This window comes from Trichomycterus rosablanca, chromosome 1 (assembly GCF_030014385.1).
Source record: "Trichomycterus rosablanca isolate fTriRos1 chromosome 1, fTriRos1.hap1, whole genome shotgun sequence".
Classification (NCBI taxonomy): Eukaryota; Metazoa; Chordata; class Actinopteri; order Siluriformes; family Trichomycteridae; genus Trichomycterus; species Trichomycterus rosablanca.
In genome coordinates this window covers 58,269,819-58,410,757 of record NC_085988.1, presented here as the reverse complement: position 1 = coordinate 58,410,757, position 140,939 = coordinate 58,269,819, and the positions used below count along the sequence as shown (strand labels likewise).

The following is a 140,939-nucleotide window of genomic DNA, read 5'->3' as shown; positions in this document are numbered from 1 at the left end:
GTGTGTATAGTGCTGCTATTGTGTAGCTCTCTCTGTGCTCCCCCAGTAGCTGGGGCAGTTTGTCAGGGACTGGGAGGGAGTAAAAGGGTAAAAGGGAATGACGGTGTTGAATTTGGGAAAGAAATTGGGTCAGAATGTGGTGGTATTTGGTGCATTGGGTGAGAACGTGGAGCTCTGTCTCTACTGTACTGAGAGTGCAGTGCTGGCACAGCCTTTCCTCTCAGGGCAGCCAGGACCGTGTGTGTCGCCCCATCTCCATGACCAGGTTGTGACGTGTCAAAGGTCAAACTGTACCTTGTCAAAGTGTTTTTCAATTTAGGGTTAGGCACTATGCTTTGTAATCTGCTGCACTGTAGTGTCTGTTTAGGTCCAAGTAACACTGTATTTTACTCTGGACTGTAGTTTCAATTTCCCAATAACTCAGATACTTCATTCTGTTTGTGTAGTTTGGTTAATTCTAATTGAGTTTGCAGATTTCTCGACGTGTGTTAGTACAGTGTAGTGTACTGAGTGTACTGAGTATGCCGTGACTCAGGACCAGTTGGATGAGGGGAATAGTGTCTTTGCTCAAGTAATATTACTTTTAATCTGTTTTCTAAACCTGTAACTAAGCTTTGGCAATACTAATGTCCATATCTGTCATGCCAGTAAAACTACCTTTGAATTCGAATTTTGATTGAAAATTGATTGCAAATTGAAACAATCAAAACACCAAGTGATGATAAGTGGTTTGACAAAGAATGTCAGAAAATTACAACCCAAAATCAGAAAAAAGTTGGGACAGTATGGAAAATGCAAATACAATAAAAATGCAATGTTCCTTACATTTACTTTGACTTTTATTTGATTGCAGACAGGATGAACCCGAGAGGTTTCATGTTTTGTCTGCTCAACTTCATTTCATTTGGTAATATACCTCCATTTCTGCATTTGCTTTTTTTATTATTTGCATTTTCCATACTGTCCCAACTTTTTCTTATTTGGGGTTGTACTAGAACTACAGAAATTGTCAAATCTAAAACACAGAGACCCAAATAATGCAAATTTACAGCTTCAATACTGCGAGACATTGAGCAACCTAAATCAATCTAAATCAGAGAAATTGGTCAGTCAAATAACATAACAGAAAAGGCAAAATACATTAGAAGTGATGAAAAGTTCAAGAATCACCTGGTTTCCCACATTACTGAACATGAACTTAGAAATAAAATATCTAACCTAAAACCAAACAGCATATTAAATTAAATGATTGAAAACACAAGCAAATTCCAATTTGCCATCCTCAAAATATTCAGCATGAAGTATAGGTTACTTCCCTGACATCAAGGCATACAGTGGGGCCAAAAAGTATTTAGTCAGCCACTGATTGTGCAAGTTCTCCTACTTAGAAAGATGAGAGAGGTCTGTAATTTTCATCATAGGTACACTTCAACTATGAGAGACAAAATGAGAAAAAAATAATCCAGGAAATCACATTGTAGGATTTTTAAAGAATGTATTTGTAAATTATGGTGGAAAATAAGTATTTGGTCAATAACAAACAAGCAAGATATCTGGCTCTCACAGACCTGTAACTTCTTCTTTAAGAAGCTCTTCTGTCCTCCACTCGTTACCTGTATTAATGGCACCTGTTTGACCTCGTTATCTGTATAATAGACACCTGTCCACAGCCTCAAAGAGTCAGACTCTAAACTCAACCTTGGCCAAGACCAAAGAGCTGTCGAAGGACACCAGGAAGAAAATTGTAGACCCACGCAAGATCTCATCCCGTGGGGTCAAAATGATCATGAGAACGGTGAGCAAAAATCCCAGAACTACACGGAGGGACCTGATGAATGACCTGCAGAGAGCTGGGACCAAAGTACCAAGGCTACCATCAGTAACACACTACGCTGAGAGGGACTCAAATCCTGCAGTGCCAGGCGTGTCCCCCTGCTTAAGCCAGTACATGTCCAGGCCTGTCTGAAGTTTGCCAGAGAGCATATGGATGATCCAGAAGAGGATTGGGAGAATATCATGTGGTCAGATGAAACTTTTTGGTAAAAACTCAACTCGCCGTGTTTGGAGGAAGAAGAATGCTGAGTTGCATCCCAAGAACACCATACCTACTGTGAAGCATGGGGGTGGAAACATCATGCTTTGGGGCTGTTTTTCTGCAAAGGGGACAGGACGACTGATCCGTGTTAAGGGAAGAATGAACGAGGCCATGTATCGTGAGATTTTAAGCCAAAACCTACTTCCATCAGTGAGAGCATTGAAGATGGAACGTGGCTGGGTCTTCCAGCATGACAATGATCCCAAACACACCGCTCAGGCAACGAAGGAGTGGCTCCGTAAAAAGCATTTCAAGGTCCTGGAGTGGCCTAGCCAGTCTCCAGACCTCAACCTCATAGAAAATTTGTGGAGTCCGTGTTGCCCAGCGACAGCCCCAAAACATCACTGCTCTAGAGGAGATCTGCATGGAGGAATGGGCCAAAATACCAGCTACAGTGTGTGCAAACCTGGTGAAGACTTAAATGAAACGTTTGACCTCTGTCATTGCCAACAAAGGTTATGTTACAAAGTATTGAGTTGAACTTTTGTTACTGACCAAATACTTATTTTCCACCATAATTTACAAATACATTCTTTAAAAATCCTACAATGTGATTTCCTGGATTATTTTTTTCTCATTTTGTCTCTCATAGTTGAAGTGTACCTATGATGAAAATTACAGACCTCTCTCATCTTTCTAAGTAGGAGAACTTGCACAATCAGTGGCTGACTAAATACTTTTTGACCCCACTGTATAACACCCATTGTCAAAAGCAGTATACATCAACACACAGTTGGGACATTAATTGGGAGATTTTGTAAAATGCAATAAAAAGAAGAATCTGTGACTTGTTAATTCTCTTGAATCTTTATTAATAGTTAAACATTCAGTCTGTACAAGCAGTTATGGGGCTAAAGCCTCGTATCAAGCAAGAATGGAGAAAAAATACAGTTGAAAAAAGTCATTAATATTAATAGAAAGGTTGATGGATTTTAATTGTTCTTAAGATGTTTTAGTCCACCTGTTGCAAATTAAACTGAATGGACATAGTTCAGGAAAGGTACACACATGGGTCTATATGAGCCCACGATTTGCACTCCATTGTCATGACAAAAACAAGTCCAAAGAGCTGTTTGCCAATCGCAGGGATCAAATTTTGCAAAAGGCATAGATCAGGGCAAGGATATTAAACTATTTTTAAGGGTTTAATTAAACACAGTGCCTTTAATCATTTTTAAATGGAAGAAGCTTGACACAACCAAACCTTTATAGACGCGGCCAAAATTGGGCAATCAGGCAAAAATGGCTTTGGTCAGGGTGGCAAAAAAGAACAGACAACTATCTCTGCAGCACTTCTCTTCATCAAATTCTAAACAGAGTGGCAAGAAGGAAGCTGCTGTTATGAAACAGGAATTTGAAAGCCTGTATGTAGCAAAACTGCACATACAGGAATGTGGCAATAGAAAAAAAAAGATTCTCTGCTCTGGTACGACAACAGTTAAAGGCTTTAGGTCAAACGGCAAGCACTATGTGTGGTGACAAACAGGCACTGCACATCACTTGGCTTCTATTCTTATAGTAAAACATAATGGTTCAAGCTTCATGCTGTGGGGGTGCAGGGACAAAAAGACTGGTAAGAATTGAGAAATGGATGAATGCAGCCAAATTGACATCCCTGAAGAGAACCTCCTCCAGAGTGAAAGTTCACCATTTAACATGACAATGACTCAAAGCTTACAGCCAAAGCCACTTTGGCTTCGGCAAGTGTCTATATGTCCTTAAATGGCACAGCCAAAGTTCAGACTTAAACTTAGAAAGTCACTCACATTCAGAGACTAAGAATAGAAGAATAGTCATGGTGTTTTGAACTAGTGTTAATGACTTTACATTTTATTTGTTAGAAAACCCACGTAAAGTCTCATTAACATGTTAGTCATTGTAGAGATGCATGTGTAACATAGTAGATGATAGTAGCTTTTTTTATTCATATTAATATTCATATTTGTATAGTATTCAGTGTAGCCGTACTTGCTAATGATAAATGATTTTTTTCTCAGCTTTCATACACAGTAAATCATTGTGAGAAAAAGGAAGGGTGACAGTGACATTTGTCAGTTTTTGTGAAAAAAAAGTCTGATAGATAGATGTATACAGTATTAAAAGAGATGAGTTAGTGTTTCTTAATATTATAAGAATTGCCGGTCAGATCAGATCGTCAATACTCCATTCCTGAACATCATAGTAAGAAATACCAGTTGTTCACAAAGCAGAGTCCCCCAAGATGTACTTGTATGTAAATAAAAACAACAATTTCTTAAACTTTGGTCACAGTAGCTGCACTTGGTTTCATATAACAATATATTTCTGTTTATATGATAATGGTAATGGTTGTATCTTATTTATCTCATTATCTTTGCCATTACAATACACTATTATATTATACACCAATCAGCCATAACATTAAAACCACCTCTTTGTTTCTACACACATTGTCCATTTTATCAGCTCCACTTACCATATAGAAGCACTTTGTAGTTCTACAATTACTGACTGTAGTCCATCTGTTTCTCTGCATGCTTTGTTAGCCCCCTTTCATGCTGTTCTTTAATGGTCAGGACTCTCCCAGGACCACTACAGAGTAGGTATTATTTGGGTGGTGGGTCATTCTCAGCACTGCAGTGACAATGACATGGTGGTGGTGTGTTAGTGTGTGTTGTGCTGGCAAATTTTTAAACACCTCACTGTCCCTGCTGAACTGAGAATAGACCACCAACTCTGTGGGGGTCCTGTGGGGGTCGTGACCATTCAAAAAAGTATGCAGAGAAACAGATGGACTACAGTCAGTAATTGTAGAACTACAAAGTGCTTCTTTATGGTAAGTGAAGCTGATAAAATGGACAGTGAGTGTAGAAACAAGGAGGTGGTTTTAATGTTATGGCTGACCGGTGTAAATTATTATTGTAAAAAAATCAAGTTCATCTTGTGTTAAGAAATTTTCGAATATTGTAGAATGGCAGGAAGCCCCCATGTAAAGTTGCTTCCCCTCCAATGTTTAATACACAACTATGGCCTTGGAGTAGCTTGACTTATTGTTTAAAAAAAAAGTGAAATATGCTCTCTGTTAAAAAACTTTTTATTTAGTAAACCATTATTATATTAATACAATATTGTGTGCACTGGCTGAAGAAGTGTATGATAAACAGAAGACTGTTTAGGCATAGCTGATAAAAATGTACTAAAAATGGGTTAGGTTTACTGTGTATAGATGAACAAAGAGATAGACAGCAAGCAACAACATGATTTATGTTTGCTTTTTGGTCTTGATCATCATGCGTGTTGCTTTAGCCGAGTACGGCTCAGGAGATCTCCAGGTGAGCCAGTGAAGGCCAGATCCATAACCACGATTATTTCCCATTGGGTGCCAGTCTCCATGCAGGCTGGCTGAGCCACAACGACTGAACCACCATCCTCCTCCCTTTTCATCACTGCACTTATCCATGGCAATGTCCCCAAAAATGCATGGTGAGCAGCCATCATTGTCGCGGTCGTATGTGCTGAACCCATAACCATTCTGGTCAATGCCAGTATACAAACCACGAAAAGCATCACCTTAATTGCAAAAAAAATAAGAAAAAAGGAACTGATTACAAAAATGTCATCCTGTGTTGACTATAAACTACCCTTTTAAAATGCTTGCTAAATTAGAACTATAATAAAATCGGCCTTAAAACGTTTTTAGTTTGGCAAATATTTTAATCTATTTTAAATAGCATATTTATATATTAGACATTACACTGATCAGCCATAACATTAGAAACACCTTCTTGTTTTTTACACTTACTGTCATTTTATCAGCTCCACTTATCATATAGAAGCACTTTGTAGTTCTACAATTACTGACTGTAGTCCATCTGTTTCTCTGCATGCTTTGTTAGCCCCTTTTTATGCTGTTCTTCAATGGTCAGGACCACCACAGAGCAGGTATTATTTGGGTGGTGGATCATCCTCAGCACTAACGGATCATCCTCAGCACTAACACTGACATGGTGGTGGTGTGTTAGTGTGTGTTGTGCTGGTATGAGTGGATCAGACACAGCAATGCTGATGGGGTTTTTAAATACCGCATCCACTCACTGTCCACTCTATTAGACACTCCTACCTAGTTGGTCCACCTTGTAGATGTAAAGTCAGAGACGATCGCTCATCTTTTGCTGCCGTTTGAGTTGGTCATCTTCTAGATCTTCACCAGTGGTCACAGGACGCTGCCCACGGGGCGCTGTTGGCTGGATATTTTTGGTTGGTGGACTATTCTCAGTCCAGCAGTGACAGTGAGGTGTTTAAAAACCCCATCAGCACTGCTGTGTCTTATCCACTCATATCAGCACAACACACACTAACACACCACCACCATGGTGCTTCTATATAGTAAGTGGAGCTGATAAAATGGACAATGTGTGTAGAAACAAGGAGGTGGTTTTAATGTTATGGCTGATCAGTGTATATATCACATGTTTTTTATTGTATATGGCCAAAAGTATGTGGACATCTAACCATGAATTTGCTGGATTTCCTATTCCAATACCATGAGCTACAATGTCAAGTTGCCCTTTCCCTCTTTTTTTACAGCTATATAAGCCTCGACCTTCTGGAGATGGTTTTCACAAACGCATCTTTGTACATTTGTGCCTATTCAGTCAGAACAAAAAACATTTATAAGATCAGGGACTGAACTGTAAGCCTGGCTCGCAATCATTATACCAATTTATCTCAAAGTTAGGATTCAATTCTAAGGGTTAGGACCAGGGCACTGTGCAGGCCACTGCAGCCGTTACCATAGCTTTTAAAACCTTGTTTTGTGGGGCACAGTGTGTGATGAAATAGGAAATAGGAAAAGACCCTGCTTATACAGTTGCCACAAAGTTCAAACACATTTTGTAAACTTGTTAGCGTGTTGTTAGAGTGTGGCTAAAACTAAACAACATACTAAAACAATGAGCATCTACCTTTGATGTCAAATGTCAATTTGCCAGCATCATGAATATTACAGTGTATAATATGGTATGGTGGGAACAATGCTGTAAAGAGTATTTGCCCCTTCCCCAATTTCTTAAATTTTTGCATATGTGTCACACATACGAGGGATCTTCAAAAAGTTTCCTTACTTTTATATTGTAGTTGGAAACAATGAGGGTGGGAGGAGTAGTAATTGGTCATTTCTAAGAGACAGAGAGAGCTTATAGTCTGGATTTAGCGGCATCTGATTTCCACCTTTTTGGACCACACAAAGAAGCTTTAGGGGAAGAAGATTTTCATGTGATGATGATGTGAAAGCAGTGGTGCATCAGTGGCTACATGCTTAACCAGAAACATTTTTTGCTGATGGCATTAAAAAGTTGGTACAACGCTTGGAAAAATGCATCAGAAGGTGGGTATGTAGAAAAGTGATGTAGTTTGTTTGTGAAATTCTTAATAACTGGAGTATAAAAATGTGTGGAAACTTTTTGAAGAACCCTCGTATGTTTCTGATAATCAAAGATAGACAAAGATAACCCAACTAATTAAAAATGCCACCTTAAACAAAGTAAAAATATTGTACAGCTTTACCTGGCCCAATGTCAAAAAGTAATTACACCCTCAGCTACTAAATCAACCGGTTAACCAAATTCATTTAACAAAGTTTACTTTAATCAAGATCTAATTTCATTGTATTTTTATTTGTATTTTCCATTCTGTCCCAGCTTTGTCTGATTTGGGGCTGTATGATAAACTTGTAAAAGATTACCTGCATTGCCACTGTATGTTCCAACATGCAGTTTATAGGCTGTTTTCTCACTTCCAATCCTAAAATCTTCATATTTGGCAAAGACAGATTTTCCTTCAAAGTCCCACAAATCCACCTTGAGAGTTGATCTCCCTTTCTTGTGTTTGGTTAGAGCCCATATCTTGGCAAGACCCAACCAGTGATCCTCTGAAGGGAAATAATAAAAACACATGCAAACAACATACAGTACATTCTTTAACTACACTGGTGACATAGTCACTATAAGACCTGATTAATGTCAGATAAGACTATTATAAACAATTCATTGTTGGCAAATCTTAATGGAATAGTAGTTTCTGCACTAAATAGGATTGTGCCAGGAGTCTTTATGTCCAACTTCATATTAGTCTGACATTTAATCAAACCACATAACAAGTCAAACAATGTAAATATTTCCACAATAGATATCTACTTAAAAAAGATCCAAATCCATGCTTATATTCATTCCAGTTTCTGTTGAAGGAAAGCTGTCTTCCTGTGCGTCTCTGAATAACAGTCCAACCGCCATCTGGCAGCATCTCACAGTGAACCTTTAAAGCAAAGTAAAAGTATCAAATCCTTCATGCAATGAATTGGGAACTAATAGACATAGTTGATCAAAGACCAACAATTACAGTCAAATAGTTTATTTGATGAAATCTTCAGAAATTGTAGCATGTTTCTAGTAAACTACAAGTCTCTGAGCCTTTTCTGTAGACTACAAGTTCTGCATATTTTAGTTTTAGCATGTAATCTCCTGCATCTGTACAAGGGACTACACTATTCTGTTTATGTCTAAGAAATAAGAGGATCCAGTAAAAACAACATGCTTCTGCTCCTGCTTAGAAGACTAAAAGCTCCTGAACCTTTTCAGAAGACTACAAGTTCCCACATATTCTCTTTTAGCAGCCTATAATCCACTACATCTGTCAAAGGATTTACAAGTTCCAATGCCTGTACAAGGGGCTAAAGGCTCCAATTTCTATTCAAGCTCCTACTTCTGTACAATAAATCCAAGTGCTGACTTCTGTACAGGGGGCTTCAAGCTCCTACTTTTACACAAGAAACTACAAGTGCCTGCTCCTGTACAGAGGACTTAAATCTTCTGTTTGTTTTTAAGAAAATACATGACCCTGCTCCTGTAAAAAAGCAGAATCCGGCTCCTGTTAAGGAGACTACATGTGTCTAAATCTTATTAGCAGACTACAATCTGTATTTCCTATATATTTAGCTGATCACAAGCTCATGGTCTAACTAAAAAAGGCTTTAAGATAGCCCAATGGGTGTGTTTCTCTATAATGATTGATCTTAACAATTTGCTTTAAGAATGCCAGTTTTGCAAGTGTTTCCCAAAAGCCTTCTTTGTCTCCAAAATTGCAAATGAGTTTTAAGTAGTAGTTCTTTGTTGACTGCCTCAGCATCTGCGCTGGAAAGGCACCTACAGTTGAAAACTGAACCACTAATTTACATAAATTTTTACATTATTATACCACAAATAGTATCATCACGCAAATAATTATTATACAAACTATTAACAAATATGTATTTAAATTAGGGGTATGAAAAAAAACATTACATTTGCAATTCTTAGCTATCACAAATCAAGTTTATAAATAGGCACACAGTTAATCTTTCATGCATCAGCCCAAAAGCATGGCAAACGGCAGCACTAATGGAATTTTTTCCAAGGCAAACTCAGCCAAATGTTACAAGAAATTGAAAAAAATACTATTTTTCAAAGCTTAAAAAAGGTCATTAAAAACAGTGTAAAATAAAGAGACAGTAAAAGCTGATAACAAGTCTAGTAGGCCAACATGTAGCCATTTCTTTGCAAAGAATACATTTAATAATGTGTACATCAACAAATAATCTCCTGTAGTTTAAGTTAAATTATTTGTTTCACGTCAATATAATGATTTAAACCCTGGAATATGCTCAATTGCTCAACTGAGCCAAAGACCTTTGTAGTGTAAGGCTGTAACGCTACACCATGAATACCAAGGAGAAAGTACTGCCCATAATTCAAGCTAGTAGATGTGATTTTTGTTGGTATTGGATGAAGTGTACGCGATGCAATTACATTTAAAAAAATAATATTAATTTTCATGAGTACATGTTTTGTAAATAAAGGTGCTGCTGCCATTCATAGAACCAGCATTTTAACGAAAAAATAGCGACATCTATCGTTTTTGTACGGTGGCCGAGAAGTGCAAAACAAATTTACATTTCAGAAAACAAAATTACAAAAAAACTAAAACAAATTTACAACAAAAGCAAAAACAAATTTACAAGTGCTCGGGTACCCAGTGTTTGTAAATTTGTTTTGGCATATGTAAAAGTGTTTCAGCACTTGTAAATTTATTTTCGGCATATGTAATTTTGTTTTCTAAAATGTATATTTGTTTTGCACTTCCCGGCCGCACATTTCTGACGGAAAAGGCAGGGACAATAAACCGGAAGTGCGTGTTGCTTACCTGCTGTCAATCAAACTGTTTCTCAGCGATAAAGTGAACGGAGTTTGTGATGGTGACGATAAACAAGGTTTTGTCTAGTTTGTGGAAATCATTTTATCCAGTTGACCCGCTATTGTTTTTCTTGTGGAAAGTTTTGTGCAGATGTTTAGACGTGGCGTGTGCATCTCTATTTACCGTCCGCTCTTCTAAACATCTAAGGAATTCCCACAAGAACAACAAAAGCGAAATAATGAAAATAATTAACACAAAATGGACAAAACATTGTTTATTAGGGACGGAACATCTGATACCGAGGCTTTAAAGCTTGTTTCACTTTTGTAACACTGGACTCAGTGTATCGGAGCTTATATTAAAGCAGCATGTGTGGGACTGATGAAGCTTTGTGCTGAGTTTTATCTCACTCACTATATAAGAGACAATCAAACCAGGGTTACCCACCGTCCTGTAACATACACAATCCTGCTTTATCTGGAGACTAAACGCCGCGTTCTGTATTGAACTGATACAGGACGCTTTGTTCCGTATTTTTATCAATGGGAGACGGTGTGATGTATAAAACAGAAGGAAACTGCTGCTTAATTCATTATATTAAGTAGTGTTCACTTTTATTCTTAGTAACGTGACATAACCTGTTTAATACACCGCTGTATGAGCAGCGCAGTGGGCGGAGTGCGTTGTTTTGCCTAAAATATGATTCTGACTTATTATAAAGAATGAAAATAATAAATTTTAAACACCATAAATAAAACCTTTGTTCTCATGACTGTGTAAGGTCCCCCCTGCTGCTATAACCAGCGCACACACACCGTTACTAAGAATAAAAGTGAACACTACTTAATATAATTCCCTCAGTCTCCCATTGATAAAAATACGGAACAAAGCGTCCTGTATCAGTTCAATACTGAACGCGGCGTTTGGTCTCCAGATAAAGCAGGATTGTGTATGTTACAGGACGGTGGGTAACCCTGGTTTGATTGTCTCTTATATAGTGAGTGAGATAAAACACAGCACCAAAGCTTCATCAGTCCCGCACATGCTGAGTCCAGTGTTACAAAAGTGAAACAAGCTTCAACAAGCCTCGGTATCAAATGTTCCGTCCCTAATAAACAATGTTTTGTCCATTTTGTGTTAATTATTTTCATTATTTCGCTTTTGTTGTTCTTGTGGGAATTCCTTAGATGTTTAGAAGAGCGGACGGTAAATAGAGATGCACACGCCACGTCTAAACATCTGCACAAAACTTTCCACAAGAAAAACAATAGCGGATGAACTGGATAAAATGATTTCCACAAACTAGACAAAACCTTGTTTATCGTCACCATCACAAACTCCGTTCACTTTATCGCTGAGAAACAGTTTGATTGACAGCAGGTAAGCAACACGCACTTCCGGTTTATTGTCCCTGCCTTTTCCGTCAGAAATGTGCGGCCGGGAAGTGCAAAACAAATATACATTTTAAAAAACAAAATTACATATGCCGAAAATAAATTTACAAGTGCTGAAACACTTTTACATATGCCAAAACAAATTTACAAACACTGGGTACCCGAGCACTTGTAAATTTGTTTTTGCTTTTGTTGTAAATTTGTTTTTGTTTTTTTGTAATTTTGTTTTCTGAAATGTAAATTTGTTTTGCACTTCTCGGCCACCGTATTTTTGAGGTAGAACTGCATGTGAACTTTAAGTTAAGAGATATTAAATCAGTGGTGTCCAAACTTTTTTAAGGAGGGCCATATTTGATCATTTGAAAGTGCCCGAGGGCCAACAGTCCCTGATGACATTATTTTAAACAATAAAATATGCATATAAATACGCTGTTATTTAATAATTTTATTATCACACAGCAAACAACAAAGTAACCAAATGTAAGCATTCAGATGAACAAAACAGAACAAGCTATCTGAATTTCTAACAGAAATTTAAAACTTTCAGAAACTCAAAGACTGACAGTCAGTTAGGGAAAACAAAGGTTAACGTAGCTTTATGTACTAAAAGAATGACACAGGAACACTGAGTTTCTCTAAATTATTACTGGTCACAAGTTTTCTCTACCACTGAAATTTGAAACGACTTAGGTCGTTGTTTTAGTACAATACGTGACGTTAATTTTTGTTCCCGTTAATCATTATTTGTACAGCCTGTGTCGCTTTTATCTCGTCATTTCATATCAAATACGTCTTATTCGCGGTTTGCCGCTTCTCATATGAATGCGTACTTACACAGTGTTGAAGCCACCATCTGGTAAAAAGAGGAATTGCATCTTGAATTTGTATGATTTATTATTTTCTTAAAGACGCGAATGGAAATCCGACCTCGGGCCGTGATTGGCCTGCGGGCCGGACTTTGGACATGCCTGTATAAAATGAATTAACTGACCTAAAACAAATTTTTAAGTATGATGTTACAAAGTACTTAACGTTTTGGGAAACACACCCCCAGATTAGTATGCATTAAACAGCCAGAAGCCAGGTAAAAAAAAGAAATAAAGAAATAAAGAAATATATATATATATATATATATACAGTATATATATATATATATATATATATATATATATATATACAGGTCCTTCTCAAAAAATTTGCATATTGTGATAAAGTTCATTATTTTCCATAATGTAATGATAAAAATTTAACTTTCATATATTTTAGATTCATTGCACACCAACTGAAATATGTCAGGTCTTTTATTGTTTTAATACTGATGATTTTGGCATACAGCTCATGAAAACCCAAAATTCTAAAAAATCTAAATCTAAAAAAATTAGCATATTTCATCCGACCAATAAAAGAAAAGTGTTTTTAATACAAAAAAAGTCAACCTTCAAATAATTATGTTCAGTTATGCACTCAATACTTGGTCGGGAATCCTTTTGCAGAAATGACTGCTTCAATGCGGCGTGGCATGGAGGCAATCAGCCTGTGGCACTGCTGAGGTGTTATGGAGGCCCAGGATGCTTCGATAGCGGCCTTAAGCTCATCCAGAGTGTTGGGTCTTGTGTCTCTCAACTTTCTCTTCACAATATCCCACAGATTCTCTATGGGGTTCAGGTCAGGAGAGTTGGCAGGCCAATTGAGCACAGTAATACCATGGTCAGTAAACCATTCACCAGTGGTTTTGGCACTGTGAGCAGGTGCCAGGTCGTGCTGAAAAATGAAATCTTCATCTCCATAAAGCTTTTCAGCAGATGGAAGCATGAAGTGCTCCAAAATCTCCTGATAGCTAGCTGCATTGACCCTGCCCTTGATAAAACACAGTGGACCAACACCAGCAGCTGACATGGCACCCCAGACCATCACTGACTGTGGGTACTTAGTCTTCCTCCAGACTCTGGCACCTTGATTTCCGAATGACATGCAAAATTAGCTTTCATCCGAAAACAGTACTTTGGACCACTGAGCAACAGTCCAGTGCTGCTTCTCTGTAGCCCAGGTCAGGCGCTTCTGCCGCTGTTTCTGGTTCAAAAGTGGCTTGACCTGGGGAATGCGGCACCTGTAGCCCATTTCCTGCACACGCCTGTGCACGGTGGCTCTGGATGTTTCTACTCCAGACTCAGTCCACTGCTTCCGCAGGTCCCCCAAGGTCTGGAATCGGCCCTTCTCCACAATCTTCCTCAGGGTCCGGTCACCTCTTCTCGTTGTGCAGCGTTTTCTGCCACACTTTTTCCTTCCCACAGACTTCCCACTGAGGTGCCTTGATACAGCACTCTGGGAACAGCCTATTCGTTCAGAAATTTCTTTCTGTGTCTTACCCTCTTGCTTGAGGGTGTCAATGATGGCCTTCTGGACAGCAGTCAGGTCGGCAGTCTTACCCATGATTGCAGTTTTGAGTAATGAACCAGGCTGGGAGTTTTTAAAAGCCTCAGGAATCTTTTGCAGGTGTTTAGAGTTAATTCGTTGATTCAGATGATTAGGTTAATAGCTCGTTTAGAGAACCTTTTCATGATATGCTAATTTTTTGAGATAGGAATTTTGGGTTTTCATGAGCTGTTTGCCAAAATCATCAGTATTAAAACAATAAAAGACCTGAAATATTTCAGTTGGTGTGCAATGAATCTAAAATATATGAAAGTTTAATTTTTATCATTACATTATGGAAAATAATGAACTTTATCACAATATGCTAATTTTTTGAGAAGGACCTGTATATATATATATATATATATATATATATATATATATATTTCACATGCAGTATGTTTGTGGTCTTTTGATAATCATTGCTAAATATAATTGCCAGCCTTTACCCCTCTTCAATTAATTACTCTATTGATGTTAGTACCTTGAAGGGCTTTTTGACTCCTTGTGGTTGAATGTTATAAATGCCACTTGGGGCATTAGGCAAAATAGTCCTTATATGTGTACAGTCTGTCCCTTAAAAAGAAAGAAAGAGAAAGTTATCTTTTTGAGAACAATTCTGAAAACGCAAAATCAAATAACATGGCACTAGATTCAGTCTACGCTAGCCAACTCAAACATAAATAACATGCAAAAGTCAGTAGTTTTATAGTTGTTTCATAGTTTCAGCTATAATAATGGTTATTTGGAATATCTAAATCATCATACCATAATTTTGTGTTAGATATTTTTGAATTTGTAGTGGCTTACCTTCTACAATTATAGTGTCCCGTTTCCCATCAGAAGTGATTAAACACAATGGCAGCAGGACTAATACAGCCCAGCCACTTATCATCCTCAGTATGTTAATCATCTAAACAGAAAAAAATGAAGGTGTTTCAACTACACAATACATACTGTTGTACTTAGTTCATATAAGTGATATTTAAAAATGGTCATAATTCATTCATTTTTATGTGCATATGCATTTAAAAAATTTATTATTTATTTATGCATTTTCTCCCCAATTTTAGCCTAGTCAATTTGTCTTCAGCTGCTGGGGGATCCCTGATTGCAGTCGAGGTGGGTATATTGCTGCTCACACCTCCACCAACCTGCGCGCAGCCCTTAGCGGAACCCTTTTACACGTATGCATTCTGCACAGGCACCTCTCTATCTGCCAATCAGAGTCCTTACACAGCGTTTGAAGACCCCACCCACATAGTCCGGTCATCTCACCCTAGCAGACATGTGCCTGCTGCAGGCACTGCCAATTATGCCCGTTAGATGGCGCCCAGCCGACCGGTGGCAATGCCTCGTTTCGAACCGAGGAGTTCAGAAGGCATTGGTGTGCTAGCGGAATAGCGGAAAGTGCATATGCATTTTGCACAAAACATAATTTAACTTGCAAATTATGTTTATTAGCAAAATTTACAAACTTTCAAAAATAAAACAATTAAACAAGAACAATTTAAAGAGCTCAACATAACTAATATCCTTGGGTTTGTGTGCTGCAACGCCTTCTTCAAATCCCACCAAAGATTTTCTATGGGGTTTAGGTACATTCTTCTCAAACCAAGCCTTGGTGGACTTTGAGGTATGCTTGGGATCATTGTCCGATTGGAATATCCTATGACACCCAAACTTCAGCTTCCTCACAGAAGGTATAACATTCTCTCTTATGATTTCCTCATACCATCTTACCCTCCACACTCTGCAGATTTTCAGTGCCAGAAGAAGCAAAGTAGCTCCAGAGCATTACTGAGCCACCGCGATGCTTCACTGTAGAATGGTTGTTCTTTGCAGCATATGCTTTGTTCATAATCCTCCAGACATACCACTGATCCACAAAAAAGTCCCAGTTTTGTTTTATCACTCCACAGAAAACCGAATCCAAAACGTCTGTGGATTATTTATATGGTTTTCAAGCATATTTGAGCCAATAATTTCTTGTACTTTTGGGTCAGTAAAGGTGTATGTCTTGGAGTTCAGGCATGGAGCATTTAGTATGCAGCTTACTGTGCAAACTGAAACCTCAGTGCCTGCTGCTGGTCTATTGCATTCACTCAAGGGTTTCTGACCATCTGCCTCCCTTGGAATATGGAATTTTTCTTTCTGCCACATCCAGGTAGTTTAGACAATGTTCCTTTAAACTATGCTTCCAAATGTATCTTTAGGAACATTCAGTGCCTTTGATATTTTTTTGTATTCTTTCCCTTGTTTGTGCAAGGCAGTTATCTCTTAACTTTTTGGACATCTCTCTTACCAGTCCAGGTATTTGCTGTGTTTTATCTCAAGCACATCTGATGCAACTACTTCACTCTAATTAGTTGCATCAGCATGGACCATGTTGCTTGTTCCAGCACCACCAAATTTCTCAAACACTCAGACTCCGCATAACCTGCAGTGCCACCCAACACCAACCCCGCATCCTAACCATTCATCATCCTGGAAACTTTACAACTTGCAATAACCTCAATTACGCTAGATGATTGCATCCTAGCAACCTTTTGTTTGAACATTGTGTCCATTATGGAGAAACCATGGCTAGCACAGAAGGCCAATAACATCCCGTTCCTCCCAGTCACTCCTCATCAGTATTACCAGCCATTGCCAACATGATCATTAAAGTCCCCCAGCAAAACAATGGAGTCAGTGCATGTAATCCTGCCCAGAACACCATCTACTATCTCCAAGAAAGTAAAAGACTCAAAAACGCTGTTGGGCACTGAAACAGATGATTATTTTCATGATTTTTGTACTAAAGGGACAGTGGTAGCCTAGTGGGTAGAGCTTTGGCTATCAACCGGAAGATTGCGGTTCAAATCCAGGCTCTGCTATGCAGCCACTGTTGGGTCCTTGAGCAAGGCCCTTAACCCTGTCTGCTCCAGGGGAGCCGTACGATGGCTGACCCTGTGCTCTGACCCCAGCTTCCAAACAAGCTAGGATATGCGAAGGAAGAATTGAATTGTACTGTATATGTATATATGACAAATAAAGTATATCTTCCTCTAAAGTATCACAAGTAGTTTCTAAATGTGGTGAATACAACCATTTGCTTAATTAAGGTTTCAATTTTGTTTGCTATACATACTATCCTGACTACCCACTGTCAAGCCACTAACTAAACTGACTGATGCCCTACTATTTCCACCAAAAAAGCAACTCTAACACTAAAGCACTAAAACACAGCACAATATAATAATGAAATAACCTTAAAGAATGACTTTTTGATAATTTAAGCAACATTTAGCTGAATGGTTCTGGTTTAATTCATTATACTATTGATCTTTAACAATATAGTGTACAAAGCTTAAGTTAATTTATTCCTCCATTTATCTTTAATAACTGTTTCATCCTAATTTGTGTATGATTGCTCCAGCACAAGGCAGGAATACACCCTGGAGAGAATGGCAATCCACATCAGGGCACTACACACCCACCTATTTATTCACTAATTTATACATGTGGAGTATTTAAGGCAGTCAATCAACTTTTTGCATTTATTTAGAGGTTAAAAACTTAAAATCAGGAAAGAAGTACCCAGAGAACACCCAAAAAGAAAGAGAGAAAACATTTTCCCTGCTATTACACAATAAATGTGCATGTCTTTACTTTAAAAATAAAGTTTAGTGTCATACTGTATCTCAAACCTTTTATGAATGTACTGTTTTCCATGATAAGCAACAGTAAAACGGCAATTTTGTACAGCATAGTAATTCATAACTCTCCTGCATCGGATAGTATAGCAACGACTATAATAATACTCACCATGTCCAAGTCCTGAGTCCAGAGTGTTACATGGCAGAAGTAGTGAGTCACTGTTTAACCAGCAGCCCAAGTACTTGATCCACCCACTTATTATAAATCTTAAAGTAAACAAGTGTAAAATACAGGCCTACCTCTTTAAAACAGCCCATGAGACACACAAACAAAACAGCATGGTCCAAAGTTCAGTGCCTGGAAGCTGTAACAGCCGTTATACTGTGTTGGAGTACTGATGTTGGAGAATTTGTGTCAACAGAGCATTTATAAAACAGGTGCAGAAATATCATTATACTTGCAAGGGCAAGGGTGCAAGCCTAAGCTGAACACCCATGATCTCTGATCCCATAGACGGCAGTGTATCAAGAACTGTCATTCATCAATAGCTGATGTAGCCACATGAGTAAAGGATTAGTTTGGCAAACCTTTATTAATCACTATAATACAGAGTTACATTCACAAATGCCACTTAAAACTTTACTGTGCAACTTTTATGTTAACCCTGTCCAGAAGCGGTGTTAAGATCTCTGAGCTCGGAGGCATCTGGGATGAATCATCACACAGTAGAAACTTGTATTACGGTTAGAGAAACTCCAGCAATATTTTACAAAATATTTAAGTTACACTGTTTTGAAAAATTCCACAATAAGCAGGAGAATGGCTAACAGGTGAGGGTCCACCCAAGGCTTATTTTTTCCAAGCACACATGGATAGTGGCTCACTACTTTGTGCTCAACTTTGTGAGAGAATTAAAAAAATTGTGCATGATGGGCGCCCAGGTGGTGCAGCGGGATATTCTGCTAGCACACGAGCACCAAGTTTCTGAACTCCTTGGTTCGACACTCAGTGTTGCCACGGTCGGCTGGGTGCCATCTGGCGGGCATAATTGGCAGTGCCTCCAGCAGATACTAATTGGCCACCGTATCTGCAGGGTGGGAACCGGACTATGTGAGGGTAGGTGGGTCTTCATGCGCTGTGTAGGGGAGGAGACGCCTGTGCAGAATGCAGGGTCGAGAAGAGGAGGGCTGTGCACGTGTCGGAAGAGGTGTGTACAGCGACGTGCTATCCTTGGATGCAATCTGGTATCTATCAGCAGTGGAAGACAAAATTAAGTGTGCTAAATCAGGAGGAAAATGGGGAGAAAATGCATTTTTTTTTTTAAATTGTGCAAGATTGCAAATAATTTAGGTCTTTCACAATTTCTTTGTAAAAAAAATCAGGGGTTTTGGAGGGCAAGGCTGGAAACCACTATTAAATGTGTATGAGTTTTAAGCACTCATACAGTATTGCATGAATAACCGTCATGCTACTCTGTTAAATGTAACCACATGGACTTGGAGGTATTTCAGAAAAATTTTGTCACTTAACAAAGTCCGCCACTGCATCAAGAAATGCAAGCTGAAACTCCATCATGGAAAAAAGTTTATGCAGAAATGCTGCTGATTTCTCTGGGCTAATTTCAGTTGAGCTAATCCTGAACTAATCTCAGATGGATCAAAAGACAATGGAAACCTGGGCTGTGGTCAGATCCTCAGTTCCCAGACAATAGAAAAGGTGATGCAACAGTGGTAAACATACCTCTGTGCCAAAAAATGTCGTTCTTAAATATTGAGCTGTTCGTTTACACTGTTTTTGGCAAAGTGGCAACCCATTCTTTTTTGTAAATAACTACCCAACCATGACAGCATCAGCTTTCACCCGTTTAACTAAGGAAACATCTTACATATCCCCTTGTTATAAATTTTTTGGCATGTTTTGTAGGCATCGAATAAGGAATTATAGTATACACTGCCTGGCCAAAAAAAAGGTCACCACCTGGATTTAACTAAGCAAATAGGTAAGAGCCTCCCATTGGATAATTACTGCATATGTGATTATGTTTCAGCTGGCAACAAGTTATTTAACCCTAACTGATGCAGTGAGTAGCTTCTCATTTGTTAAACAACCATGTTGAAAGACACATCCTGTGGTCGTGGAAAAGATGTTACTCTGTTTCAGAAGGGTCAAATTATTGGCATGCATCAAGCAGAGAAAACATCTAAGGAGATTGCTGAAACTACTAAAATCGGGCTAAGAACTGTCCAACGCATTATTAAAAAGTGGAAGGACAGTGGGGAAACATCATCTTCGAGGAAGGAATGTGGTCGAAAAAAAATCTTGAATGATCGTGATCGGCGATCACTTAAATGTTTGGTGAAATCAAATGGTAGAAAAACTACAGTAGAACTCAGGGAGATGTTTAATAGTGAAAGTAAGAGCATTTCCACACGCACGATGCGTAGGGAACTCAAGGGATTGGGACTAAACAGCTGTGTAGCATTAAGAAAACCACTTGTCAGTTAGGCTAACCGGCAAAAACGGCTTCAATTTGCTAGGGAGCATAAAGATTGGACTCTGGAGCAATGGAAGAAGGTCATGTGGCCTGATGAGTCCAGATTTACCCTGTTCCAGAGTGATGGGTGCATCAGGGTCAGAAGAGAGGCCTAGTGCCTACCGTACAAGCCTGTGGGGGCAGTGCTATGATCTGGGGTTGCTGCAGTTGGTCAGGTCTAGGTTCAGCAATGTTATGTGCCCAAAGAATGAGGTCAGCTGACTACCTGAATATACTGAACGACCAGGTTATTCCATCAATGGATTTTTTCTTCCCTGATGGCACGGGCATATTCCAAGATGACAATGCCAGGATTCATCGGGCTCAAATTGTGAAAGAGTGGTTCAGGGAGCATGAGACATCATTTTCACACATGGATTGACCACCACAGAGTCCAGACCTGAACCCCACTGAGAATCTTTGGGATGTGCTGGAGAAGACTTTGCGCAGTGGTCCAAATCTCCCATCATCAATACAAGATCTTGGGCAAAAATTAATGCAACTCTGGACAGAAATAAATGTTGTGACATTGCAGAAGCTTGTGGAAACGATGCCACAGTGAATGTGTGCCGTAATTAAAGCTAAAGGTGGTCCAACGAAATATTAGTGTGTGACTTTTTTTTGGCCAGGCAGAGTATTTATAAGTAATAATGAAATAATAAGGTGAGACATTAAGTGTCTCTTCTTTGTGATGTTACCTGTAGGATACGGTTCACATATGTCCTCTTTCTGTATTTATTTCTGTATTATTATTAAAATTATTATGATTGTTATTATTATTGTCATTGTATTTATTTTTTAACACTGATTATTTTAAAAAGTTAAATAATTAAAGACACTTAAGGCAAATCATGAATTCAATAAACCTCTTAGATCTGTAGATTAGGACTTTGTTTTTGTGTTTACTTGCTTGACTTTGTCCATGGACTGATTTTTACCTAAATAAATCATCTTCAGTTTATCACAACTGGTTGGTGCAGTCAAATGACTTCAGCTCCTAATACACTTTGCAAGCTGCAGCCAAACAAATGACATAGGGAAACACCAATAAACATCTAAGAGTTGTTTTTGTCTGCTGTACATTATAATGAAACAGTCTATGAAAATAACAAATTATTCCAGAACCTACCAAGCTAAATAATTACTGTGGAAACTCTGTGAGTCATGGACATAAATTATAGGCATTAAGTTATTTATACAAGAATGCTTCACATAATGATATTTCATTGTTATGAGCATGTGAATATAATAAAAAAAAAGTGTTGGGCAACTGTTAATTAAAAATATATTTATTTATCTTCAGGTACTACTTCATCCTGATCCATGTTATGGTGTGTCCAGAGCCTACATGGAAACAGTGTGCACAAGGCCACCTGGACAGAGCCCATGGTATTGTGCTTATCTGTGCTCTCACTCACACCTAGAGAGAAGTTTAAAGAAGCAAGTCCATCTATTGGCATGCATTTCACAAGTGCACTTTCTTTTTTGTTGGGTCTCAATTAACAACCAAATCTAGAACTTTAACTAAAAGACATACTTATAAAAACAAAACTGTATACAAAACTGTCTCTTTATGTTGTTTATGTTAAATCAGGCTTGCTCTGGTCCAGTTTTTTACTGAATGCAATGTCAGTGCAATGTCAATACACTTGTCACTTTCTGAGAACTCACCCGATCTCATGGCATTTTACTTGTATCACTGTGGAAACACCCAGGGAGAATGAGTTGCCCCAGAGGCGGTGTAATATCTCTTTTCCTGAACAGACTACACCAGTAAAGTAACAGAGCTTGGTTGTGTTGGAGTGTCGCTCATTTATTCTTGTCCCCAGCTTGTGTTTAGGCTTCCCAATATTTTCTTTTCTCCAAGAATTGGTTTTTTTTTGGGGACAAAGCAGCCTGACAAACGGTCATAAGTTCTCAATTCTGCACTATCACTTTTCTATCCATTTTGCCCATTACAGGCTGCAGAAGTTTTTGTTTCTTTCATTTGTTCCATTGTTTCTGTTATTTTAGCTACTATTTATTTACTGTTATTTGTCCCCTTTTGTTTGTGGCTTTTAACCACAGTATTGTTCTACCTTGGTCAAGCATTTTGCACTTGGGTTCTTTTTTTTATCATTCTTGTATTTGCAGGGCCGCTTGCAAGATTTTTTTTTTGTTATAAATGTTGTAAAAAAAAAAATTTTTTTGGAAAATCCAATAAAAAGAATCTGTGAAGCAGTGGCGGTTCTAGGAAGGGGGGCAGCGGGGGCCAGTGCCCCTGTGACAACCAGCTTGGTTGTCCACAATGCACATTTGGGCAGAAAGTAATTGGCCCCTCTAACATAGCCTCTGGCCCCTGCCTGCCACCCCCCCCCCCCTTCCCCCACCTCACATGGTCTAGAACCGCCACTGCTGTGAAGAAAGATTTCCAGTGTTTTCAGTATTTAACTTTGCGTTTTGTAAATATAAACACATTTAGAATTTGATGGCTTTAACACACTCAAAAAAGTTGGGACAGAGGCATGTTTAGCACTGTTTACTTTTTCTATTAATGAGGCTTTAGAGTCAGAGTAGGCGTCTGCGGCAGTGAAGAAAAGATTCAGCTTGATAGTTGGATATGACTGCATTGGGAGAAAAAAGGAAAAATGCATAAATAGAATTTAAAAATAAAATATATTTTAATTACAAATCATATAATCGACATAAGTTTAATGAGAAGTCAAATATTTGACGAAATTACACAAATTTGATCATTTCTTAAACAATCCATGTACATTTCACATTTTAAACAGGCTTCTAACTGGGATGTAATCCTCATGCTTACTGTTGTCAGAGCATGCGCTTTAATGGAAAGGATGTGTGGAGTCGAGCTGCCCCACGTGTTTGGGCGCCAGTTTGTGGTGGAAAAACCCTTAATAAAATACCTCAGAGACTGGATTGTGAGTAGGAAAATTTTAATCTTGTTTGCAGAGAAGGATCACACAGACAGAGTCTCACACAGAGGCTCTGTGTATGTGATAACAGTAATAATAACAAACATCCTTATATATCTTGTTGGTGACCTTGTAGGACAGTGGAAGATTCCCCAGTTAACATAGGAACTGGTCTAAATAAGCTAGAACTGGGTTTTAGACATCATACAGTGCAATTGACACACTTCTTATCATGTACACATCCAGTAACATTCTATTGTAGCAGTATTCTTGGAATATGGCTACTGGCATGGTAGTAATTAATCATGTATTAATAAATTAACATTTTTCTGTCACAGATGTGACTTTTTAATAGTGCCGCGTCCTAAGACATTTTCAAATTATATTTTAATTTATGTATTCATAAACAACCTCAAGAGCAAAACTTTCTTATCCACACTCATTGTCTGTTAGCTATCTGGCAAATGTTACTGGTGCCACTTAATGTTACAATGCTTTAATGTTTAATAAAACAGATGCGATTTTGGCATTTCTGCTGGAGCTAGTGGTTCTCAATATGCATTAAACATACCCCGTGGTCACACATTGCAGGCTGATAGTAGTCCCTATCATGATGCTAAATATTATGTGAGGTTATATAACAAAGCCATATTTGTACTGGGGTGGACAGTGGCATAACTTGGAGCTCATGGGCCCCAGGACACAAAAAAATGTAAAAAAAAAAAAATAAAAAAAAAAAGTTAAGCCAATGGGGGCAGTGCGGTGGGGGGTTGAGTTCATGTCGTGGAGGAACCCCCAACCCATATGGGCCCCAGTGCACCTGCCCCCCTGGTAGTTATGCCCCTGGGGGTGGATCTCATCTTGCTAGGAAGGCATCAGGTAAAACCCCATACCTGGGAGGGGATTAACCTAGATGTACTAGCGGGGTAGTGGGAGTAGGGGATATCTCACTTCACACACTCACCCAGAAACGAAAAGAAGAGGTCAGAAAAGGCAGATGATAAGCCCCCAGTAAAACATACAACCAGAAGGTGGAAAGAACAGAAAAGCATAGTACGCGAGTTAGGCTCTCAAGAAAAAAGTCCATAACACTGGTGGCAACTTATCAAAGAACAAAGGTCTGCCACTCCCATGCCTGATGCTACCTGTGCCCAAGAGGGATCTTGTCTGGCAGTGATCTGCAACGACGAAAAGCTGAATTCCACAGGAAAAGTTTAAAATAATGTTGGCACACATATTAGTCACACATATTATGCAGAAAAATACACAACAAAATGCATGCATAAGCAATTAGTGAGGTGCAAAGACAGTTGATTCGAGAATCCAACACTACAAGTCCTGTGCTCTTTTATGCCCCCTACTGTCCCTAATATCTCACTGCAATTAATTCACCTGCCACTCGTATCAATTTTGCAGCAGAACTTTTAGGAAAGATGAACTTAAAGCAAAACACAGCAGGCTCAGCTGTGCATGGTTTTATAGCATATTGTATAATAGATATATAGATGTTTAGACATGTTATTTTAGATGAATGTTTTTGTGTGTATTATAGTGTTTTAAGGCATGTGCAGTTGATTTGAAATGACCCACATGGTTTTTTAACCTGCATGTACCAGCTTACAATTCCAGTTAACTTGATACAATATATGAACCAACGTCTGGAAAAGTGTGGGACATTTTGTAAAATGCAATAAAAAACAAGAATCTGTGATTTGTTTATTCTCTTGAACATTTAAATACCTGTCTAAAGAACAAAGTAAAGATTTCTAATGGTTTTACTGACCAACTTAATTGTAAATGTATTTTTATGTAAAGAAATTTAAAATTGAATGCATGCAATACAGTTAAAATAAAAGTTGGGGTGGAGGGATATTTACCACTGTTACTTCACCTTTCCTATTAATTACACTTTTAATATTTTGTGAACTGAGAATACTAATTGTTGCAGTTTTATCATTCATTCTTGTCTGATTGTCCTCTTCATGATGAGCCATACATTTTCAGGTGGAGAGAGATCTGGACTGCAGGCAGGCTACTTACATCTACAGCACACACAAAGCCATGCCGTTGTGGTATGTGCAGAATCAGGTGTGGCATTGTCTTGCTAAAACAACTGTAGACTCATAGGGAAAAGATGTTACCTGGATGGCAGCAAGTATCCTTAGTCTGCAAATAATTCTACATGTAACACTGGTAATAATAAAGTTGATGTGATGCAGTAGCACACCTGCCCTTGTACCAACTTTTATAGAACATGGTTCATAAATGAGTGTATATTTACAAAGAAAAAATATGAAGTTGATTAGTTAAAACATTAAATATGTTGTTTTTGTTCTGTTTTAAAACAAGTCAACAGTATTTTTTTTTTATTATTTGTTAACGGGAAAAGATGTTACCTTGATGGCACCATATGTCTCTCTAAAATCCCAACATGCCTTGGTTAACCCTGGACATTGGGAGTGCATATATCAGTGCACTCTTCGTGCCCTTCCCAAACCCTGGTAAATAGGGAGGGTTGCATTAGGAAGGGCATCTTCAATGTCAATCAAGAATGTAGTGAAGGTGAAAAGAGTGTCTGACAGAGTAAATATGAATGTCATCAGGGCATATGCCCCACAATTGTGTTGTGAGATGGAGTAGAAAAAATATTTCTGGTGTGTTAGATGAAGTGTTGTGAGAGTTGTGATTGGTGCACACAGGTGGACTATATACTACGCAAGAGAATAAACCTGAAAGAGATTGGAGACTGTAAGGTGGTCACAGGGGAAAGTATAGTTAGACAGCATTGGATGGTGGTCTGTAGGATGTCTTTGGAGGTGAAGAGGAGAAGAAAGAACAAAGGATCAGACGGTTGATGTTTAAGAAAGAATACTATACTAATGTGAAATTTAGCAAATGAAAACACAGTGACAGCTACTGGCAGGAGTAATTATACTGTACTGTACAACAACAAATGTAATAGATTTTTAAATTTTTCAACACTACGCTTTCTCTGCACCTTCTTTGGGGACATTTTAATATTTAATTTTACAAAATATAAAGAAAACACAGAAAAAACACCGTCTGTTGTCCGAATGTTCCCTCACTGTATATATATATATATATATATATATATATATATATATATATATATATATATATATATATATATATATATATATATACAGTATATATATATATATATATATATATATACACAGAGAGAGAGAGAGAGAGAGAGAGAGAGAGAGAGACGGTCATAGTCAACTTGTTCGTAATCCGAAATTTGTTCGTACGTTAAGTTGAAAAAGATCGTTCATAACCCAAAATGTTCGTATGGTAAACCATTCATAACTCAAGGGTCTACTATATACATGACATTTCTAATTTGATACCTGCAACACATTCCAATAAATGTGAGACAAGGGGAATGTAGAATTGGGAGGTTTGTTTAATGATCAAAAAACATTTGTATAGTAGCTTTTCATGTGTAAACAGGTGAATAGGAGCATTAACAAAAAATACAATTTATTATCATTTATGAATCATTTAAGTGCTAGAATGGGTTGAGCCTCTGCATGAGTAAATAGTCCAACAGTTTGAGAACAATGTTTCTCAACACTTGATTGTAGAAGTTATTTCACCATCTACAGTCCATAACATTAATACTTTTTAGGAATCAAAAGGAATCAGTCTGGAAAATAAAGGCAAGAACAAAAAACTGTACTAAATGACAATGATCTTTGACCCTTAGACTGCACTAAGACCCACATGCTTTTGTAATAAATATAACCACATGGGCTCAGAATAGTTCAGAAAACAACTGTCAGTTTGTTGCTGCATATACAAATGCAAGTTAAGAGTACACAAAGTGAAGCCATATATCAACAACATCCAGAAATGCAGCCGACTTATCTGGGCTCAAGTTTATCTAGACTGGTGCAAAACTGAAACATGTACAGCGGTAGGATGAGTCCATCCTTTACATTGTGTTTTTGGGAAATAACGGATATTATATTCTCTAGGCCGAAGAAGAAAAGTTTAAAAGCCAACTACAAGTATCCTTAACCTGCAAACGATTATACACTGTTAATACTGTTAAAAATAAAGTTGATGTAATGCAGTAGCACACCTGCTTTTGTCCCAACTTTAATAGAACATGGTTCATAAATTAGTGTATATTTACCAAGAAAAAATATGAAGTTAAACAGTTAAAATATTAAATGTTGTTTTGTTCCGTCTTATCTAAAACAAGTCAACATTATTAGCAAATTAGTTTTTTAAATTATTTGTTAATAATTGTTTTACCTGCTGCAAATACAAAAACATCTGACACACTTCATACATTCTAAGTTAGTTGCTGTCATAAGAAAAATGCAGCTGTAAGATTTGTGTAAAGTGCCTTAATTAGCCTCAATGAATGTAACTAAAGAAAATTAATTTAGATTAACATATAACCCGGTTCGAAACTCAGCTCTGCCATCCGTCTGAGCTGGGCGGCTACATGAACAACAATTGGCTTGTTGTTCATACAGGGTGGGAGGTCAGATAGGGACCTCATAACTGATGCAATTACGACCTCTGCTGGCTGATTAATGGCGCCAGCACAGAGTCGGTGAAAAAATGCATTGATCAGGGTGTGGTTCTCTGTATACAAAGCTGATCCACATATGAACTCGCCTTGTGCAGGTGAAAAGATGCAGTCGGCTACTGCACACATGTCGGAGGGGGCATGTGACAGTCTCGCTATTCTCAATCAGAAGTGGAGATCAGCATCAGTAGAGAGGAAGTGTAATGCATTTGGGTAGTTGGATACGGCTAGATTGGGAGAAAAATTGGGAAAAATGCAACAAGAAAAAAAAAGATAATAACATATAACCAACTTATTTACATTTCCTACTTCTGAACTTTTGTAAAATTACCTTCTTAGAAAGTTTACACCATGTTCCAGATTATTATGCATGTGCCATTTTTGTTTGTTTTTCATAAACAGTTGGTATGTGCAAGGATTTTGTTTTATCCTCAACAGAAATATTACAGTGTGGATGTTTTTACAAGTGGAAGTACTGATAATGGCAATGGCTTCATTTTTTTTTTTTTTAATAATGCAAAATATGTTGTTCCAAACTATTATGCAGAATTCAGTTTTTAAAAACATTTAAGGGTCATAATGACATTCATATCATTTCCAACAGAAATCTGTTATTTGCTGCATACACAGATCGTTTTACAAAAAATAAACTCAACTTAAATCAAAAAGCTTATATTTCAGCATCAAGTTACATTGATATGTGAGCCCTTCTTTGAAATGACTTTAACAACTCTCTTATCCATTAAACTTAAGTCCATTTATAGTGTCTGCTTGTATTTCTGTTGAGAATACTAGTATTGCCTCCCATGCAGAGCTGCTGTTTTGAGGCATACTGACAACCACTCTAATACAGATTCACAATAGGACTGAGGACAGAAGATGATGGTGGCCAAATCATGATTTTGTCTCCTTTTAGGCCCATAACAACTAAGGAGTCAAAGGTGTTTTTTTGTAGCATGGGTACATTGTCTTGCATGAATATGATTTAATTTCGGAAAGTATTATTCTTACTTTTATACTATGGCAGAAAATGCTCAGTTAGAAACTCCACATATTGTTTAGAGGTCATTTTAACACCCTCAGGGACCCTAATAGGCCCTACCATTTCATTTCCCAATATTCCGGCCCAAATCATCACCACACCACCTCCTTGCTCATGTTGAAGTCTTGTAGAAACAGGGTGGCCGTTTACCAGCCATTCAGAACTCCATCCATCAGGACCATCCAGTGTAGTATGGCATTCATTAGTGAATAAAACTGTTAGAAAGTTAGTCTTCATGTATGTTTAAGCCTTCTCTTGGTGAGCTTTGTTTAGGGGTGACCAAACTACAGGTTAATGTACAACTGCTAGCCTATGGGGGGTCCTTCATCGAGAGGTTTGTGACACTCCAGAGACACCAGCAGCTTCAAATACATGTTTGCTTATCAAAAACGTTTCTTAATAAGCCTTTATCAGATCACATGTGAATCACTTACATATCTTTTAACAATTTGATGATCGCTCTTCAGTTTTCGTGAAATATCAGTTGTTTTCATGTCTTTTGCAAGACATTGAACTTTTTCATGCTTTTTATCTTTCAAAAGGTCTTCCTTTCTCACCATATTGTATGAGACCTGTGACTTGCTTAATAATGTGGAACAATCTGTTTAAGTAACTTTCCCTTTAACCAAGATCAACTGGTAGTCTAATTAACAAACATGCCTTAGATTGATACCAGACATGTAAAAAGATATGAGTAATAAAACATGCACTTTATTTTAAACTAAGGTTTAAACTAAAACCTATAGTTCATTTTATTGAATTCATATTAATATTTCACTTGCATAATAATTTGGAACACAGTGTAATTTGGCAGCTTGTTTTATCTTATCTCTTCTAATGAAAGACTGAATGTATTGCATTGGCATTTCTTCTTAATATTTATATTATTTCTTAATATTTTCTTAATAATTTTTAATATTATTTCTCTAATACAATTTCTCTAGACCACTTTTTAACTTTCCAGTATGAATAGCATTTGCTTTACTGGATTTTAAAAGTGTCATGCAACCGCTTTCATTTGAGTGTGATCTACTCATATTACTTCAGACAAAAAAAAAAATAAGCATACGTAATAAGTCTGTGTAATTGTGTAATTACACTGTGTAATTACAGAAAATTAAACATTAAATGAAATTTAACCCTTATACAGTTCTGCAAAACCATCTTTTTTCCAATAAAAAATCTGTTGAATCCCCATACATACCAGTGAACTGGTAACCCTATACATTATGTATGACACTAGGTTTTAAATAATACTACAGAAAGCACTGCCTGTACAGTGGCTGACAACGATCCGTGCATCGATTTGGCACAATTTTTACGCCGGATGCCCTTCCTGACACAACCCTCCCTATTTTTATCCGGGCTTGGGACCATCACTACAATGCACTGGTTTTTGTGCATCTAGCGGCTAGGTATCTATAGGACAATTCAGTGTTTCAAATTAGCTTGGTGGCATGTTTTTTGGACTGTGGGAGGAAACCGGAGCACCCGGAGGAAACCCACGTGGACACGGGGAGAACATGCAAACTCCACACAGAAAAGACCCGGACCGCCCCACCTGGGGATCGAACCCAGGACCTTCTTGCTGTGAGGCGACAGTGCTACCCACTAAGCCACCGTGCTGCCCCCCCCCCCCCCCAGTCCATATTTGTACATAATACATATAAAAGGTGTATTTGACACAGTTTACATTTAGTGTAAATCTTAAGTATATAATAGTATATACAACCTTAAATTATCATGCAGATCAGAAAAGTTGTACAGTTATGTGTTGGTTGAGTAAAATATCCACAGCATCTCTCTAATAATTATGCAGAGAAAAATTATTTACTCAGGACAAAAATCCCTGTGATGTGCCACTGTAGGGCAGCTTGACTGGGTAATGCCCAGCAACATGAGTTTTGAGGACCTGCGTTCAGTCCTTGCCTTCTGTTACTGTGTTGAAAGAGTTTCTTTTAATCAAATGTTCAGTTTCCACAGACTTCTAAATGGGATCATTATTTTACTATGATATAATTTCTTTCATTCATTCATTCATTGTTTGTTTTGCCACCTCTTTGTCTTGGTTGCGGTGGATCTGATTCATTGGCCAAAAGGCCGGAAACATCCTGAATGTCAAGTGTAGTAATTAGTGTCAATTTAAAATTTAAAAGCAAAAAATACATAAATAAATAAAAACATGAAAATCTCTGTATTCTAATGTTCAGTGTACATCAGAATCTATAAAAAAAAAAAAAAAAAAAGACTATAATTAGCATTTGGACTAAAACCATATACATACAGTGGTACCTTTAACTCAACGTCCCCTAAACTCAAAATCTTTGAGACTCAACGCCCTTTGTCAAGAAATTTGTACCCTTAAACTCAACATGTTCAGCGCTTTGCTTGAGTGATGCAGTAAGAAGTGCACACATGAGACGAATCTGCATTTGTGTGGAATAACCGTCAAATCCACTTTGAAAGCTCCACATGGATCTGTGTTTAGCTGGTTTTTCACTTTTGAACTTGTGTTATAGCTCGGGGTGCTGAGAAATTGTAAGAATCAGCTTTTTTTTTGAGAGTCTAAAACGCTTATTGTCAAAAAAAGCTTGTGACTTCATGTGTTAAAATTATGACATAGAGACACCAAACCTCTCTTAATTATTACTGTTCATAAGTTTTCTCCACTAATGAAATTCCTGGCTCGTTGTTTTAGTACAATGTCACATTAAGCTTTGTGCAACAGTTATGTAAAAAAAAACCATTATTTTACATTAGCCTAAAATATATGCAGTTCCACAGGACCATGGAACGCATTAACAGGTTTTCCATACATCCTAATGGGAAAAAAATACCTTTAAAACTCAGCGCCACCCCCAGAACCAATTGAGGTTGAGTTTCAAGGTACCACTGTACTTTGCAAATAATTACATTATTACACCCAACTAATTATGGTCTTTTTCAACTATATGTCTATACTAAACCTTTATTTAAAATATGCCCTGGCATTCCTAGGAAACTTGCCTGTGAGGATGAGAATCCAGGTGATTGGCAAGCAGACATGCTAGTGTGATCCCAGCGACCTGGGTAAAAGCAAGAGCTAGCACAGAAGCAGCAATGTGAAAGATATTATCATTGACCAAACTGAAAACTTTTCCAAAGCAGCCGTCCGGGTGAATCCCCAAGTGTTCAATACTGCCAGTTCCTCCATCTGGAAGTGGCCTGTTGCGACAGGCTTTGCGCCGAATGCAGCAACTGTCCGGTACTGACACTAAATATGTGTCATTCCCTAATATGCCTATAAGTGAAACAGCATCCTGGGTGGCCCACTCAGACAAGAACCAGTCATTCCAGCCTTCTGCGCCGCAACACTTTAATGCCGTCTGAAGACCATCCAGAGCATTCGTTCGACCGTCATCTTCCCCGTAGCTCTCTACTGCTCTTTGTAAGCCACTGCGGAAACCTGCAGCAATGTCTTCCCTGTAGAAAAGACCTGAAAGACCAGCGGCCAAGCCCCCCAACAGCACAGCAAGCTGGAAGAAGCCGTAGGTACGGAGAAGACAGGGCAGGTTGGCTGCCACCCCAAGGCACCCCAGAAAACCCCAGGTAGTGACAGCAGCCCCTGTAGCTATAAGTATCACCGGGGCGTTTGGATAGTGGTTAGATGAAAGAAGCATGTAGTCGGCCAGGGACACTTGTGCCCAGACACCTAGGGTGAAGATCGCCAACCCAGCAGCCCAGAAAAGGCAGCTGAAGATGAGCAGTACTAGGCGCAGCAGTGGCACGATGCCGACCGGTTGGCAGCATAGTGCTGCCGTGTCTGCTTGAGGCACATGAGGCGCCAGCGAGGCTTCAGATTCCAGCGACAAGGAGAGGCGCTTCTGCTGATGATGATTGTTGAGGTCGTTCTGCTTCTGTAAAAAAGAAGATGAATATCCGGGCAGAGCCGAGGGTCGACGAGGCACGGAAAGAAGGCTTTGGGCTACCAAGCCCCTCGGAGATGAAAGCCTTCGAGCAAAGTGATGGTCCTTGACTCGACGGGGGCTCAGCTGGGCAGGCAGTGAGTCGTAGGATGCAGTCACAAGTGTGCAGCTCATGGTCCTGCCTGCAGTTTTATCCGCTGCCCACTCTCTCTCTTTCATGTAGCCTTCCCTTTTCGCCTGCATTTATTTCTCAACCTTAGTTTACTGCTCCTAGCCCCCCTCCGCTCAGTCTTTACAGCAGGCCATCAACAGCAATCTTGCTTCACACACACTCACCATAAACTGTCCACAACGCGATGACACTTGGCACGCTTATCTTCGTCTGCAGCAACGCCCTGCCCTTTGCGGTATTTAGAGGTGTATTTTCACCATTCCTTCCACTTGCTTGGTCATAAATGCTCCCTGCCACTGCAGTGTATATTGTTCGTGATGCTGTAGCTGGCTTGTTCTGGCTCTTCAACACAGATGCACAGGGCGGGGGAGCTCAGTGGGTGTGTAAATGGGATCCGAATCCAATCCAAAACTCCCTCTACGTTTACAGTAATATCTCTTTGATATATGTTTGCTGAGTAGTGCGATGTATCATGCAATGTAATTTTATTTAGTATTTTGCACATACAATGTGAATAAAATGTATATGAGAGAATGTTAGCAGTCTGAAATGTAATTCTGGATCAATTCCAGTCAAGGGCACATGTAAAGACAATTTATTTTATGGCAATTGGGATTGGATATCTTAACATATCATGGGTGATATACAGCCACTGCATAATAGAATTGTAATCACTGTATATAGGCAATTTTATACTTGGATAAACAAACTGAATACAGCTGTGCACTTCATGCCTATATGTAATAAACCCTACATGGCTAAAAGTATATGGACACCTGACAATAAGCTTATTGGACAGCCCATTCCAAAACTATGTTGAGCCCACCCACCCTAGCAGCTAACAGCCTCCACTTTTCACATCATTTTGTATCGTGTCTGTGCCAATATATCAAAGGAGCATTTGTAAGATCAGGCACTAGTGTAGGACAAAAAGGCCTGATGTAGTTATTTGTCAAGGCTTGTTGCAGGCCAGAGGAGTTCTTCCACACCTACTATTTCCTCAGCTGCTCTTGTTAGGGGTCGCCGGTGGATCATGATCCGCATTATTGATTTAGCACAGTTTTTACGCCGGATGCCCTTCCTGACACAACCCTCCCTATTTATCCAGGCTTGGGACCGGCACTACAATGCACTGGTTTATGGTTTACATCCTAGCAGCTAGGTACCTATAGGACAATTCAGTGTCTCCAATTAGCCTGGCTGCATGTTTTTGAACTGTGGGAGGAAACCGGAGCGCCTGGAAGAAAACCCACGCAGACATGGGGGGAACATGCAAACTTCGCACATAAGAGACCCCGGACTGCCCCACCTGGGGATCGAACCCAGGACCTTCTTGCTGTGAGGCGACAGTGCTACCCACTTAGCCTCCGTCCCGCCCGGAGTTCTTCCCCACCAAACTTGTAAAAACAATGCCTTTATGGCCTTTGCTTTGTGCATAGGGCCACAGTCATGATGAAACAGAAAATGGCTTTTCCCACCCTTTGCCAGCATGTAATTCTTTTCTATCTGATTGTATACACCTGTTATGAATGTTTAATCAGCAGAGGTAAACTAAGTGTTAGTTATGGCATACGTTTTATATCCAATTCCAATACAGTGGTACCTTGTAACTAGATGTCTCCTAAACTCAAAATCTTTGATACTCAACACCCTTCATCAAGAAATTTGAACCCTTAAATTAGAATTTAAAAAGCTTAAGGAAACAATAAAGAAGTTAAGGTAAAGTGCAGGTTTTATTGTATTTTTTTATATTATATTCATGGTTTTTTCAGTGTATGAGTGTCAAAAACAACCCCATTATTTTACATTAGCCTAAAATATATGCCATGGAACGCATTAACAGGTTTACCATACATCCTTATGGGAAAAAATACCTTGAAACTTAATGCCTTTTAAACTCAATGCCACTCCCAGAACCAACTGACGTTAGGTTTTAAGGTATAGTTTTTCTGTAAAATGTACAATATTGTAAATGCAAAATGCAAAAATGCCAGGTAATGTGACAGTCAGCTCCATAATGTTTGGCATTCTTGTTGAAGATATACATTCATTCATTCATTTTCTTATCTGCTTATCCAATTAGGGTCGCGGGGTGTGCTGGAGCCTATCCCAGCTTTTCAATGGACGCAGGGCACACAGTAACACCCTGGACAGGACGCCAGTCCATCACAGGGCAGACACATACACACACACACACTCACAAACACCCATGTACTTATAGGGCAATTCAGTGTCTCCAATTAAACTGACTGCATGTTTTTGGACTGTGGGAGGAAACCAGAGCTCCCGGATGAAACCCACGCAGACACGGGGAGAACATGCAAACTCTGCACAGAAAGGAGCCGGACCGCCCCGCCTGGGGATCGAACCCAGGACCTTCTTGCTGTGAGGCGACAGTGCTACCCACTAAGCCACCGTGTTGTTGAAGATATATGTCATAAAAAGCTTTTGTGTTTAAACAATACCTTTCTTTCTGAATTCTGCTGTTTTGCATAATCATCACATTTAATTGTTTCAGATCTTTCAACAATATTTAATACAAGACAAAAACTACTTAGGTAAAAAGAATTGTGTTGCAGCGGTGTATTATGCTAACCCACTGCTATCGCCATTGGCCAACCAGATGTGTACATAGACATGATCGGATATCTGGGCTATTGGCTGGGGAAACCCTGTGAAGGATTGACACTCTGTCCTAGGTATTCCTGCTCTGCACCCAGCTGGAGCTGAGATTGGAAAAGACATAAAACTTTACTTTACTTTTAACTATTACTGGGATGTGTAATCCTGTTGAACACAGCGGTCAAAGTAAGAACAAGTGACTTAAAGTTTATGGACACCACCTTCATATTCTATCTATCAGCACACATTGTCTATACATAATGCTAACTTCATATTGGACAGCAAGGAGAACCTTGTTTTGCCTTTTTTTTTGGCTGTTTATTTAGATCTCACAACAGGCAGTTTTACATGCAACAGTGGAAGAAGCAGGAGGAAAATGCCATTCTTGGGTTTTCAGCTCCCAAGGACCATCACAAAACACCAAAGGAGCCACACTCAGCGAAGAAAGATACAGGTTAAATAGCATAAGTAATAGGGTAATTGAGTATGCCTGCTCAGGTGAACCCACTCCCTTATTCCCCCTACATTCATCCCCACTTCCTCCTTCCACTACAGCTTTCGTAGAAATCACACCCCACCTTCCATAATAATTATAATGATCTGTGTAGGGTTCGTAATGTATTTTTCCTTACCTTTAAAAATATGTATTAATACTCTAATTTGCCCCTGGTGTAAGAGAGTGGGTGAATTAGTGAACATGTGTTGACCTTTGATGGTTTGGCACTCTGTACTTGATGTATTCTTGCCTTGTGTTTGCTGCATCTTGGTGATCTGGGACCCATCACGAACCTGACCAGGAAAAAGCCATTTGTAAAAAGAAATTAGTATAAAATTGATAACTGGGTATTTACACTCTCCACACTAAACACTAATGCTATTGCAGGAACTAAAACAGAAAGGCATCTCCTTTAGCAGTACCTATAAATCTCTTCCTTTCTTCCGTTCTTTGAAATCAACTCAATGCGTAATGTAGTTCCCTTTTTCAATCCTCTCATCCCCAGGAAAGATATTACTGTCTTCCATTAACTAAATGCCCTGATGAAATAGAGAGCCTCATTATAAAAGGACAGTCATCAATAAATCTGACACAGCAAAGGCTTCCACTGCAGTGACGTTTACGTGAGAGTGTGATGAAGATATTTATAGGTTGTTTTAATTAGACATTTTATTTCTTTTCAAGAAAAATGTAGCTGTTTTTTTTCCACAAACTACTAAATTTCCCAGCACTCACAGATTAGTTGCTACATGCACACACACAAATTAAGACCTATACACTGATCAGCCATAACATTAAAACTACCTCGTTGTTTCTCACTGTCCATTTTATCAGCTGCACTTACCATATAGAAGCACTTTGTAGTTCTACAATTACTGACTGTAGTCCATCTGTTTCTCTGCATGCTTTGTTAGCCCCCTTTCATGCTGTTCTTCAATGGTCAGGACTCTCCAAGGACCATGACAGAGCAGGTATTATTTGGGTAGTGGATCATTCTCAGCACTGCAGTGACACTGACATGGTGGTGGTGTGTTAGTGCGTGTTGTGCTGGTATGAGTGGATAAGAAACAGCAATGCTGATGGAGTTTTTAAACACCTCACTGACACATGACTGAGAATAGTCCACCAAACAAAAATATCCAGCCAACATCGTCCCATGGGCAGCATCCTTTGACCACTGATGAAGATTTAAAAATGACCAACTCAAACAGCAGCAATAGATGAGCGATCGTCTCTGACTTTACATCTACAAGGTGGACCAACTAGGTAGGAGTGTCTAATAGAGTGGACAGTGAGTGGACATGGTATTTATAAACTCCAGCAGCGCTGTCTGATCCACTCATACCAGCACAACACACACTAAAACACCACCACCATGTCAGTGTCACTGCAGTGCTGAGAATCATCCACCACCTAAATAATACCTACTCTGTGGTGGTCCTTTGGGGGTCCTGACCATTGACGAACAGGGTGAAATCAGGTTACAAAAGTATGTAGAGAAACAGATGGACTACAGTCAGTAATTGTAGAGCTACAAAGTGCTTGTATATGGTAAATGGAGCTGATAAAATAGACAATGTGTGTAAAAACAAGGAGGTGGTTTTAATGTTGTGGTTGATCGGTGTATGTTCCATATATGTCAAAAAAATGTATTATACATACATGAGCATACACATTTCTATGGGCCACACATATATGTCAATATAAAAAAATGGTTCCAGTTTCTAATAGGTTTCATATATAGTTTGCACAAATATGGGCATATATTTTATATATGACAATTTTATATATGTACAGTATATACAGTATATTTGCTTATGGGGCAGCACAGAGTGTAACAGTCTGTCACAAACTGAGAGACAAACACCGGCTTCTAATAGAACTAATCAAATAACACTTTTAGTGCAATATCATCTACTCAGGCTCTACTTGTTTATTATTTTTAATTACTATTTATTTGAGTTTCCAGAGAGAAGAGGGGGAAGAGCCATGAATTCGGCTACTGCACCTCCAGGTCGAAGGGGGCGCCAAAAACTGAATTCGACACGAATAGTGTATGCGATGTGTTTTTCACATATACTGTAGGTAGCTTCGTTTAGCTTCACGATAAATAGTATAACTTTTTTGTGAATTATTAAATTAACGTGTTTGTGATTTTTTGCTATTTTGTTAATATATATATTTTTTTAAACAAGACGCCATGGAAAAGAACACCTCAGAGAATCGACAAACAAGTAAGCGACTCCCAGCAACTTAGCTTAGAAGCTAAACACTATCAAGTGGCGCGGTTTAGAGCGGATGAGTTCCAAATAGTTATCTGTTGAACGTGTAGTGCACTACAAATAGTGTGGAAACCGTTACTTCAGACTCAATGTAGTCCACTTTGAGAAAGTTGGTAGGTCTATTTGCAATTCAGCCATAGTGAAGCTGGCTAACAAAACAAATTATGTAAAAGTACCAGGTGCAGGCATGTGGCGTTACGCTGTAATTCACTAACAGTCAGGTTATAGTGAGTTAGCAAGTCAAATTCGTTGCTAAAAGCAGCCTTATTGGTACAGTGTGAGGCTTTAGCTTCATATTGCTAAATGTTAGCCGTTAGCTAATCAAGCACACATGACTGACCATCATTAACTTGACATTAAACTGTTTGACCTATGTGACATTTTGAAGCAGTTTTCTTGACTGCTTACCTAGTAGGTCATGCTGACCCCCATTTCACCTGTAGTGTTAATGATGATTTATTTTTATTAATCATTGTATTAATAGAATACATGTATTACTTATTTATTAATATGACATTCATTATGTGTGTACATTGCATACCGTTAAATTTTTCTATTTAAATTTCTACTTTAAAATGTTCAATATTGGTCATTATTTATAATTGTGTACATTTTCTTTATTACTCATCTGACCAGGCAATTTATGTTCCTTACTTAGTGCACTAGATATTGTACTAGATAATAGACTTATGTTCCTTACATAATGCTTTAGGTAGCGTATTAGTTAACGGATTTAGGTTCCCTACATAGTGCACTAAATTGTATATCAGATAACGGATTTATGTTCCCTACATAGTGCACTAGATAGTATTTTAGATATGAATTTATGTTCCCTACGTAGTGCACTAGATAGTGAATTAGACAATTGGTTTATGTTCCCTACACAGTGCACTAGATTGTATATCAGATCACGGATTTATGTTCCCTACATAGTGCACTAGATAGTGTATTAGAGAACGCATTCATGTTCACTACATAGTGCACTAGAAAGTATAACTAGATGATTTGTGTTCCTTACATAGTGCACTAGATAGTGTATTACATAATTAATTATGTTCCCTACATAGTGCACTAAATTGTATATCAGATAACGGATTTATGTTCCCTACATAGTGCACTAGACAGTATATTCGACAATTGATTTATGTTCCCTACACAGTGCGCTAGATTGTATATCAGATAACGGATTTAATACGCGATCTGGGAAAAAAGTCTGTGTCGTTTGTTTGTGTGTGTGTGCGTGCGTGCGTGTGTGTGCGCTCTTGGCCGCTCGTTCTAGATTCCGGGAGATTTTATCTGACTTGCGAACATCAGGGAGCCGCTATGTACAGTGCCTTGCAAAAGTATTCACCCCCCTGAGCATTTTTCGTGTTTTGTTGGCTCACAACGTAAAATTAAAATGGATTGTTTGGGGGTTTGCATCATTTCATTTACAGAACAGGCCTACACCTTTGAAGATGTGAATTTTTTTTTATTGTGAAGCAAACAACAAATAAGACAAAATAACAGAAAACTTCAATGTGCATAACTATTCACCCCCCTAATGTCAGTACTTTGTAGAGCCACCTTTTGCAGCAATTATAGCTGCAAGTCGCTTTGGATAAGTCTGTATGAGTTTGCCACATGTAGCCACTGGGATTTTTGCCCATTCCTCAAGGCAAAACTGCTCCAGCTCTTTCAAGCTGGATGGTTTCCGCTGGTGAACAGCAATCTTCAAGTCTGACCACAGATTCTCAATTGGATTAAGGTCTGGGCTTTGACTAGGCCATTCCAACACATTAAAATGTTTCGCCTTAAACCACTCGAGTGTTGCTTTTGCAGTATGCTTAGGGTCATTGTCCTGCTGAAAGGTAAACCTCCGTCCCAGTCTCAAATCACTGGCAGACTGAAACAGATTTTGCTCAAGAATATCCCTGTATTTAGCACCATCCATCTTTCCCTCAATTCTGACCAGTTTCCCAGTCCCTGCTGCTGAGAAACATCCCCACAGCATGATGCTGCCACCACCATGTTTCACTGTGGGAATGGTGTTCTTGGGGTGATGAGATGTGTTGGGTTTGCGCCAGACATAGCGTTTTCCTTGGTGGCCAAAAAGTTCAATTTTAGTCTCATCTGACCAGAGCACCTTTCTCCATACATTTGGGGAGTCTTTCACATGCTTTTTGGCAAACTCAAAACGTTCTTTCCTATTTTTATCTTTAAGTAATGGCTTTTTTCTGGCCACCCTTCCATAAAGCCCAGCTCTGTGGAGTGTACGGCTTATTGTGGTCCTATGGACAGATACTCCAGTCTCTGCTGTGGAACTCTGCAGCTCCTTCAGGGTTACCTGTGGTCTCTGTATTGCCTCTCTGATTATTGCCCTCCTTGCCCGGTCTGTGAGTTGTGGTGGACGGCCCCCTCTTGGCAGATTTGTTGTGGTACCATGTTCTTTCCATTTGATGATGATGGATTTGATTGTGCTTCGGGGGATCATCAAAGATTTGGATTTTTTTTTATAACCCAACCCTGACTTGTACTTCTCAACAACTTTATCCCTGACTTGTGTGGAGAGCTCCTTGGTCTTCATGGTTTTGTTTGGTTAGTGGTGCCTCTAGCTTAGTGGTATTGCAGCCTCTGGGTCCTTTTAGAAAAGGTGTATAGATACTGACAGATCATGTGACACATAGATTGCACACAGGTGAACTTTATTTCACAAATTATGTGACTTCTGAAGGTAATTGGTTGCTCCAGAACTTTTTTGGGGCTTCATAGCAAAGGGGGTGAATACATACGCACACGCCATTTTCCAGTTTATTATTTAAAATTTTTATATACATATATATTTTTTTCTCATTTCACCTTACCAACTTAAATTACTTTGTGCAGATCTATTACATAAAATTCAGATTAAATAAACATTTAAATTACAGGCTGTAATTTAACAAAAGAGGTAAAAAGTCAAGGGGGTGAATACTTTTGCAAGGCACTGTATATGCGGGAGACTCCCGGAACTTCCGGGAGACTTGGGATCTCTGATAACCGTGGCATAGTTGTTGGTTTAGATGGTGTTTTTTTAAGCCTAGTAGACAAACAACAGTTTCTAGAATAGTGGATCGTTCCTGTTGTAATCATGTATTTCTGATACAGTTTTCAAATAATTGCTGGTGGGCAGTTGTAGCCCAGAAGTTAAGGACTGGACTAGTAATCAAAAGGTTGCTGGTTCAAGCCCCACCATTGCCAGGCTGCCCCTGTTAAAGCCCTTAACCCTCAATTGCTTAGACTGTAAATCGCTTTGGATAAAAAGCGTTTACTAAATGTTAAATGTAAATGTTCTTTTACCTTACTTATTATATAAGTCCAACAACCGTTAGTAGTATCTCAGCAACCTGAACCCTACTGACATCACACACACACACACACACATCCCCAACTCATAACCTACCAACGATGAAAACACGTCACAGTGTGGTCTGAAACCCCAAAACAACAAAGTAAACTTCTGCTTTCTGACCTTAAACATAGACTACACACTTGCTGATTACCTGCCTGACGTAAGACATAAAACACTGACTAAGTACAGACTGAGATCAGAGTCTGATCATCGAAACGGGGCAGACGTTGTATTAGTCCAACAGGCGTTAGTAATATCTTGTGTGAGTACATGGTAAAAGTACAAAGTGTCCAGATGTTAAGGAATTATATGCATGAAAAGTATATAAAATAAAACAAAAGTGAATAAATACTTTTTTACCTTCTACTGTAATTTTTAGATGTGTGTAGCAACACAATGACTGGTGGGAAATCAACTTAATTTTGACATCTTAACAGCTGTTTGAATATTGGTGAATCGTATGGAAATGGAATTGTATAAAATCTAAGTTAAACATAAATATAAATATCCTGAGAATAAAAGTACATACAAAGTTCAAGGGAGTATGCATGTAAGTAAATAATGGTACTGACGTGCTCACTTTGCCGGCAAACTGGGCCCTGCAGAAATATCTGCCTGGGATAGAAAGATACCCTTATCTAAAGTGACTTACAGCTGTGTCTGAATGCAATGTAAACAAAAAGGACCCAACAGTGGCAGATTGATTGTGGTGGGGCTTGAACCAACAACCTTCTCTGTACAGATTTATTTGCAGTTATGAAGAAGATGCTATCTGTGTGTCATTTCTTTGTAATATGCTAGATTTTAACTTATGTGATCAATACTTTCTATCTTTCTCTATTTCAGCCACCGCATTACCTCTTTCTGCTCTGCGCCTTGTGGTGCCACCTCTGCGCCTGATGTCTGCATTTTTGTGGCAGGTGGTTCAGCGTCACAATGTCACACAATATGAAAAACTAGAGCAGTTTGTTATACTGGTATCAGAAATGGTACCAGACATCATGAGTCAAAATCTGATCAATAAACTCATCTTTTACTTACGGAAAAAGGTAAACACTTTCTTGCTCTGTATGTTTGTTTATTAGAATTTTAACGTCATGTTTTACACTTTGGTTACATTCATGACAGGAACGGTAGTTACTCATTACACAAGGTTCATCAGTTCACAAGGTTATATCAAACACAGTCATGGACAATTTTGTATCTCCAATTCACCTCACTTGCATGTCTTTGGACTGTGGGAGGAAACCGGAGCACCCGGAGTTAACCCACGCAGACACGGGGAGAACATGCAAACTCCACACAGAAAGGACCCGGACCGCCCCACCTGGGGATCGAACCCAGGACCCAGACGACAGTGCTACCCACTTAGCCACCGTTCCGCCCTCTTGCTCTGTATGAACTGTACCAATATTTCTATATCAGTGGTACTAATGCCAGGTTTACACTGCGTCATTTCAGTGCTTGTATATGATTATGAGCAACTGGCACACCATTATACACAAATATTTTGTCCAATGTGTTGTATGAGACACTGTGTGATATTATACATGCTCAATGTCAGATTATACCATAAGATTCTTTAACAAATACACCTGTCATTTAATCAATCAGAAAAACACACTGGCGTATGTGTAGATTTTATTTAATTTTATTTTATTAGGATTTTAACACACTATTTTACACACTATGGTTACATTCATGACAGAACAGGTAGTTACTGGTTACACAAGATTCATCAGTTCAAGTTTTAGTCAAAACACAGTCACACAACACACAATTTTGTATCTCCAATTTACCTTACTTGCACGTCTTTGAACTGTGAGAGGAAACCGGAGTTGCGGACATGCAGACATGGGGAGAACATGCAAACTCCACACAGCAAGGACCCTGACCGCTTCACCTGGGAATTGAACCCAGGACCTACTTGCCTTGAGGTGACAGTGCTACCCACCATGCCGCCCGTATGTGTAGATAAAATATGATTTAAAAGGCAAATAAGGAAAGTTAAAGCGGACAAGATGGAATGACTGTTCTTCAACATGAGATAAAAAGATACATTCCTATCTATTTGCTTCTATGCCGATGTAAGAAGGGTCAAGCTGGCCACTGTATATTGGTATGAATCAATTCTAAACCCAGCAGTACTGAGACAAGATAGGCTATGTCTGAAGGAGGTTGGGGGAAGGGGTGGCTGAAGCTCTGTGATGGATTGGCTCCCAGTCAATGGTGTTCTTACCTTGCGTCTAGTGTTTTCTAGTGGAACCAGACCAGCTTTGACCCTAAATAGGATAAAGTACTCGATTAAATGAATCTGAAGAATTATGTCTGTGTTTTAAATGACAGCTTGTTTAAACAATGCATTTTTCCTAGTATGAGCCTCATCGCAGCTGTCACACTGGGATTTTGATTCAAAATTTCGGACACTGTCAGAACTTTTTGTCGACTATCTGTACTCACAATTTTGTCTACAACAGCAAAATCGAGCCGGTTACTACCCAGTGTAAGACTGGCTTAACACTATATAACCATTTTGTTTAACTGGCCCTTATGCCACTGAATACCCCCTCTTAATACTGATTGCTGTTCCATCCATTCTGATTTGGTGTCGTCTTTGTATTTTATTTTTCTGCAGGTGATCTTAGAGCTCTGTATTCAAGAAAACACACCTGACCTCTGGATAATTCAAGCACATTTGGACACACTTCGCAACCTCACAAATAAAGTAGGTCCTAAGATACACTTTTTTCATCTCAAAAAGCATTCCATTACTGCCTTTAATAGTTTTTTCCAATTATTTTACAGAGTAATGATTTAGAAAGTAAAATATTAAATAATAAATTCATAAAGATGATTCATGGCATATTGGAGGACACAGCAAAAAGAGAGACCTTTCTGCAGGTCAGATATGAATCTCCTTCTTGTTGTAAAAGTAGTCAGTGGAGTAAAATTTGTTCTTCTCTCACATTGTAAATATGTTCTGTCCACAGAATGTTCTTCCTCTAGAATATGGTCCTACATATGATTCAGTCTTACAGAGCTTGGCATGGCAGTTTCTATCTCGAGTGGATGACCTGCTGTCTGTGCCGAACCTCAAAGAGGTCAGTCATCAAATTCTCAACATTCTCATCTTTTACTTAGCAAATATTACAGTGTGTTGACACACAGCAATCAGTTGATCCGATTAAAAATATAACGTCATACCACTTGAGTTGAAATGACTAAAGATGTCTTTATTTGTTTTTTAGACAGTCACATGGCTCTGTGGTGGCATGTCTGCCATGGATGACATTGTGCAGCCACTCTCAGACCCAGTAGAGCTAAGGGATGTGTTGCAGCACTTCAAAACTAAGAGACAGCAAAAAAGAATTGGTAAGCTTTTTAGAAATCTTCGCACTTGAACCCTGAATCCTAATGTATAACAATACTGTGAATTCTGTTTAAATGAAATCCATCATGTTCTTGATGATGCTTTCAACCAATATATAACTTTCAAGCTTTCCATGCCCTATTAACAATATATCCTATTAAATAAATCCCTGCAACACATTCCTAAAAACTTGGGACGGGGCAGACTATAAGAATTCTAAGAATTCTATAGTGCTTTATGGCCAAGAATGACTTGAGGAGGAAATCTGGAGAAAACTGAAACCCTCAACACATTCTTGTGACATTATGGCATAGAAAAGACCATGCTTTTATGATTTGAATGAATAAGTGTAACTTGTAGATAACTTCTACAAGCCACATTTGATGCCCCCCAACTTGTTCAGTCAGTAGATAAAGAGTAGTGGTTGATAAAAATGTCCAGCTTTTTGTTCCTTATAAACAATGCCCTACCTAATTCATGGCCTTGGAAATTGCGTCACAGGCTGTAAAAAGAGCCTTTTCTAGTGTAATATGCAATTTGTGTTTAGCGATTCAACGTTTGTCATTCGCGTAGCATTCAAGTGCCTCACGTTTACTGGTTAATTTTCACTATGAGGCAGTCCTGGTGTAACCGAGCGTCTTTCGAGTTTGCTGAGTTTATAAAGGCAGAAATAAACTGTACATAGACAATACTTTACTGGCTTGTTTGTTTGAGGCGCAGCCCACAGATGATCATGTGTGTAGAGAAACACACTTGTCCACTGATTGTGGAATCCCCAAAGGGACAAAATGCACTCCATATGTAAACACACACATCAAACATTGCCAGTACATTACACCACAGAAAAGTCTGTTACACTAGCAATCATATGGCAAATCAGTTAGCAATCGGTTAATCAAAATGTCCAAGATGTTGAAGTCTGGGTAACTGAGTTTGGAAAACTCCCAGCCAATTCATACAGTTCTGTATGAATGAGAATGAGTGTTAAGGTAGGCTGTGCTGTGTATTGTAGCTTCTATTTATTCTATTATTCAATTTATGAGTGTTATTTAATGACTGCTGTGAAATGTGCCTCTTTACTTTAAATATCTGTGATTTAAAAAAAAACAAGGTAAGTGAAATAAAGCAAATTTTCCTGTAAATTTTGTAGGGCTGTAGTTATAAGAAGAAGAATGTGCTGTGTTAAAATGTGACTAGGGCCTTAAATGATCCTGTCATTGACCTGTATTTAAGGTAGTGGGACTGCAACAATTTAACCAATTTAATTGTTTGTTCTCTTTTTTGAACAGAAGTAAAACCAGTCTATTCCTCAATTACCACTGAACAGGAGATGGTCCTGCCTGTTAGTTCTATTACACAAGAGAAAATATCACCTCCGTCATCCGCTGAACAAGAGACAATCATTATTACACAGGCAATCAATGAATACCAGTCTGAGTCTGATCGCGCTGCAGCCACTATAATGAGTCCTGCTCATAGTGACGCACAGGAGACGGTGGACGCGGAGGCCTTGGACAGCATGGTAACCGAGGAAGAGACAGAACTACAAGAGGAAGAAGTTTATCAAGAGGAAAGTACAGGGATGTGTGAAGTCCAGCAAATCTACCTCACTGCAGATGGCTCCGCCGTCATCGTATCAGAAGTGGACAGCGGGGTTGATGATGCCACTCAGTTACAGTTTGTAGAACAACAAGAAGTTGCTGAGACCTCAGAAGTAAGGGAAATAAGCATGGAGGAGTGGATTTCCGAAATAGCCAGCAAAGTAATTCCTCTTCCAGTCGTACCCTCTCAGACTCCAGTAGAGCTTCTTACAGAGGAGGCAGCTTATGTTCCAATTATTGAAAGACCACCATCCATAAAGGCCATTATTAACCGAAAAAGCCCGCCATCTCTGGTAACACCCAGGAGAAATATGATCGCATTGTCTTCCCAGTCAAGCCAGGGCGTGGGTATTAAGACCCACACCTGTCGCATTTGTAATAGGGTATTCCGTTTCGAGTGCCAGCTGAAGAATCACATGCGCACACATACAGGAGAGAGACCATACCAGTGCACAGACTGCGGCAAAAGTTTCCGCTGTCTTGGCTTCCTGTCCAGTCACATCAAAAGTCATTCCCTTGCCAGATCGTTCAAATGCACACAGTGTGCCAAGACGTTCCACAAGAAAGCCGACCTCCTCAAGCACGTTCGGGTGCACACCGGGGAGAAGCCGTACAAGTGCACCATCTGTGGCAAGAGCTTCTCGCAGGCTTCGTATTTGAAGATCCATCGGGAGTGCCACACATCGGAATGCCTCCATCAGTGCCCTCATTGTGAGAAACGTTACCCAACTGCATTCAAGCTGGCCATACACATCCGCTACCACTCGATGGCGCGTGCCTACACGTGCAGTGTGTGCGGCAAGAGCTTCATATACGCCAGCCTCCTAAGGAGACACAAGGGCTATCACATGGGTGAGCGCAAGTACCTGTGCTCAATGTGTGGCAAGTCTTTTGTGTACATGTTCGACCTGAAGAAGCATCAGCGCAACCACGAAAAGCCACGCATACGCATCCCGTGCAACATCTGTCACAAGACGTTCGCCGGGCCAGAGATGCTGCGCTGCCATCTGCGCATCCACACGGGTGAGCGGCCCTTCACCTGCAAGGTCTGCGGAAAGACTTTCTCTCAGATCGGCAACATGAAGAGACACGAGCGTGTTCATACAGGTGAGCGGCCCTACACCTGCAACGAGTGTGGAAAGACCTACAAGCACTCTTCACATCTGAAGAATCACATGCTAAGTCACACTGGCGAGCGGCCGTGGCGGTGCCAGCATTGTGGCAAAAGCTTTAAGTTTCTCAAGCCCCTGAAGAAGCACGAGCAGACGCATCTGGGTCAGCAGGTTGAAGTTGATCAAACATGTTGACTGAACTAGATTCTCTGGTTTGAGTTATGTATGATTTTTGGAACCTGAATAAGGTTCTAAACCTAAAGCAAACCTGTCTGTGCAAGGATTCTTTATAAGAAAGGTCTTAAAAAGACATAATGGAGAAAAGTCAGATGTACTTCAGCTTTACTGATGTTTTGCCCTGAAGTCATAATTATTTGCATTTCTGTGTAGGCTAAAAATGAGAGTCCTAATTTAAAAATGGAAGGAAGATAAGCATCTTTTACTAAACATGAGCCATACTGTGGTACCTACTAGGGCTGTCAAGTAACACAATATTATCCAAATAATAAAAATTGCTGTTTAATATAATACTGTCACAAGACAAGAAAACATTCATGTTTGTACTGTGCATTAATTTTATTTTCATCAACCACTTTATTATGGTCAGGGTCGCACTAAGCGCAAAGCAGGAATACCCTGGACAGGGCGGCATATCATTGCAGGGTATCAGCCCCCCATAAAAATTTATGATTGGACACCCTGCCAACCAATAACCCTAGCTTACCAGACCTCTGTGCCACTTCAGCGAGTATGTGTACTTCATAGAACATGGAAGATAAAAACTGACATTTTTGTATGATATAATTATTGCATTATTATAATAGACGAATAGAGCTCCAACCAATCAATATAAAGCCAATAGCGTCCTGTGATTAAAAATAACGAAAGTATGACCAAGATTAACACACATTGTGTGTGAAAAAGAAAAGAAAATAACCCTGGTCCCTCTTGCACCTACAACAAATGCTAACAAGGTATGTGTTTCTAATGGGGTGGCACGGTGGCTAAGTGGGTAGCACTGTCGCCTCACAGCAAGAAGGTCCTGGGTTCGATCCCCAGGTGGGGCGGTCCGGGTCCTTTCTGTGTGGAGTTTGCATGTTCTCCGCGTGTCCGCGTGGGTTTCCTCCCACAGTCCAAAGACATGCAAGTGAGGTGAACTGGAGACACTAAATTGTCCATGACTGTGTTAGATTTAACCTTGTGAACTGATGAATCTTGTGTAATGAGTAACTACCGTTCCTGTCATGAATGTAACCAGTAAAACATGACGTTAAAATCCTAATAAATAAACAAACTTGTTTCTAATAAAGAACCCAGAGGGTTTTATAAAAGTATATATAAATCTCAATAACACAATGACCGGGCACCAAAACATCTTCTGGCCAGTGGGGGTCCTTTTTAATTAATAAATAGGGGTACAGGGGAGTACTAATTATATGTACTATTTAATAAGGTCATGTGGCCTGGTATATTGTGTTTGCTTGTTTTCAAAGCCCCCACCTGTGTGCATTCAATATATATTTATTAACCAATCACTGAGCTGGTGAAGGTTGTTTTGGTGCTTCTGGTTTGAGGAATGTGACTTAATAGTTTAGACAGCCCTAGTACTTACAAAGTGTAGGCATGGGTGAGTTAAGTATACTAGATAAAGAATTCTATTGACAGATTAAGGATTACTTGTGAATTCTTTTCTGCTTGCAAGTCATGTCTTTATATCATGTATTTGGTTTACACCAACAAACCAGTTTGATATGCTCTATGAGCAAAAGCAATCATGATTTGTAAATGTTCAGTGTTGTTTGCTTTGTGCTACTTAACTGACTAAATCAGTGGTTCTAAACTAATCTTGTTCTAATGTGGCATCTCAAAAGCAGTTTCAATTTCTTGCCCTTTCTGTTTTTCCCCTAAATTAATTATGCAGTATTATAGACCACCATCATGCAACAATTTAAAATCTACATCTAAACCCTCTAAAATCGATACAGTGGCTCAAAAAAGGTTCTTGTAACGTGCTTAATGATAAAATTTCAGCCTTGTTATAACACACCTACGAGCCGCTGTCTGTTTACGACCTACCAGATGAGAACTGGAGCTGTGAAATAAAGCATTTTTACATCTCGTATCATTTTTAATTTGGTGTTTTATATTGTCATGTCAGAAATATAGACTGATCTTCATTCAGGTCATTATACCTTCTGCCTAATAACCTTCTGTAATAGCCTAAAAGAAAGACCAGAATGTAACCTAAATTTAATTCCTAATTTGGTGGTGTGGAAAGTTCTATACTGTTATTTTACTTGGTGAACGTTTTATTCACTGTGAGTTTGATTGATTGCTGGTGACTGTGCCCGTGAAAATAAAGGAGTTAAGTCTATAAAACAGGTCTGAGTGATGCTGTTTGAAAGTAAGTTGCCAGTCAGTTGCCAAATCCTCACAACAAATTGTCTGTAACAACAGGGCACAGAGAAACGGCAATGTGTCCAGATGGTCAGATATAATTGAAAGACCACCAGCAAACAATCTGCAGTGGAAGTGACCTTGCTCAGTCAAGCAAGCTTTAAATCGGTATGGGGGGCTCATTTGAAAGAAAGATTTTGCTCCAAAATTAGAAAGGTAAAACCTGATTACAGTTATTTGCACAAATTAAATCCTGCCAAATCTATTCAAGTAAACTGGTTCACTATTTAATCAGGGTTGTTCCAGAAGTTTGTTGGTAGCTGTGCAACGTGGCTAAACGATGAACGAGAGAAAGGGCAAACAACTAAATAAAGGGTTTATATAAGGTGCTGTACATATTATTATGACCCAGCATAATTTTTCCCATCTAGACAAAAGTGTTTGACACTGAAAGTATTGATGAATAGAAAAAATAAGATTTTTGATCTAGACAGTTGGATCTACCATTCAAAATTGTGGTCCTGGGCATCCTCTTTGCTTTTACTATACTTGCGAAAATTTACAGATACGTAAAAGGCATATGATGGCCAACTTGGAATTTGTAAGGAAAATGATTATCTGGAGTAGGGCTGCACGATATATCGTTTCAGCATCGTCATCGCGATGTGTGCATGCGCAATAGTCACATCGCAGGACGTGCAATGTCACTTAATGCAAATTAAATCAAATACGTCATGCTACAACTTTTTTGCTGCTTGACACAAAACGAAAATTCACACCACTCTCATTTTCCATGACAAATGTTCGAAAACCTAGTGAGCTGCCTTGCTGTCTTACTACCTACACAGGCAGCTCCCTCAGTAGAGAGGATTCTAATAAGTCATTAACTTTTATAAGGCAGGTTATTCGAACGCGCTAACTTAGCGATCCCATCGGGTTTCGCGTTTAGCATCTTGCCATTAAAATCAATGGAATGAGGTGGGACAGCGCTAACATGTCAATAGAACTCGATTCGTGTACAGAAAACTATTACATTTGCTGACAAGCCCAAACTTGCAAATAAAAACACTCCTTACAAATCAATAATTATTTATTTACGTTTGAAAATAACTTTGTCCGCACCGTCAGCCATGTTTACTTTTCTGTGAGAAAAGAGATGCCGCAATGAATTCTGGGATTGCCTTCATCACTAAGGACGCTTCCGATTCTCACTCGTTCTTGAGTCAAAATAACATTGAAATATTAAGATGCCTCAGTAGTGAGCTTAGTAAGGCATCTCGGATTTTGAACAGGTGTATAGCTGCTCTTTTGTTTGTATAGTTTTTTTTAAATTATGTTTACTACTTGAAGGTTTTGATTGTGAAATAAAATATTAAATGACCCATTTTGTCAATCCTGTTAATTCCCTCATGTGATATTGAAGCTTTCTTAGTTTAATGCTCAGTTTCAACCGAGTACAAAGATGTAGCTTGTCATGATCTTTTGTATCTCTTGTAGGCACCACAATTTTTTACAGATGAGCCCCTTATTTAGAGTAAGATACATGCATTATTAATATTAATAATAATGTGGTGAAAATTCCTGCATTTTTTTAATATCGCAATATATATCGCAAGGTTTCAGTTTTTGAAATGGTAATTATATCCACTCAGAATCAAATCTATAAATATAAACAGTTTCTGGAACCACTGTTCCACTACTGTGTGGTGCAGTTGCAGAAATCAGTGACCCTCCACGACTAAGCATGACATAACCTACAAGTTTAGATAAACGTTAAACATTAACGTAACACAATATTTTTTCATGTTTATTGTAATTAACAAATACAATGTACATTGGACAATTACTGTTCCGAGTTTATCATGTATTAAATGCATTTTAAATTCTGTGTTTTTAACATTTGCTTTAAACACTTAAAGGAATTATTTAAATGTAAAAAAATTTAACATCAGGGACCAAAAGCTGATGCTTACAAAATCTTTGATAAACAAAAAGCAACCTCAAAACAACCTGTAACAAAAACAACAAACTAAAAATCGAATGTCCTACATACAAAACTAAGCTTTTAACATGAAAAACAAAAGGAGAGAAAAATACAAATGCATCAAATGTGAATCTTAATCTACAGAGATTTTGTTAACAAAGCTTAAAAAACTAAGCACTCCGTCTCTCGGAAACTAATGAATGAGAGACCTCGTTGGCATTCTACTGTACCCTATCTATACAGCCAGATGCAGAGTAATAGGGCAGTGGTCGCTCCCCATGGCTTTGTTGCGAATCTTGCTGTCGCACAAGCCCGGAAGCAGAGCATCAGAAAGCAAGAAGTAGTCCAGGCGCCATCCTACGTTCTTAGACCGCGAGTTCATCATGTACGTCCAGAAGGTGTAGGCATAGGCCTGCTCCGGATACAACTCACGGAAGCTGTCGGTGAATCCGGCACCCAGAAGCGTACTGAAACCCTCGCGCTCCTGAGGAGTAAAGCCAGCGTTCTTACGGTTACCTTTGGGGTTCTTTAAATCGATCTCTTGGTGAGCCACGTTGAGGTCACCGCACAGCACCAGGGGCTTGCGGCTGTCTAGGTCTGTCAGGTAGGCGCGGAAGTCCACATCCCATGTCTGCCGATAATCGAGGCGAACCAGGCCGCGGCTAGCGTTGGGTACATACGCCGTGACGAGGAAAAAGGAGGGGAACTCGGCAGTGATCACACGACCCTCTTTGTCGTGCTCTTCTTTACCTGCAGGAGAGAAACAGGAATTATATGCGTGTAAATTCTTAAATAGTGCAACAAAGGTTCAAAACATCTTTTGATTATTTGTAACTGATCATTTTACTGCTTGCATCAAAGACCTAAAAAGTTCTATAGAGTTTAGATGTATCGTCAGTGATATATCAACTGGCTGGGTCTGGTAGGTGAAGGCTAATGTCAAGCTGCCTCTCATACAATGTTTTGGGAAAGATCAACACACTTAAAAGCAGCGTGCCAAGTGTCCTAATCCACAAATGTACACTGATCAGCCATAACATTAAAACCACCTCGTTTCTACACTCACTGTCCATTTTATCAGTTTCACTTACCATATAGAAACACTTTTAGTTCTACAATTACTGACTGTAGTCCATCTGTTTCTCTGCATGCTTTTTTAACATATTTTTGGTTGGTGGACTATTCTCAGTCCAGCAATGACAGTGAGGTGTTTAAAAACTCCAGCAGCATTGCTGTGTCTGATCCACTCATACCAGCACAACACACACTAACACACCACCCCCATGTCAGTGTCACTGCAGTGCTGAGAATGACCCACCACCCAAATAATACCTGCTCTGTAGTGGTCCTGGAAGTCCTGACCACTGAAGAACAGTATAAAAGGAGGCTAACAAAGCATGCAGAGAAACAGATGGACTACAGTCAGTACTTGTAGAACTACAAAGTGCTTCTATAGGGTAAGTGAAGCTGATAAAATTGACAATGTGTGTAGAAACAAGGAGGTGGTTTTAATTTTATGGCTGATCGGTGTATGCTTACATAATACACATGCCCATCCAATGGGCATGTGTATTATGTAAGGCCTTCTGAGCCAAAAACGTGTAATGAGTTAACAGAAAAACCCCTTTTTTGCGTGTACAGACGGCATATTTTTGCGCCTGCACACGGCAAACATTCATGTGTAAGATTTTGATGTGTGCACATGGGGAAAATTTTACGTGTCATGGTCCAAACTTTAAAACGCTAAAGTGGCAGGTGGCGATGTTCACTAATAAGTGAAAGTCTTTGCGTCTACACACACTGCAAAAGGAAACAACTTAACGGTTTTTGATTAGTGCTAATTATAAAAATGGCTAAAATACCTTGAAATGTTATTTTTTTGTTTACAAATACATAAATAACAATCAATTAGTTTAACTAAGGGTTAAAATGCTTATGAATACTTGTGTTACTTGGACAACATTTAAAAAAAAAAAAATTTGATAGCACATCATACAGAATTCAATTCAATTTACATAAATGTTAAAAACAGCACAAATAATTTAAATATGAACATAATTAATAATATAATAAGTTAAAATCAAAGGAGGATTCGAATAAATTAGAGAACAACATGTATTTAGGATTGGCTTTCTATTTGGTTTCGGAATATATCTAGGAATAAGAATATCTAAAAATATTGTATGTGAAGCTTGGTGATGAATAAATTTACAGTTTTTTTACAATTGCTAACAAGTCATCAATACTTACTTTTATCAATTGTTATCAATCGTTACTTTTTCTAAACTCTTAAGGTCAGTGTACCTTTGGTCATTCGTTTTTCACTTCAAATCAAAGTTGAAAAACAAGAAAACTGGTCGTCTTTCGTTTCAAAAACCAATATTGAAAAACGGGGCGTTACTCATTTTTCGTTTCAAGATCAAAAATCAAATAACAAATAAGCAGAAATTGAAAAACGGCTCGTATTTAAATTTTCCGAAATCAACATTTTCTATCAGTTCAACCAGAAATAAATAAACACAAGCGTGTGCATGTGTGTAACAGTGTAAATCAAGCACAAGTGTTGAGAAGACGGAGCAAAAAGTAATAACGTTATGCCGCGTCCCCTGTTCTGACTTTTGTGTCTGCCGTAGTTTTTCCTGCCTTTAGGGTATAGGGAGCAAGTGTCTCCGGCTGTGCTTATGTTGTTTTGCACTGAGCTTGTGTGACATTGAAAGTACCGTTCTCGTTAAACTCCCACTCAAATGTTTGGACTTTTACATTATTTTACATCACCGTCGTCACAACATTAACATTTACATTAATATTTTTTTTTACCGTACAGAACTCAATTCTGTAATACAGGCAGAACTAATCGTACACGTCACTGTGTAACTACTACAACATTTAATGCATTTTAACCAGCGTTCTGCTTCAAGCACTTTTAAGAAACAGCTTTAACTAAAAATTCACCAAATAACTTTTTGAAATATATTTGATTGTTGCTCCTGGTTTACTGCAGAGTTAGTTCGTGCGATTGTATTAATTTTTGGATGTTTACTGGCCGAGAACAAGAAATACTATAATACAAGATAAATAAATAATCGATGTCTCGGAGGTCAGGCGATCACAATGTCCAGTACGGAAATCGCTTCCCCATAATGTTTGTTTTTTGCAGATAGAGCAAATACATGCACGTAAAATATACAAACACAAAAGTCACAACAATAGAGGACGCGTTGTCACGTTATTATTACTTTAACACTTGTGCTTGATTTACACTGTTTATATATTAAGTAAATATATGCATGTCAGCTCGTGCACACGCTTGTGTTTATTTATTTCCAGTTGAACCGATAGAAAATGTTGATTTCGGAAAATTTCTGCTTGCTTGTTATTTGATTTTTTGTTTTTGAAACGAAAAACGAATAACGCCCCGTTTTTCAATATTGGTTTTTGAAACGAAAAACGACCCGTTTTTTTGTTTTTCAACTTTGGGGTTTGAAGTGAAAAACGAATAACCAAAGGTACACGGACCTCTTAACATTACAAGTGTCCCTTTTGAGAAAGTCTAAAACGCTTAACGTGACTTAATGTAGTAAAACGACCTAGGAACACAACTCTCAAATATGACCTATATGAATAGGAAGCACACTCTCTCTTTAATGCTAAACTGACAAACTTGTGGTCCAAAAAGAGAGGTTTTTTTGTTTGTTTTTTAGGATTTTTAACGTCATGTTTTACACACACTGGTTACATTCATGACAGGAACGGTAGTTACACAAGGTTCATCACTTCTCAAGGTTATATAGAACACAGTCATGGACAATTTAGTGTCTTCAATTCACCTCACTTGCATGTCTTTGGACTGTGGGAGGAAACCGGAGTAACCGGAGTACCCGGAGGAAACCCACGCGGACATGGGGAGAACATGCAAACTCCACACAGAAAGGACCCGGACCGCCCCACCTGGGGATCGAACCCAGGACCCTCTTGCTGTGAGGCAACAGTGCTACTCACTTAGCCACCAGGCTGCCCTCAAAAGGAGAGTAAATATATGCATTAAGCTTTTCTCTTTCCATTTAAAGCTATTATAAGGAAAAGGCTTAACGTGGCTTAATGTACTAAGACTCTCAGTGGTGATAAGTTCTCTCTATTGCTGAAAGAATACCTGAAAAATAGATACAGTATTTTTTATTTTTTGCATTTTTCCCTAATTTTCCTCCCAATCTAGTCGTATCCAATTACCTGATTGCATTACGCTTCCTCTCTACTGATGCTGATCTCCACTGCTGATTGAAGAGAGCGAGACCCTGACACATGTGCAGTAGCCGACTGTATTTTTTCACCTGCACGAGGCGAGTTCATATGGGGATCAGCTTTGTGTATGGAGAGCCATACCCTGATCAACGCATTTTTCCCTGACTCTATACAGGTGCCATTAATCAGCCAGCAGAAGTATTAACAGCATCAGTTATGAGGTCCCCTCCGGCACCCCACCCTGTATGAACAACAGCCAATTGTTGTTCATGTAGCCGCCAGAGCTGTCGAGTTCGAAATGTCAGCTCTGGTGTGCTAGCGTGTTTTACCGCCGCGCCACCTGAGCAGCTGTAGATACAGCATTTTTAAACAACTTATTGTGGTTTGTGATTACAAAACTCTCCTTGATTTAAAGTTGTTCTAGAAGAAAGAATAGATTACAATTCCTCCACAGTTATTATAATAACTGTTATTATAATAAGCAGTTAAAATGTAGTGCAAACAGTTATTAAGAAGACAATTGCTTTTTAAAGGTGATATGGGTATTGAAGAACTACACTGATCAGCCATAACATTAAAACCACCTCCTTGTTTCTACACTCACTGTCTATTTTATCAGCTCCACTTACCATATAGAAACACTTTGTAGTTCTACAATTACTGACTGTAGTCCATCTGTTTCTCTGCATACATTTTTAGCCTGCTTTCATTGTAGAACAAAGTGCTTCTATATGGTAAGTGGAGCGGATAAAATGGACAGTGAGTGTAGAAACAAGAGGGTGGTTTTAATGTTATGGCTGATTGGTGTAGCACTTTTTACACCACATAATTTTAAGTCTACAATGGAATATCAGACAGTGAATCTCTCACTGTTTAGTCAAGTATTGGCAACACTCACCAATGCCATATGTGACCTTAAGAGGCTCACTCTTGCACAGCATGGCCACTCCACTGTAACCTTCTTTGTCCTCAGATCCTGCCCAGTACTTGTGTGGATACTCGGGCATTGAGGTGATTTCTGCTGGTAATGCTTTCTCAGCACACTTTGTCTCCTGAAGACAAAGCACATCAGGAGCTTCCTCACGCACCCACTGTGGGAAAGTACAGACAATGAGATGAAGATTAGATTCAAATTAGTCAAATAAGATTTTATTATCAAATCTGCATATTTAAAAGTAAACGAAAATTAATATACAAGCCAATTTTCTTTATGTTGTTTAATACGCTTTTAGTGTCTTAATGTACTTCAACTTTACATTCTACTTCAATTATTTACAAACCCCAGAAAAGTTGGGACATTTTGTAAAATGCAATAAAAAGAAGAATCTGTGATTTGCTCACTTTCAAATCTTCATTTAATAAAAGTAGAATTAAAAGGTTTCTAATATTTTCAATCATCATTGTATTTTGTAAATATAAACACATTTAGAATTTGATGCCGGCAACATACTCAAAAAAGACTAAGGCATGTTTACCCCTGTGTTCTATCACAGTCAATGCTGTTGACCGATTCGACTCTTCATGACACACCTTATTTTTTTAACAGAAGCCCAATCTGGTTGGTTGGTTGAGTTTTATCGCCATTATAAGCTAGGATACAGAGATATATAGTTGTTTACATGTGCATCAAAACTGTAGAAGTTAAAATTACAACAAATGTTTCAATTTTATGCTTTTCAGAAATTTTTAAATCTAAAATGAGCAGTTTTCCTAAAAATATCATTTATGTCCGATCCCATCAGGTACAGATTTCTGTCCTGGGTAAAAACATCGCATTCACATAGAATATGTTTCATTGATAGGGTAGTTGAACAATGAAGGCACTTTGGGGCCTGTTCTCCTTTTAGTAGGTGTCCGTGTGTAAGTCTTGAATGTCCTATCTTGCATCGTGTGAGGGCTACTTGGTCTCCCCTCCTCTGGGTAGGGCTGGGCGATTTTGCCCAAAAAAAAAAATCTCAATTATTTTAAAATTATAACCGATTGTCGATTACGATTTCGATTTTTTTTTTTGTTCTTGTATAATGCAATTGAAATAAGACTCAGATTACTTTTTTTTGCATTGTAAATTAAAATGACTGCAGAAGTGCAAAAATAGTACCACCACCACCTATAATTATCCTTTTAAGGATCTAAAAATTTATAACAATAACGATCACAATAATTAAAAACAAAATGGAAATCTGAATTATCTATATGCTTTATAAGAATAGCTCACAAACAACTCTTTTTTATTTTAAATAATGTGCAGCAAAACCTTACATTAGGAAAAGGACTAAAAAAAAGTTATTTACAGGTTTCTTAAAAGAAACACGAGTCTGTGCTGTGCTGTTTCCACCACTGAGTGAGTCTGTATCAGTATCTATACTGGGGGAGGGGGGGTGAAGTAATCACTCAGCTCAGCTTTGATTTTGTCCTCTTGTGATTGGGGGGTGGATGGAGGGGGCACGTTCTGCTTCTAACTATATACTACAACTACAACTACAACTCCCATGTTTCCACGGACCGTCACATGTCCCCAGTCAGCCAATCCTGATCGCGCTCATCGGCGCCGGACTTTTGATTCCGTTCAGCGGTGTTCGATTCAGTGAATCTTAATGAAACTCTTCTGTTTGTGTCTCGTTTTACCGATCGTGTTTACGCTCCTTATTTCTGAATCTAACCATTACCGTGTATAACCCTTGTTGTCTTCCATTTACTGTTTTAGTTTATCCTCTGGTTTTGGACTCTGACCTGGTTTTGTACACTGTTTTTGCCTTTTTATATTAAACTTTCCCTGATTTATATTCCACGTGTCATGTTGGTATTTTAGTAAAAATATAAAGTATGTAAACAATCGCGATTGTCACATTCTAACATCGGGTGAAAACGTTCATTCTGATTAACCGAATTAATCGTGAAAATCGCCCAGCCCTACCTCTGGGTATAGTTCATTTTGTATGGTTGTACACTTTGTTGAATTTTCCTGAGTTTGATACTGTCTTGTAAAGTCCCAGTTCTCTTGCCATTTCTCATGTACATAACTCTTTATGAGGGGTTTTAAGTCTGTTGGTGGGATGTACATTGGTGTGACTGGTACTTCTGCTGCTCTTTTGGCTATGGTATCTGCTTCCTCATTTCCTCTAATGCCCCTGTGGCCCGGTATCCAACATAGCCTCAAATGTCTGTTTGATTGTTTTTTAGTGTTTTCAGTTCATGCAGTATTTCTTCAATGATGGGGTGGTCAATATTTAGTGTTTTGATGGCTTGAATGCAGGACTTTGAATCTGTACATATGATGACATTCTGGTGACTTGAGCTCTGGAAATACATTATAGCCATTAAAATTAGCCCAATCTGGATTGCAGTGAGGCCAAACAAGCACTTTCATTCTGCCTACGAAGCCACACTGTTGTAGTGCGTACAGAATGACGCCTGGCATCATTTTGCTGAAAATCATGGACTCAGCGGGAAAAGATGTCGGTTTGATCGCAGTATGTGTCTCTCTAAAATACCAATCTACACCTATGGGTATATGGTACCTTCACACATATGCAGGTCACACACATGTACTGATGCACCTTTCACTGATAACAAGCTGAACCATGGATTTATTTCACTACAGAATATGTTTCCACTGTCTTTCAGTCCATCCGTCATGTGCATGGGTCCAGAGAATTCTGTGGCTTTTTGCACAGAATGCATTTATGTCTCTCCTTTTGTGCAATAGAGTTTCAGTTTGCATTTCATGAGGTGGTGGACTGTGTTAAGTGACAAAAGTTTTCTGAAGTACTCCCAATCCCATGTACCTATAATTATCACTGTAGCATGATGATTTCTCATGTGCCTTTTTTATTTACAAAAAAGTCTTGCTTTGTTTTTATGCCTGAGGCTGTTCTCAAGTTTAAAAATCCAGGTTCAGTTTTTGGCTGATGAGATTACATTATTGCATGAAATGTCCTGATTTATCACTCTACAACAGGGCAACCATTCTACCAAAGTTTTAATTAAAACAAACAAAAGTCTTCATTACTTACATCAAGTCCCTTCTTTTTAACCCAGGCACGAAGGCCATCCACATTCCAAGATGTTATCTTCATGTTGGCTGCCTGACCATCCTTGCTGGTCAGCTTATCTGGGGGATCTTCATATAGAATTGGAGCCTCTGGTTCTTTTCCTTTCTTCTCTTTCTTCGTTTCTGATTTTGCAATTAAGAAAGTGGAATTGTTAAATCACAACAATACAATGGTACTATATGGTTTATTAAATGAACACATCTACTTAGTACCTGGGCCATTGTCTGCACTGCTTTCTGCAGAAGCTTCCTCATTTTTCTTGGCTCTCTTAGGCATGTTTCTGCTCGCTCTGGCACTGACACGCCACAACGCACGCACACTCAGATAGACACGGGCACCTGACAGAAATCACACAGTTGCATAAGTGATTCCTCCTCAGCACAGTGCTTGTATTTAAAATCCTATTTTACTGAGGTACCTTTACCTGGGAATGAGTTGGGTAGTGTAAACACATTTATGTTTGTTTGTTTATTAGGATTTTAATGTCATGTTTTACACTTTGGTTACATTCATGACAGGAACGATAGTTACTCATTACACTAAGTTCTTCAGTTCACAAGGTTCTAACAAACACAGTCATGGACAATTTAGTGTCTCCAATTCACCTCACTTGCATGTCTTTGGACTGTGGGAGGAAACCGGATCACCCGGAGGAAACCCAGGCAGACACGGGGATAACATGAAACTCCACACAGACAGGACCCGGACCGCCCCACCTGGGGATCAAACCCAGGACCTTCTTGCTGTGAGGCGACAGTGCTACCCACTTAGCCACCATAAAAACATTTATGAGTGAAAACCTTAATACCTTAATAATGACAGGGTCCACTCCTGTGTACAAAGTCTGATACATAAGAGTAGGACACAGGGATGTCTACAGATGCTGAACATTAAAACAACAGAAAAAAACAGGAAAACTAACTGCAAAATGTATGCAAATAGCAACTGGATGTTTGTTTTGAACCCTAATTTGTGAAGTAGGGAAAAGGACAGCAAATAAATGTTTAGGGTGTAATGGTTTATGTCTGGGTAGGGCTACCATTGTACTGAAAATGATAAAGTAAGTGCTGGGAGTTTACTGCACAAACTCAGGCTACATATTCATTCATTCAAACATTCATTTTCTTAACCGCTTATCCAATTAGGGTCCCGTCCCGTCCCGTCCCGTCCCATCCCATCTTTTCAATAGGTGCAAGGCACACAGTAACACCCTGGACGGGACGCCAGTCCATCGCAGGGCAGACACATACACACACCCATTCAATTATAGGGCAATTCAGTGTCTCCAGTTAACCTGCCTGCATGTTTTTGGACTGTGGGACGAAACCGGAGCTCCCGGAAGAAACCCACGCAGACACGGGGAGAACCTGCAAACTACACACAGAAAGGACCCGGACTGCCCTGTCTGGGGATCGAACCCAGGACCTTCTTGCTGTGAGGCGACAGTGCTACCCACTAAGCCATCGTACCACCCCAGGCTACATTTAAAAACAAAAAAAGCAATGATTGTACACAGTGTGTATACAAAAACCAAAAAGATCTAAAAATAACATGTTTTTAATGAAATACTGACTCTAGCCTATTTTTTATATATACATTTACAGGTTTGGGCAATTCAAAATGTTTTAGGTTCATTAAAAGATTTAGTCATTGCTTTTTACTTTTAAATTAGAGAGGGAATCTACACAAAGTAAAAAGAAAAATCACTAAATGACTTAAAAAACAGGATTTTTTTTAAAGAATAGGTTAGTTTGAAATTATACGGTTCTCATTCAGAGTGATGGCTACATTTTTGTGATTTTTAAAAATGCAAATAAACAAATATGCAATGGCCAATCAGTGGTTCGAGCTCTGGTATATTAATCAGTAGGTTGAGGGTTTGCATCTCAGCTTGATCCGGATGCTATTGTTGGGCTTTTGCACAAAGCACTAATCCCTTTCTACTTTATGAGTGCTGTATACTGACCGACCCTGTGTTCTGATCTCAGGTTCTAAAAACAGTTTTATGTAAAAAAAATTAGTGTAAATTTGTTAATAATTAGTCAATTTTTTTAATAATCATATATTGTTAATATACGATAAATGCATTTTGCTATACTAAACCAACAGATGCAAACAAGAGAAATGGAAAGTCTGCAATTTAATACATCAGAAACTGTTAGTTGAACTAAAAAAAAAACTTTAGCTTAATGGGATCGCAGGCATTATGTTTGATAAATACAGTAGATGACTACGATTAATTGTACAAGCCCTATTGCGATCCTAAAGTCTAGTCAGTGCGGCCCTGAATAAATGAATGATAAAATAAAGTAAACCAAAACAACAACGAATGCTAAACAATCAGCGAGTTCTTGCTACAGTTAATCGAATGCATTTAATAAATAATAGTCTTTACAGAGTAAATAATGGAAGAAAGCTTACCTAATAACGCCACAGTTTCTAATCCGCTATATTGAAGTAGCAGTGGAGCAGACTGATCGAGCTAAAAGCTTTGTGCATAAAGAGACCTGCACATGTTGCTTAACACAGGGGTGGTCACAGAACTGCCTGACCAAAATATACAGAAACAAATTTGATTTAAATACAACTAATATGTAACGAACCTTTTAAATCCCTAATAATCTGATCTCATTTTTTAAAATATGCTGTATTTGAGAACGTGTGGAAAGTTTGATTTTGTGCCAGATACGCTAACGCCTGTATGTTTTGTTATGGTCCTGAACAGCGAGGTCGGTGTTGGTTTGTGAAGGTAAATGGTTATTATAGATATTCTCATAGTTTACTTGTTTAGTTTTCTATACGAATCAGTCGTTTGCGATTGTAATGATAGTTACATTAATATAGTGAGACGCATGAAATATTAAACGTAGCAGTGTTGGTGGCTGAAGTTAGTATCCTGAATGCACAGGCAGCACATGACTGCATGAGACTGGCTTGCTTTCATTTTGCTCTGTTAAGTGGAAAAGTTCCTTCAATGTTGTTCCATATGCCATATGGCAACCACACATTAGCCAATTTTAAAATTCGTTGTATGAAATGGTAACAGTAACTCATATAACGCGGAAGAGGAGGTCACGGTAATCCCTACACTTTATATTGACCAAATATACACTGCCTGGCCAAAAACAAAAGGTCAACACCTTGATTTAACTAAGCAAATAGGTAAGAGCCTCCCATTCGATAATTACTGCATGGGTGATTATGTTTCAGCTGGCAACAAGTTATTTAATCCTAACTGATGCAGTGAGTAGCTTCTCATTTGTTAAACAACCATGTTGAAAGACACATCCTGTGGTCGTGGAAAAGATGTTCATCTGTTTCAGAAGGGTCAAATTATTGGCATGCATCAAGCAGAGAAAACATCTAAGGAGATTGCTGAAACTACTAAAATCGGGTTAAGAACTGTCCAACGCATTATTAAAAAGTGGAAGGACAGTGAGGAAACATCATCTTCCAGGAAGGAATGTGGTCGGAAAAAAATCTTGAATGATCGTGATCGGCGATCACTTAAACGTTTGGTGAAATCAAATGGTAGAAAAACTCCAGTAGAACTCAGGGAGATGTTTAATAGTGAAAGTAAGAGCATTTCCACATGCACAATGTGAAGGGAACTCAAGGGATTGGGACTAAACAGCTGTGTAGCCTTAAGAAAACCACTTGTCAGTGAGGCTAACCGACAAAAACGGCTTCAATTTGCTAGGGACAATAAAGATTGGACTCTGGAGCAATGGAAGAAGGTCATGTGGTCTGATGAGTCCAGATTTACCCTGTTCCAGAGTGATGGGCGCATCAGGGTAAGAAGAGAGGCGGCTGAAGTGATGCACCCATCATGCCTAGTGCCTACCGTACAAGCCTGTGGGGGCAGTGCTATGATATGGGGTTGCTGCAGTTGGTCAGGTCTAGGTTCAGCAACGTTATGTGCCCGAAGAATGAGGTCAGCGGACTACCTGAATATACTGAACGACCAGGTTATTCCATTAATGGATTTTTTCTTCCCTGATGGCACGGGCATATTCCAAGATGACAATGCCAGGATTCATCGGGCTCAATTTGTGAAAGAGTGGTTCAGGGAGCATGAGACATCATTTTCACACATGGATTTGCCACTACAGAGTCCAGACCTGAACCCCACTGAGAATCTTTGGGATGTGCTGGAGAAGACTTTGCGCAGTGGTCCAAATCTCCCATCATCAATACAAGATCTTGGAGAAAAATTAATGCAACTCTGGACAGAAATAAATGTTGTGACATTGCAGAAGCTTGTGGAAACGATGCCACAGCGAATGCGTGCCGTAATCAAAGCTAGAGGCGGTCCAACCAAATATTAGAGTGTGTGACCTTTTTTTTGGCCAGGCAGTGTATATACCATAATCTCCTTCATTACTCCTCCCCCACAGCAACATGGCAGCTTCAATCTACTCTCCTGTATTTTTTATAAACTCTTTTTTCAGTGGTTTGAAAGATCCACAATGTACACAATGTTTATTGCAGCATATGAAGAACTATGACACCTTTTTATTCTTTATGTTAGTATCTACTGTATATACAGTGTATCACAAAAGTGAGTACACCCCTCACATTTCTGCAGATATTTAAGTATATCTTTTCATGGGACAACACTGACAAAATGACACTTTGACACAATGAAAAGTAGTCTGTGTGCAGCTTATATAACAGTGTAAATTTATTCTTCCCTCAAAATAACTCAATATACAGCCATTAATGTCTAAACCACCGGCAACAAAAGTGAGTACACCCCTAAGAGACTACACCCCTAAATGTCCAAATTGAGCACTGCTTGTCATTTTCCCTCCAAAATGTCATGTGATTTGTTAGTGTTACTAGGTCTCAGGTGTGCATAGGGAGCAGGTGTGTTCAATTTAGTAGTACAGCTCTCACACTCTCATACTGGTCACTGAAAGTTCCAACATGGCACCTCATGGCAAAGAACTCTCTGAGGATCTTAAAAGACGAATTGTTGCGCTACATGAAGATGGCCAAGGCTACAAGAAGATTGCCAACACCCTGAAACTGAGCTGCAGCACAGTGGCCAAGATCATCCAGCGTTTTAAAAGAGCAGGGTCCACTCAGAACAGACCTCGCGTTGGTCGTCCAAAGAAGCTGAGTGCACGTGCTCAGCGTCACATCCAACTGCTGTCTTTGAAAGATAGGCGCAGGAGTGCTGTCAGCATTGCTGCAGAGATTGAAAAGGTGGGGGGTCAGCCTGTCAGTGCTCAGACCATACGCCGCACACTACATCAAATTGGTCTGCATGGCTGTCACCCCAGAAGGAAGCCTCTTCTGAAGTCTCTACACAAGAAAGCCCGCAAACAGTTTGCTGAAGACATGTCAACAAAGGACATGGATTACTGGAACTATGTCCTATGGTCTGATGAGACCAAGATTAATTTGTTTGGTTCAGATGGTCTCAAGCATGTGTGGCGGCAATCAGGTGAGGAGTACAAAGATAAGTGTGTCATGCCTACAGTCAAGCATGGTGGTGGGAATGCCATGGTCTGGGGCTGCATGAGTGCAGCAGGTGTTGGGGAGTTACATTTCATTGAGGGACACATGAACTCCAATATGTACTGTGAAATACTGAAGCAGAGCATGATCCCCTCCCTCCGGAAACTGGGTCGCAGGGCAGTGTTCCAGCATGATAATGACCCCAAACACACCTCTAAGACGACCACTGCTTTATTGAAGAGGCTGAGGGTAAAGGTGATGGACTGGCCAAGCATGTCTCCAGACCTAAACCCAATAGAACATCTTTGGGGCATCATCAAGCGGAAGGTGGAGGAGCGCAAAGTCTCGAATATCCGCCAGCTCCGTGATGTCGTCATGGAGGAGTGGAAAAGCATTCCAGTGGCAACCTGTGAAGCTCTGGTAAACTCCATGCCCAGGAGAGTTAAGGCAGTTCTGGGAAATAATGGTGGCCACACAAAATATTGACACTTCAGGAACTTTCACTAAGGGGTGTACTCACTTTTGTTGCCGGTGGTTTAGACATTAATGGCTGTATATTGAGTTATTTTGAGGGAAGAATAAATTTACACTGTTATATAAGCTGCACACAGACTACTTTTCATTGTGTCAAAGTGTCATTTTGTCAGTGTTGTCCCATGAAAAGATATACTTAAATATCTGCAGAAATGTGAGGGGTGTACTCACTTTTGTGATACACTGTATATATATACAGGGGTTGGACAAAATAACTGAAACACCTGGTTTTAGACCACAATAATTTATTAGTATGGTGTAGGGCCTCCTTTTGCGGCCAATACAGCGTCAATTCGTCTTGGAAATGACATATACAAGTCCTGCACAGTGGTCAGAGGGATTTTAAGCCATTCTTCTTGCAGGATAGTGGCCAGGTCACTACGTGATGCTGGTGGAGGAAAATGTTTCCTGACTCGCTTCTCCAAAACACCCCAAAGTGGCTCAATAATATTTAGATCTGGTGACTGTGCAGGCCATGGGAGATGTTCAACTTCACTTTCATGTTCATCAAACCAATCTTTCACCAGTCTTGCTGTGTGTATTGGTGCATTGTCATCCTGATACACGGCACCGCCTTCAGGATACAATGTTTGAACCATTGGATGCACATGGTCCTCCAGAATGGTTCGGTAGTCCTTGGCAGTGACGCGCCCATCTAGCACAAGTATTGGGCCAAGGGAATGCCATGATATGGCAGCCCAAACCATCACTGATCCACCCCCATGCTTCACTCTGGGCATGCAACAGTCTGGGTGGTACGCTTCTTTGGGGCTTGTCCACACCGTAACTCTCCCGGATGTGGGGAAAACAGTAAAGGTGGACTCATCAGAGAACAATACATGTTTCACATTGTCCACAGCCCAAGATTTGCGCTCCTTGCACCATTGAAACCGACGTTTGGCATTGGCACGAGTGACCAAAGGTTTGGCTATAGCAGCCCGGCCGTGTATATTGACCCTGTGGAGCTCCCGACGGACAGTTCTGGTGGAAACAGGAGAGTTGAGGTGCACATTTAATTCTGCCGTGATTTGGGCAGCCATGGTTTTATGTTTTTTGGATACAATCCGGGTTAGCACCCGAACATCCCTTTCAGACAGCTTCCTCTTGCGTCCACAGTTAATCCTGTTGGATGTGGTTTGTCCTTCTTGGTGGTATGCTGACATTACCCTGGATACCGTGGCTCTTGATACATCACAAAGACTTGCTGTCTTGGTCACAGATGTGCCAGCAAGACGTGCACCAACAATTTGTCCTCTTTTGAACTCTGGTATGTCACCCATAATGTTGTGTGCATTGCAATATTTTGAGCAAAACTGTGCTCTTACCCTGCTAATTGAACCTTCACACTCTGCTCTTACTGGTGCAATGTGCAATTAATGAAGATTGGCCACCAGACTGGTCCAATTTAGCCATGAAACCTCCCACACTAAAATGACAGGTGTTTCAGTTATTTTGTCCAACCCCTGTATATACAGGGGTTGGACAATGAAACTGAAACACCTGGTTTTAGACCACAATCATTTATTAGTATGGTGTAGGGCCTCCTTTTGCGGCCAATACAGCGTCAATTGGTCTTGGAAATGACATATACAAGTCCTGCACAGTGGTCAGAGGGATTTTAAGCCATTCTTCTTGCAGGATAGTGGCCAGGTCACTACGTGATGCTGGTGGAGGAAAACGTTTCCTGACTCGCTTCTCCAAAACACCCCAAAGTGGCTCAATAATATTTAGATCTGGTGACTGTGCAGGCCATGGGAGATGTTCAACTTCACTTTCATGTTCATCAAACCAATCTTTCACCAGTCTTGCTGTGTGTATTGGTGCATTGTCATCCTGATACACGGCACCGCCTTCAGGATACAATGTTTGAACCATTGGATGCACATGGTCCTCCAGAATGGTTCGGTAGTCCTTGGCAGTGACGCGCCCATCTAGCACAAGTATTGGGCCAAGGGAATGCCATGATATGGCAGCCCAAACCATCACTGATCCACCCCCATGCTTCACTCTGGGCATGCAACAGTCTGGGTGGTACGCTTCTTTGGGGCTTCTCCACACCGTAACTCTCCCGGATGTGGGGAAAACAGTAAAGGTGGACTCATCAGAGAACAATACATGTTTCACATTGTCCACAGCCCAAGATTTGCGCTCCTTGCACCATTGAAACCGACGTTTGGCATTGGCACGAGTGACCAAAGGTTTGGCTATAGCAGCCCGGCCGTGTATATTGACCCTGTGGAGCTCCCGACGGACAGTTCTGGTGGAAACAGGAGAGTTGAGGTGCACATTTAATTCTGCCGTGATTTGGGCAGCCGTGGTTTTATGTTTTTTGGATACAATCCGGGTTAGCACCCGAACATCCCTTTCAGACAGCTTCCTCTTGCGTCCACAGTTAATTCTGTTGGATGTGGTTTGTCCTTCTTGGTGGTATGCTGACATTACCCTGGATACCGTGGCTCTTGATACATCACAAAGACTTGCTGTCTTGGTCACAGATGCGCCAGCAAGACGTGCACCAACAATTTGTCCTCTTTTGAACTCTGGTATGTCACCCATAATGTTGTGTGCATTGCAATATTTTGAGCAAAACTGTGCTCTTACCATGCTAATTGAACCTTCACACTCTGCTCTTACTGGTGCAATGTGCAATTAATGAAGATTGGCCACCAGACTGGTCCAATTTAGCCATGAAACCTCCCACACTAAAATGACAGGTGTTTCAGATTCATTGTCCAACCCCTGTATACAGTGTATCACAAAAGTGAGTACACCCCTCACATTTCTGCAGATATTTAAGTATATCTTTTCATGGGACAACACTGACAAAATGACACTTTGACACAATGAAAAGTAGTCTGTGTGCAGCTTATATAACAGTGTAAATTTATTCTTCCCTCAAAATAACTCAATATACAGCCATTAATGTCTAAACCACCGGCAACAAAAGTGAGTACACCCCTTAGTGAAAGTTCCTAAAGTGTCAATATTTTGTGTGGCCACCATTATTTCCCAGAACTGCCTTAACTCTCCTGGGCATGGAGTTTACCAGAGCTTCACAGGTTGCCACTGGAATGCGTTTCCACTCCTCCATGACGACATCACGGAGCTGGCGGATATTCGAGACTTTGCGCTCCTCCACCTTCCGCTTGAGGATGCCCCAAAGATGTTCTATTGGGTTTAGGTCTGGAGACATGCTTGGCCAGTCCATCACCTTTACCCTCAGCCTCTTCAATAAAGCAGTGGTCGTGTTAGAGGTGTGTTTGGGGTCATTATCATGCTGGAACACTGCCCTGCGACCCAGTTTCCGGAGGGAGGGGATCATGCTCTGCTTCAGTATTTCACAGTACATATTGGAGTTCATGTGTCCCTCAATGAAATGTAACTCCCCAACACCTGCTGCACTCATGCAGCCCCAGACCATGGCATTCCCACCACCATGCTTGACTGTAGGCATGACACACTTATCTTTGTACTCCTCACCTGATTGCCACCACACATGCTTGAGACCATCTGAACCAAACAAATTAATATTGGTCTCATCAGACCATAGGACATATTTCCAGTAATCCATGTGCTTTGTTGACATGTCTTCAGCAAACTGTTTGTGGGCTTTCTTGTGTATAGACTTCAGAAGAGGCTTCCTTCTGGGGTGACAGCCATGCAGACCAATTTGATGTAGTGTGCGGTGTATGGTCTGAGCACTGACAGGCTGACCCCCCACCTTTTCAATCTCTGCAGCAATGCTGACAGCACTCCTGCGCCTATCTTTCAAAGACAGCAGTTGGATGTGACGCTGAGCACGTGCACTCAGCTTCTTTGGACGACCAACGCGAGGTCTGTTCTGAGTGGACCCTGCTCTTTTAAAACGCTGGATGATCTTGGCCACTGTGCTGCAGCTCAGTTTCAGGGTGTTGGCAATCTTCTTGTAGCCTTGGCCATCTTCATGTAGCGCAACAATTCGTCTTTTAAGATCCTCAGAGAGTTCTTTGCCATGAGGTGCCATGTTGGAACTTTCAGTGACCAGTATGAGAGAGTGTGAGAGCTGTACTACACACCTGCTCCCTATGCACACCTGAGACCTAGTAACACTAACAAATCACATGACATTTTGGAGGGAAAATGACAAGCAGTGCTCAATTTGGACATTTAGGGGTGTAGTCTCTTAGGGGTGTACTCACTTTTGTTGCCGGTGGTTTAGACATTAATGGCTGTATATTGAGTTATTTTGAGGGAAGAATAAATTTACACTGTTATATAAGCTGCACACAGACTACTTTTCATTGTGTCAAAGTGTCATTTTGTCAGTGTTGTCCCATGAAAAGATATACTTAAATATCTGCAGAAATGTGAGGGGTGTACTCACTTTTGTGATACACTGTATATATATATATATATAGGTATACAAATCATGTTTCATAAAACTTTATATTTTACTAGGGCGGCACGGTGGCTCGGTGGGTAGCACTGTTGCCTCACAGCAAGAAGGTTCTGGGTTTGATCCCCAGGCAGGTCCTTTCTGTGCGGAGTTTGCATGTTCTCCCCGTTTCTGCGTGGGTTTCCTTCGGAAGCTCTAGTTTCCTCTCACAGTCCAAAAACATGCAGTCAGGTTTATTGGAGACACTGAATTGCTTTATAGTTGAATGGGTGTGTGTATGTGTGTGTGTCTGCCCTGAGAAGGACTGGCACCCCGTCCAGGGTGCTACTGTGTTCCTTGCACAGCCCCCCTCCGACCCCACACCCGCGATAAGCGGGTAAGACAGTGAGTGAGTGTTTAAAGGTGACTCAAATAACTATAGGATAACATAAAAACTTGTACTTATTTAATGATGTAACCAAAATAAATTATAGGAGTAATGTCTTAGATTTTCAGCATTGTGCCATTCTTCTTTCTATGTTACTTTGGAGTCCTTACAGAGATCTATTTCTAGATGTATTTAGCACAAAAATCAGGCTTTCACATTTTGGTATGGCAGGTGTAATATAAGAGATCAGCCTAAATAGGTTTTATTTTATCATGAAATTTCTGCCGTATGCAATTTCAGGTAGAAAAATGTCATGCAGCTTTTTACAGAAAATAAACATCTATAAAGTGAATTTCCATACTTTTTTAAACTCTATCTATTAAGAATTTCCAAAACAAATACATCACTTTTCTACATAGTCACATTCTGGTGCATTTTTCCCAATCAGCAAAAAATATTTTAGTTTGAGCGTGTAGCCACTGAAAATCTTCTTCCCCTTAAAGCTTTTTTGATCGGTCCATAAAAGTGGAAATCAGATGGTGCTAAATCTGGACTATAAGCTCTCTCTCAGTCTCTCAGACACGACCAGTTACTACTCCTCCCACCCTCACCGTTTCCAACGAAAATATAAAAGTGCAGAAACTTTTTCAAAGATCCCTCGTATTTAAATTATAACTATTACTGAATCTTTTTGAATTGTGTTTTAACAGCCATGCCTGTGGTCATTGGATTTGAGGGCAGTGCCAATAAGATTGGTGTTGGGATTGTGAGAGATGGGGAAGTCCTGTCAAACCCTAGACGCACCTATATCACTCCACCTGGACAAGGTACATCCACATTGAAATACACATCACATCCTTTAATATGTTTTATGGAATTGTAGGCACATTTTTATGTGTAAATTAAATCAATTACAGGAGTCCTAACTGAATAAAGTGAAATAATTAGTTTTGGTAATGTGTTGTAAATAATCTTCCAGCCCTTTCAATCTTCTGTACTGTGCAGACATTTTACCCCAATGTGCATGTGTGTATTCAGAGGCTGCCCTAACAGCACCTTGATCCCTTCCCTGATTCCTTACACTTATTACACTGAACAAATAAACTACTGTACTTCTGTTTGAAGCACTGCAGAACAGACAGAGAAAACGTGACAGGATGTTTAGCAAGACGTAAAAGCTAAATGTCTAAATTTGCGCTCAAAACATTATAATTCATATTTCAGCAAATTTTGCCAGTTCTTGTGTTTGTTTTTTAAAATCTATTTTCATCTGTCAAATCCTTGATTCTGTGTGGTCTCCACACGGTTTCTTAGGGCCTTGGTCATGAGCTGAAGAAACAAATGGGCAAGGAATTAAAGGGGTATTAATTAGAGAACTAGTAGACAGTAATCAGTGAAAACAATATTTTGTGTGTTTGTGTTAATAAATCTGTATACCTCCTGCACTTAATTTATTGTACAGAGCTCAGTTACTTTCTTAATGAGGGCGGCACGGTGGCTCAGTGGGTAGCACTATCGCCTCATAGCAAGAAGGTCCTGGGTTTGATCCCCAGGTGGGGTGGTCTGGGTCCTTTCTGTGTGGAGTTTGCATGTTCTTCCAGTGTCTGCGTGGGTTTCCTCCCACAGTCCAAAGACCTGCAAGTGAGGTGAACTGGAGATACAAAATTGTCCATGACTGTGTTTGACATCAAACTTGTGAATTGATGAACCTTGTGTAATGACTAGCTACTGTTTCTGTCCTGAATGTAACCAAAGTGTTTAAAACATGACATTAAATCCTAATAAAAAAATAATAAATACTTTCTTAATTATACCCAAAAAAGAGGTAAAAACAACAGTTTGGGAGGAAGTGTTAGCTAAACTGTAACTTCAGACAAAACTTAGGAACTAGTTGATGTTAGCATTCATCAATGTGCAGTTGACACAATCATATTTAGAAACCCAGAAAGCAATAAAATGTATTAAAGAAGTTAAATTGTATTAAACAAGTGACATTAGCTAGTTACATTAACGTACAGTGCCTTCTCTGACATATTCTTCATAACCATATTCTTCCAGGTGTGATTATGGGAGCTGGTAATAATTTGTAAACTAATATGTCCTCCTAGGTTTCCTCCCTAGTCAAACAGCTAAACACCATCGTGGTGCTATCCTGACTGTCCTTCGAGAGGCGCTAGATGAAGCTGGATTGAAACCTGCAGATATTGACTGTGTAGCATACACCAAAGGTAAACTTCTGAAATATTTCGAATACACATCCCCTTTAAAAAATGTATTATTATATTACTTACTGTTGTTGTTTCATTTTAAGGTCCGGGGATGGGTGCCCCTCTGGTCACTGTGGCACTGGTGGCCAGGACAGTATCTCAACTGTGGGGAAAGCCATTAGTAGGAGTGAACCATTGTATCGGGCACATTGAAATGGGCCGGCTGATCACGGGTGCTGCTAACCCCACTGTGCTGTATGTCAGTGGTGGAAATACACAGGTTGGTGTTTTATATGCTGCTGATGATGAGCTATTAGATTGTAATGTTCCTCTGTTATGTCAATTATACAGTATTTTCAAGTACATTTACCAATGATGCATAACATTATGACCACCGTCCTAATATTGTGTTGGTCCCCCTTTTGCTGCCCTGACCCGTCGAGGCATGGACTCAACTAGACCCCTGAAGGTGTGCTGTGGTATCTGGCACCAAGATGTTAGCAGCAGATCATTTAACTCATGTAAGTTGTGAGGTGGGGCCTCCATGGATCGAACTTGTTTGTCCAGCACATCCCACAGATGCTTGATTGGATTGAGATCTGGGGAATTTCGAGGCCACTGACCACTGCAGACTGGGAACACCCTAGATGCTCTGACCCAGTCGTCTAGCCATCACAATTTGGCCCTTGTCAAACTCTCTCAAATCCTTACGCTTGCCCATTTTTCCTGTTTCTAACACATCAACTCTGAGGATAAAATGTTCCCTTGCTGCCTAATTTATCCCACCCACTAAGAGGTGCTGTGATGAAGAGATAATCGGTGTTTTTCACTTCACCTGTCAGTGGTCATAATGTTATGCCTGGTCAGTGTATGTTGAGGGTTTTTTATTATTTCTGATTTGAAGCAGTTAAAAGAAGAATAGCCCATTTAAGTAGAAGTTTCTGTCCATAGGTGATTGCTTACTCTGAAAGACGATACAGAATTTTTGGAGAAACGATAGACATTGCCGTGGGAAACTGCTTGGATCGTTTTGCCAGAGTCCTCAAGGTCAGAACTTATTTTACTTTTTCAAGCTTTTGGTACAGAGTGGTATTTAAGTTTTTTTTATATATTATTACACTTTTTTCCATACAGATATCCAATGATCCCAGTCCTGGATACAACATTGAACAAATGGCAAAGAAGTATGTATTATCTCAAGTTTCTATTTCTTTGTTTGTTTATTTTTATATGGTACACATGTCAGTGTTCATATTATTAGGTACCTGATACTGACCCAGTGCTTACATCCTCAAAGTAACGAGCCAACTCGCACCATGCCAATTTATTCAAAATATCTCATCGTGGATGCTCAGGTGACCCAGCAGTCTAACATGCTTGCACACCACTGCAGAGTGTTAAAACTCTCAGCACAGCTACCAACCTGACCAGGCATCCACACAAACACAGTAGGCCATGTTCGAGGGAGGGAAGGTTGAACAAGGATATTGTCAATCTCCGGGACTGGTCTGGGGAAGTATATGGAGCTTAGTGTACGCGATGCGGCTCTGTGTGGAAACCCAACACTGGCAGGCAATAAGAAGCGGCCGCAGACTGGACACATGTCGTAGGGGGCATGTGGTAATCCGGGTCTCCTTGATCAGTTAAGGAGTTGTGCAAGTGGCAGTGGATTCACAAATTAGGATTTGGAAATGACTAGATCAGAAGAAAAGGGAGAGTAATCCAGAAAAAGGGGTTTGTAGTCCATCTGTTGCTTTGTACACTTTGTCAAAAGGGACCTCCATATGATCCCCACTGACCAGGTGTTATTTGACTGGTGGACCATTCTCAGCACTGCAATGAAACTAATGTGGTAGTGACTTAAAGTTTGTTTGTTAATTAGGATTTTAACGTCATGTTTTACCCACTTTGGTTACATTCATGGCAGAAACGGTAGTTACTCGATACACAAGGTCCAACACTAAGCACAGTCATGGACTCTAATTCACCTCACTTGCATGTCTTTGAACCGTGGGAGGAAACCGGAGCCCCCGGAGGAAACCCATGCAGACACGACGAGAGCATGCAAACTCCACACAGAAAAGACCCGCACCACCCCACCTGGGGATCGAACCCAGGACTTTCTTGCTGTGAGGTGACAGTGCTACCCACTGAGCCACCGTGACGCCTGTGACTTAAAGTAGTGGTAATGGTAAACTCACTATTGTCAATTCTGGGAAATGAAATATGGTGCCAACAGTGTCATGTGATCAGAAGTTATCCACTGGTAAAAGACTAGAATTAACACACATTGTGAATGAAAAAATGAAAAAAAGCTCTACATTTAACTGCACACCTACAATGAGTGATAGCAGGGTTTGTGTTTCTAATAAAGAGGCATGTCACATAGTACTTTCTTATATATAAGAGGTCTTTCTACATATCTGATTTTGTTTATTCTGTTTTAGGGGCAATAAATATATAGAGCTTCCATATACGGTGAAAGGAATGGACGTGTCATTCTCTGGAATTTTATCTTACATAGAGGTAGTGTAACACTTTCTATGTTCTTTTACAGCTGCAGGATATAATATTTGGTGTAGACTATAAAGCATTATTTATTCATACCATGAAATAATACTTAAAACCATGGTCTTGTTGGGCTGCTGTTAAGCTCCTGTAACAGTTTTTTTATATTTTGCTTACTTTATTTGTTATCGTAGATGCATACTCTATTACATCACATTAAAAGGCATACAGTATAAAAAAGCCCATGTTTAGCCATGATAAAGGCAAAGCCCACACAGGGCCCCCAACGGTATCCTCTGCAGCGGCTAGCAAAAAAGGGAAGTGAGAGTGTGTGGTTATAAGAAAAAAGGTAGTTTTTCCCAACGGTATTCAGTGGGTTTAAGGTCAGAGCAGGTAGATCCCCACACATATGCAAGAATACAAAACAGAGTCTAATCAAGGTAGAACAATACTGTGACTAACAAGCCGTTAACAAAAGTATGACAGTTACAAATGAATAAGCGGCCAAATTAATAGAAACAAAGTAACAAATAAAAAACACAAAAACATCTGCAACCCCGAACAGTGACAGTGGATAGAAAAGGAATAATGCAGAAATTAGTGCAAAAACTACAAGTCATGATATGACAGACTATTCCGGCTGTTCGCAACAAGGCCCGCTTGTTGAAAAAAAGGACAGATACAGAACTGTTCGAACAAGTGTGCAACTGTGCCAACAAAGGGGCTCAATGCTTATGAGGTAGGTGACAGGTTGACACATTAGCAAGATGCTGAACCTCCGTGCCTCAACTGCTGGCCAAACTAGGCAGCAGAGAGGGAGACCTTATGTGTAGCACGATTGCCACTATGTTACGAATGCAGATATAGACTGCTGGCAGGACAGTCAATCACACACCTTTTGTGTCTACAAAGCCACACTGTTGCAGAACATGCAAAATGAGGCCTGGCATTGTTCTGCTGAAATAACTGTGGACTTCATATGAAAGTATATCATCTTGGTGGCAGCATATGTGTCTCTCAATTCCTAATATATACCCTTGTCAATGATATATTCACACATATGCAAGTCACCCATGCAGTGGGTCACACTTATTTTGAGTGTGATGCCGAAATATTTACAAAATACAATCAAGTTATTCTGCCAATAATAAAAATGACACAGATTTATTATAATTTTAACTTTCTGTTGTTATCTAATTGGAATCTAGGAAGCAGCAAATAAGATGTTAAGTTCTGGGCAGTGCACACCAGAAGACCTGTGTTTTTCTCTTCAGGTACAGACTACAATTATTCTAAATTAACACTTTCTGTATATTATTATAAACTACCATGCATAAAAAAACTCTAACTTTATTTCTGATACATAGGAGACACTGTTTTCTATGCTGGTGGAAATTACAGAACGGGCCATGGCTCACTGCGGCTCTCGAGAGGTCCTCATTGTGGGAGGAGTAGGCTGTGAGTGGTTATTCCTCTGGATTGCTCATTATAGTCAAGTTCCTTTACATTTTGATTCTAATGTACACATACAAGCGTTTTGATGAGTTTACAATTAAAATAAATACAGTTCTTTACAGGGAGCAAGCATAAATATGGCTACACTTGCTGGTGCTATTTTTTAGCTAAATTTAAAATGTAAAACAAATATAAACACAAAGTCTTAAATGTGCCATAAGTAGGGCACAATCATGTTTATCCTTTTTGTTATATTTAGCCAATACACTGTAAATGCATATTTTCAAGTGTCAAACTGCTGAGGCCTGTAGCAGATGAGTTGCATTACTTAAGGCATTAAATAATTGCCAAAAAATTGTCCAACCATCTCTGCTTAATATTTTCAGCATACAGTAATATAGCTGTATGAACGGCTATATGAACAACGTTTGGCTGTTGTTCGTCCAGGGTGGAGAGCCGAATAGGGACTTCATAACTAATGCAATTATGACCTCTGCTGGCTGATTGATGGCGTCTGCACAGAGTAGAGGGATAATGCAATCAGGGTGTGGTTCTCTGTGCACAAGACTGTTCAGCATGAGAACTCGCCTCATGCAGGTGAAAAGATGCAGTTGGCTACTGCACACGTGTTGGAGGGGGCGTGTGTCAGTTCGCTCTCCTCAATCAGGGGCGGGGGTCAGTCAGCACCAGTAGAGAAGAAGCATGACGCAATCAGGTCAAAATTGGACGCGCTAAAAATGGGGAGAAAAAGGGAGAAAATATATATTTTTTTTAATTTACAAATTCCCCAAATAATCTTTAGTACACTTTTATTAACCCAAACACTCTTTATTGACTCTTTCGATTGGATCAAAACATATTTCACCCTGTAGCGTAGCCTCAAGTTACACTAGCCCACTTCCGCTGGGATCTAGGGTTCGATTAATCCCAAGCAATGCTTTCAGCTGGTTGGGTGTCTAAATACAGGCATTATTGGCTGTGTCTGGTGGGACCATTTTGCATTGCCAAGTGGCCGAGGCTCCGCGATAGAATGGAGTCCTGTCGTGTGAGTGTTACAGCATTGCGCCCCGTAAGTCAGGGGAAACTGGACCCACAGAGACCCTGACCAGGATAAAGTAGAGGTAAACCATGAAAATGAAATAAAAAGGTGAACTTATTTTCATCCTCAAGGCTCCCTGGCAAAAGTAGGGCATTTAAACAATAGTAGCTAGTTTATTCAAAGCTTTACTGCTCTGTTTCAGGCTGTGTCTACCACTTTATCCTATTTAGGCTCGCAGAGGTACAATTCATTGTAGGAAAACACCCTGGACAGATTGCCAGTCCATCACAGGGCAAACACACACACACTATCAGATGATGTTTTACTGATGATGTATGCTGATCTGTTTTGCATCCCCTTATAGGTAATCTGCGTCTGCAGGAGATGATGGGCATTATGTGTGAGGAGAGAGGAGCTCACCTCTTTGCCACGGATGAGAGGTAAGACAGTGTCTTAAGTCTTTTGGGATCGGATGTGAATCCACATATAGAAAAACGTGTTTATGTAGTTTTGTTTGCAGTAGCAGGTAAACCATATTTAATTATATTTTTAGATGGTTGGTGGACCATTTTTAGTACTGCAATCACACGAACATGGTATAACCATAGTATTAAATGTAAGGTATAAGTGTAGTAGATGCAAAAGGGTTGTTGGGATTTTTAAACATCTCATTGTCAATAGTGGGAGGAGAACAGTGCTCCAGTCAAAAATATGCAACTAATACCTTCCTGTGAATAAAATGTGCCTGTTAATCAAAAAAGCTATAGGACAGTTAACACAAATTATGCATAAAAAAGGAAATACGATGGGAGTGAGATTTCAAGTCGCAAGTTCAAATCTCGGCTATGCTACCTGCAGACTACATGCAGACACGATTGGCTAACGTCTGCCGCAGACATTATTTGCAAATGTCTGCCGGGTGGGAGAGTTAGAAGAATTCGTCATCACCGCTGTAATTGATGCCCCAGCTGGCTTTTCAATGGCGTCTGCACAGAGACGGGGACAATGGACATTGGTGTGTGACTCTCTGTATGCAATACCAATACCTGTGTGAACCTGCTTCTATAAGTGAAAAGAAGCAGTTGACAACTACACATGTGTTGTAGGGGGTGTGTGTTAGGTACAGTTTTCCCTGGTCAGGGTAGAAGTCTGCAGCAGAGGAGGAGGAGGTATAACTGGGTAATTGGATATAACTAGATTGGAAGAAAAATAGGACAAAATGGAAGTGCTAGGTTATGTGTTCCTAATAAAGATGCCAGTACATGTAAAGAAAAAATAAACAGATATACTGCTCATACACTCAAACTAGAACACCACTACTGTGTTTCTACCAGGTTGGTGTCATTGCAGTGCCATATGGGACTCTTTGGATTTTATTTTTCATTCATGGATGAGGTGGAGGAGAGTCATAAAATAACTAATGTCTCACTACTGACTGTATTGTATGTTTATAGTGGAATGTTGTGAATCTCAACGACCAAAATACACTTAATATTGCTTAACTGATGCTAAATTCTTATTTTAAGTTTCTGCATTGATAATGGAGCAATGATCGCACAAGCTGGCTGGGAAATGTTTCGAATGGGTCAGGTAACAGAGCTGTCTGATTCATGGATCACACAAAGGTATAAAATTTTTTGATGTTTCTATTTTCTACCAAATATTTAGTATGGCCACAATTAAATTTCTAGTTCTACATTTCATGCATTGGCAAACAGAAAATATATGGTGGCATGAAGATCATCTTCAAAGTGCTTAGAAAGAATTAAAGTATGTATAGTTGTAATGCTATCATTTTATAAAACAGTCTAATCATGACAGGCCCAATCAATAATTAAGAGCTGTATGAATCTGAAATATTTGTACTACAAAACCAAAAATATGATAGTCAACAAGCCAAAACATCTGGACCACCCTAACATAATGATGAAATAACACTAACCTGCCAAGATATCGACTTAAGGATTACTGTGGTATCTGGTACCAGGAAATTACCAGCAGGTCATACAGATCCACATTTCTAACTCTTCTGCGGGTAAACGAATCTCATGTGCCAGGCAGTCCACATGACCTTGAAGATGATCTTGATCCTCAGAACTGTCGACCTTCTCCCATTGCTCTGATTTCCAGTTATGATGCCTGGGTGCACATTGTAGGGCACTTTGACTACCTGCGACTACACAGCCCCATACACAAGTGTTTGATGTGTGTTGTGACACATTTACCTCATCACCAGCTTTAAAATGATGTCTAATTTAAGACCCATTGGCCTTTTTTCGGTCCTTACCAGGCAAAATAGCCTTTATGTCATGTGGCATCAATGAGATTTGGCAGCCCAACAACCTGTCAGCGGTTCACAACTTCACAACATTCCTCCTCAAACCACTGTCAGTGGGTACACACCACAGCTGCCTCTGACGTCTATGAGTGACAACCATCATTTAATAAATCACTGACTTTGTCAACATCTAAAATTATTTTAACTTTTTGAAACTGAATGACTATGCCATATGTAAATAATTTTATTTAAACCTTTAATGTACTGTACTGTACTCTTCAGTGAAGGTTTGTTTGGTTTGATCTTTTTCAGGTACAGGACAGATGAAGTAGAAGTCACGTGGAGAGACTGACCTGTTTTCTAGCCATTTGTACCTGCCTGTAATATTTGAATATAAAATAAACAACTTTGACTTTGATACTTCAGATGCAGTTTTTTCACTTTTTAGCCATGTAAGGATATTAACCTGACTCGTAATTATAACTTTTAAACAATTACTTAAAAAAAAGGTCTTTGTATGGGCCCAAAGGGGGTTGGGGCTAACCGAAGCTGTGCAACGAACTGGCGCCCTGTACTGGATATTCCAAAATAGCAAGAGGTGTGATGAATGCCCACCAACATTGGTCTGAGGAGGGACAAGCCACAGACTACTGACAGGTTGGGCTAGTTAAAGCTAATTGATGCCAAATTGAAGATTATTTTAATGCTCGTGATAATGAGGGGAATGTATCACCAAACACAATGTGTCGAACTCTTCTACGTATACAAGGCTGTGAAAAGATATTTGCCCTCTCCCCCAAGTTCTTGTATTTGTCACACCTATTTGTTTCAGATAATCACACTGTATTTAATGTTAGACAAAAATAGTTAACACAAAATGCTTTTTAATGCCAGATCTGTTAAATATAAACATCACTGAAATAGAACCTGTCCGGTAATGTGAAGCAAATGAGAAGGTCTTGAAAAATTGTTCAAGATGCCACCTTCCAGTAATTCAGATACAAAACCAAACAAAGTCATTGAAATTTGCCAGTCCTGAAAGGGTTACCAACCTAAACGCTGCCACATCACCCCACTGCTGCGTTCTTTTCACTGGCTTCCTGTAGCTGCATGCATTTAGTTTAAAACAATGATGCTCGCCTACAAAACCAAAAAAATGGACCAGTTTCAAACTACCTTAGAGAACTCATCACTCTGTATCGCTCTGGACCACGCAACCTCCAAGCCACTAGTCTCACTTGACTTGATCCTCCACCCAGAATTCGGGGAATACAAGCATCAAGGCTCTTTTCTGTACTAGCACCCAAGTGGTGGAACGAACTTCCCCTGCCTGTCTGAACATGAGTCTCTCGCTGTCTTCAAAAGACAGTTAAAAACCCACCTCTATACTAAGCACTTAAGCTGAGAATTAACATGTACTTATTACCGCTTTTATTCATTTCTCATTTCCTAAAAAAAAAAAAAAAAAAAAAAAAAAAAACTTTGTTCTAACAAAGTTTCAGCAGATTTGCGTTCTCATCTTAGGTGCAGTTAGATTATGCAGCATTACATTGATCTGACGCACACAAGCAAATCCTTGTCTGAATGTCCCAAAAGAAAAAATGAAGGTTTTGGACTGACCAAATAAAAGCCCAAACTTGAATCCCATTGACTTAAACGGGCAGTTTATGCCCAAGAACCTTCCAATGTAGCCAATTTAAAACTGTTCTGCAAAGCAGTGTGGTCCTGAATTCCTCCACAGCTATGTAAATGTCTTGTTGCAAGTTTTCATAAACGCGTACTTGCAGTTGTTACTGCAAAACCAGTTTTTAGGTTTAGGGGGCAGTTACAAGTTGGGACAGTATGGAAAATGCGAATAAAAAAGTGTTTTCTACATTATCTTTGACTTTTATTTCATTGCAGACAGTATGAACCGAAATGTTTTATCCTTTCCTGCATTTCAAGGAAGTCTATAAATGTTGCCACTGATGATATTATGTACAGTAGACAGGGATATATGCAAATCCCCACCTGTCTGTCTTTGAGGAACATTGTTTTTATTGTTTTCAATAATTACCTGATGTATTTGCCTATCCTCTGCCCACCTTTTACTTATCAAAACATTTCGTGGAAACTGCTTCACCTGTTGACATCTGTTTGAAATCACATCATTATTTTTTGCCTCATTACTAGAATCAAATATGTACAATATTACCAAGCCACAGAAGTCTGAGATTACAAATTTTTAACAATTAAAAACGTTTATACCACACACATGGTCCTTCATTTAAAAGTAAATGACAGTAAGTTTTAAAAATATAGACAGGAAAAAATTCGGATGTTTTAAAATGTTTTGGATGAATTTGCTAAAAATGGAAAAAATATAATATCATATATTTTATGAAACAATGTTATAATTACTAGTAAACTCCTGCTTAGCACTTAGTTCTTTGTCACCACCCGCTATAATATTTTTATAATCTAATAATAATCTAATACTCTAATTTTAGAGAGTGACATTCATATTGCTCTAAAACAACATCAATAGCTTTTAAAGTATTCATCATATTGCTCTAAAACAAGTATTTTATCAGGTGTAACCCACATTACATACTACAACTCTTATACTGACACGGTCACCCTTTATTACATAAAAAAAACAGTTTTTTGTTAATAAGTTCAATAGCTTTTGAAGTATTCGTCATATTGCTCTAAAACAACTTCAATAGCTTTTAAATTATTTGTCATATTGCTCTAAAACAAGTTGTATATCAAGTGTAACCCAAATTACATACGACAACTTTTATACTGACATTGTCACCCTTTATTACATAATAAAACCAGATTTGTATTTAATAACTTCAATAGCTTTTAAAGTATTCGTCATATTGCTCTAAAACAACTTCAATAGCTTTTAAATTATGTCATATTGCTCTAAAACAAGTTGTATTTTATCAGGTGTAACCCAAATTACATACGACAACTTTTATACTGACATTGTCACCCTTTATTACATAATAAAACCAGATTTGTATTTAATAACTTCAATAGCTTTTAAAGTATTCATCATATTGCTCTACAACAAGTTGTATATGATCAAGTGTAACCCACATTACAAACTCCAATTCTTATACTGACACGGTCACACTTTATTACATATTAAAAACAGATTTTTATTAATAACTTCAATAGCTTTTAAAATATTCGTAATATTGCTCTAAAACAACTTCAATATGTTATGATTTCACTAAGGGAAGACTTAATCGCGGAGCGTCTGCCCGGGAGAGGCGGGACCAACGCGATATAAAGACAGTGAACCCAACTAAAATTGATACTCAACGGTAAAAGGCTGGGCCAGCCCAAGCCAACTGAAATAATGAGACGCAAGGGGTTGACATTACAATAAAAAAACCCCAAAAAAACATGTAAACGAACAAAAAGGCACGGAAGGCTGTGTTAGTGGTGTATTGGTGTGTGTTATTAGAGTGTCAGTGTGTTAGTTGTGTATCGGTGTCGTGACTCAGTATCAGTTGGATGAGGGGACTGGTATGTTTGCTCAGCTCTTGGCGTTTCAGGGCTTTATAATGATAAGATTGGGGAACGAACACACGAACACACACGTTTCCATGTCAGCCGGGGACCAACGTTATGAACATCACTTGCGGGGACCACCCTTTCTACAGCCTCTAGAGGGCTGAAAAAAATCAGGCACACTAAACAGATTTTTCTTAGCTCATACACACGTTTAAACATCAGAATTGAAGAAGTCATGTCAGGACCGTGTTTAGTGGGGACTTAGAAAAATTCTATAAATATGACTAATGGTCCATTTGCATAATATTAGCATAAAACACACAAATGCCAATGTGATTAGTGGGGACCTTGCAACAACATTGAGTGCATTACAATTCATATTATATTACCATTAAAGGACATGCAATTATTTTAAGCTAATCTACAGATTATCTTACTTTTAAACAAAAAGGTGTAATCTACATCTAAGTAAAATCCAAAGATGCAGTAATAGTACATAAATCACATTTAAAATGTTTACATTTGGCTTAGCTTACTTGTTCATATATTATGTAGTCTTTGCATAGAACATCTAGTGATGTGCATGTAGTCATCTCGACAACATAGCAAGACTTAGGTCTATCTCTACTCATGTACAGTGGATTGGCAGAGTAATAAATTATTGTCTGGGTACCTTTTAACTCATATCAAATTAAACCTTGATTTTAAATCAAAGTATTTTATTTTTTCATGTTTAAGTGATTATTTTTTAACATTTTGTCATGAATTTTTTGTACCACAGTAAACCACCCAGAATCAGCTACTACTCAATCACTGGATACTTATTACCACTAAAATAAAGCTACTACTTATAAAACTATACAGGCATTAAACACACATTTAAATAGCAAAACTCAAGATTTAATGAGTTCAATTTCACAAACAAACTCACATATGCAGTTGTACAAACTTCAAAAAATGCCTGTTGCCCGAGTTTAACAAAGGAATTCCTCATTCAAAGAATAAACTGTCACGTATGCTTTCTTTTTTATACTGGCAATTTACCTATTATTGACAGTCTAAAAAAAAAATATTGCAAAATGTTCAAATGCTTTTTAAAAAATAGCAAATAATTCTCTGTTCAGTAGACCTTTATGACGTACACTATATTGCCAAAAGTATTCACTCGCCTGCCTTCACACGCATATGAACTTGAATTCATCCTGAAAAACTTACCATATAGAAGCACTTTGTAGTTCTACAATTACTGACTGTAGTCCATCTGTTTCTCTACACTCTTTTTAACCTGCTTTCACCCTGTTCTTCAATGGTCAGGACCCCCACAGAGCAGGTATTATTTAGGTGGTGGATGATTCTCAGCACTGCAGTGACACTGACATGGTGGTGGTGTGTTAGTGTGTGTTGTGCTGGTACGAGTGGCTCAGACACAGCATCGCTGCTGGAGTTTTTAAACACCTCACCGTCACTGCTGGACTGAGAATAGTCCACCAACCAAAAACATCCAGCCAACCGCGCCCCGTGAGCAGCGTCCTGTGACCACTGATGAAGGTCTAGAAGATGACCAACTCAAACAGCAGCAATAGATGAGCGATCGTCTCTGACTTTACATCTACAAGGTGGACCAACTAGGTAGGAGTGTCTAATAGAGTGGACAGTGAGGGGACACGGTGTTTAAAAACTCCAGCAGCACTGCTGTGTCTGATCCACTCATACCAGCACAACACACACTAACACACCACCACCATGTCAGTGTCACTGCAGTGCTGAGAATGATCCACCACCTAAATAATACCTGCTCTGTGGGGGTCCTGTGGTGGTCCTGACCATTGAAGAACAGCATGAAAGGGGTATAACAAAGCATGCAAAGAAACAGATGGACTACAGTCAGTAATTGTAGAACTACAAAGTGCTTCTATATGGTAAGGTTTTCAGGATGAAGAAGTTCATATGCGTGTGAAGGCAGGTGAGCGAATACTTTTGGCAATATAGTGTATGCATATGTGTGTCCTGCTGAGACATGTGAATGTAAACAAAAACTGCCATACCAGACTCGATGATCTTTAAACTATCTGTATTGCAATTTTCTTTGTAGGCTGTAATGCGATTATAAACATAGAATTTCAGATTCTGCCAGTCACGGTTCTTAAGAGCTTCTGGTTCAGCCCTTAAACACTTCTCACAGTCTCGCTTTGCTGGTACCATACAAGATGTGATGAGGCGATTCATGTGCCCTTGCACCGCCTGCACCTCTGTCTGCAGCCAAGGTATTTTCTTCTTGTGGCCAGCTTTACCTTAAAGTGGTAAAAAAAAAATATATATATATATTTAATTTAAAGTATAATTACACTGCCAGTCTAACACTGTTTGTCCATTCTGCTATAGTCAAAGATTATTAGAATCAAATTCTCCTAATAGCTATAAATACACAGATCAGCCATAACATTAAAACCTGCCTAATATTATGTAAGTCCCCCTTGTGACACCTGTATAGCTCTGACCCATCGAGACAAACTACACAAGACCTCTAAAGGTGTGCTGTGGTACTTGGCACCCAAAAAATTAAAGCAGATCCTTTAAGCCAGGACCCAAGGTTTCCCTAGCAAAACATTGTCCAGAGCACACCGCCTCTGCCAGCTTGCTTTCTGCCCATAATGCATCCTGGTGCCATGTCTTCTCCAGGTAATACACACCTGGTTATCCACATGATTTAAAAAAGCCACCTTTTCACTTCATGGTCCAGTTCTGATGCTCACATGTCCACTGTAGGTGCTTTTGGTTGTGTACAGGAGTAAGCATGGACACCCTGACCAGTCTGTAGCTACATAACACCATGCACAGCAAGCTGTGATGCACTGTGTTTTCCGACATCTTTCTGTCATATCAGCATGAACTTTTTCAGCATTTTGAGGGTGCACATGACCCTGACACCAAGTCTACCATGGACCATATTTGGTAGGTACTAAACACTGTTAACTGGGAACAACCCACAAGCCCTGATGCTTTGGAGATGCATCACAATTTGGTCACAGTTTGGTCCTTGTCAAAGTTAGTTACTCAATTCCTTACTGTTGCCCATTTTTCCCGCTTCCAAAACATCACCTTCGAGAACTGACTGACTGCGGCCTAATACATCCCACCCCCTGGCAGGTGCCATTGTAATCATTGTAATGAAATAATCACTGTTATGTTCGATTGGTGTACGTGTTGTCTAAAAACACTGTTGAAACAGCAATGGGCTCGTTTTTACACATTTATAAAAATAGTATTAATCTAAAACAATTCACACAAAATACTCAGGATGGAAGAACAGTATTTCTCATGTTCCTTTTAAGATTTTGGATTCATCCAGATGTGCAACCTGACAGGTGTTCATTTACACTTGACAGGGAAGGGTAACTATAGGATTTGAAAGAGAAATAGCAAGAATTTTTTACTTTTGGTCAGTGATTTAAAGGTGTGCAGAGTTTCTTTTTATATTCCCATTTGGTTCCTCTTACTGCCACTATAACATTTGACAATTTCTGCTGTACACCGCCTGTACACTGACAGTACATCTTCAACAAGTAGAAGACAATCACTGCTAACATAGGTAACAGAGATATGTAATGTGTGAGTTCACCTTCAAAGGAAGGTCTTTTAGCACTGACTCCTGGAGGTATCTTATCATCTGATCGAGTTTACAACTCCTGATTAGGTTACAACATAAGTTATATTTTTAACATTGTTGTGGCTTCCCACACAAGTCCCAGTACCAAGTCCATATGCCCCCTAATAATATTTACATTCTATTAAAAACACACTGTAATGACAATTCATCCCCTTCACTTACATTCTGTAGAATACTCACAGGCAAGTTTAATACAAAAGAGGCAAACTGTTGTCTTTTGACAAGAAGTTACTGACAATACATACCACTAACTGTCCAGAACTTGTTGGAAAATAACTTGATGCACTGTGCATACTGTCAGGCACTTTTTAGAAGAAAGGTCCTGTGGCGACATATGCGTAGTTGTACACTCAGACCTGGATTGGTCACCCACAAACCAGGAAAGAATCGTGTTCAGGCAATGTGTACATACATAAGGCCTGTGCCTTCACTTGTGAGTAAACAACTCTGGAAAGTAATCAGTGCCATGAATCCTGGACCAATTACAGATATATAAAAAAATTACCAAGTTATTATTGATGTTGGGCAGCACTTGTTAAACAAAGAGGGAAATCAGACAAGAATCAACAGTATGTGCGAGAGAAGATGCGAGAAATGGGAAGGCTGGTTTACAATGCCAGAAAAGTCACCACCTTAAAGAAACTGGAAGATGTCCAGTTGATATGTGGGTAAGACAGTGAAACAAAAACGTTTTTGACATGATCATTAGCAAACAAAAATATCCTGGTTGAAGTAAGCAAACTTTTAAAAGCTCAAGGTTTCATCTTAAACAACCAAGATCTTGTGAAGAATGCCAGTAAGCTTCAAGACATCCATCAGGAAAAGTGGAATAAGCTGATATCAGCCACGGCATTGGAAAACTTTGCTGATCTTGGTGAGCTGTAGGGTCTTTTCAGGCAGTCGATAGAACTCATGATGGATTCTTATGTCCAAGAAAATTGGTGAGCTGGTCCATTTCTGTGTCGGTCATGTTTAACACAGTTGAAAGGGTTGCAGCATGCTTTCTCAGTTTGGTAGATGTCAGTGATGTGGGACTCTTTGCACCACACACCTTTGCAAAGCCACAGAGACAGTCTGATCATTTGAAATGTGTCATAGCTTCTGGTCTTGCAAACACATAACCATTGTCTTTAAGAACCCCACAAGCATCTCTCTGCTTAACAAGGATCTCTAATGCACAAAACATTTTTGGAGTCAGAAGAATTGGAAGTGGGCGACCACGTTTTCCCCTGACAACAATCCTTGAGAAGTGTCTGCAGAGCTTTTCTTCCACTTCAGACAGTGCCCAGTTCACATCCTCATGGTGATCAGAAGTGTCTCTTGATAAAAATGCAGATAAGGGCATGCTGGCAACTTCTCCTTTCCTGCGCCGGTTAAAGAGAATAACCTGAGCCAGGCACACCTTAGTCAGCTCCATCCAGGCTTTTGCAGAGGGACTTTCCGAGAGTGAAATGTACCACTCATCTTGTACTTGACCGAGATATGCATGCATTTTTTGGATGTCTTCAGTAAAAGGCATGAGAGTCGGTACATTTCACTTTGCTTACCTTATGTTCCTCAATGCTGTGGCTGATATCAGCTCATTCCACTTTTCCCGATGGATGTCTTACAACTTACAGGCATTCTTCACAAGATGTTTGTTTGAGATGAAACCTTGAGCTTTTAAAAGTTTGCTTACTTTAATCAGGATATTTCCCAGTTGATGATGGGGTCAAAAACGTGTTTGTTTCACTGTCATACCCACATGTCAACTTGACAGCTTTGACTGTCTCCATGTAATTTTTTGGATTCATAAGATCTTCCATTTTCTTTAAGGTGGTGACTTTTCTGGCATTGTGAACCAGCCTTCCCATTTCTCGCATCTTCTCTCGCACATACTGTTGATTCTTGTCCGAATTCCCCCTTTGTTTAGCAAGTGCTGCCCAACATCAAGTTTCCCCTGTCCTGACTCCATAACTGCAGCATTGTGAGCGTAGTTTCCTCTGTTGTGAATATAATCTAGCTGTTTCTTCCTCTCCCTGAAATCCTTTTGGCCACATCAGGTTCATTTTCATGCACATGTTTGAGGTGTCTTGCCATCTTGGCATAAGGCTTAGAGCAATACAAGCAGTAATGTTTCTTGTCGTACACTCTTCGCCCACCTCTTTTTTGACTTGCGCTAACAACTATTAGATCATTTATGTTCTGACTTGAACTGGGTTCTTCTTCTGCTTCAGTGGCTTCAGGTGTAAAGCTGTGCCTGTCAAAGGTCATTTTGTCTGATGTTGTGGAGTCACAGACAGTGGAACTCTCTGAGCCAGAGACATCCAGTGTATTATCAAAAGACTTGTGTTTTGTTTTTTGGTTTGGTTTAAGGCTAGTGTCACTGTCACTATCACAAGTCCTATCAAGTATGTAATCATCTGCACTTTCTGATGAAGAATCAAATAGCTCACTGGAATCGTCAAGATTTGTGTCTTTCATCTTCAAAAAAGAAATCATAATAAGAAAAACGTTAATACTTAATTTATCAGTAAATTTACATATATGTTTGATGATCTCAAATACACAAGTACACTCGTTTTTGCACACGAACAGATGGTAACTGTAATTTGTTGCTTTATACTACTTGTGTACTACAGCCTCTCTTTTGTCATGTTTTTGTATTTTGGGGTTTTAGTTAATTAAAAGAATGTAATAAGTTAATTGTGATGATAATCTAGTAAGAATAATTGTTTATTGTGATGTATCTACAAGGTAAGTTCTAGGGGAACATTTAGGGCAGTGATTTTTGTCTTGTATAATTATCACTTTATTCTGAACACTTACGGAGTCCCCACAACACACCTTCAGTTAGTGTCTGAGTAGAAACTGTGTGTAGAAACTGAACTAAACTGGTCCCCACAATGACTATAACATTGTGTGTGTGAGAAAGGTCCCCACAAGTAACTATAACATTGTGTGTGTGAAAGATCCCCACAACGACTAACATTGTGTGTGTATGTGAAAGGACCTTTCACACACACAATGTTACTATTCCTTGTGGGGACCTTTCACACACACAATGTTATAGTCATTGTGGGGACCAGGTCAGTTTCTACACACAGTTTCTACTCAGACACTAACTGAAGATGTGTTGTGGGGACGTCGTAAGTGTTCAGAATAAAGTGATAATTATACAAGACAAAAATCCCTGTGAAAGTTAAAATCTGCCCTAAATGTTCCCATAGAACTTACCTTGTAGATACATCACAATAAACAATTATTCTTACTAGATTATCATCACAATTAACTAAAACCCCAAAATTCTAAAATATATGACAAAAGAGAGGCTGTAGTCTTAACTTAGTGATGATGTGGATGTGCATGTACCGGTAGAGGGGTGCTGTTTAAAACAGAAGCATCATCCATCTTGGATCTTAGAGTCTTGGACAGGATAGAGGATTGGGAGTCGTCCTCCACCACGGCTCTAGCTGCGATGCTGGGCGTCTGTACAAATTTTAAATATTTATCACAAATTAAACACTTTATGACAAATTTTAACAGAATGCCTGACTGGTCAATGTACCTGTTGGTCAGTTTCTCCAATGTGCTTCTGCATATGAACTTTTAAATGGCAGGACTTGCTGATATCTTCTACATTTATGTCACTGGGTGCTTTTGTAGCCACCTGTAAACATATTTTCACAGATAATCAGACTTTAATGCATTTGGTATTTTGGTTCTTTAAGCATTTAAATTTTTATTCTTATCCTGCAATATGAGCCAGTCTGTACACCATGTATTGTGCAACATACTTGTGTTCTCCATGAGCAGTCTTCCCATTCATTTCAAACTGCAGGAAAAAAAAAAGTCTAGGTCTTTAAAGTTATTATTATATGCCTTATGCAGTTTTTTAAGTATTTTAAAATAGGAGGTGCAATTAAGCAACAATGCAAGAAAAAGGGACAAAAACTAAAATTATAATAATATATTATTTATATGTGTTATTTATTAGGGTTTTGCATTAATTATACAGTCCAGTACAAATCTGTTTGTATTTGGTGTGCATCTGCAGATACACTCTTGTTCAGAGTCTGCCCAAAAAGGTTAAATGTTATCTTAAAGTCCATTCGATCATTTTCATGTTGTTTTTTAGGTTTGTGGGTATAAAACTTATCTTTACTTATTAGCACATCACACTGGACTTATCTAAATATATCTAAAAACACGCAATCATTGTTATTTAACCACTGCACTGTCACAGCCCAATTATAAACAAGAAGCTTTATTTGCACTTATTTAAACTGATCAGCCATAACATTAAAACCACCTCCTTGTTTCTACACTCACTGTCCATTTTATCAGCTCCTTATATACATTTTCCATTAAAGAAATTAAAAAATGACAAAAAAAATTTTGGTAACTTAAAAAGACAGTTTGAAACGTCTGTGTGCGGCTGCAGTCTCCATTGGGGCCTTTTAATTTGAAACACAGGTGTAGCATTACTTCACTAATGAACCTGGTTTTCAGTCTCTGTTCTGTGGGTAGAAGTAGAACTCCGAGCTTTAACTGTAAGGCAAGTTTGTTACAAAATGAAATTAAATGCTTAAATGTTTGGGCAGGAAAAGTGAAAGCAGGCATTCTTACACATTACTGCCAAGCAGAGAAAAATTTCAGTATGTCGTTTTAACAAGGACATTATAAATGATTTTGTTACATGATGTGTTCTACAGCAAGTGTTAGTAGTTTATGTTTATTTGTACGAAACCAATTTTGCCCTTCCGGTTGATGGTAAAGTTGAGGATCTATGTAGCGGTCCTCCTGATTTTAAGCTTGTGGATTAAAAAAATAAATAAAAATAAAAAAAATAAAAAAAAAGTTGATTTTCAGGCTGGTGCTCTTGTTCATAAGGCTGATAATATTCGGGTTGGTGTCCCTGATGAAGTGCCGGTGTTCTGTCGATTTGTCCTACCCTATCGAAACTTCCTACCGTAGCGCAGATTTATAAATCTATCTGTCGATTTGTCCTACCCTATCGAAACTTCCTACCGTAGCGCAGATTTATAAATCTATCTGTCGATTTGTCCTACCCTATCGAAACTTCCTACCGTAGCGCAGATTTATAAATCTATCTGTCGATTTGTCCTACCCTATCGAAATGTATTCCTGTAGTAAATATTTAAGTTTGTTCTTATTAAAATTATGTCTATCATATTATAAATTATAGGTATCTTATTATAACTAGTGGTAGCACATCTCGATAGGTATGTATCTTATTATAAACTATAGGTAGCACATCTCGATAGGTATGTATCTTATTATAAACAATAGGTAGGACATCTCGATAGGTATGTATCTTATTATAAACAATAGGTAGGACATCTCGATAGGTATGTATCTTATTATAAACTATAGGTAGCACATCTCGATAGGTATGTATCTTATTATAAACAATAGGTAGGACATCTCGATAGGTATGTATCTTATTATAAACAATAGGTAGGACATCTCGATAGGTATGTATCTTATTATAAACAATAGGTAGGACATCTCGATAGGTATGTATCTTATTATAAACAATAGGTAGGACATCTCGATAGGTATGTATCTTATTATAAACTATAGGTAGCACATCTCGATAGGTATGTATCTTATTATAAACAATAGGTAGGACATCTCGATAGGTATGTATCTTATTATAAACAATAGGTAGGACATCTCGATAGGTATGTATCTTATTATAAACAATAGGTAGGACATCTCGATAGCTCTATATCTTATTATAAACAATAGGTAGGACATCTCGATAGGTCTATATCTTATTATAAACTATAGGTAGCACATCTCGATAGGTCTATATCTTATTATAAACAATAGGTAGGACATCTCGATAGGTATGTATCTTATTATAAACTATAGGTAGCACATCTCGATAGGTATGTATCTTATTATAAACAATAGGTAGGACATCTCGATAGGTATGTATATTATTATAAACAATAGATAGGACATCTCGATAGGTATGTATATTATAAACAATAGGTAGGACATCTCGATAGGTATGTATATTATTATAAACAATAGACAGCGCATCTCGATAGATCTATGTCTTATTATAAATAGTGTTAGCACATCTCGATGGGCTTATATTTTATTACAAATGATAGGTAGCACACTTGATTTATTGACCTGTCTCTCAGACATTTATCTTAATTTTTAATTTATTTATTAGGATTTTAACATCATGGTTACATTCATGACAGGGCAGGTAGTTACTCATTACACAAGATTTATTAGTTCACACATTTAATATCAAACACAGTCAGAGACAGTTTTGTATCTTCAATTTACCTCACTTGCATGTCTTTGGACTGTGGGAGAAAACTAGAGCACCCGGAAAAAACCCCCCACATACACATGGGGAGAACATGCAAACTCCTCACAGAAAGAATCCACCTGTAAATGGAGCCCAGGACCTTCTTGCTGTGAATCAACAAAGCTACCCACTGAGCCACTATACAGCCCATACATCTCAAATAATTGTGTAATTTTTAAACTAGTTTATTAACAACAACACATCCTGAGTCTCTGGTGGATGTGTCTACATTTTTTACATATGTATTTTGGGTGTGATTTGTTATATTCTGCACATTAAAATGTACCCATCTACTGTCACACTGCACCTGAGTAAAACAGGTAACAATGCTGTACAAATCAGTAAATAATGTTCACAATAACTTTTTAATAATAAAGGTAAAATTAGATAAAATATATCTGTATATCTGTATAATATAGCTGCTCTAAATATCTATCATTTCAATCATGCTCTTGTCAGCTCTGTCTTGCAGCATGGAGCAACTTATGCAGTAATCCTCTGCATTGTCTTAAATCACCACTCAGCCCTGCTGTCATGAAGTTCACTTGGCTTTATAATTCCTATTAATTAATGGAGACAGTGGCAAAATCTGGTTTAGCAAAATTCTAACTAGTTTAAAATATTCAATAACAATATTACCTCCAGCTATTTATACATGCATATGAACTTGAGTTCATCCTGAAAAACTTATCATGTATAAGCACTCTGTAGTTCTAAAATTACTGACTGTAGTTCATCTGTTTCTCTACATACTTTTTAACCTGCTTTCACCCTGTTCTTCAGTGGTCAGACCCCCTACAGGACCACTACAGAGCAGGTATTATTTAGGTGGTGGATCATTCTCAGCACTGCAGTGACACTGACATGGTGTTAGTGTGTGTTGTGCTGGTATGAATGGATCAGACACAGCAGTGCTGAGTTTTTAAACACCTCACTGCTGGACTGAGATTGGTCCACCAACCAAAAATATCCAGCCTACAGCACCCTGTGGGCAGTGTCCTGTGACCACTGATGAAGGTCTAGAAGATGACCGACTCAAACAGCAGCAATAGATGAGCGATCGTCTCTGACTTTACATCTACAAGGTGGACCAACTAGGTAGGAGTGTCTAATAGAGTGGACAGTGAGTGGACACTGTATTTTAAAACTCCAGCAGCACTGCTGTTTCTGATCCACTCACACCACCACCATGTCAGTGTCACTGCAGTGCTGAGAATGATCCACCACCTAAATAATACCTGCTCTGTGGGGGTTCTGACCATTGACGAACAGCATGAAGGGAGCTAACAAAGCATGCAGAGAAACAGATGGACTACAGTCAGTAATTGTAGAACTACAAGCGAGTTCTTTTGGCTATGTAGTGTGTATATGTAGTGTTGGCTATGTAGTGAGTATTATATGTATATACAGTATGTATATATATATATATATATATATATGTGTATGTGTGTATGATGTATGTATGATGTATGTACATTTTGATTTTGTAGTAAATAATATTCTAACCCGAAGAACATCTTAATCTCAAATAATTAGAACTAAACTGACAGGGGAGCAGCAAAAAATAGTTGTACATATACAAATAACTGAGTACATAAAAAACGTAATAAATGCTCAACATATTCATTCAGTAATTCACTTTAAACTCAACTTTAACTTCAAACAACCGTTACTGTACATATTGAACTGCTAATAAAGCACAAAACTGAAAAATAACCTAATACATTTTGTGTTGTCATAATGTTAAGGTCGCAGATGGTTATTTAAAAATGATTGGCTTTTCTAGATGTATGAAAAACGCATCTAAAATTACCAAAGGCATGTATAAACGTGGTTAAATACAACGTTAACACAGCATTATTAAGATACACAGTTATTTAACTGTAATCAATCAAGTACAGCTCATTTAAGCACTTTGAATATTTTTATATAGCTTTTTTTTTTTAAAGTCACATAATAACAGCATTACATATACATACACTTAAACTTTAAACTTTTTAAAGAATTAAAACGAAACCATACGTTACTAACCGCTAGAACAAATAAATTAGGCAAAGGTAGCACAGAATTATAGGCGTTCCCCGCAACGAGTCAAAACCGATGTGCGCATGCTCAGTAGGACAAATCGATGGGTAGGATAAATCGACAGAACACCGGAACTAAACGATCCGGATTTTCTGGGAAAAGTTCATCTTCTTCATCTTGGTAATAACCTTGCTGATCCGAGTGGGCTACAGACAGAGAGGGCTAAGTAAGCAATATAGAATTCACATTCTTTTCAAAAGTCAACTTAATAAATATGTATACATCACTCACGTGAAGGTGGACCTTCGATGGCCGTTTCTTCAAGTTTAAATCAGTGATATTTCTGTTGTCTTCATCGTTACCCGCTTAAAATAAATAAATAAAAATGCATGATTGATATACAACGAGAATATTGTATGATCGTATAAACAAAATCAGATAAATACTTACAAGATGATGCATCTAAATTATCTGATTCAGCATCATCAGATTGGTTGTTTATAGCTTAAATCATATGTAAGTATGTTGTATTTAATTAGTTCTAAAATATAGAATAGTAAAATTACAACTGATAAATATTACTACAATATTTACATACATTGATGTACAGTGGATGTTAACGGTTTATCAACCTCCACAATCTCCATCATCTGATAGAATTATAACAATCTAAAAATAAATAAATAATTGTAATACATCTATATTTATACATCGGAATAATCATAAATAAGAAATGTTATCCTCTTACAGTGTCACGAGGGGGCTAAGACAAGACAAAGGGGGCAGACACACAGAGATGTATAAAAACTAAGGTTTTATTTATAACAAAGGACAAGACAACGAGCAAACAGGACTAAACAAGACTCACAATGCTAAACAATGCTAAACAAAGGCTAACTAAGCTAAACACAGCTAAACAAAAGCTAACTAAGCTAAACAAAATGCTAAACTAAACAATGAACTTAGCTAAAGCTAACCTAAACCCTAAGCTAACAATGCTAAACTAAACATACAAACACATGACCTGAGCTAAAGGCTAATGCTAACACAAACAGACTAAGCTAATTGCTAAACTAAACAATGAACCTAACTAAAGCTAACCTAAACTCTAAGCTAACAGGACAAACATGGCTAACTAAACAAGGCTAACAGACCTAAACAACAGACCCAAAGCTAACAAACAAAGGCTAAACAGGTTAAACAGACCAAACAGAGGTTACGAAGAAACTCACTAACAGCTTACTAACAAAGGTAATGGTGACCAGACGAACAGAGTCAAGCAAACCAAGCACATCACAATCCAAACTGGCAAAGCAAAATAATCTCCAAACTCTGTTCTCCAGCTCCCTTCTTAAATGTGGGGCAGCTGGAGCTAATTAGTCAAAAAAGACCAATCCTGAATGAGGGTGTGGCAGGAGACTGAGTGTGCTCACGGAGAGGGTGGCGTGGCACACAGGAGCTCATTGTGACATACAGCGTGCAGGGCAGACTGCCTGTTGGCTTGAGCAGAGCCTTTTAAAACATTAACGGTATGTAAATGTCTTGTTGTTCTATTGGTTAAAATAAAATAAAAATCCCTCCTACTCACGTTTTTTCCCACCCATGCATTAAATTTGATATTCTTTAGTATGTTATCTAATAAGAGAGGCTTATCTTCTAAAAATAAAACAGACGAATGGTAGTTACTTCATATCATTAAGTATCATGTTAATAACATAATAGCATGAGAAAAATAATTTAAAATCAAAAAGGAACAATTTGTACATTAAGTCTTTTTGAAGTTGCACAGCTATTTCAAGAGTCACCATATAGAAATGTTTTCTTACCTGAAGCCATGGTTTCAAAATATGTCTCTGGACACTGGAAAACTGGAGAATGACGAAGCCTGAGTTTGTTAAAGGTCTGTTGTTAAGCCCCTTTTTATACTGAATTTAGCTCATTCAAACAGGAAGGAAAAGTCAACAAATGGTATAGCTGTAGGGGTTTAGCTGAGGAGACACATTTTGGTGAAAATAAATAGTGTGTGTGTGTGTGTGTTAGGAGGTGTAAAGTAATTCTGGACATGGTAAACATTAGGCTTTTTTTTTGCACAGTAAAGTTTTAAGTGGCATTTGTGAACGTAACTTTGTATTGTAGTGCTTGACAAAAGTTTGCCAAAGTAATTCCTTGCCCATATATCAGCTGTTGATAAATGACAGTCCTTGATGGTTTGCATCCCTGCCATTTATGTACTGAAATTACTCCAGATTCCATAAAAGATTTAATGATATTATGCACTGTAGAGTGAGAAATATGCAAATCTCTTTCAATCTTTCTTTGAGGTACATTGTTTTTAAACATGTCGTTAATTTTCTCACGCATTTCGCAGTGTGTATACTTCTTTTGTACAAACAAAATGATAAGTCACCTGTTGAGACCACCTGTTTGAAATAATAACTATTTAGTTTTTAGTTAGGCAGGCCTGAAATGCAGTAATGGATGTATTAAGTTTGTCAATTGATAAATGTAGCATGTATATTAAATGTAATGAAGTTGACCAGACACAACATAAAATATCTTGGGTTCATACTGTCTGCAATGAAATAAAAGTCAAAAGTGTGTTCTGATTTGGGGTTGTAAAATCTGACACATACAAGACCCTCTGATTAATGAGGTTAATTAGAGTTCATTTGAGTAATCAACCTCAAATAACTCACCAGTGTAGCTGTGTTGTAACATAAGCTGTAACTTTATAATTTACCACTGGCTGCTGTTAACTCTGATATTTATATTAGCATGTGTAAACATTAATGAAGGATTGTGTATTTTATTTAAACATGGTACTTAAATAATCCCTCCCTCCTTCACAAGTAACAGCCTTCAGAACCAGTTCCCAGGAAAACAGAGAAACAAAATGTGGTAAGATTACTCTCTGTAAGGAGAAATTTGTGTTGTTCCTCATCTTCCCAATCATCTGATTTGAAGTACAAGTGAATGTATCACCTTTGACTGCATTTTACTGGTTGGTTCTAATGTAAAGCAACTCTATTGATGTTGTTTGATCTATGGTTTGGCAGACAGGAGGTGTAGAAAGACTGTACTGTAAATCTCTATACAGCGCTAAATGTACAGTTTTGCTCAATTGTTGAACTAGTTTATGCTAAGGCACACTGCATATACTTTTAAAGTCGTCAGATTGCTGTAGTTTTAAGTTGACTGCTGGCTGTGTATCCAAATCCACTATATCACCAATATTCTTTTCTTCTTTTTCCCCTCTTTTTTGCTGCATATCAGGGTAAAACTTGGCTTGATTTGCATGAGCTTGAAGACTTGCCTGTGATTCCTCCTGGTGAAGGATTGTGTAATGTGTGACTCCCTATCGATGATCAGTCATGTAGTGTGCAAAACACAATGACTTAAAGACTACCAAGCTCATGACTAATATGAGCTCAGGTTGTGTAGTGTGAACAGTACAGCGATGTGACGACTTTGAAAGTCGACTATGTTGTGTGTCTGTTGCATAAGCTGGTTTAACAGCGGAGCAATTTTTAATAAAGACAATGTTTAACATAATATGTGGTGTTGTTACTCTTTAACCCTTGACAAATGGCAAAATTGCAATAGCAGAAGAAACGAAAAGGTTGTGCTCTGCAGGGACTAGGTCAAAAACCAGACACCTTGTGGATAAAGTAAGTAAATAACATTACAGTTATTTTTCTGTTTCAACATTTTCTCATTTTATTTTTTTATTCATCAGGAAATTAAATGTGATGTACTTTATTCTGTATCCTTACAACACAGATAATACATCCATCAGAATTTACTTCTAAAGCAAATACTGCTACATACACCAAACAGTACGAGCCCATTAATATTTTTACATTTATATACAATATTTTTAAGAACCTTAAATGCTTTGTTCTAAAGCAAGTATTCAAAACAAAATGTTACATTGTGCATTCATCTTTTTAATCTTCCTAAAACACCTTAACCTAATTTATTGAAAAAACGTTACAACTTTAAATTTCATGTTTGAGCTTGAGGTGTCTAACAAAGGTGTCTTGCCTCTATTAAAACATTAGAGGCAATATGTTGGCTAATCTTGCTGCACCTGGTTTCAACCCCTAGAACCTGAACTGTCCCACCCAACCATAGACAAAGGCGCAATGCTTGGGGGGCTAATATCTTGAGAAAGCCCTCATGGATGTGTTACCCCCTAGGTATGTAGTCTCAAAATTGACATCTTACTATTAATGAATTCATGATACATTTTAACTGCATGGAACTGCAATGGCCAAACTGACTGCTCCAAATGGCTTTTTGCTTTTAAACCAGAGTTCTGATTTTGATTTAATTAACAATTTATTTGTCTCAGCTTACAAGACTACAAAGCTTACCACATGAAATACAGAGCTACAGGGCAATACCTTACACCCTTGTATACAAAATAAACTAAATAGTATATTATAGTTAAGTGACCAATTTCAGCTTTTAGAAACAATATTTAATAATAATACACCTTCCAGCCTTGGTTTTATATATTGTGATATGTAGATAAATGAAAATCTTCTTCCCCTTAAAGCTTGTCTGAGTGGTCCAAAAAGGTGAAAATCAGATGGAGCTAAATCCGGACTATAAGCTCTCTCTCTCAGACACGACCAATTACGACTCCTCCCACCCTCACCGTTTTCTAACTTAAATATAAAAGTGCATATAAAAGTATATATATACACATACAGTCATGTGAAAAAAGTCAGGACACCCCATGAGAACCATAAACATATGGACATTTAAACTTCATTTAAACAGTATTGAGGGATGGAGCTTATATCATTAAACCAATAAAACTGAAAAAATGACTTTTTGAACACAAGCTGTAAAATGTAATGAACAAAAATGGAAATTTATTGTGAGGAAAAAGTTAGGACACCCTATGTCCTAATAGCTGGTATTTCCCCCTTTGGCTGAATAACCTCAATTAGATGTTTCCTATAACCATCTACCATCTCTGACAGTTTTTCCCACTCCTTAACTGTGGCAAGAGCTACCTGTAGGTCCCATGATGACATTGTACGATTATTGGAGACGCATCTTGCTTCCTGCTCTTGGGCTGAACTTTAAATGTTCTTCATTTTCCAGACAGTGGAATGGCTGATTTGTAATTGTTTTGAGATCTTTTCAAATCCTGATTCTAATTTTAGACATTTTAATTAGAACCAATTGAAGTACTGTTCAAATGAAGCTCAAATGTTTATATGTTTAAATATGTTCAAAAAAACAATTTGGAACAGATTAATCTTGAGGGTTCATCATCTCCGAGCTGCATTTTCTGTAGAACAGCATATATGCAGTATCACTGAAACACAACAAGAATGGAAATTGTCATTCAGTTACCAAAACACATAACATTTAGTTAATAAATAACACAAAATAATCTAAATCATATAGAATATACATATATACGTATATATCAGTAGCATATCAGTAGATGTATTGTAAACACTTATTTTAAAGGCATAAAATATATCAGACAAACCCTTGTATCCCTCCATATGATTTTTGAATAAACTCCCAGTTGACCTACAGGCAAGCAGGTTAAAGGGATTTTTAAAATTGGACAGTTAGAAAAAATTAATACAATCTGTTTTAGACTCATTAAATTTTAACTTGTCTCACCCATTGTACAAAGCTGTCGTCGACATAATACCACTTGTCCGTGGAATAAATGAATGCTGAGTAGTGCCCAAACAAGGCTGTTCCATGATGAACTATGACTCCGTACAGCCTGTAGCTTCCGTGTAACTGAAAACAAACAGGTACCATTTAAAGTCCTTGCATAACAACACAAATTATAGTTTTACAAAATTTTCCTTAATCCATGTAATAAATGAAACAGTATTGACTTAGCAAAACATACCACCTCTGCAGAACAATTTTCTTTTGCTAGGACATCAGCAATTTTGAGGATTTCAGGAAAACATATTTTGGTATTCAGCTTTTCAATAAAGCCACGTCGATTTCTGAACCTCTTCAGTTGAATGCACAGGAGTGATGGCAGTACATCAAGCTTAAAACCCTATAAAACCAATAAATGTGTTATTTAATTACAACCCCAAAGCAGTAAAGTTGGGACCGTATGTGTTTCTTAAACCCACAGTGTTTCTTACAATTACTTTTGACTTTTATTTTATTGCAGACAGTATGAACCCATTTCATGTTTTGTATGGTCAACTTCATTTCATGTGTTAATATACATTCATTACTGCATTCCAGGCCTGCAACACATTCCAAAAAAGTTGGGACGGTAAAGCATTTAGCAGTTTGTAATGTTGCTTTTAGATTTGTTGCTGACAAAAGTCAGTATGATTCTTTTCGTCTTTGATCTGGAGCACACAGCGTTTATTTCCTTAAAAAATTATCTGAAGTACTGATTCGTCTAACCACAATATACATTTCCACTGTGGTGGACTGAAGGTCCATCCAAAAAGAATCTGAGCCAAGAAAACTCGATATCTCTTCTGGACATGGTTACCATAAGTCTTATTTTTTAGTTTTAAGTGGCATTTTTGAATGTAACTCTGTATTGTAGTGCTTGACACAGGTTTTCCAATGGTTTTTCACCCATGTGGTTATATCAGTGAATGATGAATGATGGTTCTTGACGCAGTGTTGTCTGAGGGATCGAAGATAACAGGTGTTCGTCTTAGGCTTGTGCCCTTTATGCACTTAATTTTGATTTCTTGAATTGTTTAATGATATTATGCACTGTAGAGGAGAAAAATGTAAAGTCCTTTCAATATTTCTTTGAGAAACACTTTTTACACATAACTTTCTCACTCATTTGCTAAGAAACTGGAGATCATCTGCCCATCTTTGTTCCTTAAAGACTTTTGTACCAACTCATGATTACAATCACCTTCGACATTCCCTGTTTGAAATCACGTCATTATTTAGTTTTGCAGGAATGAATATATATTCACAAATAAAATGAAGTTGATCAGGTAAAACATACAATTTCTTGGGTTCCCACTGTCTGCAATGAAATAAAAGTCAAAGTTAATGTAAGGAACGCTGCATTTGGGTTGTACACTGAATAAGCTTAGTGATATTGATCTATATCACTGATCACATCTTGGTGTGTAATATGTTGCTGTAAAACTCTGTGCACCTGAGCTGACTGTGTCTTCTGTTCACATGTATCACAGTAAATTGCTTCTCCTGGTTCTAAATCTTGGAACCTGAAGAAAGAACTGAAGCAGTTTTCCTAGAACACAAAATACAGTTAGTAAGCTGTAGGTTATGTGATGATAATAATGGGTTAAAATACTGCAATTTACTGGAAAAAATGTAACCCTGATTGTGTCTGACATGGAGCCTCATACATAACAGCTAACTGTGTACAGTGAATGCACAAAGCTTTCAGACTTGTTGAGTTTTTGCACACTTTATTGTGTTGTGGATTTGATTTTAAATGAATGTGTTATTTTTACTAAAGACTCGACTAAATCACCCATAATTATGAAGTGAGAACATGTTTTCTTTTTTGAATTTATAAATTAATTAAAAAAATAAAAACCGGATTAACTGGACATAGTTTGGAATGACGCACACCTGGGTCTACAATGGTTTAGAATTTAAACTGCATTGTAAGGAGAAAAAAAGTAATGAGGCCTAAAGAATGTCTGTGGCTTTTCATAATCAAATTAGGGCAAGGTATAGATCAGGGTAAAGATATAACTAGGGCCCCACTAAAGTCACAGAAAAATGTGCATAGTTCCACTGACCTTGTTTTTCAAAAACGACAGATTTCACGTATTTTTAAAGAAGAGTGCCACATTTCAACGTCATTAAATAACACTCATAAATTTAATGATGGAATAAATGGAAACCAAGTGTCTTAAGAGTTTGCTGAGTTTATAAAGAAAGAAATAAACCGTACATAGACAAACTATCAGGAGCAAAATACTTTACTGGCTTGTTCTTTAAAGAACATACACAGAACAGAGATGATAATGTGTGTAGAGAAGCACACTTTTCCATTGATTACAGAATCCCCAAAGGGACATAATGAACTTGATATGTAAACACATACAGTGTATCACAAAAGTGAGTACACCCCTCACATTTCTGCAAATATTTCATTATATCTTTTCATGGGACAACACTATAGAAATAAAACTTGGATATAACTTAGAGTAGTCAGTGTACAACTTGTATAGCAGTGTAGATTTACTGTCTTCTGAAAATAACTCAACACACAGCCATTAATGTCTAAATGGCTGGCAACATAAGTGAGTACACCCCACAGTGAACATGTCCAAATTGTGCCCAAAGTGTCAATATTTTGTGTGACCACCATTATTATCCAGCACTGCCTTAACCCTCCTGGGCATGGAATTCACCAGAGCTGCACAGGTTGCTACTGGAATCCTCTTCCACTCCTCCATGATGACATCACAGAGCTGGTGGATGTTAGACACCTTGAACTCCTCCACCTTCCACTTGAGGATGCGCCACAGGTGCTCAATTGGGTTTAGTCCATCACCTTTACCTTCAGCTTCCTCAGCAAGGCAGTTGTCATCTTGGAGGTTGTGTTTGGGGTCGTTATCCTGTAGGAAAACTGCCATGAGGCCCAGTTTTCGAAGGGAGGGGATCATGCTCTGTTTCAGAATGTCACAGTACATGTTGGAATTCATGTTTCCCTCAATGAACTGCAGCTCCCCAGTGCCAGCAACACTCATGCAGCCCAAGACCATGATGCTACCACCACCATGCTTGACTGTAGGCAAGATACAGTTGTCTTGGTACTTCTCACCAGGGCGCCGCCACACATGCTGGACACCATCTGAGCCAAACAAGTTTATCTTGGTCTCGTCAGACCACAGGGCATTCCTGTAATCCATGTTCTTGGACTGCTTGTTTTCAGCAAACTGTTTGCTGGCTTTCTTGTGCGTCAGCTTCCTTCTGGGATGACGACCATGCAGAACGAGTTAATGCAGTGAGCGGCGTATGGTCTGAGCACTAACAGGCTGACCTCCCACCTCTTCAACCTCTGCAGCAATGCTGGCAGCACTCATGTGTCTATTTTTTAAAGCCAACCTCTGGATATGACGCCGAACACGTGGACTCAACTTCTTTGGTCGACCCTGGCGAAGCCTGTTCCGAGTGGAACCTGTCCTGGAAAACCGCTGTATGACCTTGGCCACCATGCTGTAGCTCAGTTTCAGGGTGTTAGCAATCTTCTTATAGCCCAGGCCATCTTTGTGGAGAGCAACAATTCTATTTCTCACATCCTCAGAGAGTTCTTTGCAATGAGGTGCCATGTTGAATATCCAGTGGCCAGTATGAGAGAATTGTACCCAAAACACCAAATTTAACAGCCCTGCTCCCCATTTACACCTGGGACCTTGACACATGACACCAGGGAGGGACAACGACACATTTGGGCACAATTTGGACATGTTCACTATGGGGTGTACTCACTTATGTTGCCAGCTATTTAGACATTAATGGCTGTGTGTTGAGTTATTTTCAGAAGACAGTAAATCTACACTGCTATACAAGCTGTACACTGACTACTCTAAGTTATATCCAAGTTTCATGTCTATAGTGTTGTCCCATGAAAAGATATAATGAAATATTTGCAGAAATGTGAGGGGTGTACTCACTTTTTTGATACACTGTACATCAAACATTGCCAGCACTCTACACCGCAGAAAGGTCTGTTACACTAATTGCCATATAATTGCCAGGACCGCTAAGCGAATGAAAAATGTTAAATTGCTAAACACAAACCTTAAATTTTGAATTTCACAACAAATTCCTCATTTCACAGGAAACTGCTCATTTTACTGGAAATGACTCATTTCACTGTCCATAGTGCGAATTTCACAGCTGAGTTTTTATGCTTATGTGTTATTTGTGTAATGTAATGGTTTGTTTAATTATTTGAAATCAATGTAACATATGCATTAACAGCTTCTAAAAAATCATGTTAAGCAAGTCAAATATTCATAACAAAACATCTAATTATCTATTTTATAAAACAAAAATCTATACCTATATTAGTATTGTTAGTATTGTTAAGTCAAGTCTGCACTGATAAATGGCTTATTTACTAGAACCATACATACAAAAGAAAACATTTCAACAAATGTAATTCTTTATATAAATAATTAAAAAAGACATTTCTTCTTACCAAGGTGTTTTGATGCTCAGGGATATGTAATGGAAGACTGACAAAGAATGTTGGGACTTTGTGAATATTTTCACAGACTGAACACTTTATTTGTCCTTCCACGGTAATCTTGTAAAGACTCTTTATCTTTGCAGCCTGGGAGTATATGGAAAAAAAACATCATCTTAATAAGTTACAAGTCTGCACTAAATGTTTTGGAAAAAGTGATAATATTAATTTCATGACTTGTACCCCTTTAAACAATCAGCCACACTGACGCTCAGTTAATCATATCACATAAATAAATGTCCTAATTAGAATTAACCATTTAACCCTTCAATAATCACAAAATCATGTACAAATATTTAATATATATATTTTTTTAAACTTTTTTTAAATATTTTGTTTATGCATTTTCTCCCTTTTTTCTCCCAACTTTAGCGCTGTCAGATCTGCTGCCGACAATTCGCCACCGCATCTCCAGAGGTCGCTGACCCCCGACTTTTAGTATCTCGGTGTTCACCTGTCGGTAATCAGCAGCCATATTTAGAGTATAAAAACCCTGTGTACAGGTTGTATTTTGCGAAGTGATGATGATATCCTCTACAATTCTATTTCATTGTTATTTTCTTGTTTTGGTCACTTTGGTTTTTGTATTGTTTGCCTGAATTAGACTACGATTTCTGGATTTGTGTTTCTGGCTTTGTTCGCTTCGGTAATTTTGGAACTTTGCTTGTATTTTACTTAAGTTTTTGAGTGTGAAGCCGTTCGTGACAAGCGCGTCCAATTGCCCGATTGCATCATGGTTCCTCTCCACTAATGCCGACCCCGGCTCAGATTGAGGAGAATGAAGCTAACCCCCCCCCCCCCCCCCCGACACGTGGACAGCAGCCGTATGCATTTTGTCACCTACACCAGACGAGTATATGCAGATCAGCACTGTGTATGGAGAGACACACCCTGATCAGCACTCTTTCCTCGTCCCTGTGCAGGCGCCATCAATCAGCCAGCAGAGATCGTAGTTGCATCAGTCATGAGAGTTTCCCTATCCGGCTTAATATCCCACCCCTATATGAACAACAGGCCAATCGTTGTTCATGTGGTTGCTCAGCCGGCAGGCAGAGCTGAGATTCTATACCATGTATTCGAGATCCCAGCTCTGGTGTTCTAGTGTGTGTTTTTACTGCTGCGCCACCTGAGCTGCCTAATATTACATTTTTATTTAATCTTTTAATTGTTTACTGCAAAACATAAAAAAATTTATTGTCAGCCCACCAAGTCCGGGTCAGCAACCTGCTCCTGAATGAGGGTAAGAATGGCATGAAACACTTCATCAGCATCATGCTGCGTGTAACCTAGAGCACAAAAGATTTATATATAAGGTACTACAAGAAATTTGTCTCAGCAATATGGTATGTTTAATTATTGAGAATTATAAGCATTATTCTTTAATTATAACGATTATAACTACTATAACATTGAAAACATAATTTTACTATGTAACAGACGGTAAATGGCATACGGTGAATGTTGTAACGGTGAAGGCAGTTCAGTAACCCTAGGTGAGGATTAGACTGCTGCTTCCTGCTCATAGCTTCAAATGCTTTTTTGAGTTGTAGGGGAACATTGCGGTCATCAAATTTATTAGATGGCTCCCATCTAAAAAATAAAGGTACTTTTGCAGTTGCATGTATGGTACTTGGTTAAAATGCTACATGAGAGTGTAACAAAGAGCACCCAGAGATCCAGCAAGGCAAGTACCAACATTTTGTTACATATAACAAAAAAAAGTTAATAGATAATTTAAAATGTGTCAAAGTAAGATGATGATTTGAACATTTGCATTAGGATTAGAATTTTTGTAGCTACTGTATTTATTCTCATTTAAAATCCTCTGACATTTTTCTCTCCTCAAAGAATCTTTCTGTTTTACCTGTTAAGCAACTCCAACAGTTCAGTAGTAACTGCAAAGGACTGCAGTAAAGCATTCACACAGCATGACAGGCCACAGTTTGCAAGCCCTCTCACACCTGAAAGTGAAAATATTTTACATTTCTTGCATATTTTTGTTTTCAGATACACTGATTATCCATAACATTAAAACCACCTTCTTGTTTCTACACTTACTGTCCATTTTATCAGCTCCACTAATCATATAGAAGCAGTTTGTATTTCTACAATTACTTACTGTAGTCCATCTGTTTCTCTGCATGCTTTGTTAGTCCCCTTTCACCCTGTTCTTCAATGGTCAGGACTAGGGATGTCCCGATCACGTTTTTTTGTTCCCGATCCCGATCATTAATTTTGATCCCGATCCGATACCGAGTCTCAAACCGATACTTGTATTTTCTAGATATTGTCTAGGTAAGAACTAGATAACACTGTTTACACAGTGCACACTTCAAGTACATTACAGCTATTCAAATTAATTCAATGTATATGTTTAACAACTGAATAGCTCTGCAGTGCTGTAGGAAAAAAATTGCCTGCATCCAAGCTGTTGCTTAATGTTCTTTTATTTTTACAAAATAAAAGTAATCAAACTTAGTGCAGCATGGTAGTAGTAAAACTAGAACACTCAAAATGTAGTGAGATAATTACAGTTTCACTTTGAACTTTACATTCAAAGAACACAATTCTGTTTAATGCAGTGATACACTTAAAATGAACAAAAATATCCACTCAAAAGTGGTGTAGCAGCTTAACTTAAAAAAAACAAAAAAACAAATAAGTTACTTAACAGCATTACAGTAAAACCTGAATACCAAAATAAAATGGAAAGCATGTTATGAAGGAAAGCCAGTTCTTAAAGTGCTTGTATTGTGACAATGGTTTGATGGACGTTTCTACGCAAAGTGAGTGTGTTTTGACCCTTTGGGGCTTCCATAGTGCATGGAATAGCGTGCTTGGCTCTAGCTGTCCGCTATTCGGTACCGTAACAGAAGAAGGTAATAAAGTGTTATGCTCCCGACAATTTGTGAATACACTGTGTATTTATTTCTTTATTAAGCAAGTGCATCACTACGACGCTCGGTTACATAACTAAGCCAATCAGAGTGCTTGATACTGAGATGTCGTGTAACACGTAAACTCGTAAAAGCTGTATGTTATGGTCCTGAAGTTTTCATACTCGGATTAAAAGTTATTATTTTGTAAACCGGTGTGATCCTTGACTCACACACCATATAAATAATAAAATTCTACAGTAATGAACGCAGCTCTGCTCCTACCGCCTCGTGAAACGCTCGCATTGCAGACATTACAATTCACTGTTGGACTTGTTTCACTTTCCAATTTAATGCTGACATAAAACAAAAGATCAGCTTATGATCGACATTAGTAAAGCCGATACCGATCAGTTAAAAAATGCCTTGATCGGCCCCGATTCCGATCTTTGAGATCGGATAGGGACATCCCTATTCAGGACCCCACAGGACCACTACAAAGTAGGTATTATTTGGGTGATGGATCTTTCTCAGCACTGCAGTGACACTGACATGGTGGTGGTGTGTTAGTGTGTGTTGTGCTGGTATGAGTGGATAAGACACAGAAATGCTAATGGAGTTTTTAAACACCTCACTGTCACTGCTGGACTGAGTAGTCCACCAACCAAAAATATCCAGCCAACAGCGCTCCGTGGGCAGCGTCCTGTGACCACTGATGAAGGTCTAGAAGATGACCAGCTCAAACGGCAGCAATAGATGAGCGATCATCTCTGACTTTACATCTACAGGGTGGACCAACTAGGTAGGAGTGTCTAATAGAGTGGACAGTGAGTGGACACGGGAATTAAAAATTCCATCAGTGCTGCTGTGTCTGATCCACTCATACCAGCACAACACACACTAACACACCACCACCATGTCAGTGTCACTGCAGTGCTGAGAATGATCCACCACCCAAAATACCCGCTCTGTGGTGGCCCTGACCATTGAAGAACAGGGTGAAAGCAGGCTAAAAAAGCATGTAGAGAAACAGGTGGACTACAGTCAGTAACTGTAGAACTACAAAGTGCTCCTATATGGTAAGTGGAGCTGATAAAATGGACATTGAGTGTAGAAACAAGGAGGTGGTTTTAATGTTATGGCTGATCAGTGCATATCCATAAATTAATTACATTTTAAAGCATTAGACTTAACTCTACTTTAATTACAAAATATATTTAAGTAATAAGAAATAAGGTTACTTACCAGAGCGCGAACAATCACAATCCATTAGTCGTATGATGACGGTCTAGGGGATTGTATTAAGCAGACTTCCCAATAAACTACTTGTTTTACTCCTTCAAAATGCTTGTTACCTTGATAAAAAAGGAGGCATATGTTTATTTCACATTATTTATTGCACATAAATAAAAAATGAAGCCTGAACTAAATTATGACAATCCTAATGACACAACTGTATGATGAAAAACAAAGTCTGAAGAATCATCTTATATTATTTTTGTAGGTCCACGGGACAAAAGATTAGAGTAGAGAATCAATGTATCCAATGTAATCCATGTTTTTGTGTGTTAAAGTGTAAGTTTAGGTACAAAGGTTGCGTAAGAAAAGCATTTGATCACTGCAGGTAGGGTATAAGAATTGAGTAAAGGTTTTATTAAGCAAATTTCTTCAAAATAGATGCCAAAAATGTATACTAACCGAATGTGCAGCTCTATGCGTCGCTAAATAAGTAGTTGTTTAGACAACAAGGGTGTATAAACTGCTCAAAACGAAACTCAACCAGTATTACGCACATATAATGCATTTTACTTTCACTTTCATTTATTCCGTCAGTGTTGAATTGCGCATGTGTCTAAATTTTAGCCACATTCCAGCCCACTGTCTCCCACAATCCAAAGACATGTAAGTGAGGTGAACTGGAGACAAATTTTTTTCCAAAATTGTCCAAGACTGTGTTTGATATAACCTTTTGTGAAAATCCGTTAAAATCCTAAAAAACAAATTACCCAGTGGCGTAGGTAGGTGAGGATTCAGAGGCATACGCTCCTATTATAAAATTGCAGCCTATCTTGAAGTTCGTCTTGATATTGTGTGATGTAAATAAAAGCTGCAGAGTAAGTTTATTAAAATCAGGTCTCAGGTTCAGACATGAAGGTATAAATAATAAAGTCTGACACCCAAATGGTAAAAATGAAACCAGCAATATTAATTCATGTGCTTGCTTGTTTTTGTATTTAATTACCACTAGACCTGTTAGCATGAACAAAAAAAAATAAAATAATAAAAACTGGAAAGACTGATAAACAATATTTTTTTGAACCACTGTTAATGATTTACTTAGGTTCTGTGTCATTGTAGTGCTGTATAATCTAGTTTCTAAGCTTCAAATAGAAAACTTCTATGCTAATTTAATCCAGTGAAAGTCACTGATAAAATGTAAAATGCACAATGATTGCAAGTTGCCTGTTTGTCCACACTTTAATAAATAAAAGAAGTCTAGTGTTCAGCTGTGCAATGCAATGGCGTATTAGGGCCACTTTAAAGAGAAATATTTTTTAAGTTTCGATTTTGAGAATAAAGTCGTATAAGTTTCGATTTTGAGAATAAATTCGAAATGATTTTAAGAATAAAGTCGAAATGATTTTAAGATTAAAGTCGAAATGATTTTAAGATTAAAGTCAAAATGATTTCGAGAATAAAGTGGAAATGATTTTAAGAATAAAGTCGAAATGATTTTAAGATTAAAGTCGAAATGATTTTAAGATTAAAGTGGAAATGATTTCGAGATTAAAGTGGAAATGATTTCAAGATTAAAGTGGAAATATTGCTGCTTACGTGGCGCAGCAGTAAAAACACACGCTGGAAACAGAGCTAGGATCTCGAATACATCGTATTAAAATTCCTCCAGATTCCTCGAATTGTTTAATGATATGCACTGCAGAGGGAGAAATATGCAAATCCCGTTCAATCTTTTTTTGAGATTAATTTTTTTAATCATTTCAATAATTCTCTCATGCATTTGTTGACAAGCTAGAGATTCTTTGCCCATCTTTTCTTCTCAAAGATTCAGCCCTTTCTGTATACTGCTTTTGTACCAAATCATCACTTGTTTGACATGACATCATTATTTAGTTTACAGCCTTGCACTAGAGAGACTTATTTATCCAGGTGAAACATTTTTCAATAGAAAGTATAGTAGATAGTGAAATACCTAAAGTATCTTTCATTAAGAAATGTTCTCAATGACAATTCTCTCATGAAGTTTAGCACAAAGTGGTAAGCCATGAAACATCTTTGCAAAGTCTGAGTCTTTGGTGGGACCTACTTTTGTACCCAATTACGATACCTTCAACTGTTACAAATTTTCTTGTTCATTATAAAATGTTTTCATTACTTCATCGTACCACTAATTTGAACACCTTAAGTTTTTTTAATTTTTTTTATTTTTGACCCCAGAATGAGATTTAAGCCCAAATTAGACAAAACAGTTAGGGTGTGTTTTGCCTTTAAAAAAGATGACTATGCAAGAAAGACCCCAACCCCCACAGTTAATTATGATGGTGGATCTGTTTGGGGCTGTTTTCTTCAAAGGACCCAAAACCCCAAAGACTGATAGTATCTGGGATCTCATGAACTATAGAGTTTAAATTGAAATCGTTTTGTTTTGTCAATAAGCTAATACTGAACTGTGCTTGGATGTTACTACATCAGAATGACTCAAACGGTACAACCAAACCAACACTAAAATTGGTAATGTCTACAAAATTAAGCTTTTGCCATGACCATCATAGACCGCTGAATTAAACCCCTTTAAAAATCTGTAAGCTTCAGAGGATATTCCACAACAGAGGACTCAAAAAGTCTGAAACTTTTTCTGAATGTATTGGGTTTTGTTTTATAACCTGAAGGGTAATTTGAACTTATCCCCCTACAGTACAACTCTGAAACTTTACCTGCAAAGTTTACTATATAAAATGTTTTGTACAGAATAATGATATTATCAAACAAATAGACACATATTTTATTATAGCCCATGAATTATACTGTACATTAATTACAGTTAAAAATTAACATAAATTATACATTAATAACAAACACTTCAGCTCAGTTTTCGTCCAGTGCAGTATTCAGGAAAACGCCCTGTAATATGGTCCAAACAAGGCATTCCACATCTGTTGGAGTAGTCCATGCAACCGAAGAATCCATGAAAAAGCTGACGGTGAAGCTGTGAGGTAAGAACTTGTTTTAGTATGTGCATTTTAAACACAAATTTTAAACATTTTAAACACATTTAGTCAAACACTAAACTCTGCTCATCGATATTTAGCAGAATGCATTCACATGCAGAACATATTAAAAAAGTCCAATCGTCCACCTTAGTATGGCTTTACATATTTAATTTGTAGGACAAAAAATACAAGATCTAGACAATCTAGATATTTAATAATCTGTAGCACACATTGTGAAATAAGTCAAGATATTTGAACATGTATCTAACTCTTTCATTTACCCCTAGACCAGTACTTTGAAGTGAGGAAGGATTGTACGTTAGTACCTTGCACTGGTCTTATTACTGGTTTGTTCTTTTACCTGTTTTAAAGTTTTTCCCCCCCGTTTTGATCTCTGGACCCGTTTTCAGTTTCTCAACAATTACGTTGATGAATCTTACCTGTGCCTGCTTGCTGTCCATGTATTTGTTCGCACACACCAGTGTGAGTACTAAGGGGTTAATGGATATTGATTTGCCTGTTTTACGGCCATTGTTGTTTGCCTTGTTTTCTAACATCTGTTAGCTGTTCAAACTACCTGTGTCTGTTATTCTATCAATGAATATTTCGGATTGTATTTTGGATTGTTAATAAATCCTCAATTATATCTAACTGAACAGGTCTCTGAGTCATTGTTTCAATGTATACATTTTCTTCATTTTAAATCACTCTAAATCAAATGTAGACCACTAAAGAAAAAAACCAAAAACAAGTTTTATATTCAGTTTTGAAATAACCGGAGCACTTAACACCTTTTTACTGACTCTGTGCCAGTGCCCGTACTGCAACCTGTCTGTATGTAAAAACCTGCAAACCTTTTAGAATCCAACTTGCAAACCTCACCTATTACCAGCTAAGTGCTAATTGTGGAACCTTTCAGAACAGCATATAAATTTTTTCTTATTTTGCCTCTGTCCCAGCTTTTTTGAGTGAATTGCGGGCATCACATTTTATTTGAATACATTTAGGTTTGTTGGTGAAAACACTGAAAATGTTTATCATATATCAGTTAAAAAACATTCAAGCGATTTTGTTTTTTTGCATTTTTAGTGGCCCAACGTTTCTGGAAATGGGGATTGTAAATGAAAATATGCTATAGGTTAAATGTACCTCCCTTTTTGGAATGTGTTGCAGGCCTGAAATGCAGGAATGGATGTACAGTGGGGCCAAAAAGTATTTAGTCAGCCACTGATTGTGCAAGTTCTCCTACTTAGAAAGATGAGAGAGGTCTGTAATTTTCATCATAGGTACACTTCAACTATGAGAGACAAAATGAGAAAATAAATCCAGGAAATCACATTGTAGGATTTTTAAAGAATTTATTTGTAAATTATGGTGGAAAATAAGTATTTGGTCACCCACAAACAAGCAAGATTTCTGGCTCTCACAGACCTGTAACTTCTTCTTTAAGAAGCTCTTCTGTCCTCCACTCGTTACCTGTATTAATGGCACCTGTTTGACCTCGTTATCTGTATAAAAGACACCTGTCCACAGCCTTAAACAGTCAGACTCCAAACTCAACCATGGCCAAGACCAAAGAGCTGTCGAAGGACACCAGGAAGAAAATTGTAGACCTGCACCAGGCTGGGAAGAGTGAATCTACAATAGGCAAGCAGGTTGGTGTGAATAAATCAACTGTGGGAGCAATTGTAAGAAAATGGAAGACATACAAGACCATTGATAATCTCCATCGATCTGGGGCACCACGCAAGATCTCATCCCGTGGGGTCAAAATGATCATGAGAACGGTGAGCAAAAATCCCAGAACTACATGGAGGGACCTGATGAATGACCTGCAGAGAGCTGGGACCAAAGTAACAAAGGCTACCATCAGTAACACACTACGCCGAGAGGGACTTAAATCCTGCAGTGCCAGGCGTGTCCCTCTGCTTAAGCCAGTACATGTCCAGGCCCATCTGAAGTTTGCCAGAGAGCATATGGATGATCCAGAAGAGGATTGGGAGAATATCATGTGGTCAGATGAAACCAAAATGGAACTTTTTGGTAAAAACTCAACTCGTCGTGTTTGGAGGAAGAAGAAGAACCCAAGAACACCATACCTACTGTGAAGCATGGGGGTGGAAACATCATGCTTTGGGGCTGTTTTTCTGCAAAGGGGACAGGACGACTGATCCGTGTTAAGGGAAGAATGAACAAGGCCATGTATCGTGAGATTTTAAGCCAAAACCTCCTTCCATCAGTGAGAGCATTGAAGATGGAACGTGGCTGGGTCTTCCAGCATGACAATGATCCCAAACACACCGCTCGGGCAACAAAGGAGTGGCTCCGTAAAAAGCATTTCAAGGTCCTGGAGTGGCCTAGCCAGTCTCCAGACCTCAACCCCATAGAAAATTTGTGGAGTTGAAAGTCCGTGTTGCCCAGCGACAACCCCAAAACATCACTGCTCTAGAGGAGATCTGCATGGAGGAATGGGCCAAAATACCAGCTACAGTGTGTGCAAACCTGGTGAAGACTTACAGGAAACGTTTGACCTCTGTCATTGCCAACAAAGGTTATGTTACAAAGTATTGAGTTGAACTTTTGTTATTGACCAAATACTTATTTTCCACCATAATTTACAACTAAATTCTTTAAAAATCCTACAATGTGATTTCCTGGATTTTTTTTCTCATTTTGTCTCTCATGGTTGAAGTGTAGCTATGATGAAAATTACAGACCTCTCTCATCTTTCTAAGTAGGAGAACCTGCACAATCAGTGGCTGACTAAATACTTTTTGGCCCCACTGTATATTAACAAATGAAATAAAGCTGACCGGACAAAACATGAAATAAATTGGGTTCATACTGTTGGGTTCATAAATTGGGTTCAACTTTTTTCTGATTTGGGATTGTACATTTGTTAGCAATAGCAGGAGCGTGTAGCTCCTAATACACAAACACTACTCATAAAGTTCATTAAACGGCTTAAAGACGGAATTAATCCCTATTGATACTGCATCTTGTTTCTAGACCAGGAGTACTTTGGTAATGGAAAACAATATTTTGCTGGCTAAGAATGGTTCTTTTGTAGTCGAGTAACAGGGAACAGTTCCATCTATGCCATAGATACAGGGTAATATAGAAAACTCTCCAACAGTAAACATTTTCTACATTTACTTATTTTGAAAAGGGGTATATGACAAAGCCATTGTTGCTGACATCAATACTAACCTTCATTTATCACTAAACTGGTCACTTTAACACAATAACTATAATATTTGTAGATTAATAACTAGATTATTATGTTTTACTATGTCTAAGAATTAAATAAAAGCTTAATAAATACATTTCTAATGTTTTAGCCTTATTAAAACAAAACTATACTAAAAATGCACCGTTATCCTACAAACCATTAACAGGAGGAGGCGGCCAGAGTACTTGAAACTATCAGCATGGATTTGTCCCATAGTATGTCAAATTTGTGTTGTACCCACAGTGTCATTCATTAGCACTGGCTATCTAAGGGTATGAAAAAATATAGGCCGCTCAGGTGGCGCAGCGGTAAAAAGTAGCACACCAGAGTTGGGGTTTCGAATACATCGTATCGACTCTCAGCTGTGCCTTTCTGACTGGGCTGGGCAGCTGCATGAACAACGATTGGCTGTTGTTCATAGTGGTATAAAAGTCGGATCATAGGTCCACATAACGTATGTCAGCTGAGAGGCATCCTCAGTCAGCGGTGAAGGGTCGAATTAGTATAGAGGACACAATCAGGGTAATTGGACACAACTAGATTAGGGGAGAAAATTTAATCGAAAATTAAAAAAAATATATATGTATATACAGTGGGGGAAATAAGTATTTGATCCCCTGCTGATTTTGTAAGTTTACCCCCTTACAAAGACTTGAACAGTCTATAATTTTTATGGAAGGTTTATTTTAACAGAGAGAGACAGAATATCAACAAAAAATCCAGAAAAAAAACATTAAATAAAAGTTATAAATTATTTTGTATTTAATTAAGGGAAATAAGTATTTGATCTCCTACCAACCAGCAAGAATTCTGACCCCCACAGACCGGTTATGTGCCCATGAGGCACACAAATTAGTCTTGTCCCTGTATAAAAAAAACTCCTGTCACAGAATCAGTTTCTTCCGTTCAAATCTCTCGACCACCACGGGCAAGACCAAAGAGCTATCAAAGGACGTCAGGGACAAGATTGTAGACCTGCACGAGGCTGGAATGGGCTACAAGACCATCAGCAAGAAGATGGGTGAGAAAGAGACCACTGTTGGTGCGATCATTCGAAAATGGAAGAAATACAAGATCACAGTCAATCACCCTCACTCTGGAGCTCCATGCAAGATCTCACCTGGTGGGGTAAGAATGATTCTGAGAAAGGTGAGGTCAGCCCAGAATTACACGGGAGGAGCTTGTCAATGATCTCAAGGGAGCTGGGAGCACAGTCACCAAGAAAACCATTAGTAACACACTTCGCCGTAATGGATTGAGATCCTGCAGTGCCCGCAAAGTCCCTCTGCTCAAGAAGGCTCATGTACAGGCCCGTCTGAAGTTTGCCAATGAACACCTGAATGATTCAGAGAAAGCTTGGGAGAATGTGATATGGTCAGATGAGACCAAAATTGAGCTCTTTGGCATCAACTCCACTTGCCGTGTTTGGAGGCAAAGAAATGCCCGGTGGGGATGGTGTTCCTGGGGTCATATCCAGCATTTCTCTGCTCCCAGCTCCCTTGAGATCATTGACAAGCTCCTCCCGTGTAATTCTGGACTGATCTCACCTTTCTCAGAATCATTCTTACCCCACCAGGTGAGATCTTGCATGGAGCTCCGGAGTTAGGGTGATTGACTGTGATCTTGTATTTCTTCCATTTTCGAATTATCGCACCAACAGTGGTCTCTTTCTCACCAAGCTTCTTGCTGATGGTCTTGTAGCCCATTCCAGCCTTGTGCAGGTCTACAATCTTGTCCCTGACGTCCTTTGATAGCTCTTTGGTCTTGCCCATGGTGGTCGAGAGATTTGAATGGAAAAAACTGATTCTGTGACAGGAGTCTTTTATACAGGGACAGAACTAATTTGTGTGCCTCATGGGCACATAACCGGTCTGTGGGGGTCAGAATTCTTGCTGGTTGGTAGGGGATCAAATACTTATTTCCCTTAATTAAATAAAAATTAATTTATAACTTTTATTTAATGTTTTTTTTCTGGATTTTTTGTTGATATTCTGCAGGGGATCAAATACTTATTTCCCCCACTGTGTATATATATATGTATATATATATATATATATATATATATTAGGGCTGTCGAAGTTAACGCGATAATAACGCATTAACGCAATCTCAATTTAACGCGATTAAAAACAATAGTGCCGTTAACGCAAATTCTAGTTCATGTTGAGACTTGACTGGTAGAACCAACGTTTTAATGTCGGACTTGCCACCGTTGTTCATTTGCGGTTTGTTAAAATAATATAACTGAGCGTCGTAGGGATGCACTTGCATAATAAAGAAATAAATACACGGTATATTCACAAGTTATCGGGAGCAAAACACTTTATTAACTTAATCTGTTACGGCACTGAATACCGGAGTCAAGCACGCTAGTCCATGAACTATGGAAGCCCCAAAAGGGTCAAAACACACTCACTTCGTGTAGAAACGTCCACTTTTCACATTTCACTTAAAAAACCTTGTTTTCTATAACATTTACACAGATTTTATTTAATGCGATTAATCACGATTAACTATATGAAATTCTGCGATTAATCGCGATTAAAATTTTTAATCGTTTGACAGCCCTAATATATATATATATATATATATATACACAGTATATATATATATATACACAGTGTATCACAGAAGTGAGTACACCCCTCACATTTCTGCAAATATTTCATTATATCTTTTCATGGGACAACACTATAGACATGAAACTTGGATATAACTTAGAGTAGTCAGTGTACAGCTTGTATAGCAGTGTAGATTTACTGTCTTCTGAAAATAACTCAACACACAGCCATTAATGTCTAAATAGCTGGCAACATAAGTGAGTACACCCCACAGTGAACATGTCCAAATTGTGCCCAAATGTGTCGTTGTCCCTCCCTGGTGTCATGTGTCAAGGTCCCAGGTGTAAATGGGGAGCAGGGCTGTTAAATTTGGTGTTTTGGGTACAATTCTCTCATACTGGCCACTGGATATTCAACATGGCACCTCATGGCAAAGAACTCTCTGAGGATGTGAGAAATAGAATTGTTGCTCTCCACAAAGATGGCCTGGGCTATAAGAAGATTGCTAACACCCTGAAACTGAGCTACAGCATGGTGGCCAAGGTCATACAGCGGTTTTCCAGGACAGGTTCCACTCAGAACAGGCTTCGCCATGGTCGACCAAAGAAGTTGAGTCCACGTGTTCGGCGTCATATCCAGAGGTTGGCTTTAAAAAATAGACACGAGTGCTGCCAGCATTGCTGCAGAGGTTGAAGACGTGGGAGGTCAGCCTGTCAGTGCTCAGACCATACACCGCACACTGCATCAACTCAGTCTGCATGGTCGTCATCCCAGAAGGAAGCTGACGCACAAGAAAGCCAGCAAACAGTTTGCTGAAGACAAGCAGTCCAAGAACATGGATTACTGGAATGCCCTGTGGTCTGACGAGACCAAGATAAACTTGTTTGGCTCAGATGGTGTCCAGCATGTGTGGCGGCGCCCTGGTGAGAAGTACCAAGACAACTGTATCTTGCCTACAGTCAAGCATGGTGGTGGTAGCATCATGGTCTTGGGCTGCATGAGTGTTGCTGGCACTGGGGAGCTGCAGTTCATTGAGGGAAACATGAATTCCAACATGTACTGTGACATTCTGAAACAGAGCATGATCCTCTCCCTTCGAAAACTGGGCCTCATGGCAGTTTTCCAACAGGATAACGACCCCAAACACAACCTCCAAGATGACAACTGCCTTGCTGAGGAAGCTGAAGGTAAAGGTGATTGACTAAAACCAATTGAGCACCTGTGGCGCATCCTCAAGTGGAAGGTGGAGGAGTTCAAGGTGTCTAACATCCACCAGCTCCGTGATGTCATCATGGAGGAGTGGAAGAGGATTCCAGTAGCAACCTGTGCAGCTCTGGTGAATTCCATGCCCAGGAGGGTTAAGGCAGTGCTGGATAATAATGGTGGTCACACAAAATATTGACACTTTGGGCACAATTTGGACATGTTCACTGTGGGGTGTACTCACTTATGTTGCCAGCTATTTAGACATTAATGGCTGTGTGTTGAGTTATTTTCAGAAGACAGTAAATCTACACTGCTATACAAGTTGTACACTGACTACTCTAAGTTATATCCAAGTTTTATTTCTATAGTGTTGTCCCATGAAAAGATATAATAAAATATTTGCAGAAATGTGACAGGTGTACTCACTTTTGTGATACACTGTATATATACTTAAATATACTTGAAAAGATATACTTAAATATCTGCAGAAATGTGAGGGGTGTACTCACTTTTGTGATACACTGTATATATATATATATATACAGTGTATCACAAAAGTGAGTACACCCCTCACATTTCTGCAGATATTTAAGTATATCTTTTCATGGGACAACACTGACAAAATGACACTTTGACACAATGAAAAGTAGTCTGTGTGCAGCTTATATAACAGTGTAAATTTATTATTCCCTTAAAATAACTCAATATACAGCCATTCATGTCTAAACCACCGGCAACAAAAGTGAGTACACCCCTTAGTGAAAGTTCCTGAAGTGTCAATATTTTGTGTGGCCACCATTATTTCCCAGAACTGCCTTAACTCTCCTGGGCATGGAGTTTACCAGAGCTTCACAGGTTGCCACTGGAATGCTTTTCCACTCCTCCATGACGACATCACGGAGCTGGCGGATATTCGAGACTTTGCGCTCCTCCACCTTCCGCTTGAGGATGCCCCAAAGATGTTCTATTGGGTTTAGGTCTGGAGACATGCTTGGCCAGTCCATCACCTTTACCCTCAGCCTCTTCAATAAAGCAGTGGTCGTCTTAGAGGTGTGTTTGGGGTCATTATCATGCTGGAACACTGCCCTGCGACCCAGTTTCCGGAGGGAGGGGATCATGCTCTGCTTCAGTATTTCACAGTACATATTGGAGTTCATGTGTCCCTCAATGAAATGTAACTCCCCAACACCTGCTGCACTCATGCAGCCCCAGACCATGGCATTCCCACCACCATGCTTGACTGTAGGCATGACACACTTATCTTTGTACTCCTCACCTGATTGCCGCCACACATGCTTGAGACCATCTGAACCAAACAAATTAATATTGGTCTCATCAGACCATAGGACATGGTTCCAGTAATCCATGTCCTTTGTTGACATGTCTTCAGCAAACTGTTTGCGGGCTTTCTTGTGTAGAGACTTCAGAAGAGGCTTCCTTCTGGGGTGACAGCCATGCAGACCAATTTCATGTAGTGTGCGGCGTATGGTCTGAGCACTGACAGGCTGACTCCCCACCTTTTCAATCTCTGCAGCAATGCTGACAGCACTCCTGCGCCTATCTTTCAAAGACAGCAGTTGGATGTGACGCTGAGCACGTGCACTCAGCTTCTTTGGACGACCAACGCGAGGTCTGTTCTGAGTGGACCCTGCTCTTTTAAAACGCTGGATGATCTTGGCCACTGTGCTGCAGCTCAGTTTCAGGGTGTTGGCAATCTTCTTGTAGCCTTGGCCATCTTCATGTAGCGCAACAATTCGTCTTTTAAGATCCTCAGAGAGTTCTTTGCCGTGAGGTGCCATGTTGGAACTTTCAGTGACCAGTACGAGAGAGTGTGAGAGCTGTACTACTAAATTGAACACACCTGCTCCCTATGCACACCTGAGACCTAGTAACACTAACGAGTCACATGACATTTTGGAGGGAAAATGACAAGCAGTGCTCAATTTGGACATTTAGGGGTGTAGTCTCTTAGGGGTGTACTCACTTTTGTTGCCGGTGGTTTAGACATTAATGGCTGTATATTGAGTTATTTTGAGGTAACAATAAATTTACACTGTTATATAAGCTGCACACAGACTACTTTTCATTGTGTCAAAGTGTCATTTTGTCAGTGTTGTCCCATGAAAAGATATACTTAAATATCTGCAGAAATGTGAGGGGTGTACTCACTTTTGTGATACACTGTATATATATATATATATATATATATATATATATATATATACATATATATATATATATATATATATATATACATATATATATATATATATATATATATATATATATATATATATATATATATATATATATATATATATATATATATATATACACACAGTGTATCACAAAAGTGAGTACACCCCTCACATTTCTACAGATATTTAAGTATATCTTTTCATGGGACAACACTGACAAAATGACACTTTGACACAATGAAAAGTAGTCTGTGTGCAGCTTATATAACAGTGTAAATTTATTCTTCCCTCAAAATAACTCAATATACAGCCATTAATGTCTAAACCACCGGCAGCAAAAGTGAGTACACCCCTAAGAGACTACACCCCTAAATGTCCAAATTGAGCACTGCTTGTAATTTTCCCTCCAAAATGTCATGTGTCTCGTTAGTGTTACTAGGTCTCAGGTGTGCATAGGGAGCAGGTGTGTTCAATTTAGTAGTACAGCTCTCACACTCTCTCATACTGGTCACTGAAAGTTCCAACATGGCACCTCACGGCAAAGAACTCTCTGAGGATCTTAAAAGACGAATTGTTGCGCTACATGAAGATGGCCAAGGCTACAAGAAGATTGCCAACACCCTGAAACTGAGCTGCAGCACAGTGGCCAAGATCATCCAGCGTTTTAAAAGAGCAGGGTCCACTCAGAACAGACCTCGCGTTGGTCGTCCAAAGAAGCTGAGTGCACGTGCTCAGCGTCACATCCAACTGCTGTCTTTGAAAGATAGGCGCAGGAGTGCTGTCAGCATTGCTGCAGAGATTGAAAAGGTGGGGGGTCAGCCTGTCAGGGCTCAGACCATACGCCGCACACTACATCAAATTGGTCTGCATGGCTGTCACCCCAGAAGGAAGCCTCTTCTGAAGTCTCTACTAGGGCTGTCGCGGTGAGAGAATTTCCCATTGCGATATTCAACCTGTCTCAATATCGCGGTATGCGGTGATATCGCCATTTTTTTTTTTTTTTGAAAATTACTTAATTGATCTAGATTTTAGAGCTATATAAACAAGCTTTATTGTTAGGCTATGATTCGGTATATTATTGCTTTATAATGACAAAGATGAGACAGCTTTAAGACCAATGAAATGCGTGTTTAATGTTAAATACAAAACAGAGCAGGGATGTGCGTCTTTTCTCTATTAAAAAAAAGGTTTAAATTAAGCTTCTAGCCAAGGCTAGATAAACACTGTGAAACGAAAAAAAAAAGTGTTTAGGCTAAATATTTTAAATGCACATCTATTCAAAATATGGTAAAAAAAAAAAAGAATAAAGTCTGTAAAAGTTTAAACCTGCGTTATCATGCGCGCTAGACGAACCAACATGTTCACCTGATGTGGTTTAGAGAGGATCTGAGTGGGGTAGCGATGTTCCCCTCGGCACTAAAACTCTCTCTGATGGTGTGTGTGTGCTCGTTACACTAATATACGTGTACTGTACTTACATGCGACTTTACACAGCAGAGGAGATCTAGCCCGGTTATCGCGCCACTATTAACTATCTATTTAGTAGGTATAATTAACATAACAATATATACTACATTTTAAGTTATTATTCGTTTCAATACATTTTTATTCAACGAAAAAATACATTTAAACCATTCCATCAAGCGAGCAAGAGAATATTTGCAGGCTGCAATGCCATATTAACCGTCATTAAGTGCTTTAGTACACCAAGGCTGTTTGAATATAGTCTAAATTACAAGTATTTATTGAGTGTGAACTCAATTTGATCATTAATAAACTTGCCTATAATTCATGTTGCAATTGTTTAAATTTTAAAACACAAAGCCTGACACTCAGCAGCAACGGATAGGAACAGTTGTTGGGAAAATGACGCTCATAGCTAATTTTCATTATGAATTTATTAAACATTTATTACGCCCGAATGTAAGAGTATAAAACAAGATGGACCCTGCACCAAAAAAAATAAATAAATAAATAAAAAGAGAAGGAAGAAAGAAAAAACGTGAATATCGCGGTGATGCGGTTGTTTGGCATGCCCTGCGGTTGGCTGGTCTATACCGCGGTATTTCAAAATTGCGATTAGCGCGACAGCCCTAGTCTCTACACAAGAAAGCCCACAAACAATTTGCTGAAGACATGTCAACAAAGGACATGGATTACTGGAACCATGTCCTATGGTCTGATGAGACCAAGATTAATTTGTTTGGTTCAGATGGTCTCAAGCATGTGTGGCGGCAATCAGGTGAGGAGTACAAAGATAAGTGTGTCATGCCTACAGTCAAGCATGGTGGTGGGAATGCCATGGTCTGGGGCTGCATGAGTGCAGCAGGTGTTGGGGAGTTACATTTCATTGAGGGACACATGAACTCCAATATGTACTGTGAAATACTGAAGCAGAGCATGATCCCCTCCCTCCGGAAACTGGGTCGCAGGGCAGTGTTCCAGCATGATAATGACCCCAAACACACCTCTAAGACGACCACTGCTTTATTTGAAGAGGCTGAGGGTAAAGGTGATGGACTGGCCAAGCATGTCTCCAGACCTAAACCCAATAGAACATCTTTGGGGCATCCTCAAGCGGAAGGTGGAGGAGCGCAAAGTCTCGAATATCCGCCAGCTCCGTGATGTCGTCATGGAGGAGTGGAAAAGCATTCCAGTGGCAACCTGTGAAGCTCTGGTAAACTCCATGCCCAGGAGAGTTAAGGCAGTTCTGGGAAATAATGGTGGCCACACAAAATATTGACACTTCAGGAACTTTCACTAAGGGGTGTACTCACTTTTGTTGCCGGTGGTTTAGACATGAATGGCTGTATATTGAGTTATTTTGAGGGAAGAATAAACTTACACTGTTATATAAGCTGCACACAGACTACTTTTCATTGTGTCAAAGTGTCATTTTGTCAGTGTTGTCCCATGAAAAGATATACTTAAATATCTGCAGAAATGTGAGGAGTGTACTCACTTTTGTGATACACTGTATATATATATATATATATATACACACAGTGGGGGAAATAAGTATTTGATCCCCTGCAGATTATGCAGATAAAATGTGTAAAATGCATTAATTATACTTTATAAAGTCATTATTTATAGCATGTCTCTGTGTTTTGGGGTGTAGAACTCTTTCACTCTCTGTAACTGCAGCCAGAACACACCCTCCCCCACACGCGCACACACTAAATAGAAACATTGTAACCTGAGAGCGCAGCCAGTGTGAACTGTTTACGACCTGAGTCGTTTGAATTGAATCAGAGAGCATTGCCAAGCATAAGAGGGAAGAATGACTCTTTTACTGACTCAGTTGTTCAAATTCAAACGTGCGTAATCCTGGAGCGCATGTTTCTATGACGACGGCTGGTGAAGTACAGCTGTTTAGACAAATCCGACAGGCTAAAATTCAAAATGATGGGTGGGATACAAGCTGGTCCTCCAATCAAAAGCAAAATATGCTAATATTTTTGCATTTCTCCAATGAAAATCATTTATTCTATGGCCTGATGAATAACTGTCTCTACATTGGCTGTAAAGGTATTACGTAACATAACAGCCAAACACTGAGCAGTATCAGTTAGAGGGCGGGTTTTTGAGTACTGTGAGTGCTTTTTCATAACAATACGCGCTGATATTCACGTGTTATTGACTTTATAAGTTATAAAATATGTTTGCCACAATCCAAGATGGCCACCGTGTATGTAAACATTTACAAAAAAGTGGATTTTATCTCGAATGGAAAGACTAATGAATATAAATTTGGTCTCAGATTGAAGATAAGAGAACAAGGTATGCGCTGATTTAGCTCTCATGCTTTTGTTTGATATAACTTTGTCGCGGTGTTGTTGTTTACCGAGTGCTTTGATGCATTGCATGCTATGCATTGATGGCAGAGCTTTATCAGATATGAAACTTTTCTGGGATATTTTTGATGCTGATTTATTTGAAGTAAAACAAACAGCAGAAATGTGATGTGAGATTGTACTGGTTTGTGTGGTATACATTTTGTCGGTACCGCTGTATAATATTACAAAATATAAACGCTGTACTTCTGGCAGAATTTATCAGACCTACAATTCTTTTGTGTTTTTAAAAGAACTTATAAACAAAATAAGCTCAATGTTTACGTTGCTAAAAAGTAAAGATTTTAAGCTATCAAAAGGTACCTTGTTTAACAGCAATGATATGCTGACGATGTAGCAGTTTACAGATAAACACAAAATATAAAATCCTGGCCCATGGACTGGCCGGTAGACTGCCAAGGGGTTAACAGTATTAAAATCCAAAGTATAACAATATTAAAAATATCTAACCAACTGGTGTGCATAAAAAGGTCCAAATTAAAAGCAGCCCTGCCCAAATACCCTTAGTCTTAGTTGGATAAATAAGGAATGAGAAAACAGATGATGTTCCTGTTTTTAAAGAAGTAGGAACCTACTTTGCATATTATTATTTATAGCTAATAGCAGAATAATAAAGATGTCCTCTTACCTGAGTCCATACGTATGAACAGCAGGTAAAGTAGGAATAACAGAACAGCAGTTCTACGAAAAAAGCAAGACCAAACGGTGGCTTGTGCGGAACAGAGGCCCCTGCACAACAATTTAATGATAGCTCTTAACTTCCGGATGACTGATCCTGTGGGGAGAAACCACTTACAAGTAAATGTGTGTTTACACAATACAGCTTATCAGCAAAAGATCACATCTAAGCTCTAATTAAGAAGTTTCATGTACAAAACACTTAATCTTTAACCTATTATTTAACATAAAAATACACCAACTTATTATACCTTGTGCTGTATTTACTTCCTCCAACTTTCCTGGCGCAGGCTCTTGGCTTGGATTTGAAGGTGACTCTGTTTCAGCACCATAGCCATCCAGTAGTGCAAGTGCATTCTGTCTCTGTTCATCATTGAAGGCAGCCTGTCCCACTTCGTTCTCCAGCAGCACCTTGGCTTCAGTGTTTAGGCCCAGGGGCAGCAGAATATGCAGGAGGTAGAGCTCAGCCACACTGCTGTAACCTGATAGGTTAGCATTAACGGAGCAGTGCAACCAGGTTCTAACTAATTCCTGCACTGCTGCCTGCTCAGCCACTTTGGTGTAGAGAATGATGCTGTTAATACAAAGAAAAAGTAGTGAATGTTGAATGCTGTGTTTTTTTATATTTTGTAGACAGGTTCTGATAAGAGGTCATTCTTGTCTCCCTACATTAGCAGAGAAATGCTCATCTTTCATGTATATTGTGTATACAGCTGTATGGAACAGTATGTTACAAGCTGTCTGCCTCCATGCCATGCTGCACTGATGCAGTAATTCATGGTAAATGAGCCTCAACCAGGTAATGAGTGTATTAATGAACATATACACTGCCTGGCCAAAAAAAGGTCACCACCTGGATTTAACTAAGCAAATAGGTAAGAGCCTCCCATTGGATAATTACTGCATGGGTGATTATGTTTCAGCTGGCAACAAGTTATTTAACCCTAACTAATGCAGTGAGTAGCTTCTCATTTGTTAAACAACCATGTCGAAAGACACATCCTGTGGTCGTGGAAAAGATGTTAATCTGTTTCAGAAGGGTCAAATTATTAGCATGCATCAAGCAGAGAAAACATCTAAGGAGATTGCTGAAACTACTAACTACTAACTACTATCGGGTTAAGAACTGTCCAACGCATTATTAAAAAGTGGAAGCACAGTGGGGAAACATCATCTTCGAGGAAGGAATGTGGTCAGAAAAAAATCTTGAATGATCACTTAAACGTTTGGTGAAATCAAATGGTAGAAAAACTACAGTAGAACTCAGGGAGATGTTTAATAGTGAAAGTAAGAGCATTTCCACACGCACAATGTGAAGGGAACTCAAGGGATTGGGACTAAACAGCTGTGGAGCCTTGTCCACAAGAAAACCACTTGTCAGTGAGGCTAACCGGCAAAAACGACTTCAATTTGCTAGGGAGCATAAAGATTGGACTCTGAACCAATGGAAGAAGGTCATGTGGTCTGATGAAACCAGATTTACCCTGTTCCATCATGCCTAGTGCCTACCGTACAAGCCTGTGGGGGCAGTGCTATGATCTGGGGTTGCTGCAGTTGGTCAGGTCTAGGTTCAGCAACGTTATGTGCCCAAAGAATGAGGTCAGCTGACTACCTGAATATACTGAACGACCAGGTTATTCCATCAATGGATTTTTTCTTCCCTGATGGCACGGGCATATTCCAAGATGACAATGCCAGGATTCATCGGGCTCAAATTGTGAAAGAGTGGTTCAGGGAGTATGATACATCATTCAGTCCAGACCTGAACCCCACTGAGAATCTTTGGGATGTGCTGGAGAAGATTTTGCCATAATCAAAGCTAAAAGCGGTCCAACAAAATATTACAGTGTGTGACGTTTTTTTTGAGATTCTGTTTATTCTGTTATTCTGTTATGACTATAAGCCATATAGATCAACATTAAAAGTGTTTGAAATATGTCACTATAGGTGTAATGAATATAAAATATATATATATACATATGTATACATAATAAATATAAAATATTATATATAAATGTTTACTTTTTCATGACATTCTAATTTGAGATGTACCTGTATATGCAGATAATGTGAGGAAACCCATATTTTTGATTACTTAAGCTGTCAATTGTTTTGGTGATTTGTGGTTACCAACACAAATGTTAAGCATGCACAATGTATCAGGTAGACAATTTACCACATCTGCATGATCTTTGCAGGAATTTGCTCAATTTCACCATAGTGTCGTATGGCCCATGTCAAAACATCACACCACTGGTTCTGTTCGGCCAAAGCTTGAATTCCAACTATGCAAAGAGATGCTTTTATCTCTCCATGCCTAAAAGTAAGAAAACACGTATTAAAGACATTTATGACATATAATATTGTTACAGTTTAAAAGCATCAATTTTCTCAAAATAAATGCATGTATGTTACCTAAAGAGTACCCTCCATCCCTTGTAAAGATAAGTAAAAATGGTAATAGGAAACAACTTGGAACTGGTACTGTGGAAAAGTCTAACATTTGAAGTAAACTTGTTCCTAGGCAAAAAATCCTCATAAAGGATTAACTTTCATTAAATTACAATTATTTGAACTCTTTGCTAATAAAACACCACTCTACTCCTTAGTTTAGTTTATCCCACAGGTTGGACATACACCGATCAACCATAACATTTAAACCACCTCCTTGTTTCTACACTCACTGTCCACTTTATCAGCTCCACTTATCATATAGGAGCACTCTGTAGTTCTACAATTACTGACTGTAGTCCATCTGTTTCTCTGCATGCTTTGTTAGCCCCCCTTCATGCTGTTCTTCAATTGTCAGGACTCTCCCAGGACCACTACAAAGGAGGTATTATTTGGGTGGTGGATCATTCTCAGCACTGCGGTGTGTTAGTGTGTGTTGTGCTGGTATGAGTGGATAAGACACAGCAGCGCTGCTGGAGTTTTTAAACACTATACTGTCTCTGCTGGACTGAGAATAGTCCACCAACCAAAAATATATCCAGCCAACAGCTCCCCATGGGCAGCGTCCTGTAACCACTGATGAAGGTCTAGAAGATGACCAACTCAAACAGCAGCAATAGATGAGCGATCATCTCTGACTTTACATCTACAAGGTGGACCAACTAGGTAGGAGTGTCTAATAGAGTGGACAGTGAGTGGACACGATATATAAAACTCCAGCAGCGCTGCTGTGTCTGATCCACTCATACCAGCACAACACACACCAACACACCACCACCATGCCAGTGTTACTGCAGTGCTGAGAATGATCCACCACCTAAATAATACCTACTCTGTGGTGGTCCTGTGGGGGTCCTGACCACTGAAGAACAGAATGAAAGGCAGCTAACAAAGCATACAGAGAAACAGATAGACTACAGTCAGTAATTGTAGAATTACAAAGTGCTTCTATATGGTAAGTGGAGCTGATAAAATTGAGTAAGTGTAGAAACAAGGAGGTGGTTTTAATGTTATGGCTGATCGGTGTATGATAAACTATAGCCCGTAACTCGATTAGTGACTAACATTTTAGGCACTGAATAACTAAAGCTTGCAAAAAGTCCTAGATTGCTTACAAGTTAACAATTACAGGTAACAGTTTGTTTACCCACCTGATGTCCTCCTGTCCATCAGAACTGGCCAACAGTTCAAGTCCTTTCTCGCAGGTGTCAAACGCGGGGTGAAAATCATTTCTTATTAAGTGTTCAATAGCGGTGTCCAGCAGTCCAGCTCCATGTGTTAGAGAACCAAACTGTGCAGGACTGCTTAGCCGAACTGAAGCCAAACCACAGCTCTGCATGACTGCGTATTAGCGGTTTTATATTGCAAAGATAGTTTATAACATCAAACAATTCATAATTCGAAGTTTTAATAATGATAAGTTTCACATGAAGTCACTTCTAAATCCACTTCATCTCTTCTACTCACAGCATTAAGTAAACAATAACAGCTTCTGCACACTGCGTGTCTGCTGTGGTATCTGAAACTCAACCCTCCCCCTCACTGCTTCCGGTATTCTTGAATTGTGGGAAAATACCCGACAAATTAAGACACATATTTTTTACTATACCTATATTATTATAATAACAAACACCACACTATATCTCTACTACTACTAATATCTATTAATAACTGAACAGGCTGGTAAGGAAAGCCAACTCTGAGGTGGACCTCGAAAGTCTGGAGCCTTTGGGTGAGAGGAGAATAAAAGACAATCAGAAAAATAAGAGTAATCTGAAACAAACACTACCACACTACCATATACTACATACACCGATCAACCATAACATTAAAACCACCTCCTTGTTTCTAAAAAGCACTTTGTAGTTCTACAATTACTGACTGTAGTCCAGCTGTTTCTCTGTATGCTTTGTTAGCCCCCTTTCATGCTGTTCTTCAATGGTCAGGACTCTCCCAGGACCACCACAGAGTAGGTATTATTTAGGTGGTGGATCATTCTCAGCACTGCAGTGACACTGACATGGTGGTGGTGTGTTAGTGTGTGTTGTGCTGGTATGAGTGGATAAGACACAGCAGCACTGATGGAATTTTTAAACACCTCACTGTCATTGCTGGACTGAGAATAGTCCACCAACCAAAAATATATCCAGCCAACAGAGCTCCGTGGGCAGCGTCCTGTGACCACTGATGAAGGTCTAGAAGATGACCAACTCAAACAGCAGCAATAGATGAGCGATCGTCTCTGACTTTAGATCTACAAGGTGGACCAACTAGGTAGGAGTGTCTAATAGAGTGGACAGTAATTGGACACGATATTTAACACACACTAACACACCACCACCATGTCATTGTAACTGCAGTACTGAGAATGATCCACCATCTAAATAATACCTGCTATGTCGTGGTCTTGACCATTAAAGAACAGAGTAAAAGGAGGTTAAAAAGTATGTAGAGAAACAGGTGGACTACAGTCAGTAATTGTAGAACTACAAAGTGCTTCTATATGGTAAGTGGAGCTGATAAAATGGACAGTGAGTGTGGAAACAAGGAGGTGGCTTTAATGTTATGGCTGATCAGTGTATCTACTACTACTTATATCTATTAATAACTGAATAAACTTGTAACGAAAGCCAGCTTTGTGGTGGGTCTGGAGCTGAACAGTCTTGAGGTAGTGGCTGAGAGAAGGATGAAGGACAGTGAGAAAAATCAGAGCAATCCTGGACAATCGCTCTCACCCTCTCAATGAGGAACTGTGGTGGCTGGGCAGATCATTTAGTCTCATTCCACCCAAGAGCAAGACAGATAACTTCACTCTTTTGTGCCAACTGCCATAAGACTATAAAAAAAAAAATGCAGAATACAGACTGTCCTCATGCAGTCCCCCCCCCCACTCATAGATCCTTCCCCCCCACTTTACTTTGTGAAACATTACACAGAGCACATGTATTTATATGTACTGTTGTTACTCAATATTTGGTCATGTACACTACAATCTTGTTGCTGAACCTGTATAGTTAGAATTGGTCATACTTCTTAATAATAGTGATTGTCCTTATAGAGCCCATATAGTATATATTTTTATACTACACCGACGGCACGGTGGCTAAGTGGGTAGCACTGTCGCCTCACAGCAAGAAGGTCCTGGGTTCGATCCCCAGGTGGGGCAATCCGGGTCCTTTTCCCCCCCATGTCTGCATGGGTTCCCCCTGGGTGCTCCGGTTTCCTCCCACAGTCCAAAGACATGCAAGTGAGGTGAATTGGAGATACAAAATTGTCCATGACTGTGTTTGATATAACCTTGAGAAGTGATGAACCTTATGTAACGAGTAACTACCGTGTGTCTGTCATGAATGTAACCAATGAGTGTAAAACATGACGTTAAAATCCAAATAAACATCTACTATACTTATTTTATATATCTTTTAACTGTATTTACTCTGTTCTGGAGCTGCTGTAACATTAACACTTAATTATTTATGACATATATTTACACCAAGAGTGGTACAGGATTGTAGGGTTTTTAAATAAATTTTAAATAAAAAAGGCACACAAATGGTTATACTTGTGTGTTCTGTATTTCATTTCAACAGTTCTGACCATACAATCAGTATCAAAAACTAATCAATATAAATAATTAACTATACATTACAGATTTAGTGGCATACAGCCAAGACAGTTTTAGCATTTTAGTATATTTCTTCCAACACGTTTTTTATATAGTTTAACACCCATCAACTAAACATTAATTTTCATTTTCTTTTCAGGTCAGAATCCCTGCATATCCCTGTAGTAAAAAAAACACATTAAAGGGTTCACTTAATAATACAGTACAAACAAAACAATAGTTTTCATTTACAATCTATGACCACTGATTGTTTATAACTGCCTCACTGACAAGTAGCTGACCTCGTTCTTTTAGTAAATTCATCATTTTTTTCCTCCTTCTCCAAGTAACCTTTAACCCATAGTCCTTCTCAGGTGTGTCTTTTACTAATATGTTTACAGTTCTTGGTGGAGTCTTTGGTTGGTTTGGTGAAAAGAGAATGGAGTGAATTGAAGATGAAGGAAGTTGGTCGCTGTGTGATATTTCCGGAGTCTCTATGTGAGGAGGAATAAGAGAAGTGTTGTCAGGTGTGTAACTCCCTTTTGATGTACTTGCATGAACTGAGTCCAGCACATTTTGTTTTTCACCTTCAAACCCAATCCGAGAGGGTGTGACAGTAACATCCGACACTTGTTGAGGATGCCTTATTACCTGAGGATGCCTTATTACCTGAGGATCACCAATAGACGATGCAGCCCTTCTTTCAAGGAGGCCTCTATGAGGAACCGAGGAGCTTGTTTTAAATAACAAAGAAGGGTATTTGCAGACAGTAGTTTTTCTAGCATGTGGCAAAATTGAAAGTGTAGTTGTGTTCAAGGTGCTTGTCGAAAACAGATTCTTCGTTCCTCGCCCTCCACGTCTGACGTTTTTCACTTCAAACGAGGTAAATTGGGGAGAAACCTACAGTAGACAAAACCAAGTGCACCACATGTTACAAATAAAACAAGAAATAATATGTAAATTCAATATCTAAATAATGATTTTGTTCACCACATATAAGAGACTTCTATAGACCTAAGATGCTAACTTGGCACCAGTGAAATCTTTTGGTTCTTTCAGCAGGGGAAAGTGTGTGCTCTTACTTTTACCTTTATTTTATTGCAGACTGTATGAATATTGAATGTTCTGTCTTGTCAATTTAATTTAATTGATATTTTTATTAATATACACCAATTCCTGCATTTCAGGCCTGCAACACAATTCAAAAAAGTTGGAATAACTGCATTATAGCAATCAACTCATGAGCAACTGCTTAGAAACACCTTTGCAAACATCCCCTATATCCTACTACCCACCTAGCAATGTCGTGGGAACCACCTAGAAACACCTCAGCAACCACCTACCAACACCTAATGACCACATTGGAAAAGCAACCCCTTGCAACTAACCTCTTAGCATTACAGCTGACTAAAAGCAACAATTTAGCAACCACCTGGCAACAGCTTAGCCACGTCAATACACTACCACCAAGCAATGTCTTAGCAACCGCTTAACAAGACGTTAGCAATTAACCTATTATCATAGCAGCCACATAGCAAAAACGTATCAACTACTTAAAAACCTACAGCTACAGAAAACCTTAACAACCAATGAGCACACCTTGGCAACCACCTAGTAGCACAATAGCATTTGCAGAGCATGCTTGTGTGCTTTCACACACACAATCACCTGTCTGAGCAAAAGTATTCACACCACTATTAAATGCATGCTTGCATACACACAATCACCTATCTCATCAAAAGTGCTCACATACTCTACCACTGCTGAGCTCTCTATGTATTCTTTTTATTCCCCTTGTTTTCTGGCTTTAATCTTATGCAATCTGAGATATCAACACGTTCCAATTCGTTCCAACTATAATGCTGGCAACCAACAGATTAAGAAAAGCTTTTTAAAAAGTGGTCCATGCACTTGTTTACTGTAAAACCCACGTTTACGTTTTCTAGGATGCCACTGTTTCAGTTGGACACCACACCACAAACTTAACATTTATAGAATAATTTGTTTCTGCCCCTATTTACCCAGGTTGTAAGGGGAAGGTCCTGGCGTGATGGTTCTGACACAAAAGACCTGGGATTAATGGCACTTCGTAACTGTGGTCCATATTCGTGTTTGGCTCCTATTCTTGGCTGCTCGGCGAACGACAGCTGAGACTTTAGTGGATTCAGTAGCCTCCTTTTTCGCGTCCCGCGAGGCATCAGACTTCATGTTAACCCTGTGATGAAAAGTAAAGGCTGGTATACATGATATACATACGTGATATACATATACTAGTTAACAAGCTGTACAAACTACCGAGTTTCGTTCTTGATAGCGTGTAGCTCAGAGTAAATACACTACACACGGATCTTCCCTCAGCGGTTGCAAACAAGCCATGGCCTGCGTGTATTGGATAGACTCTGGTCACGTGATCCAAATCAATAGGGCAGCGCCAAAATTCAAACTCGCCTGCTGTTCCGGTAGGAGAAAGAGGAATGACTGGTCTCATCGTTCTGAGTTTCACAACTGCAGGAGAATAAAGGACGTATGATAAACTCAAAACTGACATAATATGAAGGTTTGCTTAACTTCTTTTAAATCGGAGGGTTATGGATTCAGTGTCAGTGTTGCAAATGTAACGAGTCGAATAAGTGAGTCAAGTTAGCTTTCATAGTAGTGCTTTTGTGTTAGCCTCATGTGCTAATTAATAAAGCGATCGCACATTTAAATGATTTAAATCAGCGCATTATTTCACCACTTGTATTCACTTGGTCGGCTGTTTAATTATAATAGTCCGGATCAGTGATCGAAAGTTATTTACGAACTAAAATAACGTTAGCCTGGTGTTAGCATGTCTATCGCACCATTGCAGTTGCTGCAGACGATACTGCTGCACTGCTAACCTAACCATAGCTAGCCAAATCATGACATTAATATGTCCCATCAAATTTTAGTTTTCTAGAGAAAAACAATATTTTTTACACCAATCAGATCAACGTTAATAGTACAGCGATTGTAAGGCGATGATCGACTTTAACGGCATTATGTTCCATAAGAAAATACGTCACTACAATTGCTTATTTTCAAAACTCGTGTACACAATAACTGCCAGGTACAATTACCGTTCAATCGTAATCAATTTCTACGGATTTGTTTGAAGGTATGTGATCAATTTGCAAGGTAGATCCGCGTTTGTTTATCTTAAAGGGTGGCACTTCATCCAACATGTAATCCAGTAACCATTTACAGTAAATATGTAAGTCAAGCATTTATGCAGTTAGCCAGCTACATCTGTCGTCTGTTTACATTACATTTTTAGCATTTAGCAGACGCTTTTATCCAAAGCGACTTACAGTTATGACTGAACACAATTTTTGAGCAATTGAGGGTTAAGGGCCTTGCTCAGGGGCCCAGCAGTGGCAACTTGGCGGTGGTGGGGCTTGACCTGGCAACCTTAAGATTACTAGTCCTGTATCTTAACCACTGAGCTATCACTGCCCTATCTTTGTTAAACACAGCTGCGAAATTAAACAAAAACGTCAATTATTAGGCAATTTATCAAGTTCTTTTTGTTTGTTTACAATAATTTTAGATATAGCATGCTCTTTTAATGTCAAATAAATAAAAAAAATTTGCATAACTTGATGCCTATTGAGGATGTCTCTGTCTTATGCTGGCCTAGAATTGTTGTATTGGTATTGTGTTGGATTCAACATGTTCTGCCTGATTCACTGAAAATATATATTCTGAAAAAATACACTGGAAAGGATCATGGCCTTCAGGTGACCAGGGCAGACTTGTACATACCACACCTTGGTATATTGCCAGATTTATTAATTAATTTATTAGGATTTTAACGTCATGTTTTACACACTTTGGTCACATTCATGACAGAAACACTAATTACTGGTTACACAAGATTCATCAGTTTACAAGTTTAATGTCAAACACACAGTCATGGACAATTTTGTGTCTTCAATTAACCTCACTTGCATGTCTTTGGATTGTGGGAGGAAACATGCAAACTTTACACAGAAAGGACCCAGATCGGCCCACCTGGGGATCGAACCCAGGACCTTCTTGTTGTGAGGCGACTGTGCCGGCGACACCCACTGTGCCACCGTGCCGTCCGGTATATTGCCAGAAAATAAATATCCAATAGCATTAGCTATGCCACATATCACTTTGCATTACATTTTAAATATTAGAACAATAAGTGATTCCCACTAGAGGTAAACTCTTCTTACCTTTACTTGGACAAAATCAGATCCTGGTTAAAATTTGGTTATAGAACCAGTAGGTTTTTTTTACTATTAGTGTCATGTTTTTGTGTCCAAACTCTTCTATGTCTTCTGCTGGTTGTGCATTTTCTCATCAACGTATATTATTTTGCATAATGAATCATCTTGATAATCGTTGCAACTTTGTATTATTAATCTTTATTTTATAAGAGATGACCCCTTCTCCCCTTTATATTACTTTTTTGACATGTAAACTGGCAGAATGCTGCCTCTAGTTCTCTGATGCTTCGGGGAATTGCTTGTTTTGGTTTTTCCAAAATCTGGTCCTACACATAGGGCTTTGTCTTGGCCACCCTGGAGATGATATTATATACCTTAGATCACTGTCTCCACTAGCTACTTAACACAGGCATTTGGAAGGGCAAACGTTCTGTTTATCCATCCTAAAATTAATGTTTGGAATTTTTTGTGTTTGCTCCAGTACCACAGTTGCACATATAAATGTCACATTAAAAGGCATACATACCGTGGACAGTGTTTGGTTTTTAGTTTAATTTTACAGACTGTCTAGAATACTCATAGCTTTTCTCATCAGTAGCGTATCAGGAAAGTCCTGTCCATGATATTCTGCTTACAGTGTTAACTGGTGGAACCGTACCTGCTGCAACCCTAACCAGGAAATTATTTTATGCAAAACATAAGAATAAATAATAGTTACTACATGTTTTACTTCTAGCACAGGTAGACCTGATGTTTCATGGGAAACTGTGCATATTGTCTGTTATGCAAATGTTACAACTATTATTATTTTGTTTCTGTTCTCTAGACAGTCACCACGACAACCTGATCACACTGATATGAACAGGATGAGACAAAGTCCACGAAGACCCTTAATCCTTAAGAGGAGGAAGCTGCCATTTCATAGAAATGAAGCTAATGGACCACAGACCAAGACCGCCCCAACACCCAGTGCTCAATCCTGTCCAGATGGTATTTGCGTCATGGACCATCCTGCTATGCCTAACACACAAGTGGTTGTCATACCAAAAACTGCAGATCTTCAGAGTGTAATTGGTGCACTTACTGCAAAAGGAAAGGAACACGGTGCACAGGGGCCAAACAAGTTCATTTTGCTAAGTGGCAACAGTGGTTTTGAGAAAGGATCTGGTGCCACCTCAACGTCTGCACCAATCACCTTAAAAAGCAGTCTTGAACCGAAGAAATGTCTGTCTGAAAGTGTGATGATGGATTCCAAACCTTTGATGAACAGAGGAAATTGTAAGGGGATTGTGTATTGTACATTATTTGCATGATCTGAGAATTAAAACTTTACATGTAGCACTACAGTAAAATTTTTTTTTATTTTAACAGTGAAAACAGAAGCAGAGTGCAGTCCGTTAGATGAGAGCCTGACAAACATCCAGTGGTTGGGAAAAATGAGCTCATACCCTGAGCCAGCAAAGAAAGGATCTACTATAGAGACTCCAGGTGGTGTTTTACAGCATCCCCAGGTATGTATGCAAGTAGATGTACTAATAGAGGACCACTTATGCCTAGTTCACACTACACGATTTTTGCCCTGATTTTCGCTCGCGGACTGGTCACTGCTAGATGTGGCAGCTCGAGAGCAACTCAGCGTTTGCTCGGCGATCTAAACTCGGCTCTCAATCGCTATGTGTGAACTACTCAACAACCCGATCCAAGCAGCTCGCAGAGTGAGGAGAGATATCTAGCATGTTGAATATCTGGATCAGTCGGTTGCGACTGGCAATGAGTGTGCTGAGGGGCATAATATAGTTTCTATCAGAATACATCGGCACACGCACAAGCTTTACAATATTTGTGAACTTATCGTCCACGCCAAACCATAATACCAACACTATTGCAAAAAATGTTTATTTTTTATTTATCGCTACAGAACAAAACAATCCCTGCTGGTCGCGTTGCCAAATCCACTCGGATTCATTTATTTTTCTCTTTAATTTTATGCTGCACTGTCTGCACATTCGCCTGCTATTCCAGTTGGTGATAGATCGTGTAATGTGTGACCCCCTATCGCTGATCAGTCGTGTAGTGTGAAAGCCACACCGACTTGAAAGACTCCCGATTACAAGAGATCCAGTCGTTTAGTGTGAACTGTACAGTGACCTGATGACTTGGAAAGTCGTGTAGTGTGAACTTGGCATAAGGGGTTTTTGGTCTGTTGATCCTGGATTCTGTAAAGTTGCTTTGAGACAATGTTCATAGTAAAAAGTGCTATACAAATAAAATTGACTTGACTAATGAATAGAAGAATCATAAATGATTGATAAGTGTGGTGTTGACTCACCAAATTGACTCCTTCAAAGATTTCATTTTGTTAACAATTTCTCCCTACAGTTCAGGCATCCAGAGGAAGATGTGGTTGCAGGTAAAGAAATTCCATTAGAAAGACCACCCTACTCATACATGGCCATGATCCAATTTGCAATCAACAGCAATGAAAACAGGAGGATGACTCTAAAGGAAATCTATAACTGGATAGAGGACCATTTCCCCTACTTCAGAAATGTGGCTAAACCAGGCTGGAAGGTAATATACTGTAGAATAAAGTAGTCCTAAATATGTGGATAGGTGATTTATTTTTCTTTGGTTATTAAAATATAGCACTAATGATAAAAAAAAAAAAGACAACGTTGGGATAGTATGGAAAATGCAAATTAATAACAGTGTTTCTTACATATACTTTGACTTTTATTTTACTTCAGACAGTATAAACCCAAAATATTTAATGTTTGTCTGGTCAAGCTCATTTCATTTGCTAATATACATCTATTCCTGCATTTCAGGACAGCAACACATTCCAAAAAAAGTGGGACTGTAAAGCATTTACCACTTTGTAATGTTGCCGTTTCTTCTCACAACATTTTAAATACATTTTGGCACCAAGATACCAAGGGATGAAATGTTTCGGGTGTTATTTTGTCCCATTTTTCTTGCCAACACATTTTAAGGTGTGCAACGGTATGGAGTTATTGTCGGTTTTTTGTTTCAAACCTTTCCACACATTCTCTGTTTGGGGAAGGTCAGGATTGAAGGCAGGCCAGACCAGTACCCGTACTCTCGGTCGCTATGTGTAAATTGTGCTGAGAATTGCAGATCACACGCAGAGTCCATAAAATATGTAGCATGCTAAATATCTGGACCTGTCTGCGACATCAAATCCTGTAGTGTGAAAAGTTTTGCAGTCAGGTTATGACGGACAGTAAGTGTCCAGCTACAGCCAATGAGAATGCAAGAAACAGAGTGGATCCAGTAAATAAGTTGTAGAAATAAGATAAATATTATTATAACCATGACTAGGGATGCACCGATCCGATATTAAGATCGGATATCGGTGCCGATATTACCAAAATGAGATAGATCGGGTATCGGATAATTA

At 38.9% G+C, this 140,939-nt stretch overlaps 9 protein-coding genes and 1 long non-coding RNA gene across 14 annotated transcripts in view; 4 read left to right on the top strand and 6 right to left on the bottom strand.

The window, feature by feature from the left end:
- Positions 1–5,150: 5,150 nt before the first annotated feature.
- Positions 5,151–18,007, bottom strand: LOC134323192 (fibrinogen-like protein 1). Its single transcript, XM_063004641.1, has 6 exons — positions 17,917–18,007; positions 14,917–15,019; positions 14,591–14,682; positions 8,269–8,386; positions 7,818–8,003; positions 5,151–5,644 (listed from the first exon to the last, which is right to left on the bottom strand). The coding sequence occupies exons 1-6, from the start codon at positions 17,917–17,919 to the stop codon at positions 5,337–5,339; spliced, it is 810 nt and encodes a 269-aa protein (XP_062860711.1). The 5' UTR covers positions 17,920–18,007; the 3' UTR covers positions 5,151–5,336.
- Positions 18,008–31,801: 13,794 nt separating this feature from the next.
- Positions 31,802–32,932, bottom strand: LOC134324653 (tetraspanin-7-like). The gene has a single exon (XM_063006599.1). The coding sequence runs from the start codon at positions 32,930–32,932 to the stop codon at positions 31,802–31,804; it is 1,131 nt and encodes a 376-aa protein (XP_062862669.1).
- A 5,225-nt stretch (positions 32,933–38,157) lies between these two features.
- si:dkey-14d8.1 (zinc finger protein 79) lies at positions 38,158–48,571 on the top strand. The gene is made up of 6 exons (XM_063006493.1): positions 38,158–38,237; positions 42,502–42,704; positions 44,291–44,380; positions 44,646–44,756; positions 44,904–45,027; positions 46,315–48,571. The coding sequence occupies exons 1-6, from the start codon at positions 38,204–38,206 to the stop codon at positions 47,931–47,933; spliced, it is 2,181 nt and encodes a 726-aa protein (XP_062862563.1). The 5' UTR covers positions 38,158–38,203; the 3' UTR covers positions 47,934–48,571.
- A 3,375-nt stretch (positions 48,572–51,946) lies between these two features.
- On the bottom strand, positions 51,947–62,910 carry apex1 (APEX nuclease (multifunctional DNA repair enzyme) 1). The gene is made up of 5 exons (XM_063004629.1): positions 62,832–62,910; positions 60,623–60,748; positions 60,372–60,532; positions 57,257–57,449; positions 51,947–52,869 (listed from the first exon to the last, which is right to left on the bottom strand). The coding sequence occupies exons 2-5, from the start codon at positions 60,684–60,686 to the stop codon at positions 52,355–52,357; spliced, it is 933 nt and encodes a 310-aa protein (XP_062860699.1). The 5' UTR covers positions 60,687–60,748; positions 62,832–62,910; the 3' UTR covers positions 51,947–52,354.
- Positions 62,911–63,113: 203 nt separating this feature from the next.
- On the top strand, positions 63,114–81,057 carry osgep (O-sialoglycoprotein endopeptidase). Its single transcript, XM_063004618.1, has 12 exons — positions 63,114–63,159; positions 71,863–71,979; positions 73,261–73,380; positions 73,464–73,639; positions 74,311–74,406; positions 74,494–74,543; positions 75,807–75,885; positions 77,076–77,141; positions 77,235–77,325; positions 78,726–78,801; positions 79,888–79,986; positions 80,952–81,057. Exons 2-12 carry the CDS (start codon positions 71,865–71,867, stop codon positions 80,989–80,991), a joined length of 1,008 nt encoding a protein of 335 aa, XP_062860688.1. The 5' UTR covers positions 63,114–63,159; positions 71,863–71,864; the 3' UTR covers positions 80,992–81,057.
- A 15,014-nt stretch (positions 81,058–96,071) lies between these two features.
- Positions 96,072–99,733, top strand: LOC134313550 (uncharacterized). Its single transcript, XR_010012345.1, has 2 exons — positions 96,072–96,407; positions 99,455–99,733. It is a non-coding gene; the product is annotated as an uncharacterized LOC134313550 (long non-coding RNA).
- Positions 99,734–99,887: 154 nt separating this feature from the next.
- On the bottom strand, positions 99,888–111,019 carry usp18 (ubiquitin specific peptidase 18). The gene is made up of 11 exons (XM_062994686.1): positions 110,981–111,019; positions 110,528–110,637; positions 108,271–108,367; positions 107,860–107,996; positions 107,613–107,692; positions 106,359–106,493; positions 103,329–103,424; positions 102,078–102,236; positions 101,837–101,962; positions 101,697–101,740; positions 99,888–101,516 (listed from the first exon to the last, which is right to left on the bottom strand). The coding sequence occupies exons 2-11, from the start codon at positions 110,550–110,552 to the stop codon at positions 101,453–101,455; spliced, it is 963 nt and encodes a 320-aa protein (XP_062850756.1). The 5' UTR covers positions 110,553–110,637; positions 110,981–111,019; the 3' UTR covers positions 99,888–101,452.
- A 2,268-nt stretch (positions 111,020–113,287) lies between these two features.
- pex26 (peroxisomal biogenesis factor 26) lies at positions 113,288–131,199 on the bottom strand. The gene is made up of 5 exons (XM_062994687.1): positions 130,846–131,199; positions 129,420–129,560; positions 127,495–127,817; positions 127,194–127,340; positions 113,288–113,507 (listed from the first exon to the last, which is right to left on the bottom strand). The coding sequence occupies exons 1-5, from the start codon at positions 131,031–131,033 to the stop codon at positions 113,410–113,412; spliced, it is 897 nt and encodes a 298-aa protein (XP_062850757.1). The 5' UTR covers positions 131,034–131,199; the 3' UTR covers positions 113,288–113,409.
- Positions 131,200–133,261: 2,062 nt separating this feature from the next.
- Positions 133,262–135,888, bottom strand: rhno1 (RAD9-HUS1-RAD1 interacting nuclear orphan 1). 3 transcript variants are annotated; one of them, XM_063004597.1, is made up of 4 exons: positions 135,594–135,888; positions 135,320–135,513; positions 133,601–134,198; positions 133,262–133,478 (listed from the first exon to the last, which is right to left on the bottom strand). In XM_063004597.1, the coding sequence occupies exons 2-4, from the start codon at positions 135,494–135,496 to the stop codon at positions 133,444–133,446; spliced, it is 810 nt and encodes a 269-aa protein (XP_062860667.1). In that variant the 5' UTR covers positions 135,497–135,513; positions 135,594–135,888; the 3' UTR covers positions 133,262–133,443. The 3 variants fall into 3 exon arrangements, with proteins under 3 accessions (XP_062860667.1, XP_062860660.1, XP_062860675.1); XM_063004605.1 differs by lacking the exon at positions 133,262–133,478 and having other exon boundaries at positions 133,610–133,792; positions 133,968–134,198; XM_063004590.1 differs by having other exon boundaries at positions 133,262–134,198; positions 135,594–135,886.
- foxm1 (forkhead box M1) overlaps positions 135,734–140,939 on the top strand; it is an 11,588-nt gene continuing 6,382 nt past the window's right edge. For 2 of the 3 annotated variants that reach the window (XM_063004582.1, XM_063004568.1), the window contains exons 1-4: positions 135,734–135,855; positions 138,345–138,796; positions 138,890–139,029; positions 139,898–140,089. In XM_063004582.1, the coding sequence (XP_062860652.1) occupies positions 138,376–138,796; positions 138,890–139,029; positions 139,898–140,089 (753 nt within the window). In that variant the 5' untranslated portion in view covers positions 135,734–135,855; positions 138,345–138,375. Of the gene's footprint in view, positions 135,856–136,376; positions 136,438–138,344; positions 138,797–138,889; positions 139,030–139,897; positions 140,090–140,939 lie in introns of those variants that run through there. The other variant, XM_063004574.1, reaches the window with a different exon arrangement.

Excerpts from the sequence above, each read along its gene's own strand:
- LOC134323192 (XM_063004641.1), bottom strand. Across the intron at positions 14,683-14,916 it reads GGACACTATAATTGTAGAAG|GGACAGACTGTACACATATA; the intron begins GTAAGCCACTAC and ends TTTCTTTTTAAG. Across the intron at positions 5,645-7,817 it reads AACATACAGTGGCAATGCAG|GTGATGCTTTTCGTGGTTTG; the intron begins GTAATCTTTTAC and ends TTTGCAATTAAG.
- LOC134324653 (XM_063006599.1), bottom strand. The coding sequence starts at position 32,932 with ATGAAAGAGAGAGAGTGGGCAGCGGATAAAACTGCAGGCAGGACCATG.
- apex1 (XM_063004629.1), bottom strand. The coding sequence starts at position 60,686 with ATGCCTAAGAGAGCCAAGAAAAATGAGGAAGCTTCTGCAGAAAGCAGT. Across the intron at positions 57,450-60,371 it reads TTAAAAAGAAGGGACTTGAT|TGGGTGCGTGAGGAAGCTCC; the intron begins GTAAGTAATGAA and ends ACTTTCCCACAG. Across the intron at positions 52,870-57,256 it reads TAAGGTCACATATGGCATTG|GTAAAGAAGAGCACGACAAA; the intron begins GTGAGTGTTGCC and ends TCTCTCCTGCAG.
- pex26 (XM_062994687.1), bottom strand. The coding sequence starts at position 131,033 with ATGCAGAGCTGTGGTTTGGCTTCAGTTCGGCTAAGCAGTCCTGCACAG. Across the intron at positions 129,561-130,845 it reads GATGGACAGGAGGACATCAG|GCATGGAGAGATAAAAGCAT; the intron begins GTGGGTAAACAA and ends TCTTACTTTTAG. Across the intron at positions 127,818-129,419 it reads GCAAAGATCATGCAGATGTG|CATCATTCTCTACACCAAAG; the intron begins GTAAATTGTCTA and ends TTGTATTAACAG.
- si:dkey-14d8.1 (XM_063006493.1), top strand. The coding sequence starts at position 38,204 with ATGGAAAAGAACACCTCAGAGAATCGACAAACAA. Across the intron at positions 44,381-44,645 it reads TTCGCAACCTCACAAATAAA|AATGTTCTTCCTCTAGAATA; the intron begins GTAGGTCCTAAG and ends TTCTGTCCACAG. Across the intron at positions 45,028-46,314 it reads GAGACAGCAAAAAAGAATTG|AAGTAAAACCAGTCTATTCC; the intron begins GTAAGCTTTTTA and ends TTTTTTGAACAG.
- osgep (XM_063004618.1), top strand. The coding sequence starts at position 71,865 with ATGCCTGTGGTCATTGGATTTGAGGGCAGTGCCAATAAGATTGGTGTT. Across the intron at positions 73,381-73,463 it reads CTGTGTAGCATACACCAAAG|GTCCGGGGATGGGTGCCCCT; the intron begins GTAAACTTCTGA and ends TTTCATTTTAAG. Across the intron at positions 73,640-74,310 it reads TCAGTGGTGGAAATACACAG|GTGATTGCTTACTCTGAAAG; the intron begins GTTGGTGTTTTA and ends TTCTGTCCATAG.
- usp18 (XM_062994686.1), bottom strand. The coding sequence starts at position 110,552 with ATGGATTGTGATTGTTCGCGCTCTG. Across the intron at positions 107,693-107,859 it reads TCACCGTTACAACATTCACC|GTTACACGCAGCATGATGCT; the intron begins GTATGCCATTTA and ends TTTGTGCTCTAG. Across the intron at positions 103,425-106,358 it reads CTGAGCATCAAAACACCTTG|GAAAACTGCTTCAGTTCTTT; the intron begins GTAAGAAGAAAT and ends TTTGTGTTCTAG.
- rhno1 (XM_063004590.1), bottom strand. The coding sequence starts at position 135,496 with ATGCCTCGCGGGACGCGAAAAAGGAGGCTACTGAATCCACTAAAGTCT. Across the intron at positions 134,199-135,319 it reads ACCTTCCCCTTACAACCTGG|GTTTCTCCCCAATTTACCTC; the intron begins GTAAATAGGGGC and ends TGTCTACTGTAG.